The sequence below is a fragment of the Neolamprologus multifasciatus genome, chromosome 17, assembly GCF_963576455.1.
Source record: "Neolamprologus multifasciatus chromosome 17, fNeoMul1.2, whole genome shotgun sequence".
NCBI lineage: Eukaryota > Metazoa > Chordata > Actinopteri > Cichliformes > Cichlidae > Neolamprologus > Neolamprologus multifasciatus.
The window spans coordinates 32,795,391-32,937,664 of record NC_140455.1 but is presented as its reverse complement, the minus strand read 5'-3'; the positions used below and the strand labels follow the sequence as shown (position 1 = coordinate 32,937,664).

At 40.6% G+C, this 142,274-nt stretch overlaps 7 protein-coding genes and 1 long non-coding RNA gene across 15 annotated transcripts in view; 4 read left to right on the top strand and 4 right to left on the bottom strand.

The window, feature by feature from the left end:
• Positions 1–30,857, top strand: part of LOC146499700 (protein phosphatase 1H-like) — a 38,732-nt gene extending 7,875 nt beyond the window's left edge. The window contains exons 2-10 of the mRNA XM_085138893.1: positions 4,827–5,016; positions 7,975–8,340; positions 12,959–13,071; positions 13,173–13,257; positions 15,110–15,228; positions 20,166–20,229; positions 22,352–22,459; positions 26,171–26,322; positions 26,689–30,857. Coding sequence (XP_084995019.1) covers positions 4,827–5,016; positions 7,975–8,340; positions 12,959–13,071; positions 13,173–13,257; positions 15,110–15,228; positions 20,166–20,229; positions 22,352–22,459; positions 26,171–26,322; positions 26,689–26,836 — 1,345 coding nt within the window. The 3' untranslated portion in view covers positions 26,837–30,857. The remainder of the gene's footprint in view (positions 1–4,826; positions 5,017–7,974; positions 8,341–12,958; positions 13,072–13,172; positions 13,258–15,109; positions 15,229–20,165; positions 20,230–22,351; positions 22,460–26,170; positions 26,323–26,688) is intronic.
• Positions 30,858–36,565: 5,708 nt separating this feature from the next.
• usp15 (ubiquitin specific peptidase 15) lies at positions 36,566–60,699 on the bottom strand. 4 transcript variants are annotated; one of them, XM_085138887.1, is made up of 22 exons: positions 60,571–60,699; positions 59,742–59,869; positions 59,315–59,445; positions 57,205–57,331; positions 56,180–56,325; positions 54,633–54,694; positions 54,030–54,119; positions 49,718–49,865; positions 49,400–49,573; positions 47,133–47,291; positions 46,786–47,010; positions 46,588–46,671; positions 45,360–45,454; positions 44,964–45,152; positions 44,728–44,846; positions 44,331–44,612; positions 44,076–44,146; positions 42,676–42,791; positions 42,440–42,589; positions 41,548–41,651; positions 40,904–40,992; positions 36,566–39,203 (listed from the first exon to the last, which is right to left on the bottom strand). In XM_085138887.1, the coding sequence occupies exons 1-22, from the start codon at positions 60,657–60,659 to the stop codon at positions 38,871–38,873; spliced, it is 3,111 nt and encodes a 1,036-aa protein (XP_084995013.1). In that variant the 5' UTR covers positions 60,660–60,699; the 3' UTR covers positions 36,566–38,870. The 4 variants fall into 4 exon arrangements, with proteins under 4 accessions (XP_084995013.1, XP_084995014.1, XP_084995015.1 ...); XM_085138888.1 differs by lacking the exon at positions 54,030–54,119; XM_085138889.1 differs by lacking the exons at positions 59,315–59,445; positions 59,742–59,869; positions 60,571–60,699 and adding an exon at positions 58,508–59,308.
• A 2,871-nt stretch (positions 60,700–63,570) lies between these two features.
• Positions 63,571–72,639, bottom strand: LOC146499698 (sodium- and chloride-dependent GABA transporter 2-like). Its single transcript, XM_085138892.1, has 15 exons — positions 72,508–72,639; positions 72,172–72,360; positions 71,353–71,487; positions 70,422–70,562; positions 70,232–70,319; positions 70,009–70,141; positions 69,768–69,902; positions 68,662–68,765; positions 66,459–66,583; positions 66,231–66,343; positions 65,970–66,107; positions 64,941–65,043; positions 64,711–64,811; positions 64,413–64,583; positions 63,571–64,329 (listed from the first exon to the last, which is right to left on the bottom strand). Exons 1-15 carry the CDS (start codon positions 72,512–72,514, stop codon positions 64,180–64,182), a joined length of 1,833 nt encoding a protein of 610 aa, XP_084995018.1. The 5' UTR covers positions 72,515–72,639; the 3' UTR covers positions 63,571–64,179.
• LOC146499697 (uncharacterized) lies at positions 70,558–76,538 on the top strand. Its single transcript, XR_014870400.1, has 3 exons — positions 70,558–71,220; positions 71,382–71,467; positions 71,706–76,538. It is a non-coding gene; the product is annotated as an uncharacterized LOC146499697 (long non-coding RNA).
• On the bottom strand, positions 73,490–89,022 carry kdm5a (lysine demethylase 5A). The gene is made up of 28 exons (XM_085138882.1): positions 88,876–89,022; positions 88,328–88,405; positions 86,865–86,987; positions 86,438–86,608; positions 85,982–86,167; positions 85,582–85,660; positions 85,380–85,471; positions 85,087–85,245; positions 84,715–84,834; positions 84,444–84,602; positions 83,830–84,011; positions 83,467–83,629; positions 83,257–83,376; positions 82,961–83,155; positions 82,688–82,869; positions 82,432–82,556; positions 82,150–82,300; positions 81,889–82,009; positions 81,507–81,683; positions 81,073–81,251; positions 80,655–80,973; positions 79,988–80,548; positions 79,719–79,877; positions 79,239–79,367; positions 78,997–79,144; positions 78,630–78,850; positions 77,973–78,446; positions 73,490–74,758 (listed from the first exon to the last, which is right to left on the bottom strand). Exons 1-28 carry the CDS (start codon positions 89,020–89,022, stop codon positions 74,453–74,455), a joined length of 5,226 nt encoding a protein of 1,741 aa, XP_084995008.1. The 3' UTR covers positions 73,490–74,452.
• A 1,294-nt stretch (positions 89,023–90,316) lies between these two features.
• Positions 90,317–110,246, top strand: LOC146499695 (uncharacterized). 2 transcript variants are annotated; one of them, XM_085138900.1, is made up of 14 exons: positions 90,317–92,140; positions 93,313–93,385; positions 94,296–95,644; positions 106,922–107,147; positions 107,260–107,335; positions 107,458–107,728; positions 107,812–107,847; positions 107,955–108,028; positions 108,125–108,202; positions 108,471–108,631; positions 108,713–109,224; positions 109,312–109,456; positions 109,594–109,720; positions 109,898–110,028. In XM_085138900.1, exons 6-11 carry the CDS (start codon positions 107,618–107,620, stop codon positions 108,919–108,921), a joined length of 669 nt encoding a protein of 222 aa, XP_084995026.1. In that variant the 5' UTR covers positions 90,317–92,140; positions 93,313–93,385; positions 94,296–95,644; positions 106,922–107,147; positions 107,260–107,335; positions 107,458–107,617; the 3' UTR covers positions 108,922–109,224; positions 109,312–109,456; positions 109,594–109,720; positions 109,898–110,028. The 2 variants fall into 2 exon arrangements, with proteins under 2 accessions (XP_084995026.1, XP_084995027.1); XM_085138901.1 differs by lacking the exons at positions 90,317–92,140; positions 93,313–93,385; positions 94,296–95,644; ... (3 more) ...; positions 107,812–107,847; positions 107,955–108,028 and having other exon boundaries at positions 108,060–108,185; positions 108,713–109,114; positions 109,158–109,224; positions 109,865–110,246.
• Positions 110,247–110,271: 25 nt separating this feature from the next.
• Positions 110,272–122,486, bottom strand: LOC146499694 (aldo-keto reductase family 1 member D1-like). 2 transcript variants are annotated; one of them, XM_085138897.1, is made up of 9 exons: positions 122,296–122,480; positions 121,908–122,075; positions 114,192–114,308; positions 113,996–114,073; positions 113,604–113,726; positions 111,718–111,827; positions 111,467–111,632; positions 111,290–111,372; positions 110,272–111,208 (listed from the first exon to the last, which is right to left on the bottom strand). In XM_085138897.1, exons 1-9 carry the CDS (start codon positions 122,386–122,388, stop codon positions 111,166–111,168), a joined length of 981 nt encoding a protein of 326 aa, XP_084995023.1. In that variant the 5' UTR covers positions 122,389–122,480; the 3' UTR covers positions 110,272–111,165. The 2 variants fall into 2 exon arrangements, with proteins under 2 accessions (XP_084995023.1, XP_084995025.1); XM_085138899.1 differs by lacking the exon at positions 121,908–122,075 and having other exon boundaries at positions 122,296–122,486.
• A 4,354-nt stretch (positions 122,487–126,840) lies between these two features.
• The window catches only part of trim24 (tripartite motif containing 24), an 18,398-nt gene continuing 2,964 nt past the window's right edge, over positions 126,841–142,274 (top strand). Inside the window, exons 1-18 of one of the 3 annotated variants that reach the window (XM_085138886.1) lie at positions 126,841–127,623; positions 129,126–129,244; positions 129,372–129,519; positions 129,634–129,766; positions 129,958–130,074; positions 130,650–130,764; positions 130,853–130,999; positions 131,164–131,278; positions 134,861–135,000; positions 135,143–135,358; positions 135,516–135,638; positions 135,745–135,892; positions 136,011–136,068; positions 136,216–136,342; positions 138,541–138,833; positions 139,298–139,409; positions 141,821–141,895; positions 142,241–142,274. The exon at positions 142,241–142,274 is cut by the window's right edge and continues 122 nt beyond it. In XM_085138886.1, coding sequence (XP_084995012.1) covers positions 127,350–127,623; positions 129,126–129,244; positions 129,372–129,519; positions 129,634–129,766; positions 129,958–130,074; positions 130,650–130,764; positions 130,853–130,999; positions 131,164–131,278; positions 134,861–135,000; positions 135,143–135,358; positions 135,516–135,638; positions 135,745–135,892; positions 136,011–136,068; positions 136,216–136,342; positions 138,541–138,833; positions 139,298–139,409; positions 141,821–141,895; positions 142,241–142,274 — 2,494 coding nt within the window. In that variant the 5' untranslated portion in view covers positions 126,841–127,349. Of the gene's footprint in view, positions 127,624–129,125; positions 129,245–129,371; positions 129,520–129,633; positions 129,767–129,957; positions 130,075–130,649; positions 130,765–130,852; positions 131,000–131,163; positions 131,279–134,860; positions 135,001–135,121; positions 135,359–135,515; positions 135,639–135,744; positions 135,893–136,010; positions 136,069–136,215; positions 136,343–138,540; positions 138,834–139,297; positions 139,410–141,820; positions 141,896–142,240 lie in introns of all 3 variants that reach the window. The other 2 variants (XM_085138885.1, XM_085138883.1) reach the window with 2 other exon arrangements.

Sequence of the window (142,274 nt, the reverse complement as noted above, 5' to 3'; positions counted from 1 at the left end):
ATTGAAAATGTGACGTCATTCAAGGGTAAAACCGCAAAGAATTCTGGGAACTCGTGGCAAGAGGTACTAGCGCACGCAGGCTTTCAATTGAAATCAGTTACACAGCGATAAAAAGAAACACAAAAAACTGTCAAGAAGCTGTTGTATTATTAACTGCAATAGCCGGTCGCATGACAGCCACGGGAAGCCGACGGGTAAAGAGATCGTTTTTTTATCGGATTACATCGTTGAAGAGAAATTATTCGAGCCATGTTTCTGAAGTAAAAAGAGGCGACAGATGGCCTGGATTGCAGCCATTCAAAGACCAAATATAACGTCCCAGAACACTCCAGCTCACAGGTTAGTCTGCTCCAAGCATTTCCACAAAGGTCAGTGTTTTGTAGTAGTTAATACGTCATTTTTCATAACATAATTGGTGATATAGGTTACAAGCAAGTCTGGCGCTGAACAGAAATTGCGGCGCTATGCTATCACTAATTGCCCAGTACGATTACAGCATACAATATTATTGTCACTGCTACATTTCTGTAATGCGAACCAGAAATTATTTCCACTACTAATTAATTACCGTTGAGCTCAAAGGTCCTATTAATAAACGGTTAACGAATGTGTATTTATGAAGACGATTTGTGAGACTGGTAAACTTATGATACGTACGATGGTCTTTCGTTCTACACGGTGCATTTCAAGGTCCTGTACCCATCCGTCGGTAGACTGTACCTGGGCTTGTTGCAGTGACCTGGAGTTACTGAACTTCATGAGTGTATGCACTCACTCCAAGAACCGTATAATTATAAATATGAGCGTGGTGAAAGTTGGGCAGCATGCTAACGTCTTTTGTCCACTCTGTGTGCTCGTAAGGGTCTAACCCTTTCACTCCTTTGATTTTTTCCTCGTATCTTTTCTTTGCCTTTTCATCAAGTCTGTCTTTGTACGGACCGGCATTGTTCTCCTTCGTTTTGTACATAACTTTTTTGAGGGGGCAAAGAAAAAGCAAGAAGGTACTGGAACCGGAGAATGAACGTTTTGCGGTGCTGCAAATGCTTGCATTTGATGCGGTACTTGGATTGTTTTGCCACGAGTTACCGGTGTTGTGCCAAAAAGTGATTGTCTGCCAAAAACTGATTTCCGGTATTTGCCAAAAAGCGATTGCTCATATTTAAAGTGCTATAAGTAAGTTGTTGGGCTATAATATGTTAAACATATGTAAAATGCATCCCTTATGGATGACATAAAGTCATCTTGAGCCACAAACAACATTCTTGTAACAAGATAGAAGACACATCAGTTTTTGGCAGTGACTTTTATATAACCTTTATTTATGCAGTAAAAAAAATCTCATTAACATTAAAAATGTATTTTGTAAGAGTAAGTTGCCCAATAGGACAGCAGAAATGGCAGCAAATATTACAATAGTTCAGTAAAAATATTTTCAGTGGGGATAAAGGAGCGGATTGGTTATGCTATTGGTAAGTACAAGTTGTAAAGATACTTAAGAAACAGATCATTTTTTAATTCTTTATGTAACCCCTTTGTAAACCCTGTTCACTGAAGTCTATTTACGAACATACGTAAAGATATTACACATAAAAAATACACAGAAACACTGGAAATCAGTTTTTGGCAGACAATCACTTTTTGGCACAACACCGGCATGCAATGCGCGAAAGTCACGTGGTCTGTCAATCTCTATAGCTCTAAAGAATGTAGCATCATAGGCAGTGTAGTCCGTGCTGCAGGGAGAATGGACTGCCATACACGTTATGTGTCTCTGAGCGAGGGAGGGAGAAAAAGGAAAAGTACGAGCTGTCGTCGAGCAAAAACGGGAGCTGGAAGCATGTAAATATAATAATAACCACTGCAGCCAAGAAGAGAGCCTGACGAGCCCAGTTGTAAGTAAGCTATTAAGACTCGACTGTACACCGTGTTCGTGTTTTCCTCCAAAAACAATAAGTTCTGTTGGAGCAGCCTTTCAACGCCTCTCTCTGTCTCTCGCTAGCAGAGTTGACTCAGACAACAAAGTAAAGCTAGTTTTCGGCTACAAGCCCGACACAGAACCCGACGTATTAGCCAGAGGTCCCTTTACTAGGGTTCGGAGCTGCGGACCTTCAGTAACAGTAATAACTCACAGCAATAGTACATTCATGTAGTTGTAAACAGCATGATAATATATTAAGTAATCCAAAGTATTCAGAATACGTTACTCTCATTGAGTAACGTAACGGAATACGTTACAGAATACATTTTGGGGCATGTATTCTGTATTCTGTAATGGAATACATTTTAAAAGTAACCTTCCCAACACTGGTTATATCGCAATATGCATACACAGACATACACATGTGTATATGCTCACATCGTGGCTCTTTTTAACTAAAGCTAATGAGCATTTGAGACCGGGGACCAGACAAGGCTGCTGCCTCACAGAAAGCAACTGACAATAATGTCTATAAATAGACATGCCAATTTCTCTACTCAGACACACACAAACGCACAACAACAACAGCCTCCAGGGATTTTGGCCAGACTTGCCAGTCTAACTTTTTTCACCATTTATTTGTGACCCAATTACATTATCTAGAGTTAGCAGTTATGCAGCTGGTGTAGTGACCTTTGAGACAGCAAGTGAAAACGAGGGCTTCAAATTAAGAAGCATTTAGTTTAAGCAGAAAAGGTTCACTCTTACAGTGTTGGTGATTTTACTGCTTAGTTATGGCGTGTAGCGTGTGGAGAAGAGTCGCCTGAATGTTGGGCATTAATAGGAGACTGTTTAAACAAATTCATTATGTCAACTCAAAACATAATACTACTCTGTATCGTTCCAGCAGACTGAAAGAATCCATTGTCACAGTGTTCACAAACGTTGCTTTAGCTACCTTTTGAAGACTCTTATGGACAAAACACTCCGTGAATGTATTTTAGTGAGTAAAAATATAGATTATATATTTAAAAAACTCATATAGCCAACATGAAGCAAACTTTGCGGACTATTGTTGTCAAGTCATTAGTTTGGTATTCTGGCCATCGACAACTTGGTTTTGTGAAACTAAGGGTTTAATGAAACTGTTTAAGTGTAGACCTAACTTGCAACCCTAATTGCCTGCATGGCCATAAAATAGTGGCTTATTAGTGACAGCGAAGGCACAAGCTAAAACGTACCCTGAATTATCTCATTTGTCTCTAGACAGTACCATAAGCTATTAATTGAAAGACATGAAATTGTTGACTCTGTCTGCATTTTTAAATCAGGCAGCAATTATTTGCAAAGGAGGATGAAAGGAGGTTGCTGTCCTATTTTTACACGTGCCACTAAACCATTAGCTTGCACTGATTTAGGAGCTAGCTTAGTCAGGCTAAGTGTATGGTGGTTTTTCAGTTGAGTGGATTTAATGCAAGTTTGTTTGGCTAGCATTATCTCAGGATGGTGGTGCGTGAGATGAGATCTCTTCTTCATAGTATGCCCAGAGTTTTTACATTTATTAAACAAAATCTCGATATTTAGTGTCCCTGTATCGATACAATATTGACACATAAAATAAATTGTAATACTGTGCTATACTTTATACAGTTTAGCTACCTTCCTGTTTAGTTTCACCTGTTAGAACAGGGGTGTCAAACTCAAATACACAGTGGGCCAAAATTCAAAACTGGAACAAAGTCGCGGGCTAACGTTAATATTTATTGAAATATATTTATTCCTCCAGATATAAGAATGAATCTTTTCTTATGGACTCAAACACGTTTTGCTGAAAAACTGAATATGGAACAAGCAAAGCTTAATACTAAACAATATATATATTAGCTGTATAATACCAATAGGCCAGCTCTGATAGTAATTTGGTATGGCTTCGCGGGCCAAATGTAATTGGGCTGCGGGCCAAATTTGGCCTGTGGGCCAGAGTTTGACACCTATGTGTTAGAACATGGTAGAACATGCAAAATCCACACAGAAAGCTCCCAGCCAGAAAGGAGATTCAGACTAAGAACCTTCTTGCAGTGAGGTGACAAGCTAAGTACTACGCTACTAAATCACAGCTGGGGAAAACAAACTAACCAAAACTACAAATGAGCACAGTGATGTTTGATCAAAATTTCCCAAGATATGTAGAAAAATTGTTATTCTCCAGTATGGGCTGCAGATAACAATGTGGTTATCGTGCAGACTGAAGACAAAAGTTTTTCTTTTCAACTTTAAAAACAGTTAGATTAAGAGTGTGGTTTGCCTTTAAAACAATGCTGTTTTTAAATTGTTAGTGGGCTACATTTTTCTGCAAACTCTCTCTGTGGTCTGCCTGTTTTGGGGTTGTTTTTTTTTTTAAAAGCACACGAGCACAAATGACGCTCAGCAGGACTGCGTACATGCACAAAGCGCTGGCCATGTACCCTTTGTACAACTGAGCACAAATAGAGTCTTCATATTCACCCAGAGGCGATTGTCTCAATGCATCAGGACACTCCCAGCAGAGCAGAACCACAAATAACCGTTCCTGTTTGATCTTCATCAGGGACATGAAACGTACAACGCATGCTGTTTCACTGGGTCTGCAGATAGAAACCGCAGGCAGTGGGTCTGACTAATTGTTGCAATCCTGCAGTGAGCCTTAATAACTATGAAACACCCCGGCGCTGTTTCATCCAACAAAAAAAGCTTCTGATTTCAGCTTTCGTTCAACTGCTCGTTCCAGAAAACAGCCAGGAAATCACAGCAAGCTTTGCATCTGATGACAAATATGATTTTTAATCATTCTTTGGTAAAGGCTATAGACAAGAAAATGGGTGACTGCCTATAATATGACTAAACCTGTACATTGTGCCCCATCTTTCAGGGTTATTAATGCTGGTAAGAGTGCGCTGAATGAGGACCAGGCCTGCTGTGAGGTGGTAGTAGCAAGAAGGAGGCCAATGAGCTACTGCCCTCCCTCCACGCCCAGCAAGACCCCCACCGCCAAGAGACGCAACTCCTTGCCCAACGGAGAGGGCCTAGGGCTCGATATGGAGCAAAGCAGACTAGGAGAGGTAACGGCATGCAAACACACAAATACAGCCTGTACCGTAAATGTTGACAGATTTTGCTAACATGCATACATAGGTTGCAGTGACCTTACAAGTGAAGCTACTTGTAAACAACTGTGCAGAATAAAGTTGGTCTTAAAAAATGTTTCCCTTTTTTGTACTAAATGCACAGCAAGAGGATTTCTGTGCAGCTTCTAGTTGGGATTAAACTGTTTACAGGCGAGGGTTTGTTGTCCCCATATTTATGGTCCTTAGAACTGTTTAATGGATTATTTGGTGTGTTTGGATGCAACATGTGCAGTAAATCTGTTGTTGCGTGTCGAACGTTCTTATCGAAGAGTTCAGGAAGTTGTTAGCAGCAGCTTTGACGGCCCCAATTGATTTTGTTTAAAATCTAAATCAAATCAGAAATCAAAATTGATAATTGATTAAATTGAATTGAAAATGGTACATGGGGGAAAAAACTGAAACTGAAAGATGTTTATCACTGTGACGCATTCCTTCAACTTTTGACAGTATTCGGTAAACATCTGGGGACAGCTGTTGGAGTATACTGGATGACAGCAGGGCAACATATACAGGTTTTAGTTCCTCTAAAAACTTCATATATTGTTTGACACTGATTTGGCTCATTTGGAAGCCAGATGATTCACCTCTTCTCCTCTTTGCCAGTTTCCAAACAGAAATGTTTGGCTACATCACAGCAATTTTTACAGGACTGCAATATGTCTTAGGGGGAGTTCCTGTTTAGAGATAGTTGTGGCCAAAAGTTCACATGCACTCATCATGGGCATGGGTATCATGGTAATTTGGGGCTTTTAATGATTGCTTTGAACTGGGGTTTTTTTCTAGGGTGAAATGATTGTATGGCATATATCTTTAATGACTTAAAAGAACAAGAATTGGGTGGACAAGTTCGAATTTGATTTGTATCCCCACATGGGTTAAAATTACACGTACACCCCCAGTAATATTTTGTTAAACGGCCCTAAGCGAGCTGTACCTCGACCAGATGCTTTCCGTAGCCATCAACAATTGTTTGGCATAAACATTTGACCACCCAAGAAGGATGGTCAAACAGCCACCCATCTGGATAAGGTTGAATATTTGACCACCCTTCTTGGTAGGGTTCATAATGATTGGTTTCCTGCCACAGACCCAGCTTTGAGCATTTTCAGGAGGGCTCAGGGTTGGGCTTTGGGAAATCCATTCCAGAAGATGTTACAAGCCTGTTCTGTCCATTGCAAAACCAGTTTTCCACATAGAAATGGGTCCAGAGTTTTGGACTGTCTTAATCATATTTACTAAGAGAAGATGAAATTGGGTTGTTGGTATTCGCAGACAGTAAATTCCAGCATAGGTGATGATGTTTTAGAAAATATCAAACTATAAATAAATTGTTCCGTCAGTGCCACCTCCACAAAACTGTGAGAGGCTCCCTGAGTAAATAGCTGAAACACATGGTAACTTTATCATTAACTCCCCAAAGCTTCATATCGAGGGTCATTTCTTTGTAAAATAACATTTCCAGAAAAAGATTTCTCTGAAAACGGATATAAATGACAAGACATCGTTAGAGGTTTATCTCCCAATACTTTTTGTTTTCTGTTCAGTCCAAGGACATTGTCACGATCCTGGTCTGATGACCCAGTGTTTTGAGTTTTAGTTCATTTTGATGTTTATAGTATGTTTAAGCTCATTAGGTTTCCTATGTTCATTTGCTTATTAGTTCCCCCTTGTGTTTTCAACCCCTGTGAAGTCTCCCTTGCCCTTTCATGTGTTTCATGTCTGTGAGCCTCATGTTGTCATGTCTGCGTCTCATTGTGTTTCCTGTTTTATTTTGAAGGGGTCCTGTGTTCCTATGTTCAATGTTTTTAGTTTTACGTTATGTTCATGTGTTTCCGTTTCCCTCATTATCCTCCGGTGTGTATTGAAGTCCTCTGTTTTCTGAATGTCTTTGTCAGGTCGTCTGTTTTCCTCGCCATAGTCAGCGTTAAAGCCATTGTATAGTAACTCATAGTTAGCTTACATAGTTTGTTCCCAGTTTAGGTTTCTGTTTAGTTATTGCTCTTGTGCTGCCCTCGTTCTCGTTTGTTTTATTCGTGATCATCAGCCACAATAAAAGGCTCGCTTTTGTTTAAGTTCACTCCCGTATCCTCATTTGTGTTCGCACCTGGGTCCACCACACACATCTCCGCACGGTCTGTCTCCACAAACCGTGACAGACATAGCGTCAAGAAGTTACAATTTCTTCAGAACTCAGGGTGTGACTCCATCTGACCCCAGTTTACTCATTCGCCTAAATTGCGAAAAATATCCCAAGAGGGATTTTGTGTTACGTGTTGTGCTGTTGTGTTACGAATGGCTAAACTGTCAAACACGCAGCTTTACTTTCAAACTCAAGATTTCAGCAAAGCATTCTGAATAATGTGTAATGCCAAGGTGACTTTGCTCTGACGCAGATGTGACAAGGTTGTTCCCACAGATAGCTGATAGGGAAGTTTGACCTCTGGAACACTTGTGTTACTGGACACAATGAGTCATGATGCTCTTGGGTCTTTCACTGATGAGTCATACATGATCTCTTATCAGCATTAGTCATTCAGCAACATGATTTTGCTTTGTTTTTTTTTGGTCCTCTCCTCAAATGTCAGATTGTTTTTTAAAAAGTATCTATTTATGGATTAAATAACATGATCAGGGGGAATTTTGGAAAAATTGAAAAAACCCTTTTTAATTGTCTGGATCTGCGTGTCTATGTTGGAGATCTCTCTGGGATTTTCCTGCAGATGTAAAGCATGATGTGTTGATGTGTTGTCGAACAAGGGAAGCTATCAATTAATCCTGATTAAAATGCAGCAACAGTATAATTCCTTTATGACTCTGTGTTTTAATGGGATTATGTTTGATTCAGCCGTTAACTGCCCTTTGCTCTGTGCGTTCTCAACCATTCGCCTGCAGGAAAGCGAAGGACTCGTGTTTCACTACTGGGCTTTGTTCGACGGTCACGCAGGCTCAGGTGCGGCAGTTGTCGCCTCCCGCTTGCTACAGCACCACATCGCCTGCCAGCTTCAGGCCGTCATAGAGATTTTGCGCAACTTGGCATCTCCACCCCCCACAGTGCTGGGCGAGGAGCCAGACTGTAATCCCTACCTCCAGGGAAACACTCCTCACCGTGCCCTGACCCGGGCTGCTTCCCTGCGCGGGGCCACAGGTGCACCGGGCTCCCCTTGCAGCACCCCGCCTCAACCGCGCCTTTTTACTGAGAAGAAGATCCAGCACGAGAGCCTGGTGATTGGAGCCATAGAGAACGCCTTCAAAGAGATGGTGAGAGATGGGTGACATGCTTTTGTTACTTAACATTTCAGGAATTTGACACTCATTTGACAGTCATGACTCCAATATCAGCATTTTCACCAGCTTCCTTCCTGTAATCTATCCAAAGCTATTTAGGCTTTTATTAACTGTTTGAATCAGCTTCAAAGGCAATTATTAAAACTAATAACTAGTAATTATAGATCTGGTTTTGTGTGTGCTGCTTCACTGAAATGGCTTACTGGAAGGAAGCAAGCTGTTGGTAGGGGTTATTAGTAACATTTCCACTGTGTTTTCCTGTGGTGACAAGTAATCAATTTGAGTGAGACATTGTTTGTTATAAATCCTCCCACTTAGCCATTGTTTTGCTTGGTTGTTCCCACAGGCTGAGATGACCCGTGTTCCTGAAAGTGATAAATAAGGGTGTTTAGCAGGCACAAACATGACTTTTGACCGGGTCGCTTGTATTTTGACTCACATCTGGAAACAGATGTTTGCGTTCACACTGTGATTGTAAGACACAAAGAATATGGTGAAAAGGCAACAGATTCAAGTATTTAACAATGAACTTTATTTCCAATAAATATCTGGCTTAATGACTTTGTTCTTGGACACGTGAATACGTGAGAACAGAGCTGGCACTCACAACAGAAATGGCATTGACACATGAATTAAGTTGGAGGTGGGTTGTAAAGTGGCTTGCAACTCTGGTCAGGTTAAAGCAGCTTAAATGGTCCAACCTATATTAGAGTTATTAACTGGATGTGCAGAAAAGCACATCTTTATCCCGCTAGTTGCGGTACTTTTATAAGATTGTGCAAAAGTCTTGAGCCACCCCTCGTTTCTTCATATTTTTCTTCTAAGGAGCCAGACATTGGCTGCCTTTTCATTTTAAGTCCAGTCAATCTACCTGACCATTTTCCTAAAGTTTCTTTTTGTTTGTTTGTTAAGCCACTTAATACTAACCTGTTAATCATTAAAATATAAAAAGGTTACTGACTCAAGGCAGCCTGTCAAAAAACACAATTTGTTCACTTTTCTTTATTGAATCTATAAGAAAAGTAAAGAGTGTTTAAAAGACATAAAATAAGATTTTTACATAAGCAAGGTGATAAACTTGGTATATCTCAGCATGCAGTGCAATGGCTGGCCCAAAATTAAAAAACAAAAATGATAGAAAAGTGTCGTCAGGCTATCAATACCATCCAGAAAGCATTTGACTGGCAGTGGCCTAATTGTTTACTATGACAATGAGAACAAAACAGACTGCCAGTGCATGGATTGGCCTCCCCAGAGCCAGGACCTCAGCATTATTGAAGCAGTATGGGATCATCTTCAAGAAGCCTGGAGAAATATCCCTGAAGACTACTTTAAAAATAACAAGAAAACTGCCTAAGAGAACTCAGGGTGAGTTAAAGAGTAAAGGTGGTCATTCCAAATGTTGACTTTCAAGTTGTGCAAATTCTCTTTTTTGCGTTATATACTGTATTTTCATATATATTGTGTTTAATGGTTTGATCTGCACCTATTCTCCACTTTACTAGCAAAATGTAAAGAAATGAGAGCAAATGCACTGTAAGAGTAATTATATGCACATCATGCAGGTGCGGCAGTTAAAGTGTCATTTAACGCTCTTGAAAGCAGCAGATGTTTACGGGCCATAGTTGGAAAAAAATAATTACAAATAATGAAGGTTACTCTATGATTGCAAGCCACAATTATTGCTCTGAACAGACTGTACGATTCTGAATGTCTGTGCCGTTGCAAGACGGCCTGTACACAACGTGGTTGATTTCAGTTGACTGTGGTATCGTAAATTTACTTTAAAGGCCATGAAATGATCACAGACGGATTTTTTAAGCATGCTTTTTAGGAAAAAGCATAACATATTTACATTATCCACATGTGTGCTTTTATGTGTGCACAAACTAAACATTTACAGGGATGCCAAGCAGATGTGCACATGTAGTTGATGAAGGCATCAGCGCAAGCTAAACAAAATAAAAGCTTTACATACGGCACGCAAACTCGCCAACATACACACTTGGAAAAGATTCTCACAAATATTTTCTTTGACCATAACCTTCAGCATCTGTTTATTCCTTATTTAAGCAAACTGAGAAGTGATGTTGTTTTAGCAAAACGACGCATACGTACACACACATTAATCATATTAATATGTTGTTCAAACAGCAGCATTGCATGAAAATTCTGTAAATATTTAGCACTTTAATTAAAGGCACGCAGCTAAATTTATGAAAGAGCCTGTGGCAACATCAAACTTATTTCTTATATAGATGTTATCTAAAAGAGAACAGAAACTTTTATTCCCTTCCAGTCGTGTGGTTCCTTCAGATTTTTTTCTTTCTTTTAATTGTAGGTTTCTTTTAAATTGGTTTGTAAGATCTTTTATGAGGCAAGGATTATGCAGTGTTGCCACTAGATGGCAATGGAAAGCAACCCAAACAGCTCAGGCTGGACTAAGCTTAGACGTTACCCTTCCTCTTTTGAAAAGAAGCACTTTTGCACCTGATTTGACATCTTTTGTAGAGGATTATCACTGCGTCGGTTAAAGCTGTGATCACTACTGAGTTAAAATAAATAAATAAATCAAAAATTCCATCTGAAGCCCGCAAGGGGGCTGCTGCTCCTCATGAAGCTCTTTCTGTAGCTGTAAGTCTGGGAGCATTCATCTATGTTTTAGACCATGCTGGGTTTAACTCACTATATTTTCATTATTGCTCAGTTGCTGATCTGACGTAAGAGTTTCTGGGTTGGGAGAAACGTGAGCAAATATTCAATAAATATGTGCACATGTTTGTTTAAGGCACATAATTACACCTTGTACATCTCATAACCCGGTCAGCATTAGTCAACATGAGAGCACTGGTTCACAAAAGGTGCAAGTGGGGACGTGCATTAAATTATCGTCAATATTATTATCCCCTGGAAAAACTGAGCTTTTTATTGAGTCATATCACAAACCAACGCTGTGCAATGATGTGCTTCTGTGATGCTCAGAGCTTCATAAAATCAACTTCCAAATGAGGGTTGTGTTCCGATTTATGCCGAAAACCAACCAGAAATCAGTTCTTTTTGTGAAAAAGAATTGTTGATCTTCACAAAGCATGGATAAAAAAAAGTTATCCCAACGTGTCCAGGTGTTGGGATCTGGAGTGAGAAGTATCATCAAGAAATTCGAACAGAGCCACACAGAACAAGGCTGGCAGAGGTAGGCAGTAAAAGATTTCTAGAAAACTAGTGAGAAATGTGTCTAAAGATTCCAGAACAACTGCCAAGACACTAGAGACACAAGAGAATGACTTAACCAAGTCGGGAATTGTGATGTCAAAGAAGACAATCACTAGAACCTCGCACAGGGAATGGACTGTGAGTGTAGACCAAGAAAAAGTCCACTTTTGCAGAAGAGACGCCTTCAAACCAGACTGAAGTATCCTAAGGACAACCTGAGAATGATTAGGTATACTACAAGTCTATCAAGAGACGTCTTGTCAGCGTGTCTTTAGTTGGGAATCTAATCAAGGTGGGAGGAATCATGAAGAAAGGACGTGAAGATTATGAAAGCAATTAGCAGCAAAACTGAGCCTGGGTCATCACTTTGTCCTCAAAACACGACAACAACTCAAAACATACATAACTCCTGGCGAAGAACTACCTCTACAAGACCAAAGTGGACGTTACCAACTGACCTGCTGAAAAGCCCCGACTTGATTCCCTTTTTTTAAACAAATAAAAAATCTGTGGGTTGAACTGAAGACCAAGATTGAAGCCAGACGACCATCAAATCTGGAGGAGCTTGAGAGATTCGCCAAAGAAGAATGGGCTGGGATTGCTCAGGAGACGTGTGAGACGTCTCCTGATGATGCTCTATTTGTGCTTTATTGTGTTCCATTGTTAGTGTATTTTATCTAGCCTTCAGTTGGTATAAAACAAGCCAGCATTTTTTTTCTGCACCTTTTAGTTTTGTGCAAATTTCACCCATCCATCTCTTTTTATTATTGTTCTGCCTGCTTATTCATTATGTGAATCCCTTAAAAATACTCTACAGTCTGTGTGTGGTGCATTTCCAGCAACGTTTTATGATTGTGCATCGAAATAAACTAGCAAACTGAATCTCTTTAAAACAGAAAAAGACTCAAAAAGGAGCAGTGTACATTAAACATCCATTGCTGCTCTGACCTGATAATTAAAGTCCACTTGCAAGCCATCTCATGTATCGGTATCTTCGTGATTCGCTCACAACATGCACTTGTTTACTGACACAACATCGACTTGAGGTGCAGGTTAAACCAATCGATAGTCTCATTCGATGCCCACACTTTGTTCACCTTTCTGAGAAGTTGATGAGGTTTCCTCTTGCTCGCTGTTTGCTTGTGTATTTCTCTCTCTCGTGGCTCTTGTGTTTGTGAATAAAGTTTACTCTGTGTAGTGTATGTAAACTCTCCTTCTGCCCACATGAGGACCAAGCCATGCAAAAGCTTAACTTGTTTGGCGTTTCCTAAATCTTTGTCATGTGGGCGGTCGTGGAAGTGTTTTCGAAGGTCTTAACGATTGTCTTCTCGCGCGATGCTCCTTTAAAGTCTCTGTCTCTTGTCCTTACCTCTGCCAGGACGCCCAGATCGAGAGGGAGAAGCAGGTTTTTAACATCACAGGAGGATGCACGGCTCTCACTGTGGTTTACCTCCTAGGAAAGCTATTTGTTGGGAACGCAGGTGACAGCAGGTACCTGTGCTTATGTTTTGCCCTTGAAGTTTGATAAAAAAACACGCTCTTTGAATGACCGGTAATGTTTTCCAACACTTTATATGTCTTTGTGTGCGCAGGGCTATCATTATTAGAAACAATGAGATCATTCCCATGTCGACAGAGTTCACACCAGAGTCAGAACGACAGCGACTCCAGTTCCTGGTAAGGAAACTCTCCGCCTTTCACTTTTCCTAAGAAACACAACAAGTGTTTATATAATTTCTTTGGAAGCGCAGTGGTGCTTAACATTCACTCATATTTCTATAATGAAATCTGAATATTGATGAACGCACAGTTGGATCTATAATTTGTTAGACCGAGATAATTGGAATTCTGCCTCTGTACACCAGCACAGGATTTTAAATCAATCACGATGTGAGTCAAGTGCAGATTTCCAGCTTTAATTCAACAATTCAACGACTGCCTCAACTCAACAACTTCACGTCACCACATGTTGTTTCCTCCCCTGAGATGCTCTGTGGCTCTTTCTGTCTTCACTTTTGTGTTAATAACTTAAAAGCTTGCTTTATTGGGTTGAACGAGCAGAGAGTGTGGCCCTGTACACTTCATTCAGAATTCATCCTGCTGCTTCTGTCATACACTTCAGATGGTCAGCTCTTCCTTTACTTCTCCATACTACAGGTTCATCTTGCTTTCATTTATCCAAAGATTCTTTTTCATAATTGTTCTCTTTGATGTTCTCTGCCAAGTCTAACAGTGTACCTGTTGAGAGTAACCAGTAGTTTGCACCATGTTGTAAAGCCTCTGTATTTGCATTCATGAAGGCATCTCTTGATTGTAGACCTCGACGAAGCTACACCTCCCTCGTGACTTTGTTAAATATTGTGACATTGTTCTTCTTAACCATGTAAATAATTCATTTTAGTTGACTTCTGTGGTGTTGCTGAGCTGGCTAGTGTTTTCCTTCTTTATAAGAATGAACCAGGTTGTTGATTTGTCCCCTAAAGTTCTGGCGGTCCGTCCGATAGATTTATTTTGATGTTTCAGCCTTTCAGCATCTCTGACATCTATTTGGGGCTCAGATTTCAAATTGCAGTAATAACAGCTATGAATAAAAAAATATTTATTACTTAAAATGATCTATGATTTAAAATTCACTGTGTTTGTGTACAGAGGCAACATATTAAAAAAACGTGTCTTTTTCTGACAAATTATGGACCCCACTGTACATGCAGTGGTACTATGTATACCAAATATACATTTTTCTCCAATTTTTATAATAAATATGACCCATAAAATAATAAGTAAAGAGAACCTAAACAAATTAGATACAAATATTTGACTTGGTAATTTTTGTGGAATGAAATAATCCTGTTTAGCTAACTTAACCTGATATAAACTTAACATTAATTTATATGTTATGTGAATCCTATGTTCAAGCCTGTTTGCTTCAACTCTGTACAAATAATTTGAGATCCTAAGGAAGTGTTTTTTTATAGATACTTTTTTTTCATAAATATACTAGTAAAGTGTTATAGACTCATATATAACAAATCTAAAGTTAAAAGTAAGTAGTTCGAGCTGCTTCAAAGCTTCAAGCTGCTCTAAATGTTTGGTTTCAAGCAGGTTTTTTTCAGCTGTTGGCTGTGGATATTATTAGCATGGCCATCTGAGGTGTGTTTAAATCTTCTGTTGATGAGGGGCAACCAATCAGAAGAAAGTTTGCTTAAAGGGGAGGGACTTAGAAGTGGGATTATTTTGATTTTTGAGTCTTTCAAAGTTAGTCTAAAAAGTCTAGTAAAAAAAATATGGTGCTGGTAATGAGCATATTAGAGCAAATTTAAGAGTAAATGACACTGATGTCATCACACAGTTTGTGCGTCAGAACACTGAGAAGATTCTCTTTCAGCTTCTTGCCTGCAGTTCTTTAATAATTACATTTCAAATAGTGTTTGTTGCAACACTTAAAATTGGGCAAAAAACCTACAGTGATGGGTAAGGATGCTCCGCACATCTGCCACATAATGACTCGAAATTGCTGTTTGTCCTCCAGGGTTTCATGCAGCCTCACCTGTTAGGAAATGAGTTCACGCACCTGGAGTTCCCCCGGAGAGTTCAGAGGAAGGAGGTGGGCAAGAGGATGCTCTACAGAGACTTCACCATGAGCGGATGGTGCGTTTTTCCTATTTACCATTTCACACACGGGTGTCGTGAAGCACTTAACGACGGCAGACTCCCACATCCCTAAAGCAGGCTGCGTTACCGTGTACGATGCCATTCAATTTATAACGTGGAATGAAAACTGCTCATTTTCGGGGTCTCGCAGACCTCAACCCTCTCCCGCTGCATTCTTATTAGATGGAGTTATGACGGGGAAAAAAAAGTCTCTGCTCCTGCCTCTTTTACTCTTGCTCATAATATGGGATCCGGTGGGAGCTGAGGAGACCAGCAGAGAGCTAATGAGGGAGAAGCCTAACCTGATTCGATATAATGATACAGCAGAGATGGTCCTGTATGTGCGTTGTTATGTGGGTTAGCAAGGCACCATGCTGTTTGACTGTGGCTGCAGTGGAAGCCAGTAATGAGGTGTGCTTTTACTGACACATTCGCTCCCTCTCCCCGACACACAGGCACATACAGTACTGTTCCTATTGTGTGATGTATATTTCACTGTGACACTGCCCCTCGAAAGCAGAGATGTGCCAGCCAGGATGTAGCGCCGACTTTGTCTTCACATCGGAGAAAGGAAACTGTTTGGAGTCATTTGTTGTATTTGTCCATATTTCAGTAGAAGGAGGTAACATTCGAACATTTCTGGAACTGGTGCAGATTTAATAGAAACATTTTGTTGCAGATTCCAAACTACAATGGACAAGCGTCATGGTGTGATTGGTATTGGTTTGGGGCATAGACTGTATATTAAAAATAGACTTGGCCACAGTGATGATGCTTATTGCTTGTGGACTGCCATCTTGAAGCTTTTTGGGGGCATTTTGCCAGTCATCTCATGTTTGCCTGATGTTCAGCAGCTGCTACTAACCTAGCTGGTGTATGCTAGGTTTATTAGATGCTTTTTGCTGAAGATGATTGTTTAATGTGGCTTTTAATGGTATTGATGAAAGTGTTTTTGGTCAACCAGACCATTGTAGTTAAAAGCGGTAAAACCCAACAATCCGAAAGATGGTGGAAAGAGGGGATCAGCCTGAAGCAATATTTCCGTATGGATTCGTCACCACTAGTGGACACTTTTGAAATTACGCTATTCATCTAATCTAGAAATATAAAGAAATCATGGCATGTTTTGTATGAGTAACCTTTCTTTAAGTAAGAATTCTCAAACATTAACTCATTAACTGGTCTGTGGACAAAAATAACAGCTCGGTCCCTCGTTTATCGCGGCAATTATGTTCCAAAAATAACCAGCAATAGGTGAAATCTGCGAAGTACCCAACTTTTTATAGCTATTATAGATGTTGTCAGGCTGTAAAACCCCTCACTACACACTTTATACACTTTTCTCAGACAGGCATGAACATGTTCACACGTTTCTCTCGTGTTTAAACTCTCAAAGTTCAACCCTTATAGAAAAATAAGTCCAGTATTATAGAATGAAACCAAAGGCACCCGCAGTCGTCGACATTGTTGTGTTTGTTGGGGAGAAAACATACAAACATACAGTTCAGCAGAGTCACACTGCTAGCGATCGAAGATTTATGTAAATTTGACAAGCTGAATGCATTCTGTACTGTACAGGAGACACGGCACAAGATTGATTGACAATGGTCTACAGCCAATCAGCACGCAGAACACAATGCACTGTTTAAAAAAAACACACACACACTTGGAAATTTGCACAATAAAAATCCGCGAAACAACGAAAGGTGAACCGCGTTATAGCTAGTAAGAGTTTCTCTACAAGTTATTAAATCATGGGGTGTACGTAGTTTTTCACAGGACTGCATATCTCAGCTTTCTATTAGCTTCATTTCATCATAATTTGCTGATAGTCACAAGTTGAGTCAGCTGGAGAATAAAGCTGAAGTAGCTTATGGCTTGTTTACTCCAAGCAGTGAATTTTCAGTACTGAGAATGAGAATTGTCATTCAGAAGTTCCCTCACTTTCAACGTAAAATGGTGAGAGAAAAAAAATTAGAGTAATCTTTAGCTTGCATTTGTCTGTCCGTGTTAAGTTTGACGCGCACGGGCAGGAGGGCCGCTGATGGATGAAGACGATGTAGAGGTAGAGATGATGCTGGCAAGGAAGAGACAGAAAGAGAGCCTTGCCTGTGGGTCGGGTAAAGTACATCACTCACTTTGGAGACAGACGGACAGATGGGCAGAAAGAGACATGGACTGACAGACAGAGCAAACCCTTACTCAGATAATAAAGCTGTTTGAAGTTGTTGATATTCTCCACTGACTGGTGACGCCAAACCTAATCTAGCCAGTTTAAGTACATCAGCGTCAGCCAGGGAGTCTTTCAGTCTGACATCAAAGCTCCATTTCTATGTTCGTTTTTCAGATCTCTCTCCCCACCCACTTTTATGCACTTCTGAACTTATTTTTGTTGCTTGCTTACAGATCCTGGGATTCCCTCCCTCTAGCTTTCTTGCTAAAATATTCAGCTCAGAAAACACTTGTTATTACGCCCTAGAGAGTCACTCTGGCGTTGACATGCAAGCAAAATCAAAAACCTAAAAGTGTGTGATTCACTTTGTTGCTAACCTGTGTGTTCGCCTTTAGACACAAGTTATTACTACAGTAAGAAATGGGACAATCATAAATTAACATTTGATTAGAGACAAAAGTAAAATATAGAATTTCCAAAATTATTGTTTGTGTGTAGTTAAAGTTACCTTGATCTGTGGCTACTAGTTATTTGAGAGGTTGGGAGTTGAATAGATAAAGTCATTTATCAGGTAAGAGGTAGCATTGATGATTCTTTCAAATTTTTGTCCATCAGGTGCTTCAGTTTTATAAAAGTAGAACAGTAAATAGCCGTACCTCTTAAACTGCCACCCGGAGGCAACAGGACAATCTATAAATACAACACTGAAGTATTGGTTTGTGGCTAAAATGTTAGCTGTCACTGCTGTAGCAGAAATTGACTTCCAATTTCCATTTGGGTTTCTGTCAGTCCACCCAACTTATGTACAGTGCCCTCTAAAAGCACGTTAACAGCAGGGTGAAAATTTCAAACTGACTTACTCGTCATTACGGATGATCGATGATGCTGATACACGTCATTGCTGGTGATAGATGACACCTGCAGCAGGACGAAGTGTTCAAAGGACAGACTGTTGTTTTGTTCTTTTTTGGCTGGCTGTGTACAAAGCAGTTCCTCCAGACTCACCGGTCACACCTTTCATCCATAAAAATCCCAAAACGCGCTGAAACCAAAGCAACAAATGTCTTAAATGACGTTTATCTGTGAACATTTTTTGCACATCTGAAACATCAACTTCCGAATTGCTATTTAGACATTATAATAAACTGTATGCACATTCCATCCATCCATCTTCATCCGCTTTATCTGAGGCCGGGTCGCGGGGGCAGCAGCCTAAGCAGAGAGGCCCAGACCTCCCTCTCGCCAGCCACCTCCTCCAGCTTATCCGGGGGAACACCAAGATGTTCCCAGGCCAGCCGAGAGATATAATCTCTCCAGCGTGTCCTGGGTCTGCCCTGGGGCATCCTCCCGGTGGGACATGCCCGGAACACCTCACCCAGGAGGCATCCTTGTCAGATGCCCGAACCACCTCAGCTGGCTCCTTTCGATGTGGAGCAGCAGCGGCTCTACTCTGAGCGCCTCCCGGATGGCCGAACTTCTCACCCTATCTCTAAGGGAGAGGCCAGCCACCCTTCGGAGGAAGCTCATTTCCGCCGCTCGTATCCGCGATCTCGTTCTTTCGGTCACTAACCACAGCTCGTGGCCATAGGTGAGGGTAGGGACGTAGATCGACCGGTAAATTGAGAGCTTCGCTTTTACACTCAGCTCCCTCTTCACCACGACGGACCGGTGCAGCCCCAATCCGTCTGTCGATCTCCGGCTCCCTTTTCCCATCACTCGCGAACAAGACCCCGAGATACTTGAACTCCTCCACTTGGGGCAGGAACTCATCCCCGACCCGGAGTGGGCACTCCACTCTTTTCCAGCTGAGAACCATGGCCTCAGATTTGGATGTGCTGATCCTCATTCCCGCTGCTTCACACTCGGCTGCGAACCGTTCCAGTGCGAGCTGGAGGCCCTCACCCGATGAAGCCGACAGAACCACATCATCTGCAAAAAGCAGAGATGAGGTTCTGAGGCCACCAAAGTGAAAGCCCTCCGCAATGGCTGCGCCTAGAAATCCTATGAATGCACTGTATGCACATTTAAGTCTTATATTACAATAAATCTATAGAGGACTAACAGTTTTATGTCAAATTATTGCTTTTTGGATGCCCCGTCAAGTGCTTGTATCATGAACCGATAAGAGTTCCAAAGTATACGTTGTGCCCATGTGTGGGATGTTGCTTTATCAGCAGCTGGGCTCTTTGTTGCACTTTGTATGAAGTAGATCAAACCCAGAATTATTTCTTTGCTACCTCTTGTTCTTTTCTGCTGAGGTGACCAGCCATCACACATATTTCTGCTTATGTTAGGGGGACATTTTTTGCCATTGTGTTCACCGTGAATAGAATTGACGTATAAATGGCTTAAGGGGCAATTGTTGAAACTATTGCACACTAAGTGGTGTGATTTATATTTCCTGGATTATATGCGGTTTGACTGGACCACTGTTTGATGTAGAAGTATCTGCGTTACAGTCCCTGGCGTCCATCTGTAACTCAGTACACCGCGTGTTAGGGAAGAGGCTGTAGAACCTGTTTATTGTGGATCTGCTGTAGAGCAAAGTATTCACCATAAGCTACTGAGACACCAAGATGGCATTTAAGATGGGGAAGAAATCCCCTCTTTTTTTTCCTTTTTGAAAGTATGCATGCTTTTCGTGTGTGTCTGTCAAACATAATTAACATATACACGCTTTAAAAAGTGCACCTATGAAAGAAAAGGGGTGGAAAAGGGAAAAATTCATCGCCTTGATCTGCATTTCTTTTCTCATGCACAGGGCTTACAAGACGATCGAGGATGAGGATCTCAAGTTTCCTCTTATATACGGTGAAGGGAAAAAGGTAAGTGTGTGTGTGTGTGTGTGTGTGTGTGTGTGTGTGTGTGTGTGTGTGTGTGTGTGTGTGTCAGTGCAAGTTTGACTGAGTTTGTGTGTCTTCACCAACCCTTGTGTGGTTTGTACTGTAGAATTCAGAAGTGCAGAGAAAAAAATCACTTGCTCCAAAATTGTCAGTCTGTCTCACACACACTCACACACACACACACACACACACACTCTACAAGCCTGCCAGCCTCCCAGAAAGTGGGCGAACTCTCTGAAGTGAGTGCATGCGCGTGTGTCAGTGCGCACCCTCACTTAGAAGAGAGGGGAGACGGTCCATCTATTTCACTCCAGCGGCAACCCTATATCTAAGAGACACACCGACATTCAGACAGACACACACCACTCGGGAGATGACAGTCGTCTCTCTGAGAAGCGAAGTTAATCCCCGCTGGGATAGCAGGGGAGAGGAGAGACTGAAAATACTCCACCAAATAAACTGCAGCGGAGAAAGGGGGGAAAACGCCTTTAAATTCTCAGTCACGTCCGTTTGTTTCATATTTTCAATCAATTCCATTTGATGCAGAGAGAGATGTTACGCGAAGCTCCAGAAAGGAAAGCATCTTCTGACGACCACACAGCGCGCACACACACACACACACACGCAGTGTCGTCCGTCTGAAGTAGTGAATGGCTGCTGAATTCAAAGAGCGGTCACAACAAAGCGTCGTCACAGGGATGAGAGAGAGGAAGGCAGTTGCACAAGAATGCGATAACTGAAAGACTAGTTTAGTCTGAGTGCACTTTTGACACTGTTGCTTTTGCCGTAAATATCCTTCCGCTGTTTGGCCAGCGTGTATTTAACAAATCCATTTTTGAAGCTGTTTGTTGTGCCGCTGCCTGATAATGTCATTATCGTGCAAAGCAGTAGTTTTACAGAGAAATTCGGGCCCCAGATGCTTCTTTTTTTTCAGTACGTTTGCCCATTCATCCAAAAAAACGAAAGCTTTATCGCACTCGTCTATCACCAGCCTGCCACCCACTTACATCGGCCCCTCAAAAAGCACGTTAACAGCAGGGTGAAAATTTCAAACCGACTCGCTCGTCATTACTGATGATCGATGATGCTGATACGCAGCACTGATGATAGATGGCAGCAGCAGGATGAATTCTTAAGGGCACAGATGGATTTATGTCTGGCTGTGTACAAAGCAAGTACCTCCTGTCTCATTGGCCAGACCTTTCCTCCTTCAGATACACATTGCCCTTTAACATGCTGCAAACAAAGCAACAAAAAGATTACGCAACCAAACAATACAGCTTCATAATTTTTATTCCTGAAAACTTGTGGGAATTTGTTTTTTGCATCTAAAATATCAGCTGTTAATATGTTGGTATATAACAAAAATGTATGTGGATGTAAAGGATGTCATTGAATGTTCCCAGATTCACTCGCTCAAAATAGTGTTAGCATATGTTTATGTGATTCCTGTCACTCGGTTCAGTAAGGAGACATCATTTTGGGGGTGAACATGATTTATTGAGATACAGAATTTGAATAAAAGCGTTTTGGCGTTTAGACTTGGATAAACCAGCAGCAGCAGAATGGAGACCCAGCAATGACAGGAATTAGGACAGGACCCCCCCATTGTGTTTATGCTGGTGGTGGTGCAGATGGAGGCTTGGCTTATGGCTCAGAGATGCCGGGGAGAGATGGATGGGGAGGAGGCGGGTTGCACAAATGCGAGTCTGAAAGGTGGAATGACAGAAGAGCACTGAGATTTAAAGGCTGATTGAAAAATGGCTGGATGAGAGTAATGATGTCAGTACTGAGTTCTGACAGCGTGGGAAACAGGAAGTGATGTAAAAAAAAAAAATTCTAGCAGGCAGATGAGTGATTACAGATCTTACTTCTTGAACTTATGCATTAACTTTGTTGTGAAGCTTTGTTTATGTCAGTGTCTGGGAGAAGATACTTTCGGCTGCTCTCTCGCCACAACGGGTCACCGAGGCGGGTAGCTCCACATGATCGATGTGGAAGTTTTATGCCGGATCCTCTTCCAAAGAAATGGCTCCCAAGCTCCAGCTGAGATGCTAAATGCTTTAAAAAAAACAAAAAAAACCCTAACCAGTTTGTTTTCCAGGCACGGGTGTTGGCTACCATCGGTGTGACCCGCGGACTCGGTGACCACAACCTCAAAGTTCATGACTCCAACATCTTTATCAAGCCGTTCCTGTCCTGTTGCCCTGAGGTAAAGTGACCTGCTGACACACTAATACGTAACGCAACATGAAAACAGAGCCTTGCTTTCAGACAGATAAAGCGTTTCATCTTTTAGAAGCAAAATACAAAGCCTTTCCCTCCAATCATTGCAGCTGTGATGAAGTGCTCGACAGCTCTCGATTTTCCCCGCAACGCTTTGCACACAGGTACATTTTGCCAGTTTGGGGAAAAAAATTCTACAAGGGGATAGCACGTATTTTCACCAGTGTGTTAATTATTATCTTGAGCATTCGCTACTCACCGTGTTTGGTGGATGCTTATCTTTGGTCAAACAGAATTTGACTGCTTTGGGGCTTTCAGTGTGTCTCTGTGAGGTGGGTGGAAACGCTTTCGTGGACATCTGAGCAGACGTTGGATTAGCAGCCATTGCGTTGTTTTTCTGGAACGTAGTGCAATAATTATACTGCCGTCTGCGGTGTGTTTTCAGGCGGCTGAATGAATCAGTTGTGCTGCTTTGTGGTGCAGACACAACTTTGCAAGGCTCTTAGCATGTGATTTGTTCTTAGTTTCCAAACATCAGAGGATGAGCCAGCTCTTCGCCTTCTGCTGTCCGAGACTTTTTAAACGGCCTATTGTCGGCTGTTTAGCTGTTTTTTTAACATAGTTTTATTACATCCAGTAAAAGTCACGCCGCACAGTGCAGGGAACTGCTATGATTGGCTCATCAAGCGTGAAGTGTTCCTTTATTTATGTATTTATTTTTTAAGCAGTGTATTTAACATTTAACACAATTGCTATTTAAAGTTTGAAATGCAGTTTTTAAAAAGTGAAAACATCTTTAATAATTCACGTTTAAACAGAAAAAGAACAAAGACATCCATTTTCAAGCTAAAAAACAATAAAAATAAATAAACAATGAAAGGAACACTTCACACTTGATGATTAAAAAAAGTAGAAAAGAAATTTCCACCTATAGCCACCCCTGTAATGGTATGTAATTTCATGTAAACTGCTGTTGTTCCCCTACGTCCCTCTGTACATGAGTAATCTTCAGTTTCTCTCTCACCAGTTCCTCCTCCTTGCAATCATTTCAATTTCTTGAACTATTGAAGCTTCTGGCAGAAAATCTGTGAAAGCATATGGCAATGTGTGAATTGCCCAGCTGTATACATGTCAGGGTAAAATAAAAAAAACAACAACATTTTGAGTGTTTTTTATGTTTTCATCTTCATCTTGGATTTATGAAGTCAGCTTTGTAAATTAGCTTTTTACAGCTTCTTGCAAACAAGTCTGACATATAGCATGTGGCTTTTGTCCAGGCGGATACTGAAAGAATAAAAAGCATAATCTGCATCCTGCGCTGTAATTATATAAACTCTGCCTGCAGTCCTGGCAAATCAGCTGATCAGTGCCAGCATATATGAACTTGATAGCTGGTAGTCTTTTATGCATACTCTAACAAATGGTCCTGCATGCAGCAACTACTGTCTCTGCAAACTACATCGCACCCCATCTTCTTCATTTAATGCTATTTACAATATTTTAGATGCCACGTCAGTTGTCTTTTGGTTTTTCATGTATGTGCATGAAAAGCTCAGGAGCAGTCATGCCACAAAATATAAGTTAGTCAGTTGGCTTAACCTACTTCTGCCTCGGTCATATCTGCGCTGCAGTCACTAGAGATGCAATTTTCTGCTTCTCTGTCTGGAAAAAAAAAAGTCCTCTGCTGCTGACGAACTTGAGCTCACCTGTCTGACTGTCTGGCGCTGGTTTCAAACCGCTTTCATCTCCTGATGCAGTTTGTCTTATAGAATTTTGCATTTTTCCTCCCCGGGCGCTCTGCTTGATCTTTAATTCATTAATTCCCGGGGTTCATACCAGGTTCACATGGAAGTCTTAACTCCTCTCAGCACTCAGAGCCTCTGTCTGGATCTCTCCCTCTTTCTCTCACAAACAGATCTCTCACCTCTCCACAAAGCCTCTCAGGGGTATCTCAAGATGTTCTCTGTAAAGGAAGAAACGGCATTACATTCGTTAAGTCGTAGAAGCGTCAGGCGTCATCGTGTGTAAAGTGTTGGACTTAAAAGATTTCATCTGTCATAGTATACCAGCCTTAATTAAAATTGCAGTTTTGGTTCACTGTTTTGTAATTACATAAATGTGTAAAAGCCAATTAGCAAAACTGGAAAGGGGAAAAAACTACAAGCAAGATTTTCAAAAGGATAATAATAGAATCTCTTATTTATTAATGGATGTGTAGTGTATTATTTTGAATTACAGGGCAGATGGAAATTAATGGTTTACTTTTTTTCTGCTTTTTTTTTCCTGCTGATGAATACATAAAGGATTCTAGAAAATAGTTGAATATTTTCTGCACTTTAAAGCCATAGTGATGAGATCCAGCAGTGCAGATTCTTCCTCTATTCTTTTTTATGCTTTTCATATCAATTTGAAATGAGTAGTGAATAAGACAGGAGGGTGAAGCAATCCTGTGTTTCAGCTGTGAACACAAGAGCAAAGTAACAACAAAGGTTGATGTGTGCAGTCAGACCAGGCAGTCGATTCAAACAGGGTGGTGGTTGGCGTACTGAGTACTATAATAAGGCATCTATAAATTGCTATTAGCAAAGCCCCAAATTGCTTCACAAGAATAAAAAATGTAAACAAAAGAACTACTTTTTTTTTTTATTTAAAAAAAAAAGAACAATGAGAAACCACAGCTAAATATTTTAAAAGAATCTCAATAAAAGACCTACGATGTTGCCAGATGATGCAAGTCTGGTCACTTGATCTCACGAGCTGACAGCTACGGATATCAACCATTCAAGCATCTCAGAGAGCGCCGGTGTAACATGAAGGGGTCATGGGTCTTATGGTACGGGGCTATTCAATGCTAACGGATGAGCAGAGTTTTAAAATAATGTGAAAAATAATACTTGGCCAATGTGATTTTGGACATAGCAGAGTGATATAGGCAGTATGTACAGTATGTATAGCTAGCTGTAGCTAACAGTCATCAAAGCGGGAGCAAATAATTTCCTGTATGGCCTTATAATAATAATAATAATAATAATAATAATAATAATAATAATAATAATGGATTGCATTTATATAGCGCTTTTCGGGACCCCTCAAAGCGCTTTACAATTCCACTATTCATTCACTCTCACATTCATACACTGGTTATGTACAATGGATGAAAGAAACGATGTCAATTTGGATTGTACTAAAATCCATTTATTTATTATAAAAGCATCAGAACACTTACAATTACTTAATGGATTTGGTCATGAACCAACTCCACTATTGAGCTGGCAACATCAGGCTTGTCTTCCATGCTTTAGGACTAAGAGTAATAAAAACAGTCTTGGGGTCACTGGACTAAAAAGAAAAGTATAACTTAAGAAAATGTAGGTTAGAACAGTCCATGTGAGAAAACGCAAACTGCAATTAACAATGGACCAAGGATCGAGCCTTGAGGAACACCACAACTAAAATTGGTAACAGTGAAATGTTGCCGTGGGAACACTGAATTTGAAATGTATGAATGTGAAAGATCTAGAGCACTTCCCTTAGAACCAACCCCCTTTTTTATGCAATGCAGAATTAAAAAGGTCATTTGATACCCTCGGTAGAGCTTTCTCTTTGCTATAATGAGCATTAAAAAACATCCATATTACTACCGATAAAAGGGATCAGTTGAGTTGAACTGATGGCCCTTTTGTTGTTTATCATGCAGGTGAAGGTGTATAACCTGATGCATTACGAACACGGAGCTGATGATGTGCTTGTGATGGGAACTGATGGCCTCTGGGATGTCCTTTCCAACCAGGAGGTGGCTGAAGCCGTCACCACCTTTCTAGCTAACTGCGACCCTGACGACTTGCACAGGTTGGAACTTTCCTTTGTTTTATTTCCTTTGTCTAGTTATTTCGTTTTTGCTTCATAAATAAATATGAATTTTGTAAATTGTGCCTCTGTGTTGTGTATTTTATTCAGAATTACATGCTTCTTTTCAGCACCATGCGCTGTTAGACTATAGAGTTTGGCGCATCAGTGCAGAAAGGCTTAAATATCCTGTTGCTACATAAGATCCACAGATGTCAAACTGCAAGACAACTAAAATTTCAAAATACTAAAATCACAATAGAGCTCTGGCAACTTCTGTGTTTCAAGAGAGTGCCATTAAATTAAATGAGCTACAGCGTATCACAATATTAAAGCAAGGGCTTCATTGCTGTGTCTTCTATTGGCCAGGTACACGATGGCAGCACAGGATTTGGTGATGCGAGCACGAGGTGTTCTGAGAGACAGAGGCTGGAGGATCACCAATGAGCGCCTGGGCTCCGGAGACGACATCTCAGTCTTCATCATACCTCTCATGTACGGCAACCGCCAGCCCTGAGGAGCATTCCACCGAAGCTGTGGTTCAGTGATGAGAAAGGCCTGTAGACTCAGCAGGATTGATTAGTCCTGAACTCAGAGTCCCCCTTTTAGTTTTCTTATTTATTTGCTTCCTTAGAAGAAGGTGGCACATTAATTTGTTGGTGCTTCATGTCTCTACAGGAGTTCAGGATTGATCAGCTCAGGGGAACTACAGTCAGCATCGCCGTGTTAGTTTATTAAGACTCCACAGTCATGAAAGCTTAAACCGTAGATAATTTTAAGTCACTAAATCATCTCATGAATAAACAATGTCAAGAAATAATTCGCCTGGCAAAACTCAAATAAGCAAATGTTTTTCTGAAGTGAAGAAGAGCTTTCTCGCTCTTTCCCTCTCTCCTCTTGTGCTAAACAATTCTGGGCTCCTCCTACTATTCCCCTTTCTTTAGTTGATCCTTCCTTCTCTTGTAGGCTATTGTATATCTAACTTGTTTATATATATTTAAAAAAAAAAGAATACCTCCTTTGTCTCGTGAAAATGGACCAAGCTGACATGTCAGCTGCATTTTCCGTTTTGCCACAGTGTGGCTTTAAAGGACTCACTTGCTGAAGAACTGTTTCAAGTTTGCCGAAGAAATTAAAGAAGTGTCGATATGGGCACAGAACAAGAGGTTATCCACATTTCCCAAAAAGTCATTAAAGGATCTTAGCCTTTATCGATCGAAAGTTGAGACAGAAGGACTGATGTGGTTTATGAACAAACAAACACATCTGCACAGCAAAAAAAAAGTTCACTGTGACAAGTCATTTAATCCAGTAACAAGTCGCCATGTTTTACTAAATGTTTTATTAAATTATTATTTTTTAATTATATTCTTAGATATTTAGGCTTTTGTTGTTCTAGCTATTCTCTATCAATTAAATATGAAGCTAAAATCATAGTTCAGCTTAACGAAAGATAAGAAATACTTTGGGTGGGGACCGTGGCACAACCAAACTGATTGTGACCCTATGTAATAAGTTAATGATCTTGTTACCTTTAAAATTGTTGCTATGAAGATGGGGACAACATCTGTGACCACTAGCAATCAGCCGTTTTCTTGACTTTGAATCATCGAGATAGTGATGAACCACTAATAAGAAGGGTTCAGTCTGCCATCAGATTGAATTGGTGCAAGTTGGGAATTTTGTGTGCAGTCATTGATCAAACCTGTTGCAAATTTGTTGCTGTCAACATGCAACATTTACATGAACTACTTACATTCAGAAAACCTCCATAAATAGCGGCGCAGTTGCTGCAGGACAGCGATGTAACTGCAAAATAACATACCAGGTTTACCTCTATGTTGCTTGCCTCCGAGTGGTCAATTGGTTGCCGCCACTTCTTACCAGGCTACTATCCATCTTTTTTTTTCTCTCCTAGTTGCAGTGAGGTTGCGGTCCTATTTTTACTCTAGCGTGGCTAAGCCATAAGTCGTAAGTGGTTTCTATCTACTGATTTGGAAAATAAATATTTTTTAATATAATTTAAAATCCTTACATTTTTAAATTTGGGATTTGGTTTGGCAATTCTCTTAAAGTTATAAATAACTGGCTTTACGTGAGATTAAATGACTTGTACACCAGTGTATTTGCACTTTAGGCCAACCCATATAACTCACTGAAGACCCATGGTACGATGAAGAAGCAAATATTCCCTGCAGCAGGGAGGATTGATATAATTCATAGCTGTAGTTTTAAAAAGAAAAATCATGAAGTACAATCAAGGTTGAATCTGAAAGCTTTTGTTTTATTGTTTTGTTTTTGCATGTTTCTTGCTTTAGGTGCTTCATCAAAATACAGATGATGTTGCCTTCAGGGGGACGGGTTTGGGTAAAATGTGTTACCGTGAGTGGATGTAGTGGACTGTGTGTCAGTGCATGCAGTAGCATATTGTAGGCCTGGGATTATGAGCAATGGTGCAATGGTTTGAATTATTGTTGAATTTATATAGACTGAATGAGAACTGGTGATAATGTTATTTGTTAATGTGCAACGATCATGCATATATTATTGATTATATATTATTCCAGACATTTGGCATAAGACCCAAAGGATGAGAGCAGCCACAAAGAAAGGGAACAAAATGAAACGATACCAATGGCTATACATGAAACCAAATCATTTTCTCTTTTTTCCATATTTGTTTCATTTTTTTTAGTTTCAGTTTTAGGAAGTTGCAGAAGATATGAGGTAGTTTGTGCTTCAGAAACTTTAAAGTTATCTCAAAATTTTGGGTTTTTAATCTCCAAATTTTTATTTGTATGTAGAAAATTGAAATTTTGAGATACATAACTTGAAATTTAGAATAATTTTGATGAAATTTTGACTTGCAGATAGAGGGGGGAAAGTGGTGGAAAAAAACTGACACGTTTCACTCCAAGCTGTTGAGGCAAGCAAACAAATGTGCTTTAGAAGAAAAATGTGTTTTGAAAAAAGAAACATCATCTTAAATAAATAATTTACCTTCACCATAGTTGATGTTTGGGGTTTTGGAATTAAACCGGTGTATTTAAAAGTTGACTGCAAAGCTGGAATATGTAATAAGAGGGTGACAACTATAAAGAAGTCAATTGTTAATAAGTAATGTCCTGAATGATGTCAGATAATTGTGCTGGATGAGAAGAATATTGGTTATTCCTGTGTGTATGGTGCATATGAAACTACAGCTAGCAGCTATCTAGCTTAATTTAGCACTGAGACTAGAAAATCAAATACTGCTGATCTTTACTGATACTATATATTATTATTTTGATCTGTAAAAAAGTCAGAGTATAAAAATTCCAGTTTTGCTGTGTTCTTTTTTTTTTTGCATATTAAAAGTTGAGGTCTGTCTTTACACGTCAATTTCTGGGCTAGCTGTTTCTATGCTACACTAAGCTAAGTTAAGCTAATAGTCTCCTAGCTGTATCGTTAAGATTTACTCGTAGGAACTGAGTGTAGTATTGAAACATCGCACTTCATTCTTCCTAAGACTACATTCATGCAAATTACTCAAAATTATTTTGTGTCACCATACATGTACACGTGCTATTTGTCATGCTATCTTGCACAGTGTTTGCAGCTGACAACAATAATCTACCTTTTCCTCCAAGAAGCAGTCATTGATGTTTACCTGAACTTTGCATGGTGCATTTTCCCCTCTTATACATTTCATTAACAAAATATTCCAATGTTAAATAATGTATTGGAATATTTTCCTTCGGTTAGGTGTTTAGCATTTGTTAATTAATGAAAAACTTTTCTAATAAGTGGTTATTTTCCCTTCATACTTTACTTTTCCATGTAAATGTTTTTGATGCTACCAGATCTTCAGCATCTGACGTGTGCATCAGTATGTGTTTTGAATGTTCATCCTTCTACCTGTGCTTTAGGCTCTTTATTATTGTCATTAAGCCTTTTTCTCTTAAACGAATGTGGAAACATGAGTATATATTTTATTTTTCTCATCCTATTGTGCCACCCAACTACTGCACATCAACTCAGGTTCAACTGTCATGTGTCGATAACGACCTGTTGAGAGTGGTTTTCTAAAGACAGGAAGTGCCCTGTGATGGTCTTGGTTCCACTGCATTTGTAAATATGTGGGAGAGCATTGGTGTGTACAGGAAGCTCTTAGACATCTTAGTCCCTTCAGTCAACTGTAGGTCTTGTTTTCTGAATTTGCTGTATTGTGAACCTTGTCATTGCTGTTGTTTTTTTCTACCTAAGACTACTAATGGTTATAGAAAGATGCAAAGAGCTGATTTCTTTTTTCTGTAGCAAAGAGGAATTTTGAAACCCAGTGGGAAACCGTTTTAAGTGACCATTGTGCTACCCTCAAACTGTTTGTGAATGTGAAATGCACATTTTATATAACGTGAAAATAACTTATGAGGTCAAAAAGAAATATTTTTAATGTTTCCTTGTGCAACACTTGGACTTTTGGGGGAGGGGGAGTGATGTTTACCTGCAGTGTTTCTTTTCCAGAAATAAAAAAAGAGACAATAAATGTTGAAGATCAATCTAAAGTTGTTGTTTGTCTCACTTTAAAAAAAAGACAGAAAAGGAGTCAAATGGAGCTGTGCTCAACATTCATGTGAACAGAATCGATAGTTTTCCAAAACTTTGCACTCTCAGTTCAAATCAATCTCAACGAGCAAGAAACTAAAGAGAGTCCAGAGGAGCTAATCAGTGTTGTTGCTGTTTATATTCCCTTGGTTCTGCTTGTGGGAGAAACTAACGAACACGTTCAACTGGACACTAAAGGACTAGTTTGTCTCTGAAATCAGACAGCGGAGGGATTCATTAGAGGAAATACAGACTACTCACTGAATGTCAACATTTTGCCGGAAACGCTAAACAAGATGAGACATTTTTGTTTTATTTATTTATTTTTACAGCGAACCGTAAGTGCAATGATTGTGCACAATCATTCAGACACAATTCATAATGTTGATGAGGTAAATATGGGTAAAGGCCATTAGAACAAACTGATTTCCTGTGTGACCACAAAGGAAATGTGGGGAAAAAATGGATGAATGACCTCACTATTCATATACTGGTAAGTGGTTTATTTAATACTGTCACCACTGGCAATGTTTGATGATTGCCTAAGTGAAAAAAGTGAAAACAAAAACCGTTGCTAATTCTCTACAAAACATATATATACGCTTTATTCTTCTCTGTTGCTTCCAGCTGCTTGTCGAATAATCTCGTAGTAAAAAGTTTGGCCTAATAAGCATGTGCTTCAGCCAGTACCTTTTTGATTAGCCTTATCTGGTGCTTTCCTGCTTTGTGGTATATCTTTCTTCTGTATTCATTGAGAGATTGAATGCTAATCAAAAAATAAACCAAAAAATATGCTTATTAGGCCATGCTTGATGAGTAGGTTATAAAAATAATGAGGTGGGGAAACTAAAATGTTCATCTTCACTGTAAAATAAATAAAGAACCCATTACAGTATTATACAATGTACTGCTTTAAAAAATATACATTTTTTATATTTGCCATATTTTTAAACACACAATATTTCCATTTTTTACAGCTTTTTTCATGCAATCAACATGAAACGCTGCCTTTTATCAATAGTTCAGGCGGGGAATATTTTCTTGGCACATTTTGGGTCCCTTACTATCAGCCGAGCATCGTTTAAAAGCCTACTTATCATTGTTGCTGACCATCCATCCTTTTATGACCACAGCGATGGTTCACTGCACGCAAACGGCCTCCACAGTCACCTCAACAGAGCACCTTTGGGATGGGGCACCATGGATTTGTATCACGGCTGTGCATTTGACGAATCTGCAGCCACTGTGCGATCCTGTCATGTCAATATGGACCAAAATATAAGAAGAATGTTTTCTAGCACCTTGATAAAATTGTACCTTGAAGAATGGAGACAAAATTGGGTCCAAGCTTTTACCAGCAAAGTGTAACTAATAAAGTGTCCAGTGAGTGTACCATGAACCATGGCACACATCAGCTTCCTTCTAAACTAATTTACAATGCATGTCACTAGGTGACCCTTTAAAATACATAAAAATCCTTTCATTCGTTAAAAAAAATTAAAGAAAATATATTATTTTTTAAAGTTCTCTCATACTGTACATGTACTGTCACAGGGATGGATGCGCATATAAAACAGGAATAACAATTTATTTAATGAACTCGGCCTATGTACAGATAATTGTTCATCTCTAGCTCTCGTACACAGTGTGTATTTTGTCTCGTCTCACTCCCAACACCTGAAGCTGATGAATGCAGACGGCTGCCACAGAGGTTTCTTCCTGTCAAGTGGGAGTTCCTTTCCACTGTCACCAAGTGCTTGCTGTTAAGGGATCATTTGATTGATGGTTTTCTATGTATTATTTTAGGGTCTTTACCTTACAATATAGAGCACCTTGAAGAGACTGCTGTTGTGATTTGATGCTATGTGACTAAAACTGAATTGAAATGAATCCTTGTCAGCCAGAGGCTCAGGCAGAGTGCTCTTAACACTTGGTTTCAGTTATCTTTGTTGGCCATCCCTCTGTGTCAGTTTAAGCAGACATCCACAATAAGCCCCACCCACCTGCTATTTAACCTTCTGTTTACAGGGGCAGCCAATCAAAAAACTGGGTTCCAATAGTTTCAACCATTTCACACAGTGAATGAACTGGTAAGGTCAAATAAAGGGGGTTCCAAACAGCTAGCCCCTAAAAATAATTTTCACACAGCTCCCTAAATACTGTTTCACAGTTCAAACATTGAGTTCAAGCACTACACCAATTTCAAAGCATGCATCAGTCAGATGTGTTTAAAATGCACTCCCCTTTTTTCTTCACAGCACACATTCTGATTTGCCACAATAGGAAATGTCGAAGTGTGTTGATGACAGCTGCACTTGAAGGTTGTCCTGCTTTAGTGAATGCTCCTTAATTGCAGACGTGGGCGGACTGATCCAAATAGCCACAGTATCGATACCAACACTGGTATCGTGGATTGGATTGATACTATTTTCCTATCCTCTAAGTTTAGTATGTAGCCCACTTCATTAAATTACTTTTTTGGCAATAATTAAAGAAAATAGCTCAAACGCACACTATGAAAATTCTTTGCGTTGACTGTCACATCCATTTTATTTAGAGCCTACAGCACATTTAAACAGAAGCTGCCCCCCCCCCCCAAAAATTTTTTTTTAAATACATGAAGAGCAGAAATACATTTTATTTGACAGCGCCTTTCTAAAACCCAAGGTCACCTTACAAAGAGAAGAAAGATATCAATAAAACAGTAGATTAAAATAGATTTAAAATACAAAAAATAAACATTTATTTTTGAAAAGGTAAGATCTGTATTAAAGCGAGCAAGCCAGTTTAAACAAGTATGCTTTAAGCTGTGACTTAAATAAGGGAAGGGAATCTATATTTCTTATGACTGGAAGAAGTGAGTTCCAGAGCCGAGGAGCAGCGCGACTGAACGCTCTGTTCCCCACAGTGACAAGACGAGCAGAAGGAACAAGATGAATGGCAGATGAAGATCTGAGAGAGCAGGAAGCAGTGGTAATATGAAGCAGATCACACAGATAAGGAGGGGCAAGGTTATGGATGCACTTAAATGTGAGAACTAAAATTTTAAAGTTTATCCTAGCTTGTATGGGCAACCAGTGAAGCTGATGAAGAATTGGGGTTATATGTTCTCTTAAGGGAGTACGAGTATCAGCACTGGTATCGGCAAAATTGGCCCTATATCTACTTTGCATTGGAGCTATAACACAATTTATAACATGGTACAGCATTAGGTTACCATAAATGCTTGCTAAGACACTTAATGGGACTGGCATCTTTAATTCCATCTGTGCTTTAACACCCCACCCCGGTGAGAAATAAGAATGTCTAAGCAGAACATTAATTATAACAAGATGTGGAATCAGATAGATACACAAATACACGTGATGCAAGCTTTGGAAAAAATACTTTATTTCAAGAAATGTTAACATTTATATCACACACAAGTATTTGAATTTTCTTGAAAGCAAGTGAAGTGGGGTTTAGGCTTTTATGTCGATCCGGTTGGCTCCCTCGTTGCAAGTCACCAGCGCCGGCAAGGCAGTAGATTGCGCAGTCATCTCCGCAAGGGGTAATATGACAACCCGACCAACAGCACAAACTACTACCTCAGCCAGCACTTGGCACCAGGGATGCGCTTTTCTGTGGAAAATCTCTTGGTTCCAGATTTAATCAGACTATCAGTTTTATTGGCGTCCCCGTGCGTAAAAGCGCACGGAAAATGGCGCACGCCTAAAACGGGGCCGCAATAAAGCGAGACAAAACCCCACCCATAGTAGGAAAGGAGGGGAAAAAAACACCTCCCGTACATTTCCCATATCTCCTGCACACACGCTCTCCTCGGTTGACCTCGGTGGTAAGAAAAAGAGCAAATAGAGAGGGGAAAAAATGTGGCAGGTAGGGGCGGCGAGGCGCGTGGAGTGGCACGGTGCCATTCATGTAAAAAAAAAAAAAAAAAAAAGGAGAGAGAGAGAGAGAGAAAGAAACACGAAATCCTGCTTTTAAATCTTGTTTTAATTAGAACAATATGAGTGACTGCACGCTATATAAAAACATATTCAGGCACAAATCACCAAAAACCACGATACTACCCATTTACCCCCCAAAATATTTTTTTTAGCTCTGAGAGCAACACATTTTTTTTTAGGGGGGGGGGGGGGGGGGGGGGGGGGGTATTTGAAAGAAAGAGATTACCTAAAAGTGAAAACACTTCCTGTAATTCTGTTTAAATTTTTACCTTGCCGGACTTGTTGGATCTGAGAAAACGCAAACGATCCACGGGCTCTTCACGCGGACCTTCACCTTGCAGCCGAACTGCAGCCGAACTGCAGCAGGCTGCATTAGAGCCTATTGTTGTCTGCTTCGGTCTCCGCGCCGTGAGCACAAAGTTGTCCAGCCATCACATCCGCGCGGTTTAAAGGGCAGAAAGCCGTCCGAATCCAAACAGGAGACCCGCTTCGCTCTAACCTTTCTGCCTCCGACAGCACGTCAGGTAGTGTGTGCGCCCCCTCCCCCCAACTAAAAAAAATCAAATAAAATGAGTGGATGTGGCGGAGCGCCGTGGATAAAATTCGCGGGGAACGTCAGGACGGGTGTAGCCACGACCAGAGATTGGAGAAAACGCAGAGGTCCACCTCTGACTGCTTTCTCAAACACCAGCAGGAGACGGCACACTGTCAGAGGGCGCCACCAGCTGGTGAAACACAGACGAAGGTGTTTTTAAAGATGTGCCAGACTGTAGCCGTCGTCTATTAAAAATTGTGAAGTGCCAGAAAAATGAAAACTTTATGCTCATGAGAGAGATTTCAGACTATCCATATCTGTCATTCATAGCCTCCTTATAATGTCAGCGCGTTCTAACGTCCAATCTTAACAAGCAAAGCACGTTTCTCTGTGGGTTTCTCTTTTCTCTGACGGAGTGAGGCGCTTTGCTCACAGCCGATCCTCTTTCTCCTCTCTCCTATTGGTCAGAAGGACGAGCCTCTTCTCGGTAGAACCGCCTTGGCTGTAAGCATCCGGATAACCCGGAGGAACCGGGGAGAGAACACCGTGTTCCTGCTCAGATCATACTAGGAGATGGAGAGCAGAGGATAAAACAAAGGGAAGCATGACAGCCTTCCTTTATATGGCTCATAGCGATGTTCACCTTCTTTAGGGAACGCCAGTGAGATCACTTACTGCTGGGATATGAGCTGAGCATGCTTTCCTGACCATAGATGTTAAAGGCGACCTGTTGTGCTAATATTCAGATTCACATTTTTATTCTACCAGAGCAGCTTTGAATGCTGCACATTTTTAAAATGCCTTTTTTATCCAAAGCGTAGCAGCATTGCATTAATTATAATTTCAAAATGTATTTAGAGAGCCCAACGTAGGAAAAAGCGATGTGTTTAGAGTTGGATCGTGTTTCTGATACACATTTACATCTCTATGTAAAATATCTATAAAAATGTAAATTCTAAACAGAATGTGTACCAATCACAGTATTGAATAAATAAACCTGTTATTTTATACATTTCAGTCCAGAATCTGAAGTATCTGGTAATTTGACAACTATGTTACGCAAAGGACACAAACAGATTTGTATTTTCTTATTTTTCTTATTTATAAAATAATACAGTCAAAGATGTGGGGCAGCTATGGAAGTTGGTCAAGAAAGTGAACCACCAGGCAGAAGCACGGGAAGCTTTACACAACTTTATTGAAGATTGTGTATAAATACACATGCACATTTCAAATGTAAACCCAAGTGAACTCAAGTGCAGCCAAACCTGGTAACTCCCCACCCCCCGCCCTCAGCCCATACATCATCATGCAAGGATGTCTGGATTATCTTTACAAAAAAAGTCCCAAAACAGAATCATCCTTTGTTTAAAAAATATTCCCTCCCTGACGAGAGCACAGGCAAGACTCTGCAAACTAGTGTGTATGTGTGGACTCGAGCCACGTTACCCCCGACATTTCACGTCTTGCCAAGGTTTTAAATATATTGTTTATTATTAAATGCTTACATATAAATAAATAAATTTTATCAAATGTGCACTCACAGAGTGAACTCTTATGTACAGTATTGTATAAGCCTATAGTAGCAATCACATCTCACTCAGGATGGGGTGAGTTGCCCAAAAAGCAAGGCAGCACTGAGGCGGTAAAGCCACCTGAAGTCGAAGCACAGAGATGCTCTTAAAGGCATGTTACACATCTAATATTCTGAGGCAACAACAGATCCGCTAATGCTGTTTACAATGGAAAGAGCAGGTAGAAAAGAAAACATCGCACTCCACCATGGAGAATAGAGTTTTACCGCGAGTTACGTCGATGGAGGAATATCCTGCCAACGATGTGCCACAAAATATTTTCACTGTATCATGATCCCGAGAAGCTGAAAGGCCTTTTAGGCACACTCACCCCAAAATGTTTTTTTGTTTGTTTTTGTTTTTTTTAAGTTTCGTCTCCCTCTCTCCTCCTCAAAGCTCAGGACCACAAAGAAGGGACGCATTCAGCTAATACCCATGAAATTCATACAGGTAATATAAAATGCAAAGAACACCCATTTCCATCACCTTTCAAACTCGAAAGGGCCATGGGGAGAAGTGAAAGAAAGAAAGGATGACTTAAAAGGCATCAGTCACATACATGTGGTCTGGTTCATTCAGCATACATTCTGGCCCTCTTGTGGGTTAAAAGAAACTGGTGTGACGTGGCTGGGAGATATCAAGCGAGTAACATGGACATTCATAGACGAGTGCTCGCGTAATATCGAGAGATGGTGTGACGGCCGTGTGCAAAGAAAAGGCGACTGGTCTGAGATTAAGAGTTAAGGCCGAGGCGATTCAAACAAGAGACAATGAAATCACCGATGTCCCTAATCTCAAAGTGCCTAAAATCTTAAGAACGTAGCCACAATAAAGCTTTAAATACCATCTAATGAAGTACAACTTCAGGAGCGGGTGAAGAGGAGTAAAGAATCTCTGCTAACTCCTTAAACACCACTTCACTACATATAGGTTTGACTTCCGGATATAAACTTCTAAAAGAGCATTTCCTAATATTTAAAATATGGAGAGATACAGTGTGGTTTCTTTGTAAAGTTAGCCACGCAATATCTCAGTCCTGCTTTACTGAAGAATTATAAACAGAGAGCACTATAGACAGAGCAAAAGCAGGATGTTAAGTTCGCCAAGGCTCATGTCAGTATGCTAATCATGTGTAAAAATCTAAGATCGCAGCAGCATGACAGAGCTAGCTCGGCTGGATGGCTATTTAAAAAAAAAGAAAAGAAAAAAAAACCCACACAGCAACGACTGTCAGTTCTCAACATTATTTCTTAGTGTAGTGGCGTCTCAGCACTGGCTTTCTAAAGGCAGCTTCCTAAGCTCTGTATGTGAGAAAACTCTCTGACACAAAGTTGCAGTATGTCTGGCATCGATACATTTAAAATTTTAAAAAAAAGAAAAGAAAAGCGGGGCGGATGGTTGGTGATTGTGCAAGTTCAAAAATGTTTCAGCGCATCATGAAAACTCGGTACAGTTCAGTGTTTAAAATATTTACAAAATCTAAACGATGATGCTAAAATGATATGCCAAAAATGCATTCCTCTCAGAGATATGTACTTTAAAAAAAATAATAAAACTGAGATTCAAAGCTGTAAAAAAAACAAAACAAAAAAAAGATCCCGGCTGTTTAGTGACTCTTCTCAGAGAGCAAGTGAGCAAATTCTAAACAAACGAACGTGGCCACACACGCACACACACACAAACACACACAGTGATCCAACCACAGAGGAGGGCCCTGATTTCTTAGAGTTGCGTACCCCTGTAGCCCCCTGACCCAACAGCTGATGTCCCCGCAGTGGTTCTTCCTGTCGAGCAGCTAAGTCCGAGCCGCTGGGTGGGACCAGTGGCGCCCGCTGTCACGCCGTGTGTCCGTATGGCTTTGGATGGAAAGATCCCATTCTCTCTATATATATATTCATGTCCTCGTTTCCCTCAGTTGGTTTTCATTGCGACGTCTCGATTGGGCGCCTGTTCCGCCGTCTCCTCTTCCTCCTCGTCTTCCTGCTCTTCGTTGTTCTTCCTGCACTGGTTCTCATTAGGGTCCTCGTCGTCGCTTTGAACGGCGGCGGCGGCAGCAGACAAGGCTCCCTGAGCGGACAAGGCGGTTTTTCTCTCCCTCCTCTCCTCGCCCTCATTCTCCTCATCCTCCCCTTCCTCTTCTTCATCTTCCTCCTCCTCTTCCTCCTCCTCTCGGTCGAGAGCAAAGTAGCCGGTGCCTTTCACTGTGTCCTGGCGCTGGTAGAACAGCACATAGGCTGCTTTGGACTACAGAGAGAGACGGAAACAAAACAGGAAAGAACGTCACTCAGCTGCACTGACATGATGGAGTCAGGCTCACCTTAGAAAACTGACTTTTACCAACTTTTCCTTTTTGTTTTCCTTTGAGAAACAATGAGAAATGCAGTCACTAAAGATTTTTATAAACTGGAAAAGCTGGCTGTATAAATATTCACTAGACCACCAAATCTCTTTTCAATGGAAGCATCCAGGTCTAAAAAATGAAGATAATGCTTAGTGCAAATAAATGCAGTTCCCATTAATGACCACTTGAGGCTCACTTGAACAGCAGGTCACAGTCCTTACAGACTAGTATAAAACTGCTTTTGTCTCTGCATCATCACAACTGGACAGGGTCTGGATTTTTTTTCCTTTAACGGGATTCGCCATTTTACATTGTACTAAGGCATATAGTTTCCATTATTGTGTGTGCTTTGAATACATGTAACCATCTGCTGTGCCACATCTTTATCAGTGTGGCCGTGTTTTACATGTTCAATATTTTTAATTTAATAATATGGCCAACAATGTGGCATGCACATGCACTTGCATGCACACTAACAGATGCCTGAGAAGTAATTTTATTCTGTAGCTGTCGCATGTAGCTGTGTGAACACTCGTGCAGTTTGTCAAATGAACATGCCAAACAGCTTTGGCTGATAAGTTAACACCATCACCACTGACCATGGTCAAATGTGTGTGCAGAACAGTAGTCCACAAATCAGCAGACAACAGCAATCTTTCATATAAACCCATGGTATTAATCTGTTACTGAAAGTAGTCCCTAATATTACATTCAGCCCTTTTAAAAAACACAAAACAAAACACAACAACAATTAGAACAACTGTACATTCTCGATGTTTTTAATGAGAGGCTGGGGATGCAGAAGCTGATAGACGAATACACTGTTAGCTTTGATTTTTGTATAGATTATGTCTCATCTCTTTAAATCCCATCAACTCAGATTAGGATACATACAGTATTCATGCTTGCAACATCGTCACTACTGGAGATGTTATTTCCTTGAACATAACATCTCCAACAGTTGGCCATCAAACATGAATTTAAAAGCAAAACGAAGTCCTGCTGTAAAGAGATCCTCTGCTGAAACGTGTATACTTTGTTAAAATGTATGAAGCCATTACCCATTTTCAAAAATTGTTTACAGAAAGAGCTGGTCTCCTCTGGGGTGGCTTGCTCTTCCAGAACATCTAAAGTTCAGTTTGCCTCCAAGATGTGAAAGCCTTTATAAACGCTCTCTATGCACGAAACCATCTCCGTGAGGGTTTACCTGTCTGGCTTCAATCATCCTCCCCACCACAGAACAGAGAGCTCTCTGTACCACACACCCACGCTTACTTTTTGGGAGATCTCAGCACAGTTGTCATGATGCATGCTAAATCCCAAAAGGTTGATTCTGTTCATCTGGACGTAGCATTTTCAGTGGTTTCTCCCACTGAAAATGTTACGTCCAGATGAACAGAATCAACCTTTTGGGGTCTCAGCACAGTTGGATGCCTTGGAGAACTCAGGCTGTGTGGCAACTACATAACTCATCCTCATTACAGTGCACATACGTGCATTACTCTGATGACATAATTCATTTTTGTTGCCCAGCAAGTCTGCCTTTAATAAAAATGCAGTAGGACCTGCTGCCTGTAGCTTTTACAAATGAGGACACACTCACCACTATTTGATCTTCGCTGGCAGGAGACACGCTGCTGTCATCAAAGTTGTACCACTTTCCATCGTCTTTGTTTTTAGCATAACCAGTATCTGCAAAGAAACAAACACAAGATTAAAAGACAGAAGCAGAAATTACTCAATGATTAATCAACTAGTCATTCAAAAGGAAATTTGTAAGAGTTTATGCACCAAATTGAAGCTTTGATTTGAAGAGTAGAAACGTGGCGATGCCAAAAACTGTGTGGGAGACGTATCGATTTTAGCAAAAAGAGCCCAGATACACAAGTTACCGCTCTGATTACATTTATTTTCTGTTGGAAATCCTTTAGTCATGAAAATTTCCATTAGTTAGAGCCCCGTTTCACCATGTTTCCCTTTCTGTGTGTCATTTTATATACTCCCACTGCTTGGCTCTTATGTTATAAAGCAATTTGCGACTTCTAACAGCATTACTAACTAATAAAACAGATTCTACAGTTTATAGATTCACAACAAGCCAGATTTAAACTGTCTGGTTAATCAGAGGCCACAAGAACATTCCTCTTTCTACCAGTGACCTTTAATGGGGTTGAAATGAAATCCGGGAACATTATAAATCCTAATTTAAAAAAAAAAGATACATGGTTGCATGAGTTTGAGTCTTACAGTGGCCCCCTCCCATCCCACCATAGTGGTTGGACACAGCAATGAGGTCGTAGCGACAGGGCCCGGCATTGGGGTTGATCAGGAATTCAGACATGTCCAGATCTCTGGGAACAAACACGAAACAAGCCGTCATTGCACCCGTTCAGCGTGGTGTGTTTGTGATGAAGGTAGAAACATGTAGCATGTACAGTGTTGTAAATCAGGATCAGACCCTTCATTTCTTCTTATCCTTTTCCCATATTTATCACACCGACATGTTTCAGACCAACATTAAAATCTGACTGATTTAAATATGCAAAAAAAAGCATCTAAAAACAAAACAATGAAAATAATTTGAAGGTTCTTTTGAAAGTTCATAAAATATGACTTATTTAAATTTTCAGATACCAATTTTTCACATCTTGTGTATTATAGCGATCACAATGTAATACTCACAAATCAAAGAGTCGCAAAATTTATTCAGAAAAACAACAAATTAAACATTTAAAATATGCGCTTTAATATAACTGAAAGCTGAAGCGTCAAAAGAGACTCACAATTCACCTGTTTGCCTTACAGCAGAAACACACACAGCTTGTGTCAACACTGATGTCCTTTAGCACATGCCATGTTTGTCCTACCTTTTTGGGAAACAATCATTTGTTGTTGGGTTTTTTCCTCCCTCAAAAAAAATACTTTGAGTTGACTACAAAACATTGCATGAAAAAAAAAAACCCAACAAAATTATGCAGCAACCCCAATCATCTATCACACAACAACAAAGCAGCTTGTCATTAACTCATCAAGGGTATATTGTGAGTGTGCACATACACACACTGTGGATTTTGAAAAGAATGAGCAGGATATACGCTGGATAAACTGCTAAAAAGGTAGTGTATGTGTGCGTGCCTACCTGAGCGGGAAGTCAACAAGCGAGTCCAGTTTATCCCTCATGTAGCGACTGTATGAGAAGCGTTTAAGATGGACCACCAGCACTGGTGGCAGAGACCACAGGTCCAGCTTCTTTGTGGCCTGCTGGTGCTGCTTACAGTTGGGACAGTACCTGTGAGAAGATGCATCATCTTTTAGGTGCTGTAACCAGCCAGACGTCAACAACTAGTGTTTTGAATTGTTTTCACTGCTTCTCACCAAGGGTCCTCTGCCCCCAGTTTTTCCTTTGTGGTGAACAGTTCGATGCAGTCCTTCAGCTTGAAGAAAGCCTTTTTTTGAGGTTTGTACTCCATGCTCTCGTGCTTGTCACAGTCCTGCTCCCAGAGACACAAGCATACAGTTCTGAATTAGTTGTCTGAAATGACATGAATTAAAATCTGTGGCAAAAGAGAACATTTAACTTTGAAAGAAGCCGTTTAAAAGTACAGTTAGAGATAAGTGTTGTCAAGACCTCAACTATTATTCTCAACAGTACTGCTTAAGGTACTTCAACTATAATATTAATTAATATTATAATAGGTTTTAAGAGAAAAACCAAAAACAATTAATGTTCATGTAATATAAATTAAACTGTTATAAACACTGTTTCACACCATTATCTAATAATCGTAAAACACATTACAATTACATAGTAAAATTACAACAACAAAAACAACAACTTGTAAATCTGTAGACTCTTGGTTGCATCACATATGTGGAGAAACTAGAGATGAACTGCAAGCTAGGCCGTCAAAAGCTGTGCAAACTGTGCAAAGTTAAGACACATTAGTTATGTTTGAACCCTTACATGAAAGTGCCATCACAGACTGGTGAAGTGTCCTTTCTACTATCATTACTAGTAGTATAGGTTAACTCCATATAGACAATAAGACTCTTTCTGGCAGTGAAAACAGTTTGGTTTCAGTTTGTAGTCCAAGTTCTTTAGACAGGAGCATATAAGGAGGGTTTGATTGGATGTAGGTAAACAGTAAGTAAACGCAGAATCAGAGATTGAATGTACCCAAATGCAACCTGAAAAGCAAATAAAAAAATAAATAAAATCTGCATTTAAAAACATTAACTAGTAAACAGGAGAGAATGGTTTGGACCAGGTGTTCACCAGTTACACTGTGAGCCCCAAAACACTGGTTTTCCAGATTGATTTTGGAGTAACAAGTAGAAAATAGACCATTTCAATTTCTCCAGTAGCAAGAGCAGAAATGTTGGCGCTGGAGCTTGTCCATAACATTACATAATTACTGTTAAATAAATTTAGCCCTGGCACTGTTTAATACAAAGTTATCGTAGCCTACTCAGTTCCTTTCCCTCAGATTAAAATGCGTGGAGTAAGAGGTAATATTTACAGATTACTTTAACACTTAGATGAGCTTATTCACGGCATCATCTAGTGAGTAGATCGAGAGTTTCAAACCTGTGGGCTCTTGATTAGAAGACATTTGGAATAGTCACCTGGGTTTCCTGCTGCTCTTCTCTGTGCAGTTATCACGACATGATTATGTTCCACACTGCTCAGCGTCTTGCTAAAAATGTGATCGAGCTGCACTACAACAGTTACACCGTGAAAACAGACAATGTCAAGCTCCCGACATTAGTTTTACCTCAACAACAGTCTCGTCAAAATACTTCTTCTTGATTTCTGGTTCCCAGTCCAAGGAGAGATAAGAGCGGTCTGTAAAAAGATGGACAGAATGTAAATATGCTGAATGTAAATATATTTACAGCAGTTAAAATGACTTCATTTATTGATTAATGCTATAATTACATGATTGAGGAAAACCAAAAAAAAAAAAAATTACTTTTCTATTTGCCATTTCAATGATGCGAAAACAAAAACAGTAAAGCCCGCTTCCTACCACTAAGTCGGAGGTGTCCCTCGTCAAAGCGGATCTGCCTGGTGTCCTCCTTGATGAGTGAGAAGTCAGTTTTTCCCATGTTATTGAACTGGAATGTAAAAAGTCTCTTCCTGCTGTGTCCGGACGTCTGCTGGCCTTTGGTGGAATTCTGTGGGCCGACCACACCGTTCTCGAGCTCATTGTCCCCACCGACAGAGTCCTCCGACTGGCTGTTGTCGTTTTCAGAGGGTAGCTCCTGATCCTGGCTGGACTCGTCGTCCTGCTCATCGGTCTCCATCTCACCTGAAAGACGGCAGTAGAGCTTTTAACAGCAAACACTAAGCAGCACACTTTTTTAAAAAAAAAAGGCATTTCAAAAGGTCAGAACTTTACAAGAAAACTGTGTTGGTGCACTTACTCGGTGACCCCTCCTCCAACAGTCCATTAGTGGCATTACCATTAACAGTGTGTTGTTTAGATGGCTGTGTTTCATCACAGTCGTCTTCTTCTTCCTCTACAGAAGATCGCACAAACCGACTGCAAACACAAAACCACTTTTTATTCCAAGCACAAGTTTTTGTTTTTATTTTCTACTTCTAAATTTCACAGCGTTGATTATCTGCAAAAAGAGCCTGTCGATTTTTGCTGACTTACCAGAGGCGCTGGAGAAGCATGTTGTAGAGCTTGTCTTCACTGAGGGTTCTGGGGACAGCGATGAGGAAGGGTTGTCCAAACAGCGGCGTGCTCGTGTGGTTATATCCTGACTGCTTGTACTTTTCTCTCAAGTGCACTGGGATCACTACGTGGTCTGTGTCCTCCACTCTGTTCACCGCCACCTCAAAGCTGCAGAGAGACATGTGGTGAATCCTTTAGAGTCACGCTGGTTAAGCAAGATGTCGACAAACCAATGAAAAGTGAAACTCAGCATCCTAGTGTAAAAAAAACAGAACAAAAAACCTACGTTTTTGAAAATGGCACATGCCTGCAGTTTGTTACATCTACATAATCTGCAGACGTGTTGTCTGTCAGCTGCTCATATCTGACACTCACACATAAATATCATCTCTCTCCATAATGCTGCTGAGGTTTTCATTGGTGGCGAAGATCCGGTGGAAACGGTGGTTATAGATGTCAGTTACAATCATCTGAAGGATAAGAGACGGGAGAGTCAGTGCTGAGAATCCTAATTATGGCCAGCAATTAAATTAATCTGCCAACACATCTTAAAAAAACATTTAGTAGATTGGTAAAACGAGCTTAAGATGACGGGCAACATAACTTCAATTCATGAGAAAAAACTTTCTAGAACTTAATTAACCAGCCTGTATTTGAAATGATCTTTTCATAGTTTAAACTCTTTCATAGTCCTCTCAACCTCTGCAAAAAAAAAAAAAAAAAAAAAAAGCACCTTCTTTCTTTTGTTTCTGCACTGCAGGAACTAGGGATACTTCCAAAGCCCTGTTTCTGGGGTTTGTTTTACTAGTAAAATGGTAAATGGCCTGTATTTGTATAGCGCTTTTCTAGTCCCTAAGGACCCCAAAGCACTTTACACAACCAGTCATTCACCCATTCACACACACATTCACACACTGGTGATGGCAAGCTACATTGTAGCCACAGCCACCCTGGGGCGCGCTGACAGAGGCGAGGCTGCCGGGCCCTCTGACCACCACCAGTAGGCAACGGGTGAAGTGTCTTGCCCAAGGACACAATGACCGAGACTGTCGGAGCCGGGGCTCGAACCGGCAACCTTCCGATTACAAGACGAACGCCCAACTCAGGCTTTGAGTGACAGTAGGATACACTGCTGTAAACGCAACCAGGATCTGAAAGTCCAGGCTTAATTAAGCCTATATAGAGGAAATACAATGTGGTTTTTGACTCATTAAAAGGAAAACATTTCCCTTGTGTGTTATCTCGCTTTGTGACCTCGACGAACCACACAGAGAGAAGTCATGTGGGGAAAAAATTAATAACGTAAAACAGACCTACAAGAAAATAAACGACCACACTGATTAGTGTGGCAGCTTTGCTATTCTGTCTATGCAGTGTAACAGCATAATAGCAGGTTCATACATATTGAATTCCAGTTCCCTTGGTCTCTAGTTATCCTTTGTGTCCCTGCTCCTCATCTCTCTCTTTATCTGAAAAATACGCAACATTTCCCCTCACTAGCTTCTGTAGCTCAGAGGACAACGTCTATTAAAAAGTAGATATCAGCATTACAATGTGATAACAGAGGCAGGATTCCTGCGCAGGCCGATGCTAAATATTCTACCTTTTCAGCAGGCACGCCTGACAGGTTGGACAGGGAGGTACACAGGTCAGAAATGTAGCCCACTTTCGGCACAGTTAGTTTGTACTGAGGGGAAAAAAAAAAACAAAAACATGATTACTGCCTGCTGTTCATACATGAAATGGCATGATGCTGCTTATAGTAGTCATTTTTTTCCCTCTCTGTGCTCAGCTTGTTTACCTGTGTGGGTTTGGCCAGAGGGTCCAGTCTGACTAAATAAACTTCTAGTGTCCGTTCCTTCTTCATGGGCAGTGGCAGGGTCAAGTAGCAGAAAGGGTCAAAGGTCACAGAGACCTTCGAGCACACAGGACACACCAGAGTCGACTTGAAAAGGCCGTGGAAGATGTCCACAATAATGGAGTCATTTCTCTTAATGTGGTTCTCCCACGCCTCCTCTGCCACAACCTGGCATAAAAAACAAAAACAAAAAACGGGTATACACAAAAATTTAATAAAATGTAACTAAATAAATAAAATAATTTTTGTTTTTTACTTTTATCAATCCATTCATCAGCCGCTGGTCTCACCTTATCAGGCCGACCATTTGCATCCTTGAGCTGAATGTAGGGCTTCTTTCTGATGCGGTTCAAGTCCTCATGTAGGCCATCCAAAAGGAAAGCCAGAAGTTCATGAGAGTCCTGCTGCTGGTAGCCCGAGAACTGGGGAGCAAAGCGGCCCACCTGGGTCTGGATGAGTGGGGGGAGGGGGGGGGGGAGAAAAAAAACATACTTTTTGGAAAAAAACACATGGGTAGAGGAGCAAAATCAAGTCTCCTCATCATAATACATCACACTGAGTAACCGGTTTCTTTCAAAATAATATAAGATGTCCATGCTCTCAATTTACCGGTCGATCTACGTCCCTACCCTCACCTATGGCCACGAGCTGTGGGTAGTGACCGAAAGAACGAGATTGCGGATACGAGCGGCGGAAATGAGCTTCCTCCGAAGGGTGGCTGGCCTCTCCCTTAGAGATAGGGTGAGAAGTTCGGCCATCCGGGAGGGGCTCAGAGTAGAGCCGCTGCTGCTCCACATCGAAAGGAGCCAGCTGAGGTGGTTCAGGCATCTGACAAGGATGCCCCCTGGGCGCCTCCTGGGTGAGGTGTTCCAGGAGGGAGGAGGCCCCGAGGCAGACCCAGGACACGCTGGAGAGATTATATCTCTCGGCTGGCCTGGGAACGCCTTGGTGTTCCCCCGGATAAGCTGGAGGAGGTGGCTGGGGAGAGGGAGGTCTGGGCCTCTTTGCTTAGGCTGCTGCCCCCGCGACCCGGCCCCGGATAAAGCGGATGAAGATGGATGGATGGGTCCATGTTCTCTATTCTGTAGCCCATAGGTCTTAAACTGGAATGGTTTTAACCTTTATACGCTCAGCAGTAAGATTAAGACTAGCTGTTGCAATTAGCTAATAAAAATGTGAAAGTTTTTGTAGTTAAAAATACCAACATTTTATCTATTAAATCAACATTCCCAAAAGCAATTTCAAATACCTTTAGCTTCATACAAAGTGCTGTTTCTATTTTGCTTGTAGATTAATTACTTCATCTGAGTGAGAAAAATCTAGTCTGTTTTGGGCCTGAACAAATGCATTAAAGTCAGGGTTAGTGTATATGAGGTCTGAATGTGACAGTCACTAACTGAGGAGCTGTACCTGGATGTTAAACTTCGTCAAATTTCAATTTCGATAAACTTCGATTCAAAGAGAACTTACATCTTTGAGCATGTCTTTGGAAAGTCTGCGACTCTGATGAAGTTATTAAAACTGTTTATACTAGAAAACTTTTTTAATTAACAACAACATGGTTCATTTTGAGCACTGGCTTACACGATAGCTCCTGGTGTTTAACACAATGCAGAAGTACCACTTTCAATCACTTTAACTTAAATCTGACATTTGTCCTCGTCAAATTTCGACAGTGAACAAATCGCTCCCTGTCTGTCTCTTTCACTGAGTGCACTGCTGCCAGCTCAAAGTCTTTCGTTATCTCACTTACAAACATAATAACTCGGTTGTGTTGCAGACAGCTCTCATCCAGAGCCAAGGAGAAAAACTCAAAATTTTCTGCTGTGATTTCAACTGAAGTTCAAGGTTTCCTACAAAGTCTTTGATCCATCTTGTCACAATTCACCTGGAAAGGGGCACATTCTCAAATACTTCTTTTTCTCAGAGTGTACATCAACTCAATTGTTTGTTCCCACTCTGCATTACTCAAATTCTTGTATTTCTCAATCCAAACTGCAGTAAATAAATGAATGTGTTGTTTAAAATTCTTCACTCTGGATCAATATTTTTAATTGTTAGTTGACAGCTTCCAGGCTAGCAAACTCTAATCTTTCATAGACATTGATCGACATTCACATTTGCTTACTTGCACTATCAAAATTTCAGGATAAACACACTCACCTTAATAAAACACTCAAATTAAAGTGCAAGTGACAAATTTTCATTTACCACAAACTACAAAAACAAAAAAACAACAGCAAACACACAAAATAAGCTATTCTCTCATGGGGAATATTTGGTGGCTAAAAGAGAGAAAAATAATTTAGAACTATGTTTTAATGTCCCATCGACCTCACAGAGCCTACCAATGGCCTGGATGTGGCCGGCGGCCATACAATGTCCATGTCTGTTTATGTATTTTATTGAAGAGTGCCATCATGAGATTATTAGCTCCTACAGATTGACGCAAGCCTTCATCTGTCCAAAATCAATCAAAAATAGTTTTTTAACATATGTGAAGATTCAAACATGAAGGTTCCTTCACACATTTAATATATTTTTTCCAAAGAATTACCTTGAAAGGCCTCGGGGTGACGTAGCTGTATTTGCCTGACCACAGCTGTTTAATAAGCTCCGCGTAGGCTCTGGCAATCTCCCCCTTCATTCCCAGTGGATTGTCCTCATTCAGCTCATCTGTATACTTGTCTTTGAGGAAGTACTCCGTCAGCGGAGGGGTATTGCTTAAACACTAAAACGCAAAAACAGGAGAGAAAAATATCTTTCAAATTAACTGGATTTTTTTTTTTTAAGTTTTCTCTGTAGAATTTTGAGTAAACATTGGCGTGCTAATTAGCATAGTTCCAGACTCTAAAGAGCTCCATGAAAAGATTACCTGCACAGCAGAGTTCATGAAACAGGTGTTGCCCAGGTTTGAGAGTCCACACAAGCCTGAGCGCTCGCTCTGCCTGCTCTGGTCCGAGTAGTCATAACTGTTGCTGTAAGGGTGGTAGGATGGTAGACTATAGCTCGAATTCTTCACACTGTACAATCAACATACAGACATTGAGAGATTAAACAGGGTCGTTTGTGGAAAGTCATGAACACTGATGAACAGAGAAATCTAATACTAACAGACAACATCTATACTAAATCTAATTAAAGTTTTTAACAAACAACAAACTTTACAAAGACTAGAAGGTACACAGCTTCACTATTTCACCCCCTCTCTTTACAGCTTCCTGGACAATTATTAAAAGACTTAAGATAGGCCTGCTCAGCTGCAGCAATCAGCAGACCTCTGGGAGCTCGATAAAGCAGCGTTGGCCGTTTCTGGCTCCCACTGGTCAAGGGAAACTGCTGCGATGGCGGTGGAGGCAGTTGCCTCGCAGTTCAACACTCGGTGGTCCACCCTCCTGCCATCCAGCTCCACCGCCTCAGGCCTCAGGCACCACCAGCAACACAGGAGCATGACATCTCAGCCCCACCCCGGCCCTTGATGGCCTGCATGTCCGCACAAAACTAGACAGCCAGAAGCTTCGATGGGGTTTTCTTGGGTCCCTTGTATGAAAAGTTTGGGTATCTGAGCTCAGAAAGGACGGTCCGGCTCCAGTTTTGACTGTTGAGTCTTAGTCTTAACTCAGCTCAAGCCAATCCAGCTCCAGAAGCAGTTTGAATAGTCCAGGTGAAGTTTAGGCCTGAATCTGATTCCAAGTCCAGCACAGGCCAACCTTTAAAACTGTACAATTCAATGCACACGAAAGCACACATTCTGGTCTGTCTTAGAGTTAACTGGTCAGCTCCCCTCTCCTCATTTCTCCCAGTCTTCTTGTTCGGGCTCAATCGCCTGTCATCTCGTTATCCTCTCTGCTTCAATTCGTTTCCCCCCTGTCCTATGCCATCCTGTCCTATGCCGTCCTGTCCTCTGCTCCTCCCTCTGGCCTGCCTGCTGCTCTCTGCTGCTCTACGGCTACCAGCAGATATTTATAGCAGCAGCAACAGCAGCAGCAGCAAGGATGCTCAAGACTGCTGCTGCTGGAGGTAGAGGTGCACAGAGAAAGAGGGAGGGCGGGAGAAGCAAAGAGAATGGGGGGGGAGGGGCGGACAGTACAAGGGGGGAGAGGATGACAGAAGAGAAATGAGATGGGGATGGAGGAAGCAGCTGATCCACTGCATCCAGCTGAGGCTGCAGTATTCACAGGACCAACTCACTTTTACAGAGAGAAGTCGAGACATACATACAAAGACACATTAACACAATCATGCCAGCACGTAATTTATCCCATTTTCTCACACTAGCATGCATATATCACTGTTCTCCCTTTACTCTGCACACTAGCACACAAATTCCTGCTCTTTTTTTCCTTCTTTTGCTGGTAAAACACAACCTCTGACACTCTGGACTAAGTAAATCACACTTTGACACACCCTTCTTTCATCCTCTTTAATATGTCATGGCTGTCTCCATGAGAGGTTTGAAAGGGGATGATCTAAATAAATAAACTCCAACCCAGAGAAAGAAGTGGTTTTTTAATCATCAGGGGCAGTATGTGTGTACAGGCAGGCGATGAGAAGGTGAAAAGTGGGAACAGATGAAACGTATTCTGAAGGTCACTCAGACTGCAGAACGTGTGCATCGCAATGAGCTCGGAGGAAAGGAGAGGTAAAGGGATCAAACGACACAGAGGGAGAGAGTGAGTGAGAGAGAGGAGCAGAGACTGGCTGCCAGAATCAGGGGACGCTACCTCGCAGGACGGTGACACTTAATGCAGTTGCAGAGCATCACTTGCTGAGGCGAAACCGACCAGGCCGAAACCACAGAATCAAAAAGACAAGGGTTATGTAATATGAGAACACTTCATATGAAAGGGGAAAAATTAATTAAAAAAAAAAAAAAAATCCCTATGTATAATTCAGAGGGAAAAAAATGACAGCGCTGCTACCAGAGTGAATCAGGGACAGGAGAGCTGCTGAGAGTAAAGATCCAATTTCCCCAAGTCACCCACCCTGTGCATTCAACAATCCATCGACTGTGCAGAAAAAGATGCATCGGCTGTGGCAAAAATGTGCAACTATGCTTCAAGTACAAGTCAGACGTGCGAGCTGAAAAAATGTCTGAGAAAGTATTTTATTGTGATACTTTTACGAATTCAAAGAAAGGCTCAGTTGATTTTAACCCCTTCATTCTTTGTTAATATTGATTTAAGGTGGCCAAGCCTGTGACTACCATTTCTGCATTTCAACAGTACTGAGAAATGTGATGCACAATGTCTATTATCTACCACGCGCAGGCACGTGCGCGCGCGCACACACACATACACACTCCAGCATGCAGTAAATCACACGCATTACATGAAGGGAGGGAACAGTGAACAGTGTCCACTGGACAGCAAAGGCAGTAAGCTCCACCCACAGAGTGTATGTGCATCTTTTGGACATGGCTGAGAGAGCCTCTGGGTCAAACAATACACAACAAACAATATATTTAGGCAAGAGTTCAATATTCTCGACACGTAGGCTAGCAGTAGAGCTGCATGACTGGGCATAAACTGAATTTCTTTTTGGAGAGTAATCCTTTGTCAACCAAGTTGCAATTTACACTAGGGACACAAAGAAAACAAGACTATAATTTTCCATTGTGTCAAAAGCACAGAAACTGCTTTCTGTTAAACTGCCGTCACAGATTGCAGAGCATTACACAAAAAAAGCCTTAAGAGGGCAGTATATGCTGGAATTTAAATTTAGGGTACAAGGCTAGTCTAAATGTAAGAAACTGCTCTGTTTGGCTAGCATTAGCACAGCTAATCATTCAGTTACAGGTTGGCTTGAATGGGTATGACAAGACAATGCTCCTGGCATGTGGAGGGTGGAGTGCGGGTCCAGGGATTTGGGAGGTGTTGGGACTGCAATACAACACTGATTGAAAGCTTAAGCTAATTATTCTACAGCCACCAGGCAGTAGTACCCTGTAGCTGTAGCATAATCAGCTTAACATAGTAGTGTTTCTGGCGCCATTTCCCAGGTTAGCTACAATTGCATTGCAAGCTGACTTATTTTATTTATTTATTTTGATTTTTTTTTTTAAACTAAATGCAGAAAGGAAGATCCAAAGTTATGAAAAAGCAGATTCCAACCAAATTCAATTGCCCGATGAGTCAGACAGTCTTTGGCAACTGCGGTCTATGCTTCAGGAAATGAAGACTGATGTCATGTCAGTTTTAGCAAACAAATGCAAAGATTCTGTCCAAGTCTCTGTGAAGTTTGTGGATATGGCATAGTTTTAAAAAGAGGCCACATGCAGACTCCCCTCAGGACTATCAGCCACAAAAAGGCTGCAGGTATTAGAAAGACATTTAAAATAGGAGGTCTAGTCTGCATTGCAGATTTATGAATCTTATCAATCACTGAACCCTAGAGTCAGTTATTCCTACTGGAAACTTTATGGTCTTGTACATTATGCGGGAAAAGGAGAAAAATCCTCTGACATTACCAGTTAATCTACTAGGAACATGAACTTGAAAGTAACTGACTGACAGCATGCTGTCGTGTTGTATTTAAACAAATGTTCAAGGTTTAAGTTTTTAAATTTCCTGAAAGACATATTTAGATGTAGTCTGGTGTTAAATCAAATAACATACAGAAGCAAAACCTCGTGGAATGTTGCTAGATGAAGTAACCACCACATTAGCCCAAATCATGCAACCACAGCTAGCCAGTGCCATCATCAATTGGAAAATAGATTTGCAAATTTGAGTAATATAATCAGAAGCTGAGTAAGGCACCCAGAGGCTTTGTTGTTTATAGAAAGAGAGTCTACTGTCACTGAAGAAATTCTAAGAGATCAGTCCAACGCAAGCGCCCTTCCCCCCTCCCTTCTATCAGCTCTTACAGCTGAAAATGCATCATCAGGAGATTTAGAACACCCAAATCACAACCAGAGATAGACCTGTACAAAACAGAGTGAGAAGCTACAAACAGCTTCAGTAATGGAATTATAGAATGAGGCTAAATAGAACTGATAAAAGAGTCAAGAAAAAGTTTACATACTTAAGTTAAAAGCAACAAATTTTTAAGCCAATTCCTTCCAGCATTCTGGCGACTTCAGCGTGAAGTTCTGTCCTGAACTCCAGGCTGCACATCAGGCTCCATCTCTGGCTGTTCCCATCCAAACCCACCCCTCTGCTATTCAACCCACAACTATGCCTTACTTCCTGCTGTTGAAGCTGCTGTTATGATTGTTTGTGAGAGATGAAGGCGAGATCTTTGGCAAAGCAGAGAGATTGGAAGCACCAGATGACCTTCAAAAGATAAAGAATAGATCATGAATTAGAGTGGAAAATAAGGAGCTGTTCCAGAAAGCTGAGTGCCGATCAAATTAAACAGCGATGAAACAAAATAAACGGAGTGATATGTCAGCAACAAAAGGTCGAGCAAAAAAAGAAGGAAACTCAGGCAAAGTCACAAGGGGAGGAAATCTTTGACGATGATGCAGCGCTGCAGTGATGTAGCAGGGAAACTTTAAAACTAAAACACTTTTAATTCTGCAGGTTTTCCAGAGTGGAAGATAATGGCAAGATCGACGGGGGAGATCCCCACAGCAGGAAATCTGATGTGGTGTCACATCACATTACTTTTTTTCTTCAAACTGACTACATACAAGTTATCTGCCATTCAATAATACTTTGCTTACGTGTAGCTTTTAGTAAAGCGACAGTATTGTTAGAGTACAAAGTACGAATCTGATTCCATTACTGTGGTACAACTCATTAGAGCCAAAGAAATGTAAGCCAGGCAGCGTGTCATTCACTCACTTGGGTGCCGTGGAGCCTCGGGGCCATGTGCCATCCTCGCTCTTCTGCTCTATTACGAGAACCTGCAGGAGAAGGCAGAAAGAAAAGAGGGATCCATCTGCTTCCCCTACTTTAAACACACCAGACATTTGAAATTCTACTCTGTGTCCAAGTGTTATTGGCTTGCTTTATCCGAATTTATCTTCCCAACAAGTCAAAGATCCCCGATTTGATCTCACACAAATCCCTTTAGCGTCATTCGGAGTAAAATTCTCCCCAATGGAATACGTGGAGCTACCCCTGTGGTGAATCCTTGTGACAAAGCATTGGTTGAAAGTAGCTATTATATTTTATATGTGACAGCTTTAGAATCCATTTGTGGCAGCAGGGTGGAGTACTGGTGTGGCACACACACACTTTAGAAAAAAGTAAAAGATATTGTACACAAGGTGCCTCTAAATATGTAGAGAAATGTCACCAGGTTCATCCCACAGACGGACTTCCAACTCTGGCGTCATGACCCAAGTTGTCAACAGAGGTCCTTGTTTTGTTCTGCAGCGTTGATGAGTTTACTGTAGCAACAAATAAAGCAGTTCCTCACTTGGTGCAGGTTTTAATTAAAGAGGCTTTCAAAAACAGCAGAACAGTGACTGCTGTTGCCAGATTCAATCCAGGACAAGGGGACTGGAGGGCATCTGGCCACCCAGAACACTAGATTCTTCAGAGTGGGCAGAATGGTCCACCACACCGAAGGGACATGGTAGAAAAGACTTGAAAGAATTGACTTGGTAGACAGAGCTTTCAAACTGACTGCAGATAACATCACTCTTATATAAAAACTGTGAAATACTTGAGTCTCCAAGAATACTCTTATTATACCCATCCAGCCTCTCCAAGTCCTGCCTATCAGTGGGAAACACTGACTACCATTACTGGGTTAATGTGATTGTAGCAGCAGCAGGTAAGTGGGACACCCCAGTGATGTGGAGCCTGCTGAGTCACTGCAGCCACATGTTTAAATTAATAAATATGTAAAGTCCGCAGTCAGTTTGATGTCAGGTTCTATGCGCAAAAATTCTAGTTCATGAGCCGGCCTCAAACTAGCTTTACTATAAGGTCTTTAAAGGAGTTCGAGTGTTCTAACTCACAGGCCTTTTTCTTGCAACAGCTAGAAAAAGGCTAAACAACACAATCTTGTGGTTTTCCATTATCTGCAATAGCTGTTTATTTTAATTTTAGATAGGAGGAGCAGAGACAAAAAGAATGGATCAACAAAAATAACCTCTTGGATGCAGATTCCAAGTAGATCAAGAAAAGACAAGTTTTCTGATATGACCTGAAAAAGTACTCGTATCTGCCAAACAATACGAGGGAAACCATATCCAACGGAAACTAGAACTAAAACATCTTTTCCTGAGCTCAGGAATGACGGTCTATAGAGCAAGCCATATTCTTACACATCTGACAATTTTCTGAAATATCTTGCCTCTCTTGAGAAAAAGGAACCCTGCAGATCCAAATTCTTCTCACATAGTGAGAATTTGAGAGAAGAGTGGAAAAGTTCAAACCTGTCCTTGGTAGAGGCCGGCATCTTGGATGGTGCTGTCAGGTTTGTTGAGAGGCTCAAAGGTGTTGCTCATGTACCTGTTCCACAGCCTGGTCTCCTTCTCATCAGGGATGCTGAAAAGCTTCCTCATTTCCTTTTCAATCATATCTACAAACATATTAGCAAAATGATGCAGTTAACACTGTGCTGTTTAAAAAAAAAAGCATGACACTCATGTGCACAAACAAGATGTGAAATAAAACAACCATACAAAAAAAAAAACTCCGTCATCTACATCAATAGAATAAAGTAAATATTTACTTGGACACAGTTATTCAAAAACAACATGAGCAGAGTGTTAAGTTCATGTGTTTGAATGCACGCAGGAGGTGATTCTAATATCTGAAATCCCAAGGGTATATTTAGATCTATGTTGTATATCATTTGTGCTTCCAAGAATGTTTTCCTGGCTCAGAATGAGAATTTGTGGGGTGACCATGCACATAAACACAATTCTGTATTTTTAATCTTCGCACTTTACTGTTATCTAACTCAATAAACAAAAATGTCAATCACGCTTGAGCAAATAATTTTGAAAACACATAAAATTTATTCCATTTTATTTTCTTTAGCTCTGCTGGGGGGCACAGCCTGCTGAATTATAAACAACAACAGAAACAAAACAACAGTTTTTACTTCATGTTTCAATGCAAGGATACAATAGCTAGTATCCATACACTGGCAAACAATATGGCATTTACTAGTGTGTATCTGTTGTGTCACAACTGCATAATACTTACAAAAAACAAACAACAACTAAACAAAAACACTTAGTTTTATGTACAAGATTTCTTTGTTTCCCCTGCAGCAAAAAGGGGAAATAAATCATCATGTGGCAACAATAGTTGGAAAAACTATTAATTTAAACACAAATACCACAAAGAGTAAATGTATTTATATATAATTAGTGTGAAATGTGAACTGAGATCCAAGGAACTCTGGAACTCTGCGGAAACCAGTGCTTAGTACTGCTTAGGCAGTGCCTACCTATTGTGTCAGCTTTACTGAAGCGTTTGGTGATCACATTGTCCATATTGCTGTCTTCACAGAGCTTCAGCTCGGTCAGGTACACTTCTACCTTGCAGTGCTTCACAAACATACCCTGTTCAACCACCTGCAAAAAGAGGATGATTATCAATTTACTGCTTTAAACCATGATTATCTAATGTTAAATTACTACGCAAAGAATGAGGGACACGGGCCTAATTCATGAGTAACCCTGTATGGTTTTGGGCTGTCCCGCACAAAAAGATCAATGTAAAAGAACAGACCTGGAACATAAAATTTAACTGTGTAAAAATCTCACAATCTGACCGTCCACTAATCAGCCAGGAATGTAGCACTACATTACACCACAGACAACAGTAACAAGTCAGGCTGAACAGACAGAAGTAAAACACGAAAAACTAAATGTTTAAGATTCCAACATAGATGTGAGTCATGCCAGCAGAAGCCTTTGACTGTATGATGTTTGCCCAATTGTTATCATGGCTGAGCTTACCTTTGACAGAAGTTTAGGCACCCAAAAAGAAACCGTGACACCAAGCTGGCAAAAATAATCATGATGCAACCCTTATCTCATGTTTATCAAATTCCTGCAAGACTGAAAGCAAACTCCTAAGTTTAACGTGCTAGAAAATGCTTAACAAAATGGATAACAAAGCAAACTAAGATCTGCTGCGCTGGTCTCTACTCATCCGGAGTCCTGATACTTCATAGTCAGAGTGAAGTGCCTAAATTAGCAGCACCTCGTGGAAACAGCTGAGGGGTCCCAGCCTATTTATTTCACCCCTGAGCCCCTCCAGCACACAGACACTCACACTACTAAACTGCAAAGGTCCTTCACACACAACTTAGATTCTCTCAGCACCACAACCCTCCCCTACTCAAGGCTCTCGGTGGGCTAGTACACCTCAGCGCACAACCCATCTGTGAGCTCAGTCAACGTCCAACTCACCACCAAGCTCTGACACATTTTCTCAAATCAAAGCCGAGCCAAAACCATTTAGGCCACCCACGCCGCTTCTCCTATACTGGTTTGCCTCTCCTCGCACTCCTTTGAAAAGCTTACGCGCTGCTTCTCTTAGTGTGACCTCAGCTGGCATTCCTCCGCTTGGAAAACAAGGACGCAGGAGCTCTCCACCATTGTTGGCAATCAAACCACAAGTGGAAAGCGGAAGGAGCCACAGTGTCACACCAATGACTACAATCCTACAGTTCCCCCCAGCATACCCCCCACCCTCAAGTCGACAATATAGAAACAACAGGGTAAAAAGAAGAAGACGAAAACCTCCTTCATGTTGTGTCTCGCAGATCGCTCCATGTAGCTTTTCAGTCATCCAGAACGTTGCCTGAAAATAGAAACCTTGCAGCTACCCGATACGCCACATGACATACATGGCAAAAGAGGAGGGTCAATGTAGGGGGGGGACAAGAGACAGACTGATAGATATGGAGAGGGAAGAGGAAGTGCTTCCAGCAGCCATGATGCCATGACTAGCAAGATTTGAAGAGTTGCTTTGATAGCAAAAGTGCCATCACACACAAGTATTCAACTGTAATCACAAACATAAGCATTCTTCATTTTTTACTCCAGCAAACCTTACATACTCTTATGCTAATATGGAAAAAATAAGCACACATACTGCGTTTCATTCATAAAAGAAATGAATGAAAGGCAACTGTTTTTTTGTGATAAGTAAACACCCAGTCTTTCACTATTACTTCTGAGATTCTGTGTAGAGTACACAGAGTAAATCTGTGTAAATCTACCTGACCAACCAAATTACATCAAAAATGAATGTAATGGTTAACTATTCTTTGCAGTTCTTTTTGTTAAATATCTGTCATCATAGAGTCTTTTACTATTCACTGTTCAGCAACAGTGACACAAGTTCAAAGTTCCTTTTCCAAAAGTGCTGCATGTCTGATTTTCTCAAACAACCTTATTAGCACAATGTTCTCCCTTTTACCCCAACACAAGTCACACTGCACATTAAACCTTCTGATTCTGTATATGAGAAAACAATCTGAGCTGGCAGCAGAACAAATGTTAAAAAATCCATTCATAATCTTATGCTAATAACTGAACCCTTACCTTGCGAGCAATTGGCTCCTGACCCTCTGTGAGTCCATACCAGCTGACGAGTTTATTCCAGCCTTCTGTTGGGACCAGAATGTAGTCAAGCTCATCAATGAGGTGTTCCTTGATGGCGAGCACATCCCCATCTAGAGGGAGGGAAGGTCATACACGTGCAGTTAAACAAGAGAGGGTAAAAAGCACATTCTGTGGGTCAACACTTACACTATTGATAACACACAAAGAACAAGGTGAGCTGGAGTTTTTTCTATGACCCCCCTCCAAAGAAAGGCTACTCTCTGGTTAGTAGACAATGTTTTTGTGTGCGTGTATGTCACTTGCCCACAAAGCTAACCTACCAAAAACTGCTTTCCCATACATTTATCATATACTTTTAGAAGGGATAAAATAGAGATCTAAAGAGATGGACTATTACTTGACTTACCTTTGAGAAGACCAGAGTTATCAACCGGTCCTGGGTAGACATTCTGGTCTCCCATCTGGTATTTGTCCCAGCTGTCAAATCCCACATATTTCTTCCACTGTTTGAACCAGTGACTGTCCACTAGGTACCTGCAGAGAAAGCAATCAAGATTACAACATCCCTACTAAAAGCAAGATGTGAAAGTCAAGAGTTATATAAAAAGGGATGGTGGGGTGGGGTGCATTAAACTATTGGGCTATAAACCAGGTTACCTTGGGGCTACCTTGTAGAGTACCCGAAACAAATCTGGTTTAGGGAGGCATACATTACACAGACTGACAGTTGTAACAGTAGCTTTTAGCCGCCGTGTTGAGTTCAGATTGCTACAAGCCTAGCCAGCTGGCTCTGTGATTTTGACAGGTGGTTTTTTTTCGACTCCGCCCTGCTAAAGTCGGGGGATGAACCCACTGACAGGCAAACCGCTTGGATCATCGGCAAGCTAGCCAATTAGCTGATAGCCTGAGAACTATCTGTATCACTCAAACGGCATGTAGCCTTCCTTACACATCCACAGAAAATATGTGACACAGTTCTTTGGAAGTGAAGGATATAAACACCAAAATACAGCATATAAATTTAGTTTAACTGTTTTAAGTCTTAGCGAGAGCTCAACCAGCGCTAGCCTGCCAAGCTGACACATGAAGCTGACAGGCAGCCGTTAGCTAGCTCGGAGCTCACTGTCAACACGGCCCGGCCGTTTGGCTTTCACATCCTCCGTGGGGTTGACAGGCTCAGCAGACCCAGCCCAGAGCCACGCAGTGCCCTTGAAAAGATCACAGTCAATTCTTACCAAGTGTCTCCCTTTCTTAGTTGTGTTTTCAACAGTGTCGCGACCTCTCCTCTTTGGGTATCCAGATCAGCCGCTCCTCCTTCCGCCATCTTTCCTTAGACATTCCCCGGTGCATGGTGGGAAAAAAAGCGGCGCGTCATAGAGGCACGTAGAGAGCGACGCCGCTGCTGCAGCCAATCATCACAGTGGCAGCGTGACACCCAGTGGCAAAATTATTCTAGAAAATGTTTCAAAAGTGCTCCATCATTGTGGATGCACGGGCTTACAGCCGAGAAAGAAACTGTGCCTTTAAAAATAAAGACCAGCAATGAGGGGAAACAATACAAGTGACACTTTTTAACACTCCGTGAACACTGTAGAAGAGAAAATCACCAAAGAGGCCAATATAAAGAATCTGAAAGTTGAACCATTTATAATATTGCAATTTTGGGAAAGGTACTGTGAAAGCAGAGTTTTATAAACTGCCAGTTACCTCACACTATAACATATCATACACCCGGAAAAGGAAAACAATTAACAGGTGAATGAAGTTCCTGAAGAAAATGTGGTCTGAATGCTGAAAGCTCAATGATTTGAGTTTTCAAAGCTGGAAAGTAGTTGAATATCTTTAAAATGTACATTAGGAAAGCTGACAAATGACAAAAGGAAAATCGGAATGAATATTGAAAGCTCATATTCTTTAAATCACTTGAAGATTGAAGAAATGAGTAATCATCACTGGCTGCTATGAACAGTTTCACCTTCAGCAAAAGACTGACTGAACCAAAGTGCAAGTCTGAGTACCTCAGGGGGGTTCTTTATACTAGCGGCTATAAGACTGTTCAATGTACAATAATAAAAATAATATAATTGTATCCACATGTTTGCATATTTGCACATAGCCATTTTATTTGTTTATATATTTTTCATTTTATTATGAATTGATATGGTTTTGCTGGGCTGTGCCATGTTATGTCTGTGTTTAACTGCCATAGCAATAATTTCCTGCAAAGGACTATAAAATAAAGTATCTCTGGAGCTATCGATCAACCTACAAACCTACTCCTGCAATAGCTACTCGGGTACCTTGATAACATCATGACACAGTGGTGCTCATGTTCACTGAGACTGGGATTTCTACACGACTGCAAGTCAAATACTTTCACTGTAATAGAAGATTATGAATTTCTGAAATTTTACCCTTGCCAAATAATGCTCATATAATAATAATAAAAACTAAGACAGAGACCAGTCAATATTAATAAAGCAATAACAGTATTTTTTTTAAAAACTAACTGTAAACAGTAATCCAACTCTGGAAAGTAACTGAAACTAAACAGTTACCTTTAATAAAATACTTTATACAAGCTAAGCTCTTGCAAAGTCCACAGATGTTATACTTTATCACTTTATAGAACATGACTGTATGAAAAAACCCAAAACATATCAGTAAAATCCTGATGTGATTTGTTAGTAATTTGTTCTCCATTTTCATAAAATTGGAGATGTCAATGGAAAATTGTACTTAGTAGTCAGTATAATCTTTAATGATATAAGTTTGAATATGGTAGAATACTGCATGTAATCATTTGTGTTTAAAAGCATATAGTTGGTGGCATTTTGAAAGAATGTCTCATCCTAGGAGGTCTGTAACATTCCAGGGTGTTCTGGCGTTCACCCCCACATCCTTGGAGCATTTGAGAAGTCGTACCTTGTTTTATTGTTTTACGGTAGGATTAACGTAGTTATATCTGTCTTAGTCTAAGTGCTTTTGGTTTGATGAACTGCTGGACTTCGAGACCAGCAGGTTTAGGGAAGCCTTTATGGGGTCACACTCTGACCCCACACACACACTTCAATGTATGGAACAAACGCTCACTGAAGTGTATAAATAAAGGACCAGGGCAGTCCTCAGGGTCAGTCTCTGAGACTCACTCTTGGGGTGTGAGTTCTGGGGGCTGCCCTTGCTAGCAAGAAATTCTGTGTGTTTCTCTTCTCTGATTCTCTACTGAAGAAGTGTTTTAGAATATATCTCTTAACAGGAGACTTTTGATAGTTATGGACTGATTTTCCTTTTTTAAAGTTACATTTGTAGCAGCAGGGGCATGTTCAAAAGACACAGGAAGCCCAGATGCTCCAGTTTTCCACTAGCACTTGAATGCTGCATGCATTTGTGGATTTGTAAAAAGTTAAAGTTGAAGACTCTCAAAACCCAACATGCACATGTGACATGTCCCTTTGTATCAGCCAAATGTATTCATTTGTATTTATTCATTTTCTAATATAAAGATTGTACACAAGTGTTTGGATTGGAACGTACATTTGGTGTTACTCAACTCATAACCATCAAGTTTTGTTAAACCAGACAACAGACACTGAAAACTTATTATATAGCATCATTGAAAATAGCATAATTTTCAAAATGAACTACGTGTTGTATTCAGCAGTGCTTCCTCTTGCTAGCTATGAAAACCAGTGCAGCTCTAAGGCACTTTCACAGTGGCTTCACTTTTTCAGCAGTAACTACATCCTACGTTTACATACAGTCTGTGGTTCAAACCTGACAAAGTGGTGTTTTGCTGCAGGTTCCAACGTGAACAACATGTTTTAGAGAAATGAACCAAGCAAGGATTTAAGTGAGCTTTGAAGTAGGAGTTTGCTCTCCTTTAGTGCAATTGTCACAAGTGTTCACCTACAAGCACCAACCTGTTTTAAATCCAGTTGTATTACAAGCCAGTGTACACAAGGAATGAGGTACCATAGGTGTAAGCCTGAGTAACATAATAGTGTGTTTAATCCACCAGTTTCCATTTAAATAGCAGGTAAACACAGGCGTTACTGATCACATTAGTTAAAGGTCTGTGCCTAAGCAAAAAAGAACAATGGCTGCTGTGAAAAAGGCTCTATGCGACTCCTCCCCCCCTTAAAGCTGCCATGCTTAACATCCAAGTCCCCGAATTTGGATTATTTTTTCAGACTTAGGAAGTTCCCCTCGGAGAGCAAAGAAAAAAATGGTTCAGGACAACATACAAAGATTTTTTTAATCCGTACTTACAACAGTAACGTTTCTTTGTACAGTCATTATACGTTACAGTACAAAAAATGAAACTACAGTTTATATGCCATATTAGTCCATATCAGTATTCTGCATTTCCATGTATTTATTCTGCATCCTATTATGTCTACTGTTAAGCATAATTGAATTTTCCCTAAATACAAAAGGAAAACCTCTGCAGTTATTTATCACAACATAACAATATGATACAAATATGACAAAACAGCCATGCAGTGTTGTCAGATACATAAAGGAGCATTAAGAAGTTGCTCTCTAAGTGTTAGGTGTGAACATCCAATGATTCACCTGTTGCTCCCGTGACTTTGCTTTTCTTGGGTTACTTATAAACTTTACCGATGGATTCACAGACTCAAGAACAAGTTTGTCTAAATTACTTTTGTCCCTGAAAAACGCTCCTTTCCACTCTGAAAATTCTTAATTCAAATGTCAGGCTACTTTTTTAAATTTCTTCTGCCTTAATTTATCACTCAAAAATCGTCAACCCACTACTTTCGCCTGAGTCCACCGTGTATGTTATGTATTAAAGTAAGTGGATCCCACAGACCACTGAAGCCTCACAAGGTGGAGTCCGCCTCAGAGACGGGGAAGTAGCCATTTGTAGTCTTGGTGGTGTCTACCTCTGGAGCAAAGATAGCCAGTAACCTCTCCTGCTCCCTCTTGGTTTTAGGTAAGTCGTCAGATGGTCTGATGAGCAACTGGATGCGCTGTGAACGAGCAAACAAAGATTAAAATCAGGAGCACGTCAGCTGGGCACAAATGTTTTCCTCCGACAGGATGATCAGCATACCTCTCTGAGTGTCCCCTGGGTGGTGCTGATCTTATACACCATCCAAAGTGGAATGCAGACCATGGAGGAGAGAGCAAGCAGCCAGCCGATCACATATCCCCACCACGGGTACACATACTCATTGTTGTACTTCAGAGGAGTGTATTTAATGAGGGAGAATGCAAAGGTGCCCTGCAGAGACAAGGTAACAGGGTACGGCAACTAGTGAGGATCAACCTGCTTTATTTCCTTTCTTTTTTTTCACTAATAGAACATTTATTGTCATTTTTGGAAGTTTATCTACTTTACTGAGACTCACAATGCACGTGGCAGGGGAGAAGAACAACCAACAGCACTTGATATACGGTCCTGGCCGGTAACCAATCATATCCTCAATGTTATCATAAAAGCGATCAGCGCCTGGAAAAACACGATTTAGACACATCTCATCGTGGCACAGAGTAAAACTCCCAGCTGGGTTTTTGCCAGTAACTTGGGTGAACACTCAGAATTACTCGTCAAAGCTTGTGCTGTAATCTGTTTGCTTACCGTAAACCCACGCAATGCAAACTGTCTCAAAGATGGACATGAAGAGAAGACACATGCCGCTGGCTGCGTAGTAATCAAAGAGCTGAAAGACATACATGCCCCCCTAAACAGATACAAACCAAAGAGGTATAATCATACAAATATAGCTTACAGTTACAGTTTTAGACAGTTTTTTCTACTCTTGGCTCCGTATGATGTCACTGAAAGGAGATATCCCTAATATGGTCATCTTAGGCACATAGCTTTTGCTGCACACACCTGCAGAACCCCTTTGTTTTTGTCTTTTTACAAGGGGCAGCCAATCAGAAGAAAGCTGGTTTAAAGGGTTTAAGGTTAGGATGGCTTATTGCAAAACTATTCTAATAAGATCCAAAAATAAAAACAGAGACCTGGAAATGAGCATAATAGGTCTCCTTTAACTAAAAATGAATGGTAGCTTGAAAACTGTACAGTAAAATACTGTTATATAGTATAGTGCTGTTATTATACAAAGACCCTGAAACCTTGAAGCCCAAAAGTTGACTATTTCAGCCCTCATCCTAAAATTGGGAGCATTGCATAACAATGCTTGTCACTTACCTGAGAAGGGTCGCACAAAACCATTGACGCGCTTGTACTTACAAACTGAGGACTTGTTGACACCTCTACAGAGCATTCATGCTTCCAGCTGTGCAGAGGTGAAACCACATCAACTACGTTGGACTCTAGTAAGAGTTTATTTAATCAGAACAAAGCATCCCACCACCAGCCGCAATCCCTCCACCCCCAGCAACTGCCCAATTTGTTGAGAGTATGTGTGCGTATGAAGACAATAGCTTTAATGTCACATGATCAAGCAAACTGCTGCTAAAGGCATTCATTCCTGTTAGGAAACAGGGGATGACACCACAGCTTTTTTAAAAAATGAATAATTTAAAGACACTCATATGAAACTATTTACTACACACTACAGGTCAATTTTACTTCTGTACTTGTTGATCTTTGGCCGTGTGAATCTGTGTGTTTATAGTCCCAGAGAGTGACACCTACCTCCATAAGCATGACGAGGCCCATGAGGAAGGAGACCAGGACCACGGCTAACAGGAAGAGCTCCCGGCGGTACTTTCGACGGAACACAGCTGGGTACATGTCGACGATGGCCGTCACAAGGCTCTCCACGCACACAAACTGATGTAGGAGAGGGGGGGAAAGTCATTAATAGGAATGCGATGATCACTAAAGCAATCATAAAAAAGAAAAACCATCAAAGTGGCGGAGCGTGTTATCTGAAAATGGTGCACAGCTTTGTACCTGACTGTCCAACCCTAGAAAAACAATCATGATGAAGAAGAGGGCCGCCCACAAGGGAGACAAGGGCATCATGGACACAGCACGAGGGTAAGCTATGAATGCCAGGCCAGGGCCTGTGCAGAGACAAAGCAAGCAACTTAAACTGAACAAACACAAACCAACCTAAGTATCAAAACAAATTAGTGTCACTATGGGATTACTGCTACTTTGCTTGATATCAGGCCTCACCAGATTCTGCCACTTCTGAAATGGGGACATTTTGCTCATAAGCCATGAAACCCAGGATGGAGAAGATCGCAAAGCCTGCCATGAAGCTGGTGCCACTGTTCAGAAAGCACAGCGCCAGGCAGTCTCTGCAACAATATGTTAAGTGTCCTTTTACTGCGCAGTTAAGCATTAGATTCGGAAAGGCAATTATAAAGTAAGAGGTGATGATGATGATGCTTGAGTTAGTGATTTTAATTGAGTCTACCCACCTTGGCGACCCCCAGCTTCTTCTTCTAAATATTAAGAATTACTTCGAATATAATCTTAAAAAGAAATTAGACTATTTAAAGGGAAAATTCACTCTAAATATTTATTATTTTATTATTATATCAATCTTTTGATGAGGTCTGCTATGGTACTTGCCTTATCTATTCTGGTGGCAGGGTCCGGGGCTGTACAACTTTGTGCAAGGAATGTGATATGATTTGAGCCAGCCATGCTCCCTTCTGTCCGATGACTGTGACAGTGAGGTGAGTTGCTAGCGATATCTTGAACTTTTCCGTTAGTAAGCTCTGCTGTTTTTGCCGTTGTGAGTTGCTGTTAGCCTCTGTTAGCCAGCATGAGTAAAACTTTCTTTGAAGTGAAATTAAACATTGTATAACATAGAAAATAAAATTTAAAAATACTATGTGAAACTTTAATCAAAGGGTTTATCAGAGGGAAAGTGCAATTTTGAGGACGCTGGAGTCTAGCATTAGCTGGCATGATGTTAGCTTACAACTAGCTGTTTTTGCTGTTTAGCTGGCTCGTCGTCAGCTGTCTGGAGATATCAGGGTCACATGTTTAAGTTGCTGACAATCAGTGTTGCCAACTCCTCAGTAAGGAAAATCGCTATTGGCTGTCCTAAAAGTCGCCAAATGACGTCATCACCTAATTTGCATAATTTGTCATGCTAATGTAATTGTAACCTACGTTGTTGGAGAGAGAAATAACATCGTGGAAGAGACATAAAGTGAGCAAAAAACGTCCTAAATGCAGTTAGAATTTATTTAGAACTACAAATTAAATTTATTTTAGCAATTATTGTTTTTTAATGTCACAATTCCAACCCTGCTCCTTTATCCGGGCGTGGACCGGCAAAAGTGACCCGAAATTGGCACTCTGGTGGAGTTACTTTGTGTGTGAGAGTGTGTGTTTATAAGTAGTTTTAAACCTTGTGATCCACAAAACAGCCTAACAGTAAAGGAAGAACTGACTGCGTTACAGTCAGTGCTGGAGCAGAGGGTTCGCTCATGCACGATTCATTTGCAGTTTGGACGCACAGGTGTGAACGTCTCCTGCCCTGATAGCAGCGGGGGGGAGGACTATCCTCCGCCCGTGAGCGTTTTGGCACGGGTGAGGCGCCCACGGCAGCACCGCTGCTTGTTGAGAGTAAGAGCGATATGCGTTTTCACGTCAAAAAGTCGTCATAAATAAGTCTCCAATAACACCAGAAAAAGTCGCCAGATTTGTCGCTAGTCGCTTTTTCTTTTAGAAAAAAAGTCGCTAAGGGCTCTGAAAACTCGCTAAATATAGCGACAAAGTCGCTAAGTTGGCAACACTGCTGACAATAAGTAATTGAGGAAATATCAAGAATAAATATACATTTTATACATGTTTTTATTTGTTAGAGCACTGACTGCAGAGGAGGAAAAGGATGATGTGTGAATGAGGGAGGAGATGTTGAACGTATACATGTACAAATCTTAAATTGTCATATATAGTTTAAAAGAGCTATTTGGCATGCTGTGTATGTGGCTGTTTTCTAGCCAGCTACATAAAACGTGATTTTAAAAATGCCACATAACATGGAAAGTTATTTATCAGTTTCACGTGGGAACTTTCACTGCAGACGGAAGTGTGCACCAACTTCAATGGAGTGGTAATGTTTGCTAGCTGCACAATGTTTTGTTTGGCAAATGTATACAGTAGAAAGAAATGAGTTTGTATGTGAAACGGCTCACACAGTTTTTCAAATGCTTTGGTTGGCTGGTTGGTTTGAGTGCAACAAAAGTATGTAATTTTTACTTTTAATTTAAAACTGGGCAACTCGCACTAAAACAATCTAAAAACAAACAAATGTCAAAAATGAGCAACTTATTGGCTTAAATAATCTTGAGAAATGACTTGAATCTATGTAAGCGTGTAATTGAATAAGCACATGGATACTGCATTGCGTACATACCTATAGCAGTTATTATTATATTTATTGTAACTGCCCAGAGCAGTCAGCGACCCCAGACAGATGGCATAGGAGAAGAAGATCTGAGTGCCAGCATCCATCCACACCTAACACAGGAGAGATATGAATATAGAGATATAGAGATTTAAACTGCAGCGCTGTGTGACCAGGAGGATTGATGTGCTACAGCTTTCCTTAGACATTCAGCCATCACTGACTACAGCAGGTGGGCAAAAGTGAAATGTCTGTTACTGGATTTGCTCTAGCTGAATATTTATTACCATGCTTCCATAAATAGCAAACTGAGATGATATTGCACTATTTCAACAACCAACACTTGCCGTGCAACTGTTTTGAAACACCATTGGGCATTTATTTAGGGAGTTATTTTGAACTTGGTCTGTAAATCTGAAAAAACACAATTAAAAAGTTTGCTTATAACTAGACATGTCTATACGATGGAACGGATAACAGCTCAACTACAACTAAAAGTGCCAACCTTTGAGAAAAAATGGAGACTAATTATAAAATATCTTCAAAGGACACTCAAGCCTTAACATTGTTACATCTGTGCTTAGGTATTGGTATGTATGTATGTATGTATATGTGTATATATGTTTATTCTTTTAAATTAAGTTTTTGAATAACCCCCACCATTATATGCAGCAGATTAGGTCTCAGGTCATGTTGTTGATGTGAATTGCCTTGTTATTTTTGGCCAAAAAAAAAAAAAAAAGTTTGCTTATTTGCCCCAAAATAAGCTAGATTCTTGTAGAAATCCTACTTCTCCCATACATTTTAGTTAAAGATTCTTTTGGTCAATTAAAAAGCCACTTTAAAAGGTCTTGTTCCATTAAAAAGGGGGGAAAGCCTGATTTTGTGTCTGCTTTCAGCTCAGTCCTGGTAGATCTTGTGTTTACCGTCCCAGTGGTGTCTTGACCTTGCATTTAATCCCCGCGGTCCCTGTCTCTTTCATTGAGAGCAGATGGACCCAGCAGAAACAAGTTTCCCCCCAACCGAGAGCCATGGGGTACCTGCTCTTGGTTCACGTCACTCTTTGAAAATTTTGCGACTGGTCTAAGTGAGTTTTGTGCAAATGATCTTCATACCTGTGGATCTGCCAGTCGCCCCAAATCAGGGTAAAGGTAGAACTGGATGCCGATTCCAGCGCCAGGAAGGGTGAGTCCTCTGATCAACAGCACAATCAGCATCACGTAGGGGAAGGTCGCAGTGAAGTAGACCACCTATATCGACACACGCATATGTGCAAACAGGAAACATGCCAAAATAATCACCACATGACATCCATCAACTACCCCAGAGCTGCCTCTGAGTCCCCCTCTCACCCACCTTTCCTGTGGATTTCACCCCCTTCCAGATGCAGAAGTAGCACATGACCCAGGCGATGAACAGACACAGGGCCAGGTCCCCATTCAGCGAGCCCATTTGGTCAATGCCTGGGGAAATCCTTAGTGCTCTTCTCCTATTGAAACGGGGGGAAAAACACACCAGTGACAAACCATCTAAATCATTAAGTCACTATCTGCTTTTCATCGAGGGTGCGACAACTCACTCCCAGAACTCAATGACAGGAGAGGTGGTGTTCGGGTTGATCATTTGGTCAGTTGAGGTGTTTCTCCTCTGAAACTCCACACAGTTTTCTGTAGGGGAAAAAAACCACATAGAAATTATTTACCATTGCACTATAAGAAGGGGAAAAATACATTCTAAGAGGAAACATTCAAGAAGCTTTGTTGTGTTACCTGTATTCCATGTATTGTTGCAGGAAGACCAAGGTAGGTCCCAAGAGAAGGAGAAAGACAGATAGAAAATCCCCCAAGCCAGAACGATGATGTAATAGAAGTTCAGCAGAGTCACTATCACTTGGGTGCCATAGCCAAGACCTGCACAAATGATATTTAAATATACGTAACAATATTCACCTTTATAATTAGTATATTCTGAATATGAAAAAATATGTATGCTTAGGGCTGATGTTGGTCTTCCAAAACACCAGTGAGAATAATAATGGAGATGAGGAAGAGAGATCACCCGCTTAAATTTGAGACTGAATTTATAATCCTTCTTTTTCACGTACAAAGTCATGAAAGATCAGACACCATCATATCATAAAGACCTCATAGTCCCATATTATCCCAGTAAAGCATGCTGGTTTGGACTGAAGGCTTACTTGTGATTTGTAGAGTTTCTAAAAATAGAATGGGAGACAGAGTCTCAGGGTTCAGGAAGCAGACACCCTCTCTACTTTTAAGATTAGGCTTAAAACTTTCTTTGATGAAGCTTATATTGTACTTAGGGCTGGATCAGGTGACCTATCTATTAGGTATGCCGTTGTAGACTCAGGCTGCTGGGGGACTTCCTGTAATTCGCTGACAATTTTCATTTTCAGTCCCTATGAAGCTATTTTTTCCAGATTACTCTCTTCTGTGTCAAAATCTAAGAATGTGCGTCTCTTTTCTCTTCTTATGCTCCTCCCTGAACCTGGTTCTACTGAAAGGAAGTTCTTCTTCCCCACAATCACCAAGTGCTTTCTTATAGAAGGTTTGTGCATCAGTGGGGGTTGTCTCTCGCTAACACTGGCAGTTTACTTTACAATACAAAGTGCCTTCAGGAGATTCCTATTCTGATATGGCACTATACAGATAAAACCAAATTTACCTGAATCCTCCTTACCTTCAAACAAAGGACTGATCTTCCTCCAGCAGGTAATGCCTCCCTCACTGGTGTACTGGCCCAGTGCTACCTCCAGGAGGAAGACGGGAACACCACAAGTAAACAGGAAGATCAGGTAAGGGATGAGGAATGCACCTGAGTTGAAAAAGAGCAAATGATTAAGGGTTAGAGTTTATACTGAAGGTATACTCTGTTCGAATGCAATGTATTTCTACTGTCTGCACCTTTAATATTGAATCTGATTTGGAATAAAGTACAAAAAAATAAAAAGGAAAGGAGACCACATAAAACCACGAAAGCCCGCAGAGAGGCCGAGGGCATGTGGCTTGTTCAAGTTTTCTGCCTCTCTGCAGAAACAGCTGCTGTGAGCGAGGAGCAACAACAGCTGTCTGACCCCGCTCATTCCCGAACTCTGACCCCGCCACCCCATGGAGGGCGAGAGAGAGAGAGAAATGGGTATCTAATTTAGCAGTCAAACAAGCATAACATGCAGCCAATGAAGGAAGAGCTGTTTTTCCAAACAGATTTTCAGAAACTTTGAATGCACCTGTTTTTACTTCTATCATCAAATCAATTTAAGGATGAATTTTGTCTTTGAATAAAGTCTGCAACTCGCGGTAACAAGTTTCGTCTCTCATTAAGTCCATTAGTGAACAGAGATCAATTTCAGAATCTGATCAATTTCAGAATAATACTAAGATCTTCAGGTGTTTGCTTAACATACCTTTTGTACAAATTAGTGACGTGCATGAATTAGTTGATGGAAAACTGCAGAGGAGCACTCTTTATCTTCTCTACTTAGCTCATCTTTCCACTCACCTCCCCCGTTCTTGTAGCACAGATAAGGGAACCGCCACATGTTGCCCAGGCCGATGATGGAGCCGGCGACTGACAGAACGAACTCCAGCTTATTGCTCCACTGACCCCTCTCCTCCATCTTCACTTCAGAGGGTGGCAAGTCGCTGGCATGGCTGGTGTAATTGGCGAGGCCGGCGTTGACAGAGTCTCCTGTACAACAGACGTACACGAGGATTGCAGTAGGCCATGGAAACTCGATGGCTGACACCCATATCGCCTGAATTGGAAGTCGATGTGTCTGCACACCAAACTGTTCCGGCTGTAGAGCGCACCAAGTTCAAATATATGTGCACTTACCTTTCATTGTGGTGTCACTCTTGTGACGAACGTGAAGCTGAATCTGTCGGTTTCAATTTGACTGGGGCCAAGGTTTGACTATTTAACGTGGCTGGACAGAGAGGTGGGGTTTTGTAACGCTAAACCAAGGCCAGCCTCCACTCTTTCCCTGCATGTGGCCTCTTCCCAGCAAAGTACATCATCCACCATGTCTCTACTGTTAAAATAAGATGCAATGTAATAGTCCAGGGGGATGACATTTGACCTGTGAGCCATAACTCATGTTCTTGTTGCAATGCACTTTGGCTACATAGGTATAAAGAAACAAATATACATGTTTGTTTACATGAACAGATGCATCCTAAAAGTCAAACTAGTTGATGGAAGAATGTTTTCCACAAATACGGTGCTAAGGTCTGAAAGAAATACATGTGTTGCTATATAGCAGATAGACCATTGTTTCTCTTTTCATCTATGTTTAGCATTTTGGTCAAAAAGTCTTCTCAGTGGATGGGTCTGAAGACACAACATGCAGCAGGTGGTGGAAGATGTGGCTGCATAACAAAACAAAAGTTATGTAATTCTTTGAGTAGCCTCGCAGCCCAACGTGGTTGCCCTTTCTTTCAGTCTGATAGAGGTGCCTCACTCAGACGGTTGCCAAAAGCAGACGGGATCAGTTCACACTGGATCTGACCTGTCTGAGTCAGGAGTGGACATCAGCACAACCCCCACCCTTGCCATAATCCTCTATTCCCCCAACAGACCTGCGTACAGGTAGTGATTGACCAGTTAATTTTTCACCGTGATAATCGAGGCCCTGCTTTGAAAATGAATGTCACATAGCTGATGTGAGGTTTAAACCAGTTTGAAAAGAAATCAACCACTCAGCGACTCATCTTGAAGTCACTCCCCCCGCCTTCACAAACAAGAAGTTTAGAAGAGGAGATGGTTGTCGTTTGTGTGCTTCGTCACATGAAGGAGAGAAAAAACAACAACATTGCAATTTGTACTTATTTGACTAGGAAGAATTTATTAAAGGTGAGAAACAAAACAAAACAAAAAGCCACAATCCATTGGTTTAACTGCCTTAAAAGCTATGTACATTATAAATAATTCCACTACAATACAACCATTTGTTTTTCCTAGTCAAGACCTACTTATTGAGATGTTACTGTCTCAAGGGCCTGGCAGAGGGACAGAAGGGGAACTAATGTCCTGGAGCTGGGAACAAATTTGTCTGTTTGCCACTGAATACAACAGCTGGAATAAGTGAGTGTTTGACTGCAGGTAAGTTATTAATGCCTTGTTACTGCTGAACTGAGGACCAGGATGAAGACGGCAGGTTTTTCTAGACCTAAACTGCTGTAGGGGGATTATACAGAGAGGCCACAACATTAAATCCATCTGCCTAATATTTTGTGAGTCCCCTTTGTGACATCAAAACAGGTCTGGCCCTTTGAAGCAAGGTCACAGGACCTCAGAGGGTGTCTTCCGGTTGCGGGCGCCAAGATATTGCAGCAGATGCAGCGATCGGGCTTATTCTGGTGCATCCTGTGGATGGTCCACTGGACTGACATGTGGGGAGGCCATTTCAACACCTCGAATGTAATGACGAGCTGTTTGTGAACAGGACCTCTGTCATACAGGAGCAAATTAGCCATATTTGGGTGGATGTTAACAGTATCACCCACATGAATACCGATACCAATGGCTTCCCGGCTGAGTGACGCACTGCAACGAGATGATCGAGGACATTCACTTTACTCGCCTTTGGTTTTTAATGTTGTGGCTGACACATGTAAAGTCTGTTTGCAGATCTCAGCACTCGGAAACAGGAGCGTTTTTCTTGTGCTTGACACTCCCAACAGTTACAGGAACTGTTAACTTGTCTTGAGGTTTAAAAAACTAGCCTGGATACTGGGCATCTTGTGAAGTTCTCTGTCATTGGCCCATGTTTTTTTAAGTGCTAACTGCCCTGCTGAGAATCCTGCTGTTGCTGATGTGATGTCGCTGGGTTTAAGTGAGAAGCCGATGACCAGGAGGCGATCACCGATGACGATGGCACACTCTGCACACTGCTGCCGCACATTGACGTTGTCAGCACAACGACGCTCTCCTCCGACACCTCCTCGACGGTCATTCCTCCACCGGCGGCCTTCCGGGAGCAGTCCATGCAGATGTAGTCCTCGTTCTCGGCCATCTCGCATGACACACCCACACAGACCTGGTGGAACCACTCGTCACAGCCGCCATCACACTGAACCCAGTCGACCTGGGAAATAGGAGAGAAAAGAACAAAAAAAAACCACGTGATGAATTCAGAAATGTGAGTGAGTGAGACAATGACTTCGTCAAGCAAGACACTAAATTCAAAGATAATATTTAACAGCACCCAATCACGTCAGTCTGGACAGTGAAACAAACTTGCTTTTGTCACCACAACAACAAATTTGAAAAGAAGCTGCAGCTTTAATTCAAGAATTTTAATGAAAATACTGCATTAGCAATTAAAGAAGTCTGTTTCACAGCTACAAGTTCACACAGTTCTACACTGTTCAACTAATGTTTGATGTTATTTACTGGAATACATGACTACAACAGAGTAGATCATCTTGGACACACTTCAATTGTTGATTTTCAAAACATTAGAAATAACAAAACAAAAACAAATGTATTTACCAGCGCAGCTAGGAAAAAAGTGGTTTTTGCTGTAACATGAAGCTAAAAATTTGAATTAAATTATTATCATTTTCTTTTAGGTTACCTTCCTTTCAAATTAGCGACTAACACAGCACTATGCTATAGTTTTCGGCTACAGTCACGAGTATGCCCTGGATAAATCATCAGTTAATCAAAGGACAGAACTGTAGGGCTAATGATTCCTCAGATTTGATTGGCTGCGCAGACTCAAAGGAGAAGAAGACTAGCCACTGGTTAACTTTGTGCAGTCTGCAGTAGCGTTTCTGGTCAAGACAACATCAGGTGGCCTTGTTAATATGTTATGTCTAACTCTCTTTAAGGTGTTCCAGTGCGGTTACCAGCTGTTACTATTCAATAAAAAGGTACCTGATGTTCATTGTGAGAAATGTTTGTTATCCACTCTGGTTTAATAAAACAAACACACATTCAGTGGATGACACCACAGTATTTCCCAGTCTCCTCAGATGGAATCATGAAACTGTCGAGCGGCTCTGTATGCAGACTGATGTTCTGTCTGACACCATGCGAACATCACGACACAATCATGGAGACCTACAGTTTAACACTGAGTATGTTTGATTTCGTGCAGTCGATATGGGCTTAAGGGAATTTCACAGTGCAGAACGTCAGTAGATACAGAGCCCTGACAAAATCCACATCAAGACTTTGAAAGCTCTGCTCGTGCTTGCTGTACAGCTAATCATATGGCAGCAAATCAACTGCATTTAGGCGTGTAGACAAGGTCAACATGACCTGATGCAGTTCAACTTGAGCATTAGAAAAGGTGATTTAGGTGACTTTGAATGTGACATGGTTGTTGATGGGCTAGGCTGAGTACTTCAGAGACTACTGATCTGGGATTTACTCCACACAACCATCTCTAGGGTGAATATCTAGTGAGCAGAAGTTCACTGGGAGAAAATGCTTTGTCGATGCCAGAAGTTAGAGGAGAATGGGCAGACTACTTCAAGCTGAAAGGAAGGCAACAGTAAATAAAACCATGTACTGACCATGCCACTTAATGACCACCGTATACACACTTTGTATATGGCTTTGTAGATGGCTGCTTCCAGCAGAATTACGCACCATGTCACTATGCTCAAATCATCGCAAACTAGAATCTTGAACATGACAAGGACTCCACCAGTCACCAGATCTCAGTCCTCTAGAACCCATTTAGTGCATGGTGGAACGGGAGATATACACCATGGATGTACAGCTGACAAATCTGCAGTAGGGCTGCACGATTAATCGTTAGAAAATCGCGATCTCAATTCATACTTATGTGCGATCTCATTTCCAAATGACAACGATTAAAAAAAAAAAAAAAAAAGACGACGACGATTGTACCGCATTTTGATCCGGGACGTAATCTGCATGAAAACAAGCGCTCACTCTTCTTGCTCAACAAATGACAAGGGCGGAGCCTTATACCACGTGATACAGAAGCTGGCTGCTAAAATTGGCAGGGAAAAAACAACGGAGAGCACGTCAGGGATGACGAGAAAGTGACAGGAGAAAATCCGTTCCGGTCAACCACCCAACCATCAATAACGGGAACCTTATACAGCGCTTTCCTATACTCGTCAAACTCCTGCAGGCACAAAGAAATTACGGAGGCTATCACTTATCACCTGACCAAAGATATGGCTCCATCAACACTGTGCAAAACGAGGGATTTAGGAAAATGATCAACACCCTAGACAAACGCTACGCAGTGCCGTCCCGCAACTATTTTTCTATTGTTGCACTACCTGCTCTATACACGCAGTGTCGAGCAACGGTGGAGACGGAATTTCAAGCAGAACAACATTTTGCGGCAACGACAAAATGTGAGACATTTGTTGGTTTTATGTTTATTTATTGTTTTTATGTTCAGTCTCAACTGTTACGAAGTTGATGTGCAGTTAATAAGCACAATAAATATTTATACTGGAAAAGAAAATCGTGAGAGAATCGTGATCTCAATTCTAAGCAAAAAAATAGTGATTCTCATTTTATGCAAAATCGTGCAGCCCTAATCTGCAGCCACTCTTTGATGCTGTCAGATCAATATGGACCAAAATCTCTGAAGAATGTTTCCAGCACCTTGTTGAATCTATGCCAAGATTCAACAATATTGAGAGCTGAGGTGCATCCAACCAGGTACTAACAAAATGCATTTGTAGAGATAAAATTCTTCATAATAAACTATATTTCAGTCCTATTTCAAGGACGTAGATGTGGTCTACTACCTTGAATCATGTGAGATCAGTTTAGTTTCCTTGCTCCCCAGGTTTGAGTCCACATTTAAACCAGGTGAGCAGGGAATAACCTCTGAGACCACGATGGATCACAATAAAGTAATGACACAAAATAAGATTAAGAATATTCAACAATTTTTCAACATATTATATAATGGTAAAAATGGTAAATGGCCTGTATTTGTATAGCGCTTTTACTAGTCCCTAAAGACACCAAAGCGCTTTACACAACCAGTCATCCACCCATTCACACACTACTGATGGCAGTGTGTGAATGGCAAGCTACATTGTAGTCACAGCCACCCTGGGGCGCACTGACATCATTAAGATTGATGGACACAATCTTAATGTTAAGATTGTGTCCATCAAACATCTATGATTTCCCCCTTGTACCCCTTTCAACACACATCTCTATCTGCAATGGTGAAACTCGGTCGCAAGTGCCTTGAGGCGATTGTTGTTGTTGTTGTTATTTGGCACTGTATAAATGAAACTGAATTGAAATGTTAGTTAGTTATGGAGGATAATGACAGGTGTGCTCACCTTATCTTTACACGGCCTCTGGCAGTTTTTGGCTGCGCACACTGCATTCTCATCATTGGAGTCCTCTGCCCCCGACCAATCATACTTCGAGGGAATGTCAAGAATCTTCTTCTCCTTCCTCTTCTCCATCCCCTCCCTGATGGCCTCTGCCTTTGCGGCCGCTTTCTCTTTCCTCTTTCTCTCCTTCTCCTCTTTGGCCAACCGTTTGGCCAGTTGCTTCATTTCCCGATTCTTTTCCAGGTTGATTTTAAGTTTTTTCTTTTTGGGTTTACCCCCAAGGCTGAGCTCCAGACCCACCCTCTTTAAGTCTTTGGACTTGGGCGGTCGGATATCTCCCATCGCCGAAGTTCCGCTGGCAGCTGCAGCAGCCATCAGCATGTGGTGGTGCTCGGCTCTTTCCAATTTGCGTTTCCGCTTCTTCTCAGAATCTTTCAGCTTGATCTTCAGAGGCTTTTCAATCAGAGAGTCGTCAGGCTGGAAAGAAAGGAAGGGGGGGAAAAAAAGAGCAAATGAGAGCGATCACTGCCATTTCTTATTCTGTATTTACTGCATACATTGTGTGTAATTACACCATCAGAACAAACAAAAATGATTAATCTCAGCATTGAGTCCCTATCCAGCTGTGCAATCAGGTTGCATAATGGCTGAACTTCCTACCTCCATGACCTGCAGGAATCTCTCCTCAGAGGGTGGGTGAGTGGCCTGCAGGATTCTCCAGATGTGCTGGGTCTCATCCAGGGACACCTCCAGCAGGTCTCCAAGCATCATCAGGTCCTCCAGCTGGGCTTTAGCCTGCGGGGACAGCTCAAGAACAGGTGGCTCAAGGCTCCGAGGTACCAGCGGGGTCTTCCTGGGCTGCTTTCTGGGTGTACCCAGATCTGAAATGTAAATATTTTGAGTATGAAATGGGAATCTCCCAAGGAGTAGCTAATGTAATTGTTTATTATGCAGATAAATGCCAAGAGGGAACAATGGGTGAACAGACTCAAAGCAAAGGGATTGTATTAAATAAATGCAGCCTCACTTTGAACACAGGACTTGGAGGCTGAGGAGTAAGCGTGCTCGACACAGAAGGAAGGCGTGGCAGCCAGCCACATGTGACTGACCACCTCCTCTGACTTCACGGGAATCTCCTCATCACAGAACAGGTAGGGCTTCACCTCACCAGGGTCCTGGAGCCAAACAGTCATACAACAACAACACAAGAAGTCAAAATAAAGTCCTATGACACCCCAATTTAAATCACACCACTGATGCCTCCCATACCTTCATGTCATATCCGTAAGTCTCCCTGATGTCTTCGTCTGAATCAGTTTCCTCGTCGTCGTAGTCCACAGAGGGACGCGGTGACGTGGCTCTGCTGAAACCAGACTGCTGGAAAGTTTGGATATGACCCTGGGAAACACACACAAACACACACGTACTCTTTAAAATTTCTTCTCACAGGAAAGGTTTTATCTACTGAACTTATCAAAGAAATAAAAGCAAAACAGCAATGATTCTTCAGCTTGTTGTTGAATAAGAACTGTTTTGCCTGATAATTTCCCTAGAGGGTAGATTTAATTTCAGGTTTCAGCTCACCAGTCTGAAATGTGAACTTTCAGACTGCTAAGCCAATCCACTGGCCTTTTTATCTTTTTACAGATTCCTGCCCTCTGCTGGTGAAGTGCACATTTACATCCAAAGCATCAATCTGTATCTCAAAGAGAATTTCTAACCATGCAAAATTATTAATGATCAAAGTACCTGTAAGTCAGGATTGGCGGCGGCTTTCTGCAGCTCAGCGTTGATGATCTTCTCCGTTTTCTCCCTCGCAGCCTGCTCGACCATACGCTGACTCAGCACAGACAGCTTCGCCAGGGCCGAGGACAACTCCTCTGTGGCCAGAGCTTGGCGTGCTCGGTCCTGTTAAGAAAGTTTAACCAACATAAGCGCAGGTAATAAGCAGAGACCAAAAGAAAAAGCACTGAGAAGCTCGGATGCTACCAGTTAGGCATTGTAATTTATATGCGTACCTGCCAGCTCATTGCCCTCTCAGTCAAACACTGCAATGCTTCTCCTTCTGGCAGACGCACTGGCAGCTTCTGCAGTGAAACTAACAATGACAGAATGGTCTCTAATCTCGGCCTCCGTGATCGCTGGCACAGCGGACACAGGAATTTGGAGTCTTTACTATTGCTCTGCCAATTCACACCAATCTTCTTCTGAGATCCAGTCTTAGGCAGAGGGACGCAAGCTCCGTGGAACCAGTCTTTACAAAGTTCGCACTGCAACATGAAGCCGCTGGCAGTCTTTCGACACAAACAGAACTTGACCTCCTCGATGCGATCTGCCATGGCCATCTTAGCTAAATTTGCAGCCCTGAGTGAGTGAATGGACTCCACTTCTTTCTGCTCTTTGGCTTTGAAAGCTGCTACAACAGTAGAAGGGTCCCGCACCTCCTCGTGGTTCTCCTCCAGATCACTCAGGGTGTCTGGGTCAAAGCCGCCCCTCTCCTTTTCCATGAGCTCCTTAACACGCTTTCGCTTGCTCTTGCTGTTGCCGTATACGCCAATGTCCACACGAGGACTGAGGACCTAAGAGATATTTGTTATAATTATCATACAGACTTTAAATTAAAGACATTTAAATATTTCTGCATCTCAGCCACAAGTAACATCAAATGTTTCCATGACAGCCCACCTGGAGCAGTGTGTACGTGGAGTTCTTCTTGAGGAACGTGCGAGCAGTCCTCTCCCTCCAGGCTCGAGCTGCAGCTACCTGAGACTCCACCTGAGCTAGCGGATCGAGCCGCACAGGGATGGAGCGGCCCCTGGCCAGCAGGCTCTCCAGCTGATCCAGGTAAGCATAGCTGCTGCCGTTTTGGATGGCCTCCACTTTGGAGGTCCACTCCTTGGCCTTTTGCAGGGCCTCTCGGAGAGCCAAAATATTTGGTAGATACGCTGGGATGTTCCGAGCTTCCAGCACAATGCTCTCAAGCGTTGCCATACTGTGACGAGGTCTAAGATTATAAGAGCACAAACAAATATGTAAACCGTCTGATTTTAAAAGGTAGGCTTTTATAGGTAATTTAGATCTCCATTCACATGTGAAACCTCACCTGGCCTGCAGGCAGGCGCGAGCTTTATCCTCCCATCTCTCTGACACGGTAAGGATTTCTTGGAGTTCAGCCATGGCCTTCTCCACGGCATGGTGCGGTGCCAAACCCACCCCAGAGTCGATCAGCCTCTTCATGAGCTCCAAAGTGACGCGGTGGGGCTCAGCAAGGGTGGCACGCACCTGAAATTTGATGATGTTCTCAGTCTCTGTTTTGCTCAATCTTTTGATGTTTATGATTTTGACTCATATCTGTCACTGCAAAGATTTTGCTTCCTTTACACTGGCACAGAACTACTTAGAAATCTAAATAGTTCTAACAATATGATAACATTCTACAGAAACAGAGAGCAATACGATGTTAGTCTTAAGTTGACTCCTTTTCAAACCTTGTGTTTTTGCAAGGACAACAACTCATATCGCCTGATGTGGGCTCACCTCATCAAGCCACCGGGCCTGCTGGAGCTCCTGTTTGAGTCTGGGCAGCTCTGGCAGCTCCACATCCAGGCCACTGCCCAGATCCAACAGCGCCTGCAGCTTGGAGGAATCTGGCATCTCATCTGACAGCGCCACCTGGGCCCGTTCATGAAAGTCCTCCACATTCTCCAGTAACTCCTGGCAATACGGGCAGTGACAGACACATTTAGAGGTAAAGGAAAAGTAGGAAATGTCAGGGAGTGGTTTAAGAGTATTGGTTGAATGAGCAGGGGGAGCAGAGAAAATTACACAAGAGAGGCAAAAACAAAATTAAAAAACCCCAAAACAAAACAAAAAAAAAACAACTATAATCGGGATCTATGTATCGACACATGGAACTAACTTTGACTTGTCGCGCCTGGCTGATGATGCAGGGTAGCCTGTACAGCTGCTCTACGAACGCTTTCAACTCATCCACAGTCAATTTGGTCCGATTGCGATTGCTCTCAGAACGCAGGCGGCTACTGGAGATGCACACAGAAAAAGAGGGGAGAAAAAACCCCAAAGATTTAGTTCCTCTTTGAACAAAACCACCTACAAAATTAATACTGAAAAGACTTTTTAAACTTGCGAGTGGTAAATCAGCACAAATCATTGTCCTGACCTGTGCCTCTGCTTGCGGCTGAGCAGCAGCTGGGCTACAGAGGAGCACGTCTCTGCCTCTTTGACCATCTCCCTCAGGCGACGGAACAAAGCGTTCTCAGGATACTTTCTGTCCTCTGCGTCCTCGAGCAAAACTTTGAGTTCAATGAGATCTGTGAGAGAGCGACAGAAAGAAAGAGCAGGAGAAAACAAAGATGAGAAAGGATTTAGATATAATAAAGACATAAATAGCTAAATTTAGGCAACAAAATGCTTGTAGTTTATAATGCAATAAAACAGAGACCTTTTTTGTTTTTCTGGTCTGCAGCCAAGGCTTCTGTGACCCTCTTTGCCCAGGTATCATAAGACTGAGCCCGAGTCTTCACGCCATACAGCATGGAGGGGAACTCCTCCAGATCATAGCGATACCTGGAATGGATTGGACAAAAACTGCACATGAAAATTTGTTTTAAGAATTTACTACCAACACAAGCTTGTGCAACTCTTAACATGATTAAAGTTTACGCCATGAATTAAAGAAAAAGAAAAAAAAATCCCACCTAAGACACTTGTCGCCAAGAGGACAGTCACAGAGATCTTTCGCGTGGTGGAGACAAACCAGTCGGTCTGGGCTGCAGGAACAGGTCAGCGCAGACAGGAAACAGGTAGTCTTACACTTGTAGCACTGACGCTCATCGTCCGGAACGAGTTCAAAAACCTCCAGCTCGGACGACAGTACCCCCTGTTGGCAATGAGCAAAGCGATGCTCAAATAATCAGAATGGGTTGCATTACATGTATAACATCCACAAAACAAAAAAGAAAAACATTCACCATTTCCTGTACAGCCTGTCTGAGTTTTGTTTCTTCATCCATCATGTCTTGCATTTCTTTATAGACGGCAGCAGCCAGCTCCACGTCGAGGCTCTCGGGATCTGCAGCCATCTTGCAAAGCAGCTCCTCGTGGGAGAAAACGCAGTACCGGTGGAGACGCCGGTAATGGGCGACACACTGACGGCCCATTGGCAACTGAAGAATGGGTAAAAAACGAGCAAAGTTTTGGCAAAATAATATACATAAAAAATTCTATATTTAAAATAAAAGAGGAGTTTGTATTTTTGCTCCCTCACCCAATCAGCTGTGCAGAAATTAACAGCCTCTGCAAAGTTGTAGCCCTGGTTGAAGCCGCTGTGGTAGGCCCGGGGAAAGGTAACCACAAACTCCCCGGCACACTGATTGGTCCTGTACACCTGAGGAGAGGAATATATATGTAATAAATAAAGCTCTCAACATGAATATTTAACCAGATCAAATTCCATCCCAGAGTACGGGCTACATACAGGGACACCATGCTCCATGAGGACGTTGGGATTCATGATGGTGACGAGCTGATGAAGGAGGTCAGGCTGGGAGTCAAAAAGCTCTGGAGCTAACTTTTTCATGACAGCCTCTAATTTCTCTGCTGCAGAGGCCGGGACTCCATACCAAGTCTTGGGTTCTCCCCTGAAGAACAGAAGGAAGACAGAATGTTGTTTTAATATTTAGGGCTTCTATTGTACCATAACTCCACAGAGCAGACATAAACATAAAATCAACTATAAAAGCCCTACTGAAGCAAAGGATTACCACTGACATGCAGAATTTTGTTTTCATCAACACTACTACTTATCTGCTGCTTCCAAAACTATACTTCATAAACTTGCCAGTGAAGAAAATTGATGGAGTAGCTCCAGTGGTCTTCGATGTGCCAGCAGAAGGAGGAGAAACACATGCCCACGTAGAGCCAGGGTACCTTCATGCCTGAGATGTCCACGTTGATGTGGGTGAGCACAGATTGCTCCAGCACTGGCATGTTGTTCAAGTTCCAGCCTGAGTTTGCATAATCCTAACAGGAAAGGAAAAGAGTGCTTCTATTCAGAGCAAATTTGAAAGTATTAAATAAATAGACTGGAGGCTGGAGTTTGCTAGATGGAACCACTCAATAAAATACTAAATAAGATGATGTGTGTGCAATTAAAAATCTTTAGCAGAATATATGAGAAATTGAGCTGACAAATGTGCCTCCCCATCAGTGATGGCATTTGGGGGGGGAAAAAAAAAAAAAGAGCAGAAAAATATTACTTTTATTAGTTTTTAAAACTTGACTGTCCACTGTACAAGTGTTTGACACACTCTAGGTAACCCCTGTGTTGCTTTTTAATTGGATTACATACACAGTTTACTTGAACAATACTGTCTCTGCGTGTTACTTTTCAACTTTTGTCAAGGCAACACATCACCACGTTACGATATTTACACTGTGTAACCATCTTCTCACCTCCTCATCTCCCATCAGCCTCCTCTTTCCGTCCCTGACAGGGAATCCACTGCCGACATCCTTGGAGCTGATGTCTGCTCCATACTCTACGATGACATCCTCCTCAATGCTGCTGACCAGACGCCAGAACTCCTTCTCCACCAACTCTGTGGGGACCATCTGAGGAATGTAAGATGGATCTTATGACATATCCTGTTTTAGATCTTTGCTGAAAGGCTTGAGAGCCGCATCCGTTTACTCATTCCACCTCTACTGAGTAGATTTCACATACATGAACAGGCATGTTGAAGTAGTCAGACTTGAAGTGGTCGGCCATCTCTCCGAAGCTTTGCAGGCTGTACTCCCTCACAGCTTGCTCGAAGCCAAATGCCTCCCTAGGCTTACTGCATTCCTGTGTAGGAGCATGAACAATTCATTAGAGTCACTGCTGTTGAAGCCACGCCCATTTGAGTAATTAAACTTTAGGTTGGTTGCTAGAAACAGACTTTTGTCTCTCTGTTCTATATATTTCTTTCAGTCTTCACCCGTATACTTGGTATGATGAGTACTATAGTAACTATAAGAGCACCAATCTTTGACATTAGAAACATTTGTGGTATACCACAGATGGCTCAGGGAGAATAAAAGCACATTCAGCGTCTACCTCAGCAACACACTTAGGGCACCGCCAGTCTCCTTTGGGTACGTCCTGCAGAGGTGGGATCAAGCAGAAGGTGTGGTAGCTGTCGTCACAGCCATCACACAGCAGGAGCCGGTCCTCTTCGTCCCCTCGTCCACACACAAGGCAGAGATAAAGGTCGATCTGAGGGTTAGCGCCACATTTTTATTTTATTTTTTTTAAAGGGAAAACAAAACAAGATGCAAAAATTGTTGTGGTGTTGAATAACATGGTTAATTTTGACACTGAACACAATGAAATGATGAAATCACACTCACAAAGTTGACCTCCAGGGTCTCCTTGCGTGGTCTCATCTTGATGGCGAAGGCCTGGGCTTTGAGGTGCCGCTGCTTCTTGTTGAATCCATCATCTAAGTGAATTGGAAAACTACAGTAAGAGGAGTGGCTCTTGGTTTTTGTGTTTAAAAACAAAACATAACAAAAACAAAGCCCACACAAGTCAAACAAAATTTTTGTTTACCAGCTGATACGATCTCCAAGCCGACCATCTTGGGACTCGCTCCAAAGATTTTAAGGGTTTTTGGCTCCTTGTTTTCCCGCTAGAGAACAACAACAATAACAGCATTAGACTGTGAATGTGAATGTTAAGACATCCTCGGGGGAGGGGGGGGGGGGGGCATTCCTGACACAGTTAGAAATCTGGATGTGCAGAGGGAATGCCAAAAGTTAACGTGTCAAGCACTTTTTTAAACTTTTATTTGGGGGGACATGACCCATTTGCAACAATGTTATCAAATGTTACACTCAATGAAACGCATTAGTAGACAAAAGATAACCAAGAGCTCATGGCATTTTTCATTTTAGGTCAGCGTGGGTTACAAATTCAACTCTGAGTTGATGTCTGAGCAGCTTCACTTTACCTCTGATTTCAGGCGCCTGGAGCGTCTCTCTGGCAGTAGTCGCTCTTTGGTTTGCAATCCATCACCTTCTCCATCTTTATCCTTCTCATCCTCCTCATCGTGCTCCTCTTCCTCTACAGCCTCCTCGCCAACTCCCTCATCTACCTCATCCCCATCATTTCCCTCATCATACAACCTTTGGAGGCCCTAATCGGAGGCAAAATGATCACTGAATAGGTTACTGAAGAAAACCAGGATGTTATTTGGCCCAAAGGCTATTACAAGCTATTAGAAACAGAACATTTATATACAGTATGAAGTGTTTTTGGAGAAACTTCTATAAGTACAATACATATACATGCAATTTAGACAAGAAACCTCAGAGGATCTACTTATGATGGTCTAAAACACATTAGCTGTAGTTTTCCTCCCAATTATGATATAAAATGCAGTTAAACAGCATTCAGCATCACTCACAGTTAGTGTGGCCCCAGTCTGGAAGAGCTCATAGGGGTAAAGGATCCTCTCATAGTGAGAACGTAGAAGAGACCCGGTGCCTTTTCCAGCAGGGTAGCCCATTCGGCTGGCCACCTTAGACCATAATTTTTCTTTACACACCGTCTCAAAGCCGCCCTCGGATGACACAATCTTTAATGCACACAAGGAAAACATTTTTTTAGCTTTTACCACTTAATCTATCTAATCATCCAAAATATTTTTTAACATCATATGGTAAAAAAAACATTTTTTTGTGCTGCTAAAGGGTCCTTATTTACAAAAGTTCACTTAAAAAAAAAAAAAAATCAATTTTTAGGTTAAAAAACAAAAATCTGAACACAAAACAAAAACAAACAAACAAACAAAAAACAACAAAACAAAACACATCCATGGTGATTGGTTCCACCTTGCTGAGCTGGTAGAGGTCCAAGAGTTTCCTCTCCACATGAGGGAATCGAATCTTAGATCCCTGCAGCTCCCAAAACTTTGCAATTTGATCCAGAAAGTTGAGCTTTACGCGAGTGAGCGCCTGGAAAAGCAGCAGAGAAAGAGCAAAAGGACAGATTAGAAAAATCAGAGGCTGGTATTCATTTTGTTTCCACGTTTTGGTGCCAGGAAAACCAAGAAATTTGCATCGGGGGGGAAAAACAACAACAGTATGTCCAGACACCAGATCTATTTCGACAACTTCCATACATAAATACTGTTTGAGATCAGTAAAAAATAGGTAATGCAGTCTGATAATGATCATCTGCGCATTTCTAATATATATAAAACAACATTGCAGCTGTCCTGGTGCCCTGAACTGAAACAACACATATCCAAAATTTGACTTTAAGGGCATCCATGACATCAAACGTTGGACACAATTAAAACTAAACTGAAAAAAATAAGAATGCAGCTTTTTGTTTTGTTTTAATAACCATTTCCTAGTCAAAATAAAAATTGCAGTGTATTTTTTTCCCCCCTGAGTGAGACTTTTCTTTCTTGGTGTCCACATCTCCTCAGACCCGACATGGTCTGCCCCCATTCAGGTCCAGTCCAAAAAAAGTCTACATAGTGCCTGTACCACCTCTGACAACTGAGGAAGTTCGGGGTCTCTCCAGTGATCCTCAGGACTTTCTATGCAGGCGCTGTGGACAGCATCATCAAACAGAACATTGCATCCTGGTATGGGAACAGCTGTGTTAAGGATCAAAAAGCTCTTCAGAGACTGATCGATACAGCAGAACGCTGCTGCATGACTGCTCTCCCCTCCCTACAGGACATCTACACCAGGAGATGTTGGTCTAGAGAAGCTCAGATATTGAAGGACCTGTTCCAACCAACTGTTCCATCAGGCAGAAGGTTCCGCACCATCCGGGCAAGAACAGAGAGATTCAAGATAAGCTTCTATCCCCAGGCCATCAAACCAGAACATGCCGCCCCACCCACAGCATCCATAAGTGACTGAGACAGGACATATTCTCAACACATCCCAACCTGATTCTTCTCGCCTTCACTACAGCACTAGACACTTTAACACCCACTGCACAATGTACATTTTTAGATTTTCAATTTAAACATTTCCAGATTGTTTTATTTTATTCACTTAATGTACATAATTCACTTACTTACTGCATGTAATGTGGTATTTTGTATAATTCACTTAATGTACATAATGTTCTCTCTTTTTGCACAGTCAAGGAGTGTGTCAGGACACATTCCACTGAGTGTTGTACTCATAACTATGCATGTGACAAATAAAGGATCTTGAATCTTAATTATCTATCATACACACAGCCAAAGCAGTAACAATAATGGCTTCAGTCTCATTATAAACAATGACTGGAGTTATTTTATTTATTCATTCATTTGTGGCAAACTCACCTCAAGTTCATTCAGCCTTTGCACCCGAGGAGTGAACCGGAAGTTGCGTACATCACAGGCAAACGGAGGCTGCCAGTCCTGATTGACAACAGAAAAGAAATATTACATTCACCAAAACAACCTGAGCAATGAGGAAATCATTGTGACAACACGTGACTAGTTTAAAATAAAAATAAAAATCTAGATGTATCTGTTGCATGTGTGCATGTAGACGCCATTAGGCCCAATGTCTACCATCGTTCCACTTTAACTTAGCTAGCCACCACTTTAAAACCAAAACACCAGGTGGGAGTGAGGAAAACAGCTACATTTTCTTCGCACTTCCGCCCACAATTTTTCTGAACAACAAACGGAAAGCAGTGTCAAAAATGTTTAATTAAAAACTGAAAAGAAACTGAGCCTCGTTTGACCTCTATTTAGACTAATGGCAACTAGTAGCGTCGCTGCGTTTCGTAAAATCCACGCAGGCCCAAAGTAAGCCAGCTCAGGATCACAAAGAGACAACAAACCAAAAACCTCTGCAGACTTTCAGTTTTATAAAAAAATACCTGAGGGGGTCGGATTTTGCAGATGCCCGTCTTCTCTGCAATAGGTCGGATCTTGTTGATGAATCCCAAAGGATCCGAGAAATCCTCCCAACTCGGCTCAAACACCGGGCATTCAGGAGGGGGCACGAACTCCGCAAACGCAGACATATCGGCGTCCGTCCAGTGACACAGTCTTTAAAAAATATATCAGGGATAAAAGTGCGCAAAGTTGAGCCTCAGGAGTCCATAATTGTGTTAGCTGCAATTGTTTCTTCCTTCTTCTTCTTTAGTGTCCATGATGATTCTTCCAATGTCCCCAAATAACAAATCACGTCAGTGACAGGAGCATCCCAGGGGCGAAACCTAATGTGGTGTGAAAAGTGAAGGCAGAAAATACAACAAGAACCGAGTCAATGATGCATGTCACTCCTGTATCCGTAAACAGAGGGCCAAACCAGGCCGGGGTATCGCCACCAAATCCTCCCCCTACCTGGGACGGAGGGCAGGGTCAGTCCAAAAACGCCACCATTGCTCCTCTCAAACCAAAGCTTCAGGAGGAAAAAAAATCTGCGGTGAAGACTTGGCCGCAGACGATTTGGAAAAGAAGTTTCACAATACCCAACACACAAAAACACTCCGTCTATTATGTTAAATAAGCTAGCATCGCTTCTGCACTACCTGGGCAGTGCATGATTTTTTTCGTGAGGATGCATTTCCAACAAACTTATCTAAGGTTAGCTGTAATGTTCACTAGCTAACGTAATCACGCTAGTGAACTCGTCGATGTCCTCCAAAATAAACTCCAGCCTCTTCGTCCTCCTACTCTGGTGGCACCAGTCAAGCTCGAAAACAACACGGATAAGCCTAGTACCAAGCGTACACTGTTGACTGTTTCCTTCTCTCCGCACATCAGCCCCCATTCATTGAAGCATTTGAGGCGACGGAGAACTAGCACACAGCTAATTTGGTAAGCTAAAAGAAGCTTAGCTACCGCTTCCCGTTGCGCAGCTAACATTGACGTTAGCTGGCACAGTCGGCTGAGAAGAACGGTCCTCCGTGGTTTAAGCAGGTTAAAAGAAATCGCATATACAAAAGCAATACTCTCTTTGCTTTGTTTTACCGGAGGCAGCTTTCCGTATATTTAAACGTCGTCTATACCTATTGTAGTCGGATTAGCAAACGTGCTAGCTACAACTAGCAAGGAAAGGGAAGAGCTCTTATGGTGCTTTCATGGACACTCGGAAAAAGTTTCACTACTTTTGAATTCATTGCTGTTTTTTCATCTAACTTTGCTGCTGGCGTGAAGAAAACATATTTGGTAACAAGCGCTAATAAATCCATATTAGTTGTAAAAATCTGCTGGATTGATTGCTGTCACAGTTCTGCATTTAAGCAAAGGTGTTGGAAAAATCAGCAGTACGAATGCGGTTGGCGGTGTCAGTAATGTATCTTCGAGCAGGTGTCGGTTAGAGGGGATCTCCTTAATGTGGCACACACTCAGGCTATCAGCACAGCAGCCCCATACGCCTGTTGATCACATATTTTGTTAATACATGCAACGTGTCAAAAGAAATTTGGTTGGAAGGCAGCTTGTTTCAAGCCGTGGGTAAACTGGGTATATAAAAGCTCAGCAAAAGATAAAGAATGATTATTTTTAATTGTGCACTTAGTTGATTCCAACAATCCAAATGTTTGTAAATGAGCATGTCTCTTTATTGTGTTAGACACTTTGTTGCTGAAGTTGAACATATCTGCCACTAGTTTACATAGGCCGAGACAGATTAATTTCTAATACAGCATAATTTACTAGAATACAGTAACTGTGTAAATCCTGAGCCACCCCTCATGACTTTATATTGTGCTAAGTGAATAAGTTGCACCAGTTTATAAAAGTATGCATGGCAAAAACAGAGTTTGTATAATTCTTATGAGCTTGAAAGTTGATATTTGGTTCGACCACCATTATACTTCTACACAGGCTGAACTCTCTTATGCAATCTTTCTTCTATTCTCTTTAAATAGTGCTCAGGAATAGTTCTCCGGGCTTCTCGAAGAACATTCCAAAGCTTCGGATGTTGGCTGGCTTTTGTTCTGTTTCAATAATGTTGAGGTGCGGGCTCTGCGGTTACAGTGTTTGTTTTTCTATCTAACTATACTATATTGGCACAGTGTTTGGGATCACTGTCATGTTGAAAAATAAAACCGTTATCATTTGGCGTTATCATTTCTATTGCATGGTGGATCAAAATCTGATGGTCCTTTTCTGTGTTCCCCAGAAAATGGTCAGGTTTAAGAAGTGGATTGTATGTGTGTGAAAAACAGCCCATGTCAGAGGAAAACTTTGAAAGCCTGGAGAACTATTGTTCAAGGCCACTTTAAATTAAATTACAAGAAACTCTGGCTCCTCAGAAGTAAAATATAAAGAAGTGAAGGCTGTCTCAAGTACATAAGAATCCAAATATTATAACGTAACATGATCCATGTCAGTTCTAAACTACTAAATAAATAACAGCTGCAGTGGGATGCACTTTACATAGCATACAGAGTGTTACGTCATCTTCTGAACCAAAAGCTACGTAAAAATCTAAGTTTTAGAATTAGAGTTTGATTTTATCTGTTGGTAACAGTGGCTGAGGTGACTGTATTTGACTTAATACAATATTTTATTGTGTTTTTATTTTAAGAAGGATGAACTACTTAGGCTGGCACAGTTGCTGCAGTGGGCTGTATCGTCCCCTCATAGCATCAGGTCCTGGCTTTAAAACCAGGATTTATGGCTAGCTTTATAGTTTTCTGATAGCGGTTTTCTCAACACACATGCCAAACCCTCTGCACAGTATGGCCCAGTCACCAGCTTGCTGTCAATGAGTTAAGCAGGAGGGATGACAGGTAGGTAAACAATGCCAAAATGCAGGCACGTGCAGGGAGGGGGGGGGGGGCTAGAGGGGCTTGAGCACCCGCCCCTTTCCCGATGGGTGCCCAAAGTCCCCTTTTGTTGAGGCAACTTTTTAAAAAAAATTTTTTTTTTTTTTTTTTAAATGTGTGTGTGTGCGTGCGGAGTCTTGTCTGTGCCCCTCAACAATAATATTTAACTATTAATCACAGTTTTGCTAAATAAAAGGATCTGGCTTGCATCAGTCACATGATCACATTTAACCAATGATCGCCCTTGACGGCAGAACGCGCTGGTTACGAGCTCACAAAGAGCACGCGCATTTTTTTGCGGTCCGGAGCTGTAGGAGAAACACAAGTTAACTGAGAGACACAGACTGATGCGACAAAACCAGTAAGTAGATGTACAGCGTACACTGTAGTGTATAGCACACAGGAATATTAGCTTATTATGGACACGTTGGTAAGCTGTCTTGTTGCAACTGACGAACGGAAACAAACGAGCGTGCTGTGTGTGCAACAGCGTGACAAACATTACCTGTCCTTTTATTAACTGCACAAGTAGTGCTGGTCATAGCTGCTGGCTACCTGGGTAAGGCTGTCATGGGTCTGTAGCTCTGTCCACCGTTTTAGGGAACATATTTAGTTTTAAAGTATTTAAAACATATTTAGTTTTAAAGTAAGTTACGGGGCTTTTCCTGCCTTTCTGGGGGGATTATATTTCACTAAAAACGATCTAATATGCATGTCCACATAATTATGCATTATTATATTTATAATATATTAAAAAACACACGCTGTATTTTAAAGAACATACATTAAGCAGCAGATTATATTAGATTTATATTTCAAATAAGACAAAATTTGGATTTTACAGCAGTAAAATTATTGTATCTCTACAGTTTAAAAATGTAATAAGCTTTGCCCCTGCACAGAGTGGATAGTGAAACAAATGGAATCATCATAATGACATTATTTCATATTTATTACTTCCCCCTCCTCATTGCGTTATTATTGTAGCTCTAGTAATAAATAATAATGTAAGGATTCTGGATCAGCACCATGATGCCCATAGTATTCTGAAGAAGGTCTAAAATGTCACTGTGTGTGCGTGCATGTGTGTGTTTTATTTAGATGGATTTTAAAAAAAAAATATTACTCATGATATAACATTGTCCAGACATGCCTGGTAAGGACATGAGGAGGAAACAGTAGGAGCTGTGTGAGGCTACTAAAGGCAGTGCTATAACATTTTTCTGTCATCATTTTATTATAGATTAAGTGCAAGAGTTGTTAGGTGTGGATAATTAGATTATAGTTTATTGCAATAGCAAGTTGTGCCTTGTTCTCAGATAGACAGCAAGTGGAGAGTGATATATGAAAAGATGGGATGGAAGGAAGAAGAGAAGCAAAGAGTGATTCACAGGCAGAGCCTAAATTATTTCTCACAGTTTTTTGTTGCCTTACGGTTCCAAGCGCTGTCACCAATCTTTGCATTTTGTTATTATCTCATGACACTTGTTTAATCAGCTACCATCTCTCCTATGGACTTTTTAATGTCTACAGTCTCAGATCAACACAGCCCTGCCCTCCAGCACTATCCACAGCAACCCCTCAACAGCAACATTGTACCCATCAGGTAAAACATCGGCTACGTTTGCTTTGCCTTGTTGCCCATATTAGATTCTTGATGAATGTGTGTTGTTGTTATTCAGCCTGGTTCAATGTGCCCCTTTTTAACTTTGAGCACCCGCCCCTTTAAACCTCTCTGCACGGCCCTGCCAAAATGTGTGACTGTATTGTAGCAAACAGCTACTTAAGTTTCAAATCTGTGAAACTGACAGTAGGCTACATCACTGGCAGCCTCTGGCTTTTCCTCACAGGAGGCTAGACTGGCAATCGAACAACTAACTAACCAACTCCAGGCAAAAAATCATCAGCTAACTTAACAACATAGGTATTTACCTCTGTTTGGTCAGGACTTTTTTTCGTTTTTACAAGCGGTTAGTCTTGACCAACAATTAAAAAGTGTCGTCTGTCCGCAGGTGTGGAGGCAGTGTGCTGCGCTATGTTCATGTGGGGAGTGGGCTAACTAATTATTACATTTTAATGTGAAGTATGATTTAAGGTTTGTTTTTAAAACTTAACGTTGTAAAGAAAAGACCAACACAATAATCTAGTAGCACTTAGAGACATTGGCATGAAAAAATTCTTACTCGTCTGTGATTCCCCTCAGGCCTGTGGTCAGGTTTCCTCAGCAGGTCAACAAACATTATGGAGAAGAAGCTTTGGTTGGTCAGTTTTTTAAGCTAAACAACATAATAATAAATAGAAGGATACCTTCAAAATCAACGTGGTCAACCTCAATATAGTCAATGTGAAGGTTCACAGGTTTCCACAACAAATATCAGATCAACAAATATTTCAGAAACACTCTGACATGCTAGCAGTAGTATCTAAACTGTATAATAATAATAACTACAACTCATCTTTTCTGATACCAAAGTCCATTGTAATGTATTTAAACACTTTTTTTTTTCTTTTTGTAGAACCTGTGCATCGAGAACACCTGTATCATTGCGCATGACAAGGTTCACAGTGGACAAAGTCCTCACTCCACCAATGGGGAAACATCATGGATGTCTTGAAGGCCGATGACCGCTTCATGTGAGGATCTTTACCATCTGAATCATGTTTCTCTGGTGGAAAAGTACAGCAAAAACACTCCCTGTCAACTATTGGCAGCTTTAATGGCTCTACAGTGCACCTCCTAGGCACAAAGCAGCAACTGCACCAACTAGGATCAGGGAAACGTTTTTGTTTGTTGTTTTTGGTAGTTTGAAGCTCCTAAAAAGTGAGTCATCTGTTAGCCTAGATTATCATGAAGCAGTTAATTCTGTGTAGCATAATGACTGAAAGCAAACAGAGGTGTTAGTGTGTTGTTGTGTAGTTGCCATTCGATCTAACATCATTTATTGCTGTTTTCAGCATGCTGGTCAATGCCATCCAGAGAGCAGATATAATTGAGCTTCTGAACCAGCAGGTGGTGTTCACCTTCTTCGCTCTCACCAATGATGCTTTCGATGCACTGCCGCAGGATGAAGGCAACAGGCTGATGCATGAGTTTTATTCAACCACACAGCTTCTCTTTATTCACATTCTTAATTTATTTATTTATTTATTTATTTTTGGGGGTGGGGGCTGTAAAATAAAGCAGAACAGTGAAACCACACAGCCTCTCATTTGATACCATGTCTCCTGATTCAGCCTCACCTCACGTCTGTCTTGACTAACATCTCTGTATGAAAATGAAATTGAAGAACAATGAAATCGTTATGTCTTAGTCTTTCTTACATTTTTATAACAAAAGTTGCTCTGTAATGTTCTCAGATTCTACCTATAACAGTGGTTGTGACTCCATCATTCTAACATTTGGGAATCCTGCATCAACCCCAATGTGATCCAGGTTTGAAACAGAGCTGCTTTCTGTCCAGTTTAACGTGAAGGAGTGAACATTATGTTAAAAGGATCTCGTTTCAAGACTGAACTGCAACATCAGCCGTGAACTGTTCAATGAGTGTTTCCCATCAAAATCTAATTTCAGACATAAGCACAAATCAAAACTCATAGTGAGTCTAAATAAAATCAATAATAAGTCAACAATATCATTAGTTTAACTTTTATCAGCTTCAGTTCATCTGAAAGTTTGGAACGGTGAGGACAACCTGTTCTTCTACAAACATACTCTTCCTGCCCGACTTCATTAAATTACCAGCATTTATTTGGTTAGTGTGAGTGGACTCTGGAACGTCATGTCAGGGTTAGGGTTGCTCTCTGTGTTTGGCTTCTTTTAAAGCAGAGCAGATCTGAAGCTGCGGCTCAGGTGTGAGCTGCGGAGGTGAGTGACAGCAGCAGGTAATACAGGATCTATGAATCATTCAATCACAAAAAGGCAGCTAATTCAAAGGATTACTCACGAGTCTACACATTACAGAAAAGTTAGGAAAGAACCAGTTTCTTTAGGGACTTATGAGCATCCTGTAGTAAAAGAAAATTTCTTTCCACATCTTTTATTTAAATCTCTGCCGTGAATAACACGATTTGATGAGCAAAGAGCTTTTTACGGTGGCCCCTAGAGACAAAGCACTTGCAAAATCCAAAACACTTGCAAACTCCAAAACACAGGCAAACTCCAAAACACTTGCAAACTCCAAAACACTTGCAAACTCCAAAACACATGCAAACTTCAAAACACATGCAAACTCCAAAACACTTGCAAACTCCAAAACACTTGCAAACTACAAAGCACATGCAAATTCCAAAACACAACGGAAGTGCTCCAGGACGCTAGGGGCAGTGTTGAGCTTTTGTTACCTAGTAACTACACAAGCCAGGATGTACCAATGACCGGATTTGGGGTCTGCAGCCTTAAAGGCCGCATTTTAAGGCCGATTACGTCACAGCGACACGACGAAGGCTGTCCCAATTCAAAGGCTGCTCGAAATGCGGCCCTCAAATGCGTCCTTAATTTCCCTGAATTTTAAGGATGGGTCAGTGTCACTACCCGATCCGTACCGGAAACCCGATCGGTACCCCGCATGCGCGAAAGGTGTCTACTTCCGGTCGTAGCGTTTTACGATAGTTATGGGTCAGAGTATCGGTTAAGATGTTAAGAATATTAAGTAAATCTTAAAATGTTTGCAATAATGAAGCATTTCAGTACAATGTAGACAAAAACGAAAAATAAAAAGATAGTTACGGATCGGGACTCCCTGATCCTTACTGCGCATGTGCAAAGTCGGACCGTACAATCGGGTCTACCCGATCCGTACCGCGCATGTGCAGATGTTTTCTTCTTCTTCTGTTCGTTTAATGGCAGTTTACTCCCCAGTGTACGAGGATACCGCCACCTGCTGACCGAGCGAATTAACCCTATTGTAAACTGAATTGGCGTCATTACAAACGTGTGTTAAATTTGATTTAGTGATAGTCGAGTGTGTTTATGCTTGTCTGTGTGGAGAAGATTGATAAGTATAGTGATGATGATGTCCGCTATCACTGTCAATTGTCAGTAAACACTTAATCTGGCTGATGAATCTTTACGTGACACATTGCTAAGTCAATATTATTAAGTCTGTAATTAGGCGCCATTCTTCTTATTTTACGGCGCTGTTGTTCAATCGGGGAACGCTCTCTGTTGAGGAGAAAAGCATGAATTTGTTTGTATACGGATTATCCATTGTTTAAATGTCCCGGGCAGTCGAAAAGGAGGCAGAGCTGCTGAGAAATGCTAGGAGCTAACTGGGCGCTAACCGTATCATTCAAATATATTGAATGTCGCAATGTTGGCAAAGAGAGGAAGTGACGTAACATTTGCGCATGCGGGGTACCGATCGGGTTTCCGGTACGGATCGGGTACCGACAGTCGGTGTAGCCTTCATGGCCCAACATATCCCAGATTTCATAGCGCGGCTGTGGTGTGGATAATTTTGCCGGAAAAAACGGCGGAAGCGGAGCCGCCCAAGAGTAAACTTTCAGAAGTAAGTACTGAATATTATGTCACTTATTTATGCGCAAATGTTTTTTATAATGAAGAACATTAAAACATTACTGTTGGCCACATGTCAGGAAAGTTATGTGACATTAGTGATGTTTGTACTAACTTGGTTTTAAAGCCTTTACTCCAAAATATATGCCGTTCAATAGTTGACTTTAATCTTACAGAGAATGTGATGATTTTATGGATAATTAAAGTCAGTCATATATCCACAAACACAACAGGCTGAAAGTCAGTGATGCTGCTTGGTTTGCAGTTTTAAATATCACGGCACAAGCAGGATTCACTGCACTGTTAATGTTAGCTATGTTATATTGCTGCCTCTGTTCGGTGGTGTCGAGCCAAACGGACTTTAACATGTGTTTGAACGAGCTGACGGTTCACTACGGTGGCCCCTAGAGACAAAGCACGTACAAACTCCAAAACACTTGCAAACTCCAAAACACATGCAAACTCCAAAACACTTGCAAACTCCAAAACACTTGCAAACTCCAAAACACATGCAAACTCCAAAACACTTGCAAACTCCAAAACACATGCAAATGCCAAAACACTTGCAAACTCCAAAACACATGCAAACTCCAAAACACATGCAAACTCCAAAACACATGCAAACTCCAAAACACTTGCAAATTCCAAAACACATGCAAACCCCAAAGCACATGCAAATTCCAAAACACAACGGAAGTGCTCCAGGACGCTAGGGGCAGTGTTGAGCTCGATTTGCAAAATAAACGGCAAGTTTGTCTGTATGGGACGGTCTAGTCTCTGTCGCGCTTCCCAGGTTGCCTAGCAACCATGATACTAACCGCTGGTAACGTGTCATACAATTTTGTTTGACAGAAATGAAGGAAAACATATTTTGTTCATTTGTTTGTTTGTTTCTACAAGAGCTTTGTGTGATTTGATAAGTATCTGAGGTTGAGACCACAGGACAGTAAAACATGATTTTTGGGCTTCATTTCTGTACTGAACAGTCATTTAAGATTAGTTAGTAAATAACAATTAGCTAATGTTGTTCATGAGACTAAAGTCATATCACTTTGGTAATGTAAATATAATATGGCCAATATTATAGTTATTATATTAATCATTATTAGCTATTACAGCAGTGAACATGAACTCTGTGTCAAATACTGAGCCTCAGTACAGATTCAAGTTGCAGTTATTTATAGGTCTTATCACCTTAAATCTTCACTCAAAGACAAGTATCTTTGACAGTGCATATATAGGTGTATCATATATAAGAGAGAAATGTTGTTCCTTCAGTATGTTGGCATTACTAAATTTGGCTCATTGCTTACATACGTGTGTAAAAAGAAATTATATGAGCTGTGATAACTGTTTCTGATAAAATGAAGAGTAGACTGATATATTGAATATTCCTTTATTGGGTGAGAAAATCAGACCATGTCATAACTGCTTTAAGTCATACAGAATAGATATCAGAGCCTTAAACAGGCTGACTTCTGCTAAATGGGTCAAACTGGGCAGAAAGTATACAAACACATAGCATCATTATAGAATATGATGTAACACTATAGATCAACTTACCTCAGAATATATAAAGCATATAAACAATTACAGCAATATGATGCAACAAACACAGCACTGCTACTAATCCAAAATACTCAAAGCTTCATAGAACTGAAACAAACATTTATTTTTAGGTCCATTCAGCTGCTGATACATACTTTAGGTTTCTGAATATTAAACTTGTTTCTTCCTTTCATAGTGTGTAACTTGAAGGCCCTGAGTACTTTCTCCCACACTGCAAACACTGGAATGATAAAATTATTTGAACATTACCTAATAAGACTGATTCAGGACAGACAATTAGTTATGTTAAACTTTCCTAGCAGTCCTTCACAAACAGGGAACAGTCTGTCTATTCTCTCCATCTGTCAGCTGCTGCTGGCTCTTCCTCCTCCTCTTCCTCACACACTGCTGAGTCCTGGTGGATCATCAGGGGTGCAAAGCCTCACAGACGATGTGCAGCAGTGAGTCCCTCAGTCTGTCCTCACTCTGGACACTTGCAGTTGTCACACATGGAAATCAAATGCGTGATAAGCTGCAGGATTCAAACACAAATGTAACTTATAAATACATGTTCATACTTTTATTACACAATCAGAGAGAAAGAAAAAGAGAGAGAGTGCAGGACAGACAGACAGGTGACAGCCTCAGGTGTATACACTGCTACAAAACAGCACAAAAGAAGGAGGACTGTGTTATTACGAAACAAGAAGAGTTCCCAGATGGTACAGTGGACACGTGTGTGACTCCTGTGATTAAAGCACCTTTCTTTCAGCTTAACGAGTGAACCGTCAGCTCGTTCAAACACACGTTAAAGTCCGTTTGGCTCTACACCACCGAACAGTGGCAGCAATATAACATAGCTAACATTAACAGTGCAGTGAATCCTGCTTGTGCCGTGATATTCAGGACTGCAAACCGAGCAGCATCACTGACTTTCAGCCTGTTGTGTTTGTGGATATATGACTGACTTTAATTATCCATAAAATCATCACATTCTCTGTAAGATTAAAGTCAACTATTGAACGGCGTATATTTTGGAGTAAAGGCTTTAAAACCAAGTTAGTACAAACATCGCTAATGTCACATAACTTTCCCGACATGTGGCCAACAGTAATGTTTTAATGTTCTTCATTATAAAAAACATTTGCGCATAAATAAGTGACATAATATTCAGTACTTACTTCTGAAAGTTTACTCTTGGCGGCTCCGCTTCAGCCGTTTTTTTCGGCAAAATTATCCACACCACAGGCGAGCTATGAAATCTGGGATATGTTGGGCCATGAAGGCTACAGCGACCCATTCTTAAAATTCAGGGAAATTAAGGACGCATTTGAGGGCCGCATTTCGAGCAGCCTTTGAATTGGGACAGCCTTCGTCGTGTCGCTGTGACGTAATCGGCCTTAAAATGCGGACTTTAAGGCTGCAGACCCCAAATCCGGTCATTGGTACATCCTGGCTTGTGTAGTTACTAGGTAACAAAAGCTCAACACTGCCCCTAGCGTCCTGGAGCACTTCCGTTGTGTTTTGGAATTTGCATGTGCTTTGGGGTTTACAAGTGTTTTGGAGTTTGCATGTGTTTTGGAGTTTGCATGTGTTTTGGAGTTTGCAAGTGTTTTGGAGTTTGCATGTGTTTTGGAGTTTGCATGTGTTTTGGAGTTTGCATGTGTTTTGGAGTTTGCATGTGTTTTGGAGTTTGCATGTGTTTTGGAGTTTGCAAGTGTTTTGGAGTTTGCAAGTGTTTTGGAGTTTGCAAGTGTTTTGGAGTTTGCAAGTGTTTTGGAGTTTGTACGTGCTTTGTCTCTAGGGGCCACCGTAGTTCACTCCTTAAGCTGAAAGAAAGATGCTTTAATCACAGCAGTCACACATGTGTCCACTGTACCATCTGGGAACTCTTCTTGTTTCGTAATAACACAGTCCTCCTTCTTTTGTCCTGTTTTGTAGCAGTGTATACACCTGAGACTGTCACCTCTCTGTCTGTCCTGCACTCTCTCTCTTTTTCTTTCTCTCTGATTGCGTAATAAAAGTATGAACATGTATTTATAAGTTACACTTGTGTTTGAATCCTGCAGCTTATCACGCATTTGATTTCCATGTGTGACAACAGCAAGTGTCCAGAGTGAGAACAGACTGAGGGACTCACTGCTGCACATCATCTGTGAGGCTTTGCACCCCTGATGATCCACCAGGACTCAGCAGTGTGTGAGGAAGAGGAGGAGGAAGGGCCAGCAGCAGCTGACAGATGGAGAGAATAGACAGACTGTTCCCTGTTTGTGAAGGACTGCTAGGAAAGTTTACCATAACTAATTGTCTGTCCTGAATCAGTCTTATTAGGTAATGTTCAAATAGTTTTATCATTCCAGTGTTTGCAGTGTGGGAGAAAGTACTCAGGGCCTTCAAGTTACACACTATGAAAGGAAGAAACAAGTTTAATATTCAGAAACCTAAAGTATGTATCAGCAGCTGAATGGACCTAAAAATAAGTGTTTGTTTCAGTTCTATGAAGCTTTGAGTATTTTGGATTAGTAGCAGTGCTGTGTTTGTTGCATCATATTGCTGTAATTGTTTATATACTTTATATATTCTGAGGTAAGTTGATCTATAGTGTTACATCATATTCTATAATGATGCTATGTGTTTGTATACTTTCTGCCCAGTTTGACCCATTTAGCAGAAGTCAGCTTGTTTAAGGCTCTGATATCTATTCTGTATGACTTAAAGCAGTTATGACATGGTCTGATTTTCTCACCCAATAAAGGAATATTCAATATATCAGTCTACTCTTCATTTTATCAGAAACAGTTATCACAGCTCATATAATTTCTTTTTACACACGTATGTAAGCAATGAGCCAAATTTAGTAATGCCAACATACTGAAGGAGCAACATTTCTCTCTTATATATGATACACCTATATATGCACTGTCAAAGATACTTGTCTTTGAGTGAAGATTTAAGGTGATAAGACATATAAATAACTGCAACTTGAATCTGTACTGAGGCTCAGTATTTGACACAGAGTTCATGTTCACTGCTGTAATAGCTAATAATGATTAATATAATAACTATAATATTGGCCATATTATATTTACATTACCAAAGTGATATGACTTTAGTCTCATGAACAACATTAGCTAATTGTTATTTAGTAACTAATCTTAAATGACTGTTCAGTACAGAAATGAAGCCCAAAAATCATGTTTTACTGTCCTGTGGTCTCAGCCTCAGATACTTATCAAATCACACAAAGCTCTTGTAGAAACAAACAAACAAATGAACAAAATATGTTTTCCTTCATTTCTGTCAAACAAAGTTGTATGACACATTTCGAGCGGTTAGTATCATGGTTGCTAGGCAACCTGGGAAGCGCGACAGAGACTAGACCGTCCCATACAGACAAACTTGCCGTTTATTTTGCAAATCGAGCTCAACACTGCCCCTAGCGTCCTGGAGCACTTCCGTTGTGTTTTGGAGTTTGCAAGTGTTTTGGAGTTTGCAATTGTTTTGGAGTTTGCAAGTGTTTTGGAGTTTGCATGTGTTTTGGAGTTTGCAAGTGTTTTGGAGTTTGCAATTGTTTTGGAGTTTGCAAGTGTTTTGGAGTTTGCATGTGTTTTGGAGTTTGCAAGTGTTTTGGAGTTTGCATGTGTTTTGGAGTTTGCATGTGTTTTGGAGTTTGCAAGTGTTTTGGAGTTTGTATGTGTTTTGGAGTTTGCAAGTGTTTTGGAGTTTGTACGTGCTTTGTCTCTAGGGGCCACCGTAGCTTTTAACTGGAAACTTGGCATATCTCAGTATGGTGTGAGGAAACTGGACAAGTGGAAGAAAGAAAGAAAAAAGCTTGCAGAAGAAAAAAAACATTACAGCGGATGAACAGCATCTGGAAGCCATGTCCTTAAGAAAACAGAAAAACTGTATCAAAAATCTGATCTGGGACCCTTCTATTGCACAGCTTGAGGACTCGGTGTACAAAAAACACATGCACACAGAGAGAGAGTAAACAAGTACTTCCTGACACCTCTAGATGCATAACTCCATTCAGAAAGCTTTAAATGTATCTAACTGAACAATGGTTTCTAGAAGGTCCTTATGGCTATGCAACAGAACTTAATTATTAATTAGACTGTTTTTCTAACTAAAACATGATGAACATTGAAAACTGCAAGCACAGCTCCCCTCCTGCAAAGAGAAAAGATTTTTGAATGGTAAATGGTCTGCATTTGTATAGCGCTTTTCTCGTCCTTAACGACTTTACACTACATTCAGTCATTCACACATTCACACACTGGCGATGGCAAGCTACATTGTAGCCACAGCTGCCCTGGGGCGCACTGACAGAGGCGAGGCTGCCGGACACAGGTGCCACCGGGCCCTCTGACCACCATCAGTAGGCAAACATGGGGTTAGTATCTTGCCCAAGGATATTTGGCATGCAGCCAGGAGGCAGCCTGGGATCGAACCACCGATCTTCTGATTAGTGGCTGACCTGCTCAGCCACTAATCTGATTCCATCCATTCATTTAAATCTCAGTTAAAAACTTACCGAGCGTTTTCAGTTAGTTAGTTCACATCCCCTATAGTTTTACCCTTATGTTATTTATCTTCTACTAATGATCCACTGTATAAATACCCCCACCTTATATTTATGATTACCCAGTAATTTTATCTTCTAAACTATGCTCTAATGTTTTATTTCTTATTTTGTCTGTACTTTTTTTTTTTTTTTTTTTGGGGGGGGGGGGGGTTTACTCTGTTATATCTTTTATCTTATATTTTAACCTTTTTGTGAACCACTTTGGTGTACCTTCGGTTTTAAATGTGTTATATAAATAAAGTTGTATTGTATTGTATTGTATTGTATTGTAAGAACTGGGATGAAAATCAGTGGCTACAGGTCTTATGGAGTCATGAATCCAAATGTGAAATTTTATGTTCAATTTGTAGTCAGCACTCTTTGTATGGAGGAGGTCAAAAAAGAGGTACAACACTGTTTACACTCATCTATAAAACACAGTGGAAGCTTTCATGCTGCATCAGCCGTGAGCTGTTCAATGAGTGTTTCCTATCAAAATCTAATTCAGACATAACTCAAATCAAAACTCATAGTGAGTCTAAATCAAATCAATAGTAAGTCACCAATATCATTAGTTTAACTTTTATCAGCTTCAGGTTATCTGAAACTTTGGGAACGGTGAGGACAACCTGTTCTTCTACAAACATGCTCTCCCTACCCAACTTCATTAAATTACCAGCATTTATTTGGTTAGTGTGAGTGAACTCTGGAACTTCATGTCAGGGTTAGGGTTGCTCTCTGTGTTTGGCTTCTTTTAAAGCAGAGCAGGCCTGAAGCTGTGGCTCAGGTGTGAGCCAACATAACGAAGGTGACCCTCAGGCAATGGGGAAATTCAGCAATCAAAGCATGAACTTGTTTGTTTCAGACTTATAAGTTCATAAGTTGAACTTAAGTTCCAAGGTGCTCCCTGGTCCGCCGAGAAATATAATCTCTTCACAGATTTCTAGTTCTTTCCCTGAATTCCCTCACAGTTGGATGCACCTGGAAAACCTACAAAAAGATGCCTGAAAACTTCAACTTTTCCCTTTTGACGCAAAGTGGCTCTGCTCCACATTTCTTTGTCCAAGCTTATGAGCCCTTCTCCAAGTCTGAGTATTACGACAAAAGACGTGGAAACCTAATTTCAAAATAAAGACCAACTTTGAGTGAATTTACCTTCAACATTAACAGACATGTTAAGTACATAATAACAAATATCATTTAGTCTTGTTCCACACTTTACATCCAAATGACACACCCTTGTACTCTAGTAGGACCCTGTCAATATCAAGGCCATCTTCTTTTGGATTTCAAAGTAAAAGACCATTTCTAATGTGTGTGTATGTAAATGATGGCGTGAGTGTGTGTACATCTATGGACATCAACTTGATGTTTGCTAAAATGATAACTTATTAATTCATATAGAAAACAAGTTTTTTCTGTGAAAAACTAAAATCAACGCCAGAGAGGGTTAAAATTATTTTATGAAAAAGTTAATTCCACACCAGTTACAGGAATAAAATATTAATAGTAAGACAGCAGGAATAAATAACAAACAGGAGAAATATATACAAAACAAGAAAACGGCACACATGAGAGAAAAGGTCACATGACAGCACAGCATTTTCTACCCACACTTTGAACTGAATAACAAATAACATGTATTTATTAATCTTGTAGACAATGAAAACAAACAGAACTCAGAGTGTAAAATTTAAAAAACTTTTATTGATGTTAACTTTTTTTTTTTAAAGTTATTAAAAAGAAAACCCCAACTAGGGTTGGGCCATATCATACCGTTCACGGTAATACCGGTATAATGTTGGGCAATGATAAGAAAATGAAATATGGCGATAGAATATGGGTAAAATGCGCATGCGCAGTGCCTTTGTTTTCATTAGCACATGGCGGCAACGATGAACCAGAACTGGTTTGTAAAAGTGCTGCAACTTCAGTGGTGTGGAACTGGTTTAGCTTTGGTCCGTCAGATACACAACAAAGCACTATTTTTGGTAGAGCATGCTAGCGGCCGTCGTTATTACCATGTTTTTTGGAAAATACGGCACATTTAAAATCAATCCTTTGATTTTTCTGAAAATCGACAGTGCCCCTTATAATCCCGTGTGCCTTATGTATGAATTCTGGTTGTGTTTACTGACTTCGAAACGATTTTATGTACACTGTGCTGGAAAAAGCTGTCAAATGTTTCATATGACTTTGCTAAGCTACGAAGCCGCACCGCTTGATGGATTGACGGAGCACTACGGCTATTGTAGCCAGGAGCCTCGCGGAGTGATACGTACTGTGCTTCAACATAATATTACGTATTGTGTGTGTATAACCTCTTTTTAAGTTTTGTGGATATTATACATGGTTATGCGGAGGATATGTCGGCCAATTTCCACTGGAAATGCCTTTTGGTTAAACTGTCAGCAAGGAATTTGCATTTGCACTGTTAAATTTTTATAAAACTTTAATGCACATAAAAAAAAACAGCTGCTTGTTTAAGTGAAAATATATTGATGTTTTGTTTTTTTTGCACTAATAAAGTTGAGGAGTTGTAAAATATTTTGTCTAATGTCAATTATATCATCAGTTATACCGTTATCGCAAATTTTCAAATGTATATCGTGATAAATATTTTTGGTCATATCGCCCTGCACTAACCCCAACAGAGGAACCCTGAGTAAGAATCTGAGTAAGCATAGGCGACAGTGGGGAGGAAAAACTCCCTTGTAAGAGGGAGAAACCTCCGGCAGAACCAGGCTCAGTGAGGGGCGGCCATCTGCCGCGGCCGTTCCAAGGGTTTTCTTAAGTATATCATTTAAAACTAACCAATTTAAAGTTCCCAATTCGTTTTCCAGAAATGTTTCATATCACGATTTCTTTTACATTACATCAGCCTTGTTTTGTTTCCTGGTGAAACAAAACAGTCGGCCTATAGATGAGAAAAACCGATGTATGCAACTTGGTTTCTTCGATAGTTTGGCTGCCTCCTTTATGAAAATTTCAGCAATCATATTTTCGATTGCTGGCTGATTTAATTCCAAGGCTAGCAAAACTAATCCTGCATTTTTAAACTCTTTACACAGGGCTTTGAAAATCACCTTATGGAGGTTTTTGAACTTCTCTAAGGGGATTTTTATCAATTTCATCCTCAATTTTAGCCCAGATGTTGTTGGTATGCTGGTTGTAAATGTCTGAAACTCTTTCCAGACTGATGACTTTGCCTGATTTTTTTTTACAGCTCGCTTAACGAGTTCTGACATACAGTTTTCCACCAAAGATCTGTATTTTTCTTTGTTATCTACAGCCTGCATGGTGGCACGGCGGCCTTTGTCGATTGGAATTCTGGGCTTGACAGTTTTTTGTTTTTTTGGGTTTTCGTTTGTAATCAAAACCTAAATTGAAATGAGGGTTGTTTAAGAATGAAATATTCATATAACTGTTAATGACATTAACATTAACGACACCACTTCCATGATTATGTATTGAGAGGGTCATACCTGGGAGACTCATGCATTTTCATCCCACAGATCATTTCCAGGATATTTCAAATCAAACTTGAGCCGTGGTAAAAAGAGATGTTTAACATCTACTAAGGAGCTTGTTAAGCCAGGCAGTAAGACCACAGGCCTCAGTTTTTATTTGCTGTCAAAAAACACATCCTACACACCTTTGCCAGCTGAGGAGCTTGAACTCCTACAAGCTGGCATGGGGAGATAAACAGTGTCTCTTCCAGAAGATGGTGACCATGCAGAGGTAAGTTTGTATAGTCAGTATTAAAATAAGTCATTGGCAGACTCATTTAGCCTGAATCATATACCACAGTCCATTTAGTGTTCCATTCTGCTTAACTGTGTTTTTAACTAAGATTTTTAGACTTCTGGAAGAAACCTTTCCAAAGATGGAATATCTTTGTGGAGGATGGCTCTTGCATAAGGCAACAGGTTTGTTGTTAATTCAGTTTTTATGTGTGTTTTTGGGATTCTTGCGTGCTCATACTGCATTATGATTATGTAGTTGATACTTTTGATGCTTGATTGTTTAGGCTATCTTTCTGTCAATAAAGGTGGCGGTGGTCGACGAAAGCTCACTGTAATTCCACCTGAAACAGAAGGATATTCTGTCAAAACACTGAAAGCTGTGTCAAATCCACTTTTTACATTGTACCTCTTCAGGAAACATTAGACAAATCTCCTCTACCTCCTGACTCACAGCACTTTTCAAAGATGCCAAAGAAGATATGTTACCAGTGTAATGAAGTTATGGCTCTGCAGATGCTTGCAGTACACATCAATACGTGCAAAGGAAAATTCTCTCCTGATGAGACTGATGATGAGGTGAGACAATTTTGATGAAATCAAAATGAGCAATTTTGATTAAATAATATAGTATCACAATTACTGGTTTTTTAATTCTGCAGGAATCTGAGTTATGCATTGTGAAAAGCAAATGCAAGGTAAACCTAGCACATTACTAAAAACCATAGTAACTACAATGAATTTTGTATCGGTAATGATCTTTTTCCCACTATGCATAACATGTACCCCTTTTTTGAAATTGTAGGTTATTTGTCCAATATGCACTGAGGATTTTCCTGAAGATGAGATCACAGTCCACGCGAGTCTGTGTGGGGATAGGTAATGTTTTTTCAGCCGTTTATGAAAAAATGTTAATCAGTAACAGTCCACGAAAACATATGTAGTTTTTTTTTTTAAACTTTGTTTCGTCAACAGCTTTCAATGCATGGTGCCTGAAGAAAATGACCACACTACAGGGACACCAGCTCAAACTTCAGTATGCACAACAGACAGGTACTTTTTGCTCTATTATAGTTCATATACACACTATTATGCAGAACCATTTGTTAAAATTATGTGTAAGATCTTTTACACAATAACTGGGGTTTAATTTCATATAAAACATTTTATGATTACACTACTTTAAATTATTGTTAAAGATTGTTGCACAGAACATGCTGCAATAATTTCTAATCACGTTTAATGTGGTAGCCTCTTTTAATCTAAAGATGATTATTTTTCTTTGAGAACTTAGGATGTTTTCTACCCTGTTTTTGTTAAGCGTGGAAGATGTATTGCGTTGCCTTGAACAACAAGTCGACACCACAACAGAATTTAAGTTGTGTGTGCACAGAGAAGACCTTCCAGACAGTGTTCTTAGGGTGGTTTTCATTGGAGAGGCATGCGTGGATACAGGAGCACTTAGGAAAGAGTTTTTGAGTGGTGAGTTGCCTATTACCTGTTTTGTCCTAGTGTCAATAAATAATGGATAACTTAAAAATTCCGATATTTTTTGTATGAAAGACATGATTTCAGGTATTGAAAGCAGATTCTTTGAAGGACCTGAGAACAAGGGCAAAAACCCCAAGTATTCTCTGACCGATCTTGATAATGAAAACTTCAGGCTGGTTACATACGAGCTTTGTGTATTGCATTTAATACGCATCCGATATTTTTGTAAATGTTACCTGAAAATGAATTATAATCATTTGTCTACACAGAACTGTTGGTGAAATAATTGCAGTCAGCTTCGCCTAACGAGGCTCATCTCCTGCCTTTTTCAAAGAATGGTGCTACAATTTCCTCTGCTCAGGAGAGGTTGATTTCAGCTGTTCAGCGGTTTAGCTCTGGCACATGATATATTATGAGTATGGTGTTTTTAAACACTTTTAACCTTCTGTATTTCCTCTTTCACATTATACATTTCCAGGTTGAAGATGCAGCAGACATACATTCTCTGATGATGTGGGCTGATGAAATTGTCAGCTGTGGATACACAAACCAGATAAAGATGGATGATAGGAAAGCATGATCCGGTAAGGGAGAAAAAATCAGAGGGATCATTAACCCATCCCCAACTAGTTTTTCATTTTGTTTTTTTTTTTGTTTTTTGTTTTTTTAAGTGCCATTGTCTTACACTCTACAACAAGACTGATTCCTATGCTACAGCAGCTCAGAAAGGGCATGGAACTGTGTGGTCTTGTGAACCTGATGGCTGTAAATCCTGAAGCTTGCCACAGTTTGTTTGTTCCTGGGAAAATCCTCAAAGTAAGTATTAACATAGCAGCTTCAGTCTGAGCCGAAGACAGTCCACTTATTTGTACTGTAGTTATCCTGTATTTATTTATTAGTTTTGAATGAACAATATATCTATAATATAATCTACTTTATTTCCTTATTTACAGCCAGACGCTGATTTCATTATGATGAGCTGCCAACCACATTTCAGTGAAAAGGGGACATCTAGGGAGGGACCTGAGAGGAAGATCATAAATTTTTTGCAAGATTTCTTGCAGGAGATTGAAGTATCAGGTAATATATAGTATTAGCTGTATATACCTATAGTATTGTATATATACCGTATGCATCTGTTAAATATTTTTGCTTTAACATACAGGGCACTAGGAAGTATTCTTAGTTTTGAAAACATTGTAATCCAGATTGCTTTTTATTTAGAAAAGACTTCAGAAACATTTTCAAACATCACAGATGGAAACACAGGCGGTGCAGGTGGTGAAAAATCAGAGTCTCTTGCTGTCCACCATGTGCTCCAGTGGATGACCGGCCAGTCCCATGTTCCCATCCTTCCTGATGAAAAGAGACATTTCAAAATAACATGCAAGTTTGACCACGAACCCAGGAGCGGCTGGGAGATCACTCAATTTGTTACCCAGTTGTGAGTGCATGCACTTGTACTGTGACTTTTCCAGTGCAGCATCTGGACACTTACACAGTGTTTAAAACCATAATGAGTGCAGCAGTTAGATATGGTGGTGGATTCCACAGAGTTTAACACATCGTTGTCTTGTAATTTGGAAACAAAGTGAGTAAAAATGTTTCTAAACATTAGCTGTTAGATAAGATGTTTGTAGCTGTTTCATGAAAATGACAAGACTTCAAAACTTTGTGTAGGGTCCTACGTTGATAGATAATAAGCAAGTGCTTTGTTTGCTTGTCTACTTGTAATCTGAATGTTTTAGCAAAGAAACAACACGTCTTGAAGTTCTCCAGAAGCCTGGTAAAGAAACTAATCATTTGATTCAGATGTGTTGACCCAGGGTGATATCTGAAACCTGCGGGACACCGGCCCTTGAGGCCTGGAGTTCAACACCCCTGGTGTAATTCATTAGTGCAGTATTACTGGGTCACCTCTGTTTGAAGTGATATGGTATGATATGACTATCACTGAAACGGCAAACTTTGTGCTGGATTATTGTGCAGTTTTCTCGAAGAACCCGGATGTATGACCCCAAAAACTGAATTTAAGTACTAAAACTGAACAGTGAGAAGTGAAACTGAAAGCATTCAAGAGCTAAATTTAATTCAAATTCAGTTTTAAAAGCTGTTATTCAGGTTGAGCAATTCAGATTTGGTCTGAGCAATGAAAGTGTTGGCAGGGTGAGAACACCATCTGTCCAGAGTTCAAGTTTAATCTTTCTATACTATATCTATACTACAGTTAACACCTTATCTTTATTCTGTAGTTTGCAAACATTTACTATCCCAAGTTGTTTTGTCACTCAAAACTTATCTGTAAGACTTTTACAAAACTAAAGACATCTGTGAGAGCAGACCTTCATTATTCTTCCCACAGCACGGCTCAGCAGTGAAACCCTTTACCCGAGAAAGTGTATTATATTGTGTGCTGTAAAATTACGTTTTTTTAAAATTAGCTAATAGCAATTAAATATCATTTTTAGCAAAGTAAATATGCCAAATTTAATCACTCTCGAACAATGTGTTGCTGTTTGTGGTGTCTAGAAGTCATCATGAAATGGATACTCTGGATGGTCAGACCACCTGTTGAGCCAGAAAAGAGAAATATTAATTGGAGCCGTTTGTTCAGGGAGCAAAACTTGACACAAGCTGCACTATACTCACATGAGAAGCTCCACAAAGCGGATGTTTTTGTTCAACCCTTCAACTGCCTTCATATCAGCGTCAGAGAGAGAGAAATCGAATATCTGGAAAGTTGGCAAATAAGTCTGATTATATTCCATGCGTCTGGTTTTCAGAATGCACTTTTTGCTACCTACACACCTAAAATCATAAACAAACCTCAAAGTTTTCCTTTATGCGAGCAGGGCTGAAGCTCTTTGGGATGACCACCACGCCTCTCTGCACATTGAACCGCAGACACACCTGAGCCGTGGTCTTGTTGTACTTTTTGGCAATCGATACCAGCAGGTCATCTTCCAGCATTGGGGGGCATTTTAGGTTTACCCTTTATTGAAACAGTGATATTTTAATATCAATCAAGAGAGGCTGAGAACTTGACTAGCTACTCATAAAATGAGTGTGACCCATACCAAGATGGATCTCTGGATGTTCCCAGCGGGCTGTAACCAACAATGACGATACCATTCTGCTGGCAGTATTCAAGCAACTTTGGCTGGGTGAAATAGGGGTGGCATTCAACCTGTGATAGAGCACATATGTATACATAAACATATATATTTGTTTCTGATGAAGACAGCTTGGCTTATTCCCTGCGAGTGTTATGAACCAACACTTCCAAGTGCATCTTGATTGTTCATGTTACTTAAATATCTCTGTTATGCTTTCATTGATTCAAAGTTCAGTCCTTTCATACTGATAATATTTCAGGCAGTAAACTTACTTTTTAAATAAAGTTGAAGTTTTCCCACATTGCCTGCATTTTGTTCCTATACCTCTGCAACATATCCATGTCCTATCCATACAATGTTCACATATCTATCAAAACACAGCTGTGTGTGTGTGATTTAGGTAAAACATATAAAATCGGAGTCTTTCTGTTGTATTGTTCATTAGCTGTATGCGCAAATATTCAAAGACTGAAACTAAAGCCTGTATTGTTGTCTTCGGCTGGTTGTGCCTCAGATTCTTTCTCCTGACTTTAATAAATTGCTGCTGCACAATAGAGTAACAAAGCATTGACTCTTGAAACACTACTTTTTAAAATGAAGAATGGTTTGCACATTTATCTGCTGCTCTTATGGTAAATACAGTACTGTACCTTTTCCAAGTCTCGAGTATTTATATTTCTAATAAGACACTTTCTTGTAAGTGGTGCTGATCAATAGTTCTCCAGGCTTTCTGAAGACTGTCATGGTCCCTGTGCCTCCCCGGCCAGCCCAGTGTGGCCACAAGTGTTGTTGTTTTTCTCTCACCCTCTCTCTCCTACCTGTCTGCCTGGGCGGAGCTCTGATTGGGCTCCTGCCCTTGGCCACGCACCTGCAGCTGATCTCAAGCGATTGCAGTTCTCTGGCTCTTCTTAAGGCTGGGGCTCTGAGCTATTCGTCGCTGGAATATTGAGTAACTCTCGTTAGTATTGCCTGGCTTCTTGCAATTCTACTGTTCCCGTGTTTGCCTTCGACTTACCCTCGTCTGTGTAAATAGGTTTACCTGGATCAGCCCTTCTGTGACCCCTGGACCCCGTGAGTGAGAGTGAGCTGCTTGTGTGGAGACTGTTTGGACGAGGAGCAGAGTGAGTGCGAAGAAGTGTGTCTCCCCAGCCTGTTGATCCCCGGGACCCTGGTGTTTTCCCCCACCCCTTCACGTGTATATAGCGCACCAGTGTGATTAATAAAGTGTTGTTGAACCGTGCTACCTCCGTCTGCGCCTGAGTCCGTTCCACTCCCGTGACAAAGACAAAGTTTTACTTTGGGCACTAGCTGTTTTTTCACTCTTTTATCACGATTATTAAAACACCTAACACTGATCTATGAATCATTCAATCACAAAAAGGCAGCTAATTCAAAGGATTACTCATCGAGTCGACACATTACAGAATAGTTAGGAAAGAACCAGTTTCTTTAGGGACTTATTAGCATCCTGTAGTAAAAGAAAATTTCTTCCCACGTCTCTTATCTAATTCTCTCCCCTGAATAACACGATTTGATGAGCAAAGAGCTTTTAACTGGAAACTTGGCATATCTCAGTATGGTGTGAGGAAACTGGACAAGTGGAAGAAAGAAAGAAAAAAGCTTGCAGAAGAAAAAAAACATTACAGCAGATGAACAACATCTGGAAGCCATGTCCTTAAGAAAACAGAAAAACTGTATCAAAAATCTGATCTGGGACCCTTCTATTGCACAACTTGAGGACTCGGTGTACAAAAACACATGCACAGGTGGCTGACCTTAGTATTCTGAAAACAAGTACTTAGTAACTTATTTCCAGACAACTGCTAGCTTAATAATGTACCACTAACCTGGTTTGACACAGGCTTGTGTTTCAGCCCCGGCTTGTTAAGGATTAACTCTAGTTGTCGCTTGTTGAAGTTTGAAACCCCAAGAGATTTTACAAGGCCAGCGTCTTTACAAGCTTCCAAAGCCTGTGAGAGACATAGGAAAGCACAATAATAAAACAATATAGTCAACGTTGAACTTTGAAACAATTTAAAAGCTCACAGAAACAGTAAAACTGAGACACTGTTAAAGCTGTCATTGATTTTTTTTTACCACATATCTTTTTGTATTTAACTATAAGTTAAAGGACGCGTGTACCCAATACTGTTGTTCTGTAGCAGTTATGTTGTCTTCACATATGTTAGGAAATCACTGAAACTAAATTTTCTTGAATAAGCAGGCCACTAAGTCTCACCTCCCATGTGGCACAGAGGTCCGTTTCATGATAAAGCCACTTCCCACTCTCATCTTTGGGGTGAAATGCATCTCCTGGCTTCAGAAAATTATAGTGTTTCAGTATAGTATAGTATTTCATTTGGTGCAGTAAAACCTCATGAAATTCAAATGTAAAAATTAAAAACTTGTTACTAAGTTTTCATATGTGTGCATACCTTGAAACCCATGGGCAGTTCTATAATATAGAGGTCAACATAATCCAGCTGTAATGTCGTCAGGGTTTTCTCTAAAGCAGGTCGTACCAGCTCGGGTGGATGAAATGTGTTCCACAACTTCAAAAGAAAAGAAGAAAAGTTAACAAATGTAGAAAAAAGCTACAAACCTCAGCATTTGTTTTTTAAAGATTCAAAGGTAAGTTATCAAAATGAATATGTTATCGATTCGTATGTTATCCATACCTTTTAAGTTTCTCACAGGCAAAACGCATTTTAGACTCATTTTTGGTTAACTTTTGCCTTGAAGGACTTTGTAATGTTTGTCTCGAAAGGTGTTGTACAAATCAAAATGTACTTACTTTATCTTCCTTATTTTCTTGTGGTTCAGGGAAATAATATTGGTATAATATTGAGATTGGCTTTTTTTCTTATTTACATTATTAGTTATTTACTTTAAAATAACTAAAGGAGTTGTACTTTTTTGTCAATTTGGCCACCATTTTTGACAGGAAAAAACACATTTTTAAACTTTCAATTTTTTGTTGGCATCAACAATTACACCCAGAGAAATCCTGCTAAACGCATTTTTCATGCATTCTCGATATAGATGTTAAAGCTCATCTAGAAACATGCATGCTAGGAATGGTGCAACCAAAACCTGTGCATGCCGTCATAGTGCTGGATTTGTTTCAACAACCTGCTTCACCCCGAATAACCTACATAAGGATTTTGTGGATTTGTTATTAATGGAACTTGTTGTTTGAGTTCTAAAAGTCATGATGATCTTTATGCATCACTGAACTTTATCAAGTGTTGTCTCTTGAGGTGGGAAGTAACAAAGTACAAATATTTGTTACAATTTTATACAATTGTCTATACTGCACTTCAGTAGTAAAACAGGCTCGTTACTTTTGCCTTAACAGATTTGCTTTAACAGATTTTTGTCACTGTGAGCCGACATTGTGTTTTTACATATTATGATACATGCAAATCAAACTGAGACTATTTAAAGACTACATGAAAATACTCTAGAGATTAGTTTGGTGTACTGTGATGGGTTTAAAGTAAAGAAGAGTGTGTGACTGGTGCACAGTGACTGTGGTTTCATGAGTTTGCATGAGTTCTACATCAAGTGTAGCAGAGATTTACAGTGGGGCAAAAAAGTATTTAGTCAGCCACCGATTGTGCAAGTTCCCCCACTTAAAATGATGACAGAGGTCAGTAATTTGCACCAGAGGTACACTTCAACTGTTAGAGACAGAATGTGAAAAAAAAATCCATGAATTCACATGGTAGGATTTGTAAAGAATTTATTCGTAAATCAGGGTGGAAAATAAGTATTTGGTCACCTCAAACAAGGAAAATCCCTGGCTCTCACAGACCTGTAACGTCTTCTGTAAGAAGCTTTTCTGTCCCCCACTCGTTACCTGTATGAATGGCACCTGTTTGACCTCATCATCTGTATAAAAGACACCTGTCCACAGCCTCAACCAGTCAGACTCCAAACTCCGCCATGGCCAAGACCAAAGAGCTTTCGAAGGACACCAGGAAAAGAATTGTAGACCTGCACCAGACTGGGAAGAGTGAATCTACAATAGGCAAGCAGCTTGGTGTGAAAAAATCAACTGTGGGAGCAATCATCAGAAAATGGAAGACATACAAGACCACTGATAATCTCCCTCGATCTGGGGCTCCACGCAAGATCTCATCCCGTGGGGTCAAAATGATCATGAGAACGGTGAGCAAAGATCCCAGAACCACACGGGGGGACCTGGTGAATGACCTGCAGAGAGCTGGGACCAAAGTAACAAAGGTCACCATCAGTAACACACTACAACGGCAGGGAATCAAATCCCGCAGTGCCAGACGTGTTCCGCTGCTGAAGCCAGTGCATGTCCAGGCCCGTCTGAAGTTTGCCAGAGAGCACATGGATGATACAGCAGAGGATTGGGAGAATGTCATGTGGTCAGATGAAACCAAAGTAGAACTTTTTGGTATAAACTCAACTCGTCGTGTTTGGAGGAAGAAGAATACTGAGTTGCATCCCAAGAACACCATACCTACTGTGAAGCATGGGGGTGGAGACATCATGCTATGGGGCTGTTTTTCTGCCAAGGGGACAGGACGACTGATCCGTGTTAAGGACAGAATGAATGGGGGGGCCAAGTATCGTGAGATTTTGAGCCAAAACCTCCTTCCATCAGTGAGAACTTTGAAGATGAAACGAGGCTGGGTCTTCCAACATGACAATGATCCAAAACACACCGCCCGGGCAACAAAGGAGTGGCTCCGTAAGAAGCATTTGAAAGTCCTGGAGTGGCCTAGCCAGTCTCCAGACCTCAACCCCATAGAAAATCTGTGGCGGGAGTTGAAAGTCCGTGTTGCTCGGCGACAGCCCCAAAACATCACTGCTCTTGAGAAGATCTGCATGGAGGAATGGGCCAAAATACCAGCTACTGTGTGTGCAAACCTGGTAAAGACCTATAGTAAACGTTTGACCTCTGTTATTGCCAACAAAGGTTATGTTACAAAGTATTGAGTTGTATTTTTGTTATTGACCAAATACTTATTTTCCACCCTGATTTACGAATAAATTCTTTACAAATCCTACCATGTGAATTCATGGATTTTTTTTTCACATTCTGTCTCTCACAGTTGAAGTGTACCTCTGGTGCAAATTACTGACCTCTGTCATCATTTTAAGTGGGGGAACTTGCACAATCGGTGGCTGACTAAATACTTTTTTGCCCCACTGTATATGAATTTTAGCTGATGATTCTTAGATCTATTGACTGATATTATTTTTTATTTTACTTCTTTTTCTTCAGATTCAAGCTAGTAAACTTAGATTGGAAAAAACTTAGGCTGAAGTTTGTATTCCCATCTACTAATATTATTTTATCATTGTGTTAACATAGCCCAAGGTTCAATTAGCTTTGCACAGAAATAGAAATATCCTCCAAACAGCTACTAAACAGCCTGTACTTTTTTACTTTTACTTGAGTAAAGAAGTTGAATCAGTACTTCATCTTTTACTGGAGTAGTTTTGAACAGTAATAGATGTACTTCTACTTAAGTACAGAATGTGTGTACTTTTGCCAACTCTGGTGGTTTTTTGTAGATGCGCTGTTCAACTTCCATGTCCATTTTTGAAAAGAAGGAAGAAAAATGTTTGTGTCCTATTGTACGGTGGCCCCTAGAGCCAAAACTCCAAAACACTTGCAAACTCCAAAACACGTACAAACTCCAAAACACTTGCAGACTCCAAAACACTTGCAAACTCCAAAACACCTGCAAACTCCAAAACACATGCAAACTCCAAAACACCTGCAAACTCCAAAACACGTACAAACTCCAAAACACTTGCAGACTCCAAAACACATGCAAATTCCAAAACACAACGGAAGTGCTCCAGGACGCTCCAGGAAAGTGTTGAGCTCGATTTGCAAAATAAACGGCAAGTTTGTCTGTATGGGACGGTCTAGTCTCTGTCGCGCTTCCCAGGTTGCCTAGCAACCATGATACTAACCGCTGGAAACGTGTCATACAACTTTTTTGACAGAAATGAAGGAGAACATATTTTGTTCATTTGTTTGTTTGTTTCTACAAGAGCTTTGTGTGATTTGATAAGTATCTGAGGCTGAGACCACAGGACAGTAAAACATGATTTTTGGGCTTCATTTCTGTACTGAACAGTCATTTAAGATTAGTTAGTAAATAACAATTAGCTAATGTTGTTCATGAGACTAAAGTCATATCACTTTGGTAATGTAAATATAATATGGCCAATATTATAGTTATTATATTAATCATTATTAGCTATTACAGCAGTGAACATGAACTCTGTGTCAAATACTGAGCCTCAGTACAGATTCAAGTTGCAGTTATATGTCTTATCACCTTAAATCTTCACTCAAAGACAAGTATCTTTGACAGTGCATATATAGGTGTATCATATATAAGAGACAAATGTTGCTCCTTCAGTATGTTGGCATTACTAAATTTGGCTCATTGCTTATATATTTATAAAAAGAAAATGTACAAGCTGTGATAACTGTTTCTGATAAAATGAAGAGTAGACTGATATATTGAATATTCCTTTATTGGGTGAGAAAATCAGACCCTGTCATAACTGCTTTAAGTCATACAGAATAGATATCAGAGCCTTAAACAGGCTGACTTCTGCTAAATGGGTCAAACTGGGCAGAAAGTATACAAACACATAGCATCATTATAAAATATGATGTAACACTATAGATCAACTTACCTCAGAATATATAAAGCATATAAACAATTACAGCAATATGATGCAACAAACACAGCAGTACTACTAATCCAAAATACTCAAAGCTTCATAGAACTGAAACAAACATTTATTTTTAGGTCCATTCAGCTGCTGATACATACTTTAGGTTTCTGAATATTAAACTTGTTTCTTCCTTTCATAGTGTGTAACTTGAAGGCCCTGAGTACTTTCTCCCACACTGCAAACACTGGAATGATAAAATTATTTGAACATTACCTAATAAGACTGATTCAGGACAGACAATTAGTTATGTTAAACTTTCCTAGCAGTCCTTCAAAAACAGGGAACAGTCTGTCTTTTCTCTCCATCTGTCAGCTGCTGCTGGCTCTTCCTCCTCCTCTTCCTCACACACTGCTGAGTCCTGGTGGATCATCAGGGGTGCAAAGCCTCACAGATGATGTGCAGCAGTGGGTCCCTCAGTCTGTCCTCTGTGGTGGCAGATTTCTTTTCTCATATATTAATCACATATTTAATCATATTACATTAGTTATAGTAATATCACTTTCTCACTTTACCATAGTAAGAGCACTCCTGTCACTAGTTTACATGCATGTGGAAAGTTAACACAGTGAGGCCATTGTAATGGGAGACGTTAAACAGATAGTGGGACTCCTTCTGCTTATCAGGGATGTAAATCTTTAGGTGACGGCCAAGCAGAAAACAAGGTCATAATTTTCTCTGTGAGGGAGAAGGTATAGCCCCCCGTGAGAGGGGCCAACATGTAAGAGTTTGTGGAATGTCCTTTGTCTGTGTGTCTGTATATAAGATGTAAGGGCGGTGGCCACAATTCAGAGATGGTCCTGGTGTTTCACTGGGATGCTCTCTCCACATTGCAATGTGTTTATTAAACCCACTTCAAATCAAGCTCACTGGGTGTGTTGCAGGTTATTGTTAAATTTTCCACGACACCTCACTCTGGACACTTGCAGTTGTCACACATGGAAATCAAATGTGTGATAAGCTGCAGGATTCAAACACAAGTGTAACTTATAAATGAATGTTCATACTTTTATTACACAATCAGAGAGAAAGAAAAAGAGAGAGAGTGCAGGACAGACAGAGAGGTGACAGTCTCAGGTGTATACACTGCTACAAAACAGCACAAAAGAAGGAGGATTGTGTTATTACGAAACAAGAAGAGTTCCCAGATGGTACAGTGGACACGTGTGTGACTGCTGTGATTAAAGCATCTTTCTTTCAGCTTAACGAGTGAACCGTCAGCTCGTTCAAAAACACGTTAAAGTCCGTTTGGCTCGACACCACCGAACAGAGGCAGCAATATAACATAGCTAACATTAACAGTGCAGTGGATCCTGCTTGTGCCGTGATATTTAAAACTGCAAACTAAGCAGCATCACTGACTTTCAGCTTGTTGTGTTTGTGGATATATGACTGACTTTAATTATCCACAAAATCATCACATTCTCTGTAAGATTAAAGTCAACTATTGAACGGCGTATATTTTTAAGTAAAGGCTTTAAAACCAAGTTAGTACAAACATCGCTAATGTCACATAACTTTCCTGACATGTGGCCAACAGTAATGTTTTAATGTTCTTCATTATAAAAAACATTTGCGCATAAATAAGTGACATAATATTCAGTACTTACTTCTGAAAGTTCACTCTTCGGCTCCGCTTCCACCGTTTTTTTCGGCAAAATTATCCACACCACCGCCGCGCTATGAAATCTGGGATATGTTGGGCCGCGAAGGCTACACCGACCCATCCTTAAAATTCAGGGAAATTAAGGACGCATTGGAGGGCCGCATTTCGAGCAGCCTTTGAATTGGGACAGCCTTCGTCGTGTCGCTGTGACGTAATCGGCCTTAAAATGTGGCATTTAAGGCTGCAGACCCTGGTTGTGTCCAAATTCATGGGCTGCATCCTCCTGAGGCCCCGGCCTTCGCGGTCTACGTGGGCCAGGTCCTCAGAAGGTCGGGTAGGCCGGAAGTAAACGGCTGGGGAAATTGGACGGTCTAGCCTTCTGATTAGCGTCACCGCTATCTCAGTGGAGTTTAATAAACTCGGCCGTCTGCTCCTTGCTATCTAAAATATAACAGGACACTGGCGTAAATTCTCGACCGTCTCACACTTCAGTTTTCTGTTAGACGTTTATTCAGCTGTGTGAAAATCCCGGAGGAACCCACCCGGGGGATTAATAAAGTTTTATTTTATCTAATCTAATCTAATAACTTTAATCTCAGCCAAACCGATTTACTCACGCACAAATAAAACACTGAAAAAAGCCCAACAATAACATTTTTAGCTTGTCTAAGTGACTTATATATTACGTTTAACTTGAGTAGCGAAACTCAGCGGTGATCTGAAAATGGTGTGCCGGGAGTTGTGCCGTTCTTGGCAGCTTCAGTGACCCTCGAGCTCCCGGCTTGCTATCGAGCTGGTGGGTAGCAGATGCTCCGAAAACGTCGAAGCACTTTTACAAATATGCGATATCTTGATAAACCGAGCAGATATTTGATGTTTACACACCTACTTTCTCGCCTGAAAATATGTTAAAAGTTTATTTTGTGACCCAGAAAGATTAGTAAGAGTAATTTTAAAACTTAGTAGAGGCCACCATTATTGGAAACTGGAGTTTGGCTGGGCCGCGCTATGAATTCTGGGATATGGGAGGCCACGAAGGACACACCCGACCCATCCTTCAAATTCGGGGAAAAGGAGGACGCATTTGTCGGCTGCATTCGGAGGAGTCTACGAATTTGGACAGCCATCGGCACGTCGCTGTGACGTAATTGGTCTACAAATGCGGCCTCAGGAGGATGCAGCCCATGAATTTGGACACGAACCCTGAATTGGGATACAGCCCAAATCCGGTCATTGGTACTTCCTGGCTTGTGTAGTTACTAGGTAACAAAAGCTCAACACTGCCCCTAGCGTCCTGGAGCACTTCTGTTGTGTTTTGGAATTTGCATGTGTTTTGGGGTTTGCAAGTGTTTTGGGGTTTGCATGTGTGTTGGAGTTTGCATGTGTTTTGGAGTTTGTAAGGAGTTTTGGAGTTTGCAAGTGTTTTGGAGTTTGCAAGTGTTTTGGAGTTTGTAAGGGGTTTTGGAGTTTGCAAGTGTTTTGGAGTTTGCAAGTGTTTTGGCGTTTGCAAGTGTTTTGGCGTTTGCAAGTGTTTTGGAGTTTGCAAGTGTATTGGTGTTTGCAAGTGTTTTGGAGTTTGTAAGGGGTTTTGGAGTTTGCAAGTGTTTTGAAGTTTGTAAGGGGTTTTGGAGTTTGCAAGTGTTTTGGAGTTTGCAAGTGTTTTGGAGTTTTTACATGCTTTGTCTCTAGAGGCCACCGTACTATTGAACCCCCTATACATGTTATCTAAAAAAAACAAAGAAAAAAAAGTTCAACGGTCAAGACGCACAGGAGAGGCTCACACGAACAAGTATGCTTTGCAAACCTTTCCACAATAGAAGATGTCCTCTCTTTTCACAGTTCCATCTGCTATTTTGTCCCTTATTGCTTGCCCCACTTCGTGTTCATTGTAATAGACCAATGCTCCGTCAATATGTCTGTAGCCCGTCTCGATCGCAATTTTGACAGATTCATATGTAGTTCCTTTAGGAGTCTGTCAAAAAAAAAAGAAAAGAAGAAGAAGTACTGGAAGTAATATATAGTATAAAATAAAATAACAACAACCATAATAATAATATAATAAGCACTCAAAAGTCACAGCAATAAACAAACAAACAAAAAATCCTACCACTATTTTTTATTTATTCATTTAGTTTTTGCTTTGTGACACATGCACAACGATATACAATATACAATTAAATCATGAATCTTACCTCGCGGGGATTTGCATAAGTTCCCAGTCCTATCAAGGGTATGCTGTTTCCATCAGATAGGGGAATGGAGTGACTTTGTGCTGTCAATTCCATGTTTAACAAAAATGTTTGTTACAATGGTCAATCTTGACGATCTTGATGTCTGACACTGTGCACTCACTCAAACTTTTGAATACTGTCTAAGAGGCTGGCTCCTCTGCTTTCTACTCGGCCAGAAACTCCTCCCAAATGCAAAATGCCTCAACTGTTGCTCAACCGATTGCTCATGAAAACATGAGCAACCGGACTCCAAGACAAACAATTACAAACAATTGTTTGTAATTGTAATCTGATCATCATGAATGAGACTAAAATGCTATACTATGTGCTATATTATCTGTTGGATTAAGATTTCAGATACTGGTGAAAGCTGGCAGTGACAATGGGATTACGCTGAATTTATCTACTCCAGATTTTATCAGTTCTTCAGGTGACACGGTGTTGAAAGCCAAAAGGTGAGAGGGAAATTAAAGGGTATTATTAACGGGACTATTCCACTCCACCCTCATAGTGGTACATCCCATCTACCTAGTATTGAAAAGTCTTTCGTGATTCAAGAGCTTTATTGTCAATACATGAGTATACACAGTTTACAGTGTACCGAAATGCTGTTTCACCCCAAGCCCCCTATGGTGCATTTATATAGGTATATAAAAGATATATTACCAAGAGATATAAAACTAGGATTTACAACGAATAATACGCTAAATTTAGGGATAAAAGGGTACTAATTACTAACTATACAATACTATAATAATAACTGTACAAAAAAGTCTTTATGATTGACCTGGAAATTACATTAATTTATACTAATACTTATACTAATCTTTTTTTTCAATAAAAACAATAATAACAGTAATAGATTAGCTTTAAATGTAACTTGCCACAATAGCCCTCTACTGCATGACTTTTTTGAATTTTTGGGGAAAAAAATATTTCTCCCTATTTTGGGGGAGCTTTAGGGTCCCTAATAATATATCAATCATAAAATTTGACACCCTGCCCCCCCCCCCCCCCCCAACAGACAAATTTGTGTCCCCACAACAATAAGTAATACACGACCACACACACACACACACACACTAACACACACACACAGACACAGTTACTTTACCAACTGACCCCTGAGCAATGTTCCCTCTAATTTTTCATGTGTCTGAGCGAACACACAAACTCCCTGAGCGATCTCGTGGACCGCTGTGAGCGACAGCAGACGTGTGCACTGTGGTCACGCCAGCGTCGAATCCATCCAAGTTACATGGTTTATTAAAATAATAAAATTACAGCATTTACATTTCTGTTAGACTACTTTTAATTAACTGCTTTAGCCCACTTACAATGAAAATTAAAAAAAAAAAATCTTGTTCATGACCTGTGTAGTATGTTAACACCATTGGAAGTAAAAATAACTTGAACTCCAATTTTGAAAAGACAACTTTTTTCTTCTTTTTCTTTTTTTTTTAAATAAAGCTCTGACTTGTATTATGAGTCTGTGGTCTGGGAGAGAGTCCTGTAACTCTCTTTCTGCAAAATACAGTATATAATGACCAATGCTGGGCAGTTAATTATATAGTTACTTGTTCAAAAAAGTTACTGAGTTTTGCAAACAACTAAGATTTTTGCAGCTGTTTACCTAAAAATGCAGCCAAGGCGGTTTTTTAAACAAACATTTCAAACTATTTACAGAACAATCAGCTGTTCTGCATCAAATTTGATGCCACACAAATTATTTGTGCCACTCCAAAAATAATTTCTGTCCACTATGAGATAAAGGAGAACAACAGCCTGATACCTGCAGGCCTGACAACAGGAGATGTATCACTGTCGCCTCATTGTTCTGACACACACAACAAAACTATTGACTACACTACACACTAACTACACAAGTTTTGTGCTAAACGTTGCAAATCTCTCACGTCTCAAAACACCGCCGTCACTCCTAAAACTTCCTCCCGTTTCTTAACAACTAAATTACATGTTTTGATTGGTCGACATGGTACATTTTTCGACCAATGGGAAAGGGTGGGGGTGTTTTGGTTTCGTCTTTGCTCACAGGTGGAGAGTAGTGATGTGCGATACCACTGATTTCCTTTCCGATCCGATACCAAGTAATATTCAGGGTGGTATTGACGATACTGATCCGATACCGATACTCTGTACAAAAACTTATTTTATTTATTGTATCTCAAATTATAGCGTCATAATAATTACAGGACATCAGATTTCTTGTTCTTATCACTTAATAATGCAGAGTTCATCATATAGAAATAAAAAAAACTGAAGTTGTGAGCTATTTGAACACCTTGCCTGCCCTGCAGCACTAAAGGACTCCCTGAGAGACGCCTGTCTCTCCCTAGCAGCATCTGTCCCTGTCCTCCTCTTCAGTTCGCCTCAACATACGCTCGTCATATTCTGTGATATGATTTACTCTGAGGTGTTTGACAAGGTTAGTGATGTTGCCACAACCATACATGCTAACCCTCCCGATTTTTCCGGGAGAATACCGAATTTCAGTACTCCTCCCGAAAATCTCCCGGAGCCACCATTCTCCCGAATTTCTCCCGATTTTCCACCCGGACAACAAAATTTAAAAACCATATTGCAGGATTCAAAGCGCAGCCCAACCAATTCCAGTTTCCAACAATGGCGGCAGCTACTTAGTTTTAATATTGCTCTTATTTCTCTTTCTGGGTCGCAAAAAAACTTTTAACATATTTTCAGGTGAGAATGTAGCTGTGTAAACTTCAAATATCTGAGCCGACACATCGTTTTCAACCCCCAGCGGTCTTTCGCTACTCGGGTTAAACATGATGTATAAGTCACTTTGATAACTTAAAAATGTTATTGTTTGGCTTTTTCAGTGTTTTATTTGTTCATGAGTAAATCGGTTTGGCTGAGATTAAAGTTATTAGATTAGATTAAATTAAATGTAACTTTATTAATCCCTCGGGAGGGTTCCTCCGGGGTTTTCACACAGCTGAATAAACGTCAAACAGAAAACTGATTAAACAGAAGTGTGAGACGGTCAAGAGTTTAAGTCAGCGCCCGGTTATATTTTAGATAGCAAGGAGCAGACGGCAGAGTTTCACTCCACCGAGGGAGCTCGTGACGTACTACCCGGCTTGTATACAGCCGTATTTCGCACATGACTATGAAAGGCGGAAGAGGAAGTAGTTCCTTTGAATGTAGACAATCCGAATGATATCGTTTCTTTCCACTGTGTTCCTGTTAATGATAAACTACAAATTTACCCTAAATTACTAAAATATCGATATTTTAATGTGAGAATCGATTCTAGAACATACATGATTGCTATCGGAGGAATCGATATTTCAGGATCGATCCGCACATCACTAGTGGAGAGTGCTTTCAAGCGTTTTCCTTATAAAACGCCGTTTTTACCGTTTCTTCCCGCAGTAAATATAAACAACGATAATATTCAGGAAGAAAACCAAACATTGCATATATTTTATCATAACTCTGGTTTTACGTGGCCTATCAACACAATTTAAAAACTGGTATAAAGTCCACAGTTTTTCCGTTACTTCTTCCGTCTGTCCCGCTCACATCTCTAAATGTTGTACACGTTGTCATTAATGTGGCTTCACTCCACATCAGCCACGCCGCTTTGCTAGCTAAAACACCGGTGTCGGCACATATTTACTTTAATTTCAATTCAGGTTAGAATTTTTTTTGTGTGCGCAACGCAGATTTTCTCTGCGCAGAGACCGTGCCAACAGTGCGCAATTGCGCACGTGCGCAGCTTAGAGGGAACATTGCCCCTGAGCTCCTAAGTGTCCGTCAAACCTGATTCAGGGACCCACTCCTCTACTTCACTGTCACTCTATGATAGCTCACTGTCCTCACTTTCTGAGGACAGAAAGTGCACATTCCCTTGGTTTCCTTCCATAAAAGGTTTTTACGTCCATGTCCTGTAATTATGAGTAGATTGTAAAGTAAAAAACATTGACTATGATCATATAAATGCACACAAACACATCTCTACACACATATGCTAATGCATTATATTGCCTGAAAAAAATTAGGCTAACTGCACAGTGTTGCCTTGAGTCAACGAATGTAAATTAACAGTTTTACTGTATAAATAAATTTTAAAAGTAGAACAAACAATCAAATATGTTTCTTAACATATTCATGCACATACAAGTATTTTTATATGCATTTATTTCACTATAAACATGTAAAATAGTTATCTTTATCTTGCCTCCTAATGGAGATGTGTCTCATGGAGTGCAGCTTGTAGAAGGGGGTCTTCCCCGCCCCAAAAATAAAGTCACACCACCTTCAACTCATCATTTTATTGGAAAGATATGTGCCTGGTAGCATTATTTGAGCAAAAATTAAAAAAAATAGTTTTTTGTTTGTTTGTTTGAAGGGCCAGTGTAAGGCATGAAAATGTGGTTTGTTGCCTCAGGGCAAAGCTATGCAGTAGAGGGTTAATATAAGCCACATAATATCTCGTTAAAATATCAAGCCGTTCCATTTGTAGTTTGTCCTCACCAGGACACCGTAAACGCGTTAAAATAACGCGGTGCCGTGTGGGTATTACATGGTATGTGTTTTTAGCTGCGAATACACAGACAGTCGACAATCCCTGCTAATATGTGAGCTTTAGAACACAGTATGTGTAGCCTTGTTTAAATCAATAATTTACTGTGTGCGGTTATCTTTCTGTTGTTTTGATAAGACCCGCCACAGACCATGAAGTGTTTTTTTTACGCGTTTAGCATATGCACAGTAAAACTAGGCTACGATGCTAACGTAGCTTCCCTAAAGGACAGAAATGCACTTTAGTTAACTAAAGCTGCTGTACGGTTAAGCAATACTGCGCGAAGCATGAATGAACCTTGGCTTTAATGCAGTAATAAGCGCCTTTCATTTAATATTTCTTCTTTAAGTCAGAGGAATAAAAAGCTATTCTTTGTTTTCGACTGTAACGCTAAGTGTGTTGATTAACTGATTGAAAAGCTCGGGTAGCTGTAGCGACTGAGACAATGGACGAAAGTGCCGAAACTGCTGAAAACGACGACATTGTCATCATCGTGGAAAACGAGGCAGAAAGTTTACCAGCGGAAGAAGAGAGACTGAAACAGCAAGCCACATTCGGGCTCATGGATACGTGTCCTGTCTGCAAGTTGAGCTTTCACAACAGGGAGCCCAAACTCCTGCCGTGTCTCCACTCCTTCTGCAGGAGGTGCCTACCTGCCCCCTTCATGAGTGCCGACCCAAGACGCGACACCCAAGGCCAAGTTGACAACAGCAAGTCATGTGAGGAAAATTGGCTCACAGATAAAGTTTGTCTGTGATAAGCAAACCATGACGTTTTGATTATGTGTGCGCTATTCCACATCAATTCCCCCAAATTACTGTGTAGTCATGTAATGTTAGATTTATCGGGAGGCGCACAGCGGGTTAGGTGGGAGGTTACTGCGTGGAGTTAAAAGGGGTCTAGTCTAAATCGGGCATCAGTATGGAGAACAGTCCATGTCCATAAAGGAGAGCAGTTTTCTGTGATCCTTTGTCCCTTATTGACTCACAGCAGGAGTTATTGACTCAACTCCTGCTGTCTCTCCACTCCAGCCTCTAGCCAATGATGTTAAAAGGTTTGTTGGTCCTGCTGTCATCTCTAGGACTGACAACTGTCCCTGCTCCCCCAAACATGGGCACACACATACACTGAAATGGATAACAGCTACTACAGATTGATAATCTCCAGCATTATGCTGCACACTTTAATATGTCTTAAAGATATGAGAGTTTGAAAATGGCAACAAAAAAGTTCCAAGTTTATCGTGATACTCCAAAAAATAAATAAACACAATAAACAAGTGATATAAAAATATGAATATTTTTAAAATTCGTTTTAGGAAAGTAGGGAAGAACATCACAAGTTTTGGAAATGTTACTACTAGAGACAAAGTCTATTTAGAAAAGTCTCATTGAAATTGTTATTTTTTTTTGAAGTATCACAATAAACTTCATGGTATAAATACACCTCATATGTTTCAACATATCTGATATTTAAATTTCAGCCCCCTATATTTGAAATGGCTCTTTCTACAAGCCTTAAAAGATAAAAATGCAATCATTACTATTCAATTTTTAATATATATATGTGTATATGTATATATATTTATAGTGCTTAACTAATTTATTAGCCCATCACCCAATGTAAAGTTTATGCCACAGCTGCTGTAAATTAACAGTAGTGATAATTACCAAAATCATTTTTTTATCTTTCTGTAATGGTTAATCCACCAGTATGCGTACGCTCTTTACTCAAAATTATTTTGTTATTGCTGAAATATAATTTTTCTTGTTATGGATGAATTTTCAAATTTTACAAAAAACAGGCATTATTATTTTTTGATTTAAATGCCAAATCACAGCTATTTGTTTACATTCCTGAGCAGAAAAATTCGTTTTAGTTATGCTTGATTTATTTCTGACTCCTTAGAAGTCCACTGTGTCATCTCAATTTCTCTGCAGCAGTTTCAAACTGTTCTTTCTGTTTCTGAAACAGGTTTAATTAGCGCTGATCATACGACCTTTACAATCAGTTGATTTAAAAGAGTCTTCATTACAGTATTATTTAGACGTCATATAGATCTCATGCAGTTCTGCATTATCCTGTAAATAAAGGGAGAAAATCAAGAGTAGAACCAGACTGTCTGAAATGGAGTGTTTAGAGCAGTCTGAGGGATGAGCTTTGTTTTAAGTGGCCGTGTTTCGTATGGTGTTTTTTGAGCTAATGTCTGTGTTCACTCCAGTGGTGGGCATTCGATGTCCAGTATGCAGACAAGAGTGCTGGGACATGGATGTGCTGGACAATTTCTTTGTAAAGGATTCTGCCGAGGTGCCAAGCAGCACTGTGGAGAAAACCACGCAGGTTAGTCGTTGAGCTTATAACCTGAGCTGTTCCTTTCCCTGAGCTTTGATTTTATTGTGATACCACATTCCTGTAACTACACAACTGATTTTATTTTTACCCTTCCATTGGTTTTTTGTCTTTAAAGGTGTGCATGAGCTGTGACGACAACACAGAGGCAACAGGTTACTGCGTGGAGTGCGTGGAGTTTCTGTGTGTCACGTGCATTGAGGCACACCAGAGGGTTAAGTTTACCAGGGACCACACCATACGCCAGAAGGAGGAGATGTCTCCAGGTATTTTCTTTCCAGGAAAGCCACCTGTTTCTCCTGTAATTATTAACATGGTGATTCTTCTCTGTGACATTCCTGATCCGTGACGTTACGCTTCCCTCCTTGTTTATACACCAGATGCTGTCAGCCTCTCCACGCAGAGGCCCGTCTTTTGTGACATCCACAAGCAGGAACCGCTGAAGCTGTTTTGTGAGACTTGTGACCGACTTACCTGCCGAGACTGTCAGCTCCTTAAGCACAAGGATCACAAGTATGGAGAATGTATTTCTCTATTCACAGTAGGTTTATAGCTGTTTAAGACAATGGTGTTGCAGCACAGTTAAGTGCATTGTGGGTAAGCCCGCCACAGCTTTTAAACACACAATTTTTCCATGTTGTGATGTTTGATAACAGGTGTCTATTTGTATCTGATCATTCATGCTTAACCATCTTTGTGTTTAGCTACCAGTTTTTAGAGGATGCATACAGAAACCACAGGCAGTGTCTCGAGACCATGACGCAGCAGCTGCAAGAGAAAAGAAAAGCCATCGAGGAAGTATCCAGCTGCATCAACGGCGGGTAAATTTACCCTGCACAGCTGGAGCTTGATCAGAGAACCTGTTTTAGCTCCGCTGCAGATATAAAGCGTTTTGCCATAAAAAAATATTGAAGTGGAAAATTGAGCTGTATGAATTTAGGATTTTGGTTTTAATTAAATTAAAAGGGATTTCCACTTGTTTTATATTCTTGGATTGGACTCCAGTAGCTTTACGTGACTTGCTGTTTCAAGTCATCTTTATTTAACTTTTCCTGGGCCTCAATGCGGACTCTCAGTTGATCCGCTTTCTAAAATTAGCAGTTTCCCTTTAAACCATCCTTCCTTTGATTGGCTGCGTTTTGTAAACAGCAGTTGGGTGGGGCTGCTGTGCTCACAGCCAGCTCTGTGTGCTTGAGATGGCCATATTAACAACATCCACCTGCGTAGAGTCAAGAGTAGAAAACACTGTTTAAATCTAGAGCTTATCTGGCATACACGATGACCTGATCGTTTAAAATTAACATGTGGAAAAGAAAAAGCATAATAAAGTCCCTTAAAAATTAGTCTGAAATAAAATCCAGATTAATGTGAGCATTATATGAATTTCACTTCACAGACTGCAGCAAGTTGAGGAAAATCGGAAAGCTGTAACTAATGAAATAAAGAAGTCCATCTGTAACTTGATAATGGAGATCAACAGGAAGGGAAAGATTCTGGTTAACCAGCTTGAGGTACGTGTGACCTGATTTCTTTAGGTGTAGTGATGTTTGGGTTTCTTATTTTATTTTTTTTTAAATAAACTCACACATTTTCCCCCAGGCTTTAACTAAGGACCATGAATTGGGTTTGAAAAAGCAGCAGGAAGAAGTCAACTCTCTAGGCAGGCACCTAGACCACGTCATTAGCTTCACCAAATGGGCCACAGCTAGCCACAGCGGGACAGCTCTGCTCTACTGCAAGAGACTGGTGTGTAACATTTAGCATCAAACAGCAATGTGGATTACTGTATACTATAAAGTACATTGTAGCTATTACTTGTTTTAGTAATTTTTCTTATATGTAATATTATCTGCAAAACTTGGTACTTTCAGTGACCTTAAAATGTCCCTGTCTTCTTCTCCCCCTCCTAGATTCTTTACCAGATCCATTACCTGATGAGAGCACACTGCAGTCCCTCCATCGTCCCTCAGAGCTCAGTTCGATTCCAGTGTCGCTCCGGTTTCTGGGCTACAAATGTAGACCTCGGTAAGGCTGTCAGCTGCTCACATGTATAAGAGGCAATGGATACTGATGGTAGCAAGAACAAAAGCTAACTGGCTGCAGAACAGCACATTTGAAAGGATCATGTGGGCCCTAAAAATGCAAATCCATTTTTATAGTGCCCGATCTCCACACTTTATAACATGAGGCAAAGACCCTACAGTAGAAAGGTTATGACTGGGTTGTTCTATGGTCAAGCATTTGATAACAGAAATAACTCCAAATTTTATGTGTACATTTGCTCATTAGTGTTATTTATTCAACAAATTTACTGATGCTTTTTTTGTATGTTTTTAAAAGTTCAAATTCAGTTATGCTTATCAGTGCTGAAAGTGATTGTTATAAATTTTATGCATTTACAGCTATGGTAATCATAGAACCTTCATCTCACATTTATTTTCATATTTGATTGTAGTGGCGGCACTCCGTCTCTATTTCACTCTTCTGTACTACCTTTAGGAGTCAGTCCGGCAACATGCATTTGAAACGCGAGCAAGTCCAGGTACTTTTCTTGCAAAAAAGATGTTTATTGAAACTTTTAATTTACATGGCAAGACTCGGTCAAAAAACTGTGTTGCTTCCAGCTTATCCGACTCCCCAACTACGTAATTACAGTGTGCCGGAAGCCCAAAATACTAAAAAGCGCATTAGAATGTCGCACTTCTATATTCTATACCTTTAACAAAACAGTATTTTGAAATTAACTAAAAATTATATTCTTAACATCAAACATGTATATTTCTCCTCTAATCATTTTACCAGTACCAATAAAATTAACCTTTAATTGGCTCTTACATTGATGATGATGATCATGAATGAATGGTCCTAATTCTTGACAATCGTTTGCTCCCTTTCTTTAAAAACCAGATAACGTGCCAAATAAATTAAGATAGTCAGTTATAGTGTGTCGTATTTAATTACTGTCAGCTGCCTGACAACAACAGAGCAACTAGTGTACAGATTCAACCTTTTAGGATTTACTTACCTGGATGATTGAGCATACATCAAGACAACTGGTTAAAAATAAATGTGGAGATGTGGCTGTAAATATATTTTATAAAAGTCTCTGCACAGCTTAAGCATATAAGGACAAAAACAAATGTAATGACCTGCAACCCCCACACTCAAAAGTGGAGAATTTTTAGGTCGGGTAAATGTTGCATAAGATTAACATTGCTGTATTGAGTCATTTGTTATCTTGCTGATGCACGTGCATGAACCTACATCAGTTGTGGTCAGAAGTTTACATAGACTCACTATGGGCATGAATGTACTGGTAATTTTTGGTTTTGATGATTTCTTTGAACTGTTCTTTTTGCAGGATGCAATGATTCATACAGCATCCGTCTTTAACGATTTAGGGAAAAAAAGACGTTTGAATTTATTCTGGATTTTCTCTGAACTACACTGGGCATAGATACAGACTTAAATACATATAAACACCCCCCACTAACATTTGGTTAAATGTCCCTTAAGAAGTTGCACCTCAACCAGAAGCTTGAACAAGTTTCTGGCGTAATTCTAGCTGGATATTTGACAACTGTTTTTGGCAAAATTGTTATATGTAGTTTAAATTGGTTCATTTCATGGCACAGGGCTCGGCCTTTAAGCATAGTACACAAATTTTCAGTATAGTTGAGGCTTTGGGAAGCTTAAGGTTAGCCTGCTTTTTCCATTTCAGATTTGGAATGACTTGTTTAGGATGATTGTCCTGTTGGAGCACCCAACTATTTCAACCGTCTAGCTGATGATCAGAGTTGAAGTTGATGAATTTGTAGGAAAGTCCTACTCTAGGGATGCAACGATACCAATTTTTACAAACCGATACGATACCGATACTTGGATCTGAGTACTTGCCGATACAGAGTTCAAAAACCGATACTTCTACCACACACACACACACACAAATGCAATTAATTGGAAGACAGGTTTTATTTTATTCTCTGCCGATAAAAAATAAAATCTTAATAAAAATGACCCCAAAAGAATTTCAAGTGAAAAATAAGCACTTCTGTTAAATTATTGCGGAGTCTCCACATTGTAATTTAACAAAATATCACTGAACTATTGGCACTGTCTCGAGCTTTCAGAATAATAAATAAACACTTCTGTTTGGAATAAAATAAATACAAATTAGGTTTGAGAATAAAATAAACTTTTAAATTGTTGCAGAGTGTCCATATTGTAAACAAACAAACAAAATAACAAAAGTATTTGGCATTGACGAACTCCTCATCTGCCCGTGGATCATCAGTCCACTGCGCCGTTAAATCAAGGACTGACATCGCGCACACACTGCTTGTCTTTACCTCTTCAGAAAGTTTTGGCACCATTATCTCCCTGATGTGTGGGCGGCTGGGAATTTCATATCGCAGCTCGAGTATGCTGAGAAGACGGTGCAATCCTATGTTTTCCACGACCGGCATTGGCTGGTCATCCAGAGCGATAAAATGAGTCAGAGCCTCTGTTATTTTAAATGCCCGTGGATTTTCTCTTGACATTTTTCATCGCTTTTCCAAAACCTGAGTTAAAGTTGGCTGTTCCGGTCCACACTGCTGACATTTTGCTTAGCCTAGCTACAGCAGCCTCCAGTTTCTCTTTTTTATCTGGAGCCTCCAGTCTCACTCTCCTAACCCTGTGCCTGTTTAGCGCGGGATGTCCCCCTAGTGGCCAATCTAAAAAACTACAACAGAAATGACAAGCCACCCTCTGACTAATGAAATAAGTTAGTATCGGTTCATGGTATCAGTTAACTTTTACGAGTATGAGTACACACACATTTTACAGTATCGGCCCCGATACCAGTATCTGTATCGGTGCATCCCTATCCTACTCCTTTGGTATTCTAACCAATCTGTACAATAAACCAGTAACACTGACAGCAAAACAGTCCCAGAGCATCATGCTGCGACCACCATGCTTAACAAGTGCTGCAGTGTTCTTTGCTATGAAAGCCTTATCTTTACTAGTCCAAACATACGCCTTGTTTTTGAAGCCAATTAGATAAAACTGACCATAAAACTTCTCCCCAGAAAGCGTCCAAGTTGTCCACATGGACAGCTGCAAGTTTCAGGTTTCTTTCTTGGTCATCACCCTCTCAGTCCATGGCAATGTTAAAGTCATTTCACTGTGGACAGTGATGCTTGTATTCCAGCAGTTTCCAGTTTATGACAGTCTTAAGTATTGGTGGGTCATGATAACCATATGTAAATTTCTGACCACTACTGTAACTCCCACACCCACTTTCTCACATGTCTTTGACTGATTAAATATTTTTTAAACCACAACTTTTCAGTTTATCTGACCATCAGCACATGAGAGCTGCCTCAGTCACTCCATCATCCAATCTGAGAAATGGTGACCTTTGTCTGATGTTCAGACTGTTGTCATATTGAGTCATTTTGTATCCTACTGATTAACATTCGTGGACTTCTTTGGGTTATTTAGGTTCCATATTTTGGGGATGGTGGCATAAACTGCATGAAATGAAATAAAATAAAAATACATTTAAAAAAACAATAGTTCTGCGTCTTCGGTTAATGTAGTAGTTTGTCTTTTTTGGGGCAGGTTCCCTGGTAGTAGAAAGAGGCCCCAGTAGGCCACCGATCACCAACCACCAGACAGGTCCCAGAGCAGAAGTACCCACTGGAGCTCTTTCACTTTCAACTCAGCAGCGACAGAGCACACTCGCTCAGCTCCAGATGCAGGTAAAGGGATCTTTCAAGCTGTCCTTGGCTACCTAAGAATGAAATGTAGTCATAGATATTCTTACTGGACTTTTCTACATACTGTAGCCTTTTAATCTTGCCGACTACTCCTTTGATCAAGGTTGACAAGCTTTCCCAACAGCACCCCAGGGGGCCCCCTCCTAACCCGTGGTCCTGGCACCAAAACGTCAGGCTACCTGGCCCCCCACCGCCAACCAGACCTATCCATGGAGGTTCCTCTCCCTCTCAAGGTGTCCCCAACATGGTACAGCAAGGACGCAGGTATGGAAGTTCCCACCCCAACCCTCGAAGCCCCACATCATCTCTGCTTAACAACATGAGCTTCCCAGCTGCTCAGGTACGTCAGGTTGTGAGGTTTTGTTAAATTTAAGTACATCAGTGTTTGTTTTTCCTTTACTAAATGAAACAGTGGGACAAATTGATGCCTTTTTTCTTTCTTTTTTTAATCTTTAAGTCTTTTAAGTGTTCTTTGAACTTGTCTTTTCTACATATAGTCTTTGAGAGATCTGATCCATACCTCCAGCTTCCCCCCGAAACCTACAGATGGGTCACAGGGTGTTTCCCGCTTTCCACAGCCTCTCACGTCGGGAGCAGCTACACAGATGTCACTGCACCAGGTTTGTAGGACCGTTATCATAAAGATTTTCAGTCTGACACAACATGAGTCCAGAAAGTGAAAGCATTTGCTGATAACTGAACTTTGTTTGGCGTTGTTTCCTTTAGAGATGCCTACCAGAGTCATCTTTCCTCAAGAGGAGTGAACCTGGTGGATCGGTCCCCTCCATCACTGTCTCTGTACCCAAACCCAACTTCCCTCCTATTCTAGCTTCAGCAACTGCTGACAAAACAACCATGCTTAATCACATGGCAGGTCATTATCTGTACATTGATCTTTTCATTTACAAAAAATGGCTTTTAAGGTCTGAAGTTGAGTTAACAGCTCCATTTTAGGAATGATTTTCAAATAAAAAAATTGCCTCCTTTTAAAGGTCGAGGGAGGCAGAATTCCCCCATGGCAAAACCATCATCTTCAGACAGAAGCACAGGGTAAGAAGTGAGCAGAGCATCTGTCACAGTGCTACTTAATCCTGTAGTTTATTATTGTGATCATGGATTAACTGTGAAATGTAAAGCAGCCTTTTTTTTTCTTTAAAAAACAAATCAAACACTGCTCTGTGGGAATCTGTATTGAAGGACGACTTCTTGGAAGCAGACTGCCGAGCCACCATCAGCTCCTGCATTAAAGCGACGAAGGAGAACCTCTCCGGGTCCTGTTATTGTCATAAAGGACGAACCTGAGGACGACGACGAAGTCCGTTTCGTAAGAGTGGCATTTATAAACTTAGGATATTTACAGATTTGCCATTTTGATCCAAATGTATCATTTCTAAAACGTATTAAAAATTTATCTTTGACATATTACCACCCCATTTTCAAAAAAGGTGGTTATTCTTTTTGAAATATAAACCGTCTGTGGATAAGAGACAAAGCTGAGAATCAACACAGAATGCTTGTGACTACACAGTATTATAAATACAGTCTATAGTTATACAGGCAAATCTGTAGTGAAAATTACTGCATCTGATTGACAACTCACTGAAAACTATTGTTGGCATCCAGACAATGCAAAGGGTAAGTCTTGCATGCAAAGAAAATATAAGTAAATAATATAGCAGTCAGGCTATAATAACTCAAGCCTAACTGCTCAACACTGCTTTTACCTTTTGAAGTTCAGGCTCTGGCTGCCGGGCTGGGTTCAGCATATACTCAGATTTAACATAGCTTTGTGTTAGCATGCCATTTGTGGAGCTGCTTGTAGAGACTGAGTTTTGTTAGCAGTAGAGGTGGGAATCACCGTACATCCCACGATACGATATTATCACAATACTTAACTCACGATACGATATTATTGCAATTTTTTAAAAATATTTTGCAATATTCAGATTCTGTACATAAAGGTAAACTTTATCAATATTCATTTTATCTAATATCAAAGTCTCACACTCAGTCTTTCTCTCATTTCAGTTTTATTGTTGACAAACTGAACGGTTTGTATTACAGTCTAGTCCAACTTAACTGAATCAACCATCTGGTACAATTATAGCTATTCTGAACTATGCAGTTTATGAAAACTATGCAGCCCCTTCAGGAACTGAAGAATTTGAAAGTAAATTAAAACAAAATATAATTTTACATTAAATAAAAAAGTTTTAAACTTAATTAAAATAAAACATGTCTTAAATTAAAATAAGTAAACTGTCATGTTTATTGCTGCCATAAAAAAAAGTTAAACACATTTGGACAGTGAAGGAATGTCAGGATTCTTGCTCAGAAAAAAAAAACTTTTTTTGTAACAAAATATTGATTTCTGCTGTCCCTGTATCGATACATTATTAGCAAACAAAATATCACGATACTACACAGTATTGTTTTTTCCCCCCCCACCATTAGTTAGCAGTATTAAACAGTTGTATCTGTTCTGCATGCAGTAAAAATAAAAGTAATGCACATATATCCGCTGTAGACCGTTGCACTTCATCTGACTTTAGTGCAAATGGGCAGGAAGGAAAAAGCTTTTTATTTGCCTCGAGTGCAGATAACTGGAGAACCTTTTGCAATGCCAGTAAGAAAATAATTGTAAATTTTGCATAATTACTGAATCTAGTACATTATTGCATTACTGAAAATGTAAAGTGATTACAATAACTTGTTACTTTGGGATGTGCAACACTCAACTCAACTGAGCAGTAACCTCGATCTCCTTGATGCCAGCTTATTCTGACAAAACTGATATACAGCAGCAGCGTTTAAGCTACCAGTTTATGCACACATCCCTGCTTGGAAACTTGTCATGTTTTTAAAAGATCAAGAATTGAAATTCTTTTCCAGAAGTCTTCTGTCCTGAATAGAGAAAGCATTCAGCTCACCATTGGAGAAAAGTTCAAATTCCAAAATGTGTGACAGTATAAAGAAGCATAATGCTCAGACATGTGAATGCACCAATGTAGTTTTTATTTTTTTAGGACTTCCTAATTTTAGCAAGACAATCCTAAAATGCATTCTGCTCATATTACAACAGCATGGCTCCAAAGTAAACGTTGGAGGCGTTAAACTGGCCTATCAGCAGTCCAGACCTATCATCCATTGGAAAATCTTTGGCAAAAATGGCCTGAACTTATTGAGCATTTATCAAATAACTATGAGAAAACATTACTGCTCTCAAAAACACAGCTGGTGGTTTCACTTCCCAAACACAAAGTAGCGGGGATGCAGTATTAGTACAGTAGTAGTGGTGATTTTGGCAGCATGTTGCTTGCATCAAATTTAAAATGTTTTTATTTTTAAACCTTATCTGTAAAAGAATGATGGGGTATTGTGAGCATCCAAGTTTGTGAATGCCAGAACTTGAGAAAAAGGCGACATAGGATTATTGCATCTGCTAGGAGTGGCTTCCGCTGCTATTTTACGTTAGTTCCGCCTCAAAATCATTGCTCCTTTTTCACTCTCTCACACCCACAGGTGCAGTCCAGCGTCGGCTCTAGCCTGCCAGATAGCAGCACCGGAGCACAGTCTAAGCCCCGGCAGCTGCAGAAGGGCTCCCCACCAGCACCACCTCCTGGATCAGACTCCAAAGACAGGCGTCCTCAGCCCCAATCGCAGCCAGAGTCTGAAAAGAGAGCCGAGCCAGAAGAAGATCCTAATGAGGACTGGTGCGCTGTCTGTCAGAACGGAGGAGAACTGCTCTGCTGCGACAAGTGTCCCAAAGTTTTTCACCTGGCCTGTCACATTCCCACTCTGAATGAATCCCCCAGGTGAGAGACGCCTTTTTGGGATCATGCATAGACACACATGAATAAACAAGAGGTGGACAGGGTGCATGAGGAGGAGTGCATTTCATCCCTAAAACCTCTGTTAGACTATTTCAGCTGGTCTGGACATTGTGTAGTTGAAATGGTTATTGCCTGTAATAGTTGTTGTATATAAAGCATATTGGACCATAAACATCATAATAAAATACAGATTTTTTTTAACATTCTGAAATTAAAAAAAAATTCTGTACCTTCCACCTTTTATCTTTTTATTGTAGAATAAATGTAGAAATTGGTCTTAAATCCCTTCTCTGTTTGGCATTGATGGTTACTATTCTTGCCCATAGTTAGCTTGTTAGTCTGTGCAGGCTGCTCTATGCAGATAAAATGTTAATCTTATTCAGCAACAGGCGTCCAATCATTGGGCGTTTCCTAACTGCTTTTCTTCACCGTACATCTTTCCTCAGCGGCGAGTGGTTCTGTTCATTCTGCCGAGACCTTGTCTCTCCCGAGATGGAGTACGACTGTGACAGCAAGGATGCCCCCATCTCTGAAAAGTTTCCACCTGTTGACAGAAGGGTATGCTAATCAAGCTGCCATTTGCATTTATGTCCACGAATTAGTTTCAGTCCTTCAGCCTGCACCCTCTGTTTTACAACTTAAAAGATTGTAGTTTGAGTTTCTAGTGCATTGTATCACAGTTTCTTTTCTTTTTAGTACATGCTGGAAAAACGAAAGGTCTGACTTGCCATGAAAAACGTGTCTTACAACAGCGATCCCCAACCTGTTTTGCGCCACGGACCGGTTTATGTCCGACAATATTTTCACGGACCGGCCTTTAAGGTGTCGCGGATAAATAAAATGAAATAAAACCAGCACTGGTACCAAAAAAACAGAAGATGAATTCATAACACACGGGAAAAGACCCAGGGAATTTGAGTTAATGATAAAAATTATTAAAAAAATAACGATTAAAACCCTGAAAACCATAAATTTCACACCCGAGCCTAAACTCTTGCGGCCTGGTTCCGAACGACACACGGACCGGTACCAGTCCGTGACCCGGGAGTTGGGGACCGCTGTCTTACAACTATAATTTTGTTATTTAACAGCAGCAGGTCAGGTTGGATTTAAAAAGAGCATCAAAAAAGTCTGAGCCTGTTAAAAGTCTCATTGGGGATAGATTTCCTGCTCTGTGGGGGGAAATGGTTAAATGACTTCAGAATAGCATTTCATTATGTTCTCATGTCCCTGAAGCAACATTGTTGCTGTTCATAGGGACAGCAACAATGTTGCTTCTGAACCCAACGTTATGTAAGATCTCTCTGGTCTCTATCATTTAAAATCAATGAAACTGCATTCTAAAGAGGAGAGGGGACAGGCCACTGCACTGTTGGTGCAGCAGCTAATATCTGCAATGGTTTTGTGGTATATTAGTGCTAATGGCTCAGGTTGAAATCACAGACGTGAAAGCTGAACAACTTTATCAGGCAAACATCTCCAAACACAGTCAACCTAAATGGGTATCGCTGTCAACATTGCCTACTTTATTCATAAAACACTTTAAAAAACATCTAGCACTGACCAAAGTGTGAACATAAAATAAAAAGTAGAAATACAAAGAATAGGGGGCGATCGTGGCTCAAGAGTTGGGTGTTCGTCTTGTAATCGGAAGGTTGCTGGTTTGAGCCCCGGCTCCGACAGTCTCGGTCGTTGTGTCCTTGTGCAAGACACTTCACCCGTTGCCTACTGGTGGTGGTCAGAGGGCCCGGTGGCGCCAGTGTCCGGCAACCTCGCCTCTGTCAGTGCGCCCCAGGGCGGCTGTGGCTACAATGTAGCTTGCCATCACCAGTGTGTGAATGGGTGGATGATTGTGTATAGTGTAAAGTGCTTTGGGGTCCTTAGGACCAAGTAAAGCGCTATACAAATACAGACCATTTACCAATATATGAAGAATAGTAAACGATATAGAACATCTACATCAGAAAGACAATAAAATCCAAATAAAAATGTGAAGAAAGACTTTACAGCAGGAATATGGAACATACAGAGTGTTAAAGAAGAAGCAATGCAACTAAGGCTACGTTCACACTGCAGGCGAAAGCGCATCAAATCTGATTTTTTTGACCCTATGCGACCCATATCCGATCATGGTATGACAGTGTGAACGGCACAAATCCGATATTTTCAAATCCGATCTGGGTCACTTTCGTATGTGGTCCTGAATCCGATACATATCTGATGTTCTAGAAAGCGACTGCTGTTTGAACGGTCATGTCACATTAAATACGTCTTTTACGTCACTGACACAAGACAGATGCCAATTATCAGCGTCGGAGAAGCGACCGATAAGACATCGTGAACGCTTCCTGGCCATCCAGCATAGATGTTAGTGAAAGTGTTGGGAAGACAACGTGAACATTTTATTTGTACTGTATAATCTGCAGATTCTGACAGAAATCTGCAACTATCCTTTGAAGCACCGCTCCTCTAAAACAGCAATAAGTATAATTATTAGGTTATTTACATTATTATGTAAATAACAAAATAACTTAAAGCAAAAACTGGGAAACGTAAAGTCTGAAGTCTTTATATTAAGGGCCATCAGTCAAACAATACTGTTTGCTCTGGGTCTAAACAGAGCACGTTGTGTGTGACGTCTTCTTTTGCGCATGCGGGCCGCTTTGAGCGTTCACACTGGAGCGCGTTTGCTGTCGCATTTTATTTGTAGTGTGAACAAGCAGACAAAAAAATCTGATTTGATCAAAAAATCTGAATTAAGCATTAAGACCTGCAGTGTGAACGTAGCCTAAGTGACAAACATGCCAAACCTTATTTAAACTGTGATGTGATGCAGAATTTTTCTTTAATCAATATTTGATGTGTTGTCTTTGTACTTTTCAATTAAATTGTAAGATTTACATTTTTACACAATTTCACCGTTTTGTTTTCTAAACTTTACACAAAGTTTTAAATTTTTTTAAATCTAGAAATGTGAGAGGCTGCTTCTTCGTCTTTTCTGCAACGACTTCAGCACCGACTTCCAGCAGCAAGCTTCTCCTTCAGTAAGATGCATTCAATGTTCAGTCAAAACTTCTGTAGAGCATTCTGATATGTTATTTATGTTATTTTATCTTAGATATGTTATTTTACGGTGCTATTATTTCAAGTAAAACGAGGCAAAAAAACTATTAATTTTTATTTACTATAATAAGTGGGTTTTTATTCCCATTTTTGCCAATGTGTTACTTTTTTCTCGTGTACTTTTTAATTTTACTCATTCCACTCTCAGTAACTTTATATAAATTGTAGATATCTTCTCATATGAAAGTGATTCATAACTTTTGAGAGAGTTTCACACAACACTTGGATTAGGTGCTCAACTTTTATTGTTCTTCTTCTAAACGTAGGAGACGAGACGGTACAAAGAACTTATAAAGACCC

Bases quoted from the DNA above. Each gene is read 5' to 3' on its own strand.
- usp15 (XM_085138887.1), bottom strand. From the start codon at position 60,659: ATGGCGGAAGGAGGAGCGGCTGATCTGGATACCCAAAGAGGAGAGGTC. The intron at 42,792-44,075 runs GTAAAACTAATG...CTCTGGGAGCAG, and splicing joins TTGACGAGACTGTTGTTGAG to GACTGTGACAAGCACGAGAG. The intron at 39,204-40,903 runs GTGAGTGTGTCC...CTCTCTCTGTAG, and splicing joins CCAGCGAAGATCAAATAGTG to TCCAAAGCAGCCTATGTGCT.
- LOC146499698 (XM_085138892.1), bottom strand. The intron at 66,584-68,661 runs GTATGTACGCAA...ATATTGTTGCAG, and splicing joins TATAATAATAACTGCTATAG to AGACTGCCTGGCGCTGTGCT. The intron at 66,344-66,458 runs GTGAGGCCTGAT...GTCTCTGCACAG, and splicing joins TTCAGAAGTGGCAGAATCTG to GCCCTGGCCTGGCATTCATA.
- kdm5a (XM_085138882.1), bottom strand. From the start codon at position 89,022: ATGTCTGCGTTTGCGGAGTTCGTGCCCCCTCCTGAATGCCCGGTGTTT. The intron at 86,168-86,437 runs GTGAGTGATGCT...GCCTCCGATTAG, and splicing joins AGACTGGGGCCACACTAACT to GGCCTCCAAAGGTTGTATGA. The intron at 79,878-79,987 runs GTACGCATATAA...CTTTCTTAACAG, and splicing joins AGAGGGCAATGAGCTGGCAG to GACCGAGCACGCCAAGCTCT.
- LOC146499695 (XM_085138900.1), top strand. From the start codon at position 107,618: ATGCCAAAGAAGATATGTTACCAGTGTAATGAAGTTATGGCTCTGCAG. The intron at 108,203-108,470 runs GTACTTTTTGCT...GTTTTTGTTAAG, and splicing joins TCAGTATGCACAACAGACAG to CGTGGAAGATGTATTGCGTT. The intron at 108,632-108,712 runs GTGAGTTGCCTA...TTTGTATGAAAG, and splicing joins TAGGAAAGAGTTTTTGAGTG to ACATGATTTCAGGTATTGAA.
- LOC146499694 (XM_085138897.1), bottom strand. From the start codon at position 122,388: ATGGAATTGACAGCACAAAGTCACTCCATTCCCCTATCTGATGGAAAC. The intron at 122,076-122,295 runs GTAAGATTCATG...TTTTTTTGACAG, and splicing joins CTTATGCAAATCCCCGCGAG to ACTCCTAAAGGAACTACATA. The intron at 111,373-111,466 runs GTTTGTTTATGA...CCAACTTTCCAG, and splicing joins GCATAAAGGAAAACTTTGAG to ATATTCGATTTCTCTCTCTC.